The sequence below is a fragment of the Bufo bufo genome, chromosome 3 (assembly GCF_905171765.1).
Source record: "Bufo bufo chromosome 3, aBufBuf1.1, whole genome shotgun sequence".
Classification (NCBI taxonomy): domain Eukaryota; kingdom Metazoa; phylum Chordata; class Amphibia; order Anura; family Bufonidae; genus Bufo; species Bufo bufo.
Genome location: NC_053391.1, coordinates 353,735,034 through 353,879,212, shown reverse-complemented (window position 1 = coordinate 353,879,212; position 144,179 = coordinate 353,735,034). Strand labels below are relative to the sequence as shown.

The window sequence follows — 144,179 nt, the reverse complement described above, 5'->3', positions numbered from 1 at the left end:
AGGCACTTGAGAGGTGCCGGAAAACAATAAATGCACGCATTTCACGCTTTGTGCGTTCTCGAGGTGGTGTAACGGTCCGTCACCGTCAATTGGAGGGAGACAACAGGGCACTGATGAGACCGGATGGGGTGCACTTGACGGAAATCGGTTTGGATATATTTTTGTCTGGCATCCAAGATGGGATAGAGCAAGGTTTATTTTTACTGGGTGGTGGTCGGAGTCCTGTATAAATTCGGCCTCCTCCGTGGCGGCAATGTGGAGAACAGAAGCATGATGGGAGCTGATTTGGAGCACGTGCCCTCTGGTGTTCAGGGGTTGGCACACGCACAGAAGGAGTGGTTGGAGGAGGAGTTTAAAATTGCCTGTATAATGTGAGCTGTGGCCGACAATCACCCAGTAAAAGAGAGTTTTAAAGTTGAATGATGTCTGTGTCCTTTGTTATAGGATAAGTTAATGAAGGGGTGGGCCCGAAGGTATGTGTTGTCCTAACCCCCTTATTTCCTGAATACCAACAGTCTGGAGAGCACCCGACAGTTATAAGGAGGGTGATGAGGGACTGATGGTTCCCCCTTCCCTTTCCCAGGTGGTAAGTGGGCCCATATTGGGTATGTGTTTCTGGAGGGATATACGGGAGATGGGAAGGAATGGGTTAAGGGGAATGGTGGTGTGGCTATGGAGGAGGAAGGGGAGGTGGCAGTTGCAGGGGATAAATACGCCCCCCTCTGCGCCTGCCTCTTCCTCTGTTCGGTGAAGGCAAGCTGGTCCCGCCCGCCCTCCCTTGTTATGGTTTTTGATTATTTTATGCTTTGTTGGTCATGTTGTGTTTCCTTTTTCGAGGTTCCTAGTTGGTGCGGAATTCGGAAGTCACAGCTGGCAGGAATGTGGAGAACAGAAGCATGATGGGAGCTGATTTGGAGCACGTGCCCTCTGGTGTTCAGGGGTTGGCACACGCACAGAAGGAGTGGTTGGAGGAGGAGTTTAAAATTGCCTGTATAATGTGAGCTGTGGCCGACAATCACCCAGTAAAAGAGAGTTTTAAAGTTGAATGATGTCTGTGTCCTTTGTTATAGGATAAGTTAATGAAGGGGTGGGCCCGAAGGTATGTGTTGTCCTAACCCCCTTATTTCCTGAATACCAACAGTCCTCTAAAAATGTATGTGCGAGGGCCTGCAGCTGAGCTGACCCTGTAAAACATTGTAGTTGAGGGCCTGCTGGTTAGCTGACCCTCTAAAAAATTATATGCGAGGGCCTGCAGCTGAGCTGACCCTGTAAAACATTATATGCGAAGGGCATATATGCGAGGGCATTATATGCGACGAATAAGCATGTTGATATGATGGAAGAGGAGGAGGAGGATGAGAAAAGGAATATTCAACCATATACCCTTGTTTGTGGTGGAAGGGGTGCATGGGAATACAGTGTATTCAGTAAGTTATAAATGCAGCACGCCAGACCTGCAGGGTATAGCGAAGTGAGGTCACGGTTATGGGAAATCGAGGGTTGCTCACTGTTTTGGAGAACCCTGGGCAGGCATGCGGCAGTGAAGGAGAGGTAGACACAGTTCCTCTGGGGCACACTCGGTATGTAGGGACCAGGCCTGATGGTGGATGAGGTGCCCTGGATGTTACAGGTATTTTGAGTGCCTGGGGCAAGGTCCCTTTTGGATTCGTGACACCAGTGCCTGTAACGGTGGCACACCGATTTATAGTTGGAATAACTGAGGTACACAGGTGGTATAGTGAACCAAACGTTGCTTTACTTAACAGTCCAACTTTGTACATGCAGATGGTAATACAGTCCTTTAGATCAAGTACTTCACAAGCAGGCTTTATTCCACGAGCTGGCAGGTATTGATTATGCAAGATACTCAGAGGGTAAATCCACAACACACTCAGAATCAGGTTGTACCTTTCCTCAGAAATAGCGTACACTGTTCCTTTCTAGAACTCCTGTCTGGTTTCAATCCCAAGGCCCAGATGTCTAAATGGTGGCTTAAATCCTTGGTATATATATCTTCCTCTCGTATTAAATCCTTGCTTTGCTCCCTAAAGCATCTGCCCATCAGTGTTACTTATCTTTGCTTGTAATATCCTGACTTGTCTTGATAATGACTGTAGGTTTCTCCCAGGAGGTTCTGTCCTGCAACTGGGGTGTCTCTACTGAGCTAATCCTAGCCTCAGGAGCTTCAGGTGGACGAAGTAACTCCTCTAGTCCCCTGGAATGAACTAACTTCCCCTGTCTGGGCCTACCTATCTATATATCTAGGGCTCTCTAGCTCCCTCTAACGTCTGGGAGGCTAAACTGCACCCTGACAGGCCTGACACCAGTTAACACAGGGAAAATGCATACATATGACATTAAATGCAATTAAGACACATTAACCCCTTTTGTGCAGTGCCCACCTTTACCTAGTGGGACACTACATACCACCACGCTATAACGTTGCCCGTCCTCGGTGCAACATGGAGGGGCCCTGCCCGGCTGGATACTGCAGCCTGAAAGACAAAATGGAGAACCGGCATACATGGCAATTATCACAGCAACAATACAAAGATTAACAAACATTGTAACTGAAGGAACGGTGAAAAGGGGCGTCGTTCTCTTCTCTCAGGATAATGGAAGGGAACAGGGACGCTGACCTGGTGCAGCGTATCAATAAACCAGGATAGTGCATAAGTGCAAATTGTCCATAACATGACAGTAGAAAAATGTAGAACAATTTAAAAAGTTCTTGGAGGCTCAAGGAACAAATATGAGTCCGTACCCAGGTTTGCAAAGGTTAAACAGGGGTTTCCAGTGAGGGGCTACCTGGGCCCATGATGTAGTCCTCAAACCTCACAGGTGGGTGTCCCCTGGTAGAACGAGTGGACCTCATTAGTGGCAGGGATTCCTCCTGCCTGGACTCAGGAAGGTCAGAGGAGCTCACCGCCTCTGGAACTTCTTCAGGAGCTCTCTGGGGTAAAATGTCCTGAGATGGAGGACTAACAGGAACGGGAGCAGGAACCAGTAAATTTAACCAAGGCGTGAGGGCCCAGTGGAGCGGCTCTTTATCATGGATCAAGTTCTCCACAGCCTGCATAGGGTCCATAGGTGGAGCCGGCAATTCTTCCTCAGAAGGCTCAGGCTCCATCTCCTCCGCCGCTGGTTCTCCTTCTATACAGGGCTTGAGGCGGTTCCTGTGAACGACTTGGGGACCTTTTCCTTCTCTGGAGACCTGGCAAATGTGGGCTGCAGCATTGGGTATGGCAGTAATAAGGTAGGGAATCCTTTCCCATTTGCTGTCCAACTTGCTGGTCCGGTGGTTGTTTTTCAACCATACCTTGTCTCCCAGAGCCAGGGGTCCCGCATGGGCAGTCTGGTCATAGTCCTTCTGCTGCCTTTCTCGAACAATCTCCATCCGTTCCTGGACAATCTCCTTAGCATTGAGGAGACGCCTTTGATGTTCCACTACCCAATCTGTCCTGGGCAGTGGGTTGATTACATCCGGTACTTGCACACCCAGGGAGTGATCCGCAGGCAATTTCCCTTGTCGGCCAAACATCAAATAGAACGGGGTGTAACCGGTGGAACAATGGATGGTGTTGTTGTAAGTGTACATGAGCTGCGGCAACAGAGTAGGCCAATCACCCCTCGTCTCAGGGGGTACTGCTCTCATCATTTCAATGAGAGTCTTATTCATTTTTTCGCAGAGTCCGTTACCTTGCGGATGATAGGCGGTGGTCCGGACTTTCTGGCAGTTGTGCAGCAGGCACATCTCATGGAACAGCTGTGACTCAAACGCAGACCCTTGGTCGGTAAGAATCCTTTCTGGGCAGCCGTAGGGCAACAGGAAATGCTTCCAGAACGCCTCCGCTGTGGTCTTGGCTGTCAGGTCTTTCACAGGCACTGCTACGACAAACTTGGTGAAGTGATCAATTATAGTCATGGCATATGTATACCCAGAGCGACTTGGCTCCAACTTCACATGATCAATCGTGACAAGTTCTAAAGGAGCTGTACTTACAATAGGATGGAGAGGCGCCCTCTGGTCATGGCGTTCAGTCCGCCCTACAGCACAGGCAGTGCATTCTCGGCACCATTTTTCGATATCCTCTCTCATCCCAATCCAATAGAATCTTTTCCGTATGGTGGCCTCAGTCTTTTGCACACCGAAGTGTCCGGACTGGTTGTGGTACATGTCCAGTACCAGGCTGGCATCCCGACGTGGCAGGAGAATTTGGTAAACTCTATCACAGGACACTGGATCCAGACTCCTTCTGAGCAACAGGCCTCTTTGAAGGAATAGTTGGTGGCGATGTCTCCACAGTCTCACTAGTTCTGGGTCTGCACTCTTCCTGCGGATTCTCTCAGGGATTTTTCCACTGGAAAGGAAGTCGAGCAGTTCACCGAGGACTCTACTTTCGGACTGGAGCTTAATCCATCTTTCTTGATCGCCTCTGGACTCAGGATCATCTGAGGAGGGAGGATCAGCAGCAGGGAGATTTTCAGTACGGATATTATCCTGCTGGGCAAATTTATTGTAGAACGCGGGCATTTCCACTTCTTCCCAGGCATCTTTTAGCTCATCTGGGGCCTCTGTAGTGGGAAGCCGCGACAGGGCATCAGCATTATCATTGGAGCGGCCTGCCCGGTACTTCACAGTAAAGTCATAGTTGGCTAGGCGGGAGGCCCATCTTTGCTCCAGTGCCCCTAACTTGGCCGTGTTCAGATGCGCCAGGGGATTATTGTCCGTGAAGGCAACAAATGGTGTGGCAGCGAGATAGTCTTTGAACTTTTCAGTCACAGCCCACACTAAGGCAAGAAACTCCAGCTTGAAAGAACTGTAATTCTGGTCATTCTTTTCAGCTCCCTTCAGGGATCTGCCGGCGTAGGCAATTACCCTTTCTTTGTTGTCTTGCACCTGAGCCAACACGGCCCCCAGGCCTTTTTTACTGGCATCCGTGTAGAGGAGGAATGGCTTCTGATAATCTGGGTAACCCAGAACAGGGGGTTCAGTCAACTTCTTCTTTAGGAGTTGAAAGGCAATTTCTCGTTCCTGGTTCCATTCAACAGGAATAGGAGTTTTCGGGCTCTTCTTTGGATGCCCCTTCAAAAGTTCCTGGATGGGATCCGCAATTTGTGCGAAATGCGGGATGAAACGCCTGTAGTACCCTGCAAAACTGAGAAAGCTTCTCACCTCTTTCACGGTCGTCGGAGTAGGCCAGTTGCGGACAGCAGCAAGTTTATCAGGATCAGGCTGTATTCCTTCGGCACTGACAACGTGCCCAAGGTATTTGACCGCTGGATTCAGCAGGTGGCACTTGGATGGCTTGATTTTGAGGCCATATTTAGCAAGAACTTGAAACACCTCACCCAGGTGCTTTAAATGGTCCTCATAGATCTTGGAGTATACAATGACGTCATCCAGATATAAGAGTACAGTCTCAAAATTCCTATGGCCTAAACAACGTTCCATCAGCCTCTGGAACGTTCCTGGAGCGTTACACAGTCCAAACGGCATATAATTGAATTCAAACAGGCCCATAGGTGTAGTGAAAGCAGTCTTTTCTCGATCTTCTGGGGCCATGGGTACTTGCCAGTACCCACTGGTTAAGTCCAAGGTGGAGAAATAGGCTGATGACCCCAGGGCAGTCAAGGACTCTTCAATGCGTGGCAATGGATATGCATCTTTGTGGGTGATTTGATTAATTTTTCTGTAATCCACGCAGAACCTTATGCTGCCATCTTTTTTTCGGACAAGTACTAGGGGCGCAGCCCAGGGACTGTGACTGTCCCGGATTATATTAGAGTCTTTCATCTCTTTTATCATCTCTTTCACAGACTGATAGGTAGTAGGCGGTATGGGTCTGTGCCTCTCCTTAATAGGAGAATGAGAGCCAGTGGGTATGGTGTGTTTGATTACACTGACCTCTCCATAGTCCGTGGAGTGCTTGCTGAAAGCCTGGTGGTGCTCCTTCACCAGCTTCAGGACTCCCTCTATTTGCTCTTTTGGGGTGGATTCGTTCCCCACATGTAGTTCTTCCCACCAGGATGTCGTAGGGGTGCTGCTGCTCTGTGTGATCTGGAACGCCTCCGTGGCAGGCAGACGGATCACATCCTGGAAACATCCTGGAAAGACACTTGAAAAAGCTGAGCAATGGGGCAGTGTTTAAGGAGAGTAAGGGGATGATCACCAAAGTTAATTAAGCGGACAGGCACTTTACCTTGAGACACGGTCACCAGGCTCTTGGCTGTCCGTATGAAGGGATGATTTTCAAAGGGAATAGGTTCCACTAGGGCTTGATAGTCCTGGCCCTGGATCCCCAACACAGCACGGCACCACAGGATGATCTGGGAATTTGGAGGCAGAATTACCGGCCGGTTATCCCGGATCCGGACAGTGCAAATTTCTCCTTTCTTGTTGGCGAACCTTTGCTGAGCACACAGCACACTAGTAGTCTTTTGAATAACTCTTCTGGAAGCAGGTGAGGCTGAAGATATAGTTTGATTCAATGCTTCAAGCACTTCGGGGTAACAATTTTTTAGACCGTTAGTCCCTAAGATTACAGGGTGTCCTCCTTTATCTCCTGCTTGTACCACAATCACGCCTTGCTGTGGCAGGGTGGCATCTCCCACCTGCAGGGTAGGTTCCCAATACCCATGCACTTTCACGGGCTTACCGTTGCTGGCAATGATATCAAGCCAGGACTCTGGTGGCTGGGTGAGGAGACTTGGACCCAGAATTTGTCAAAGGCAGGCCGTTGAATGGTGGTGACCTGTGACCCAGTGTCCAACAGGGCTTCAAAGGGTATCCCGTTGATACATATATTAATTTTCGGACGGGATCCTACATACTTAGGCATCCAGCTTGGATCCTTTGGACCTACTGTTCTACCTCCCGAGGGGCGGTCCTCTGTCTCAGGGGTTGCCCGGTTTAACTGCCAGCACATTGATTCAGTATGTCCATATTTTTTACAATGATGGCAGACAGGCTGCTTTCTACTTCTGGACCGGTAACTCGGTCGCCCATCAGGTTCTTTTGGATATACATCCCTATAGGCAGGTGGGAGCCTTGGAGGAAAAGGGCCTTCATCCTCTAGCAACAGTGGTCTCTCCCACTCCGCTATCTTCTTACACACCTTCTCTAAGCTGAGAGTAAGATGGTTCACTTGCTCCATTAGCGCTGCCACTACATCTGTGACTGGAGCCTGGGTGGCCTGACTGACTTCTGCAGGCCCCACATTAACAGTCTTTGGCTGACAAGCCTGAGGTTCAGGGAAGGCTGCTGGCCCTGGAGCAGGGTTCTGGCCTAGTATACTGATGGCCAATTCCTTAAAATCCAAAAATGTACAATGGGGGTGTTGAGCTGACAACATCCGTAGCTGGCCCTTTAAATGCTCAGTACTTATGCCCGCAATGAATTGCTCTCTAAGAGTCCGGTCCTGATCCTCAGCTTCTTTGGGATCCACTTGGACTACAGCTCTCAGTGTCTCTTGTAAGGACAGGGCAAAATCGCGGAGCGACTCTCCAGGCTGCTGTTTTCTGCTGAAGAAACGCATTTTAACTTCTGACACCGTTCTGGCCTCAAATGTGGTGCCCAAGCGATCAAAAATCTGTTCCAGGCTACTCTTCTCAGAGCGGGGCCACGACATGACTTCCCTGCGGGCGGCCCCTTCTAACTGAGCTAAAAGGATCTCCATTTGCTGTTCGGCAGTTATGGGATAAAGCCGGAACAAGGCCAGTATCTGTTCCCTAAAGTCCTTTAACTTGTGGGCTTCCCCTGAATAACGTGGGAACCAGGGGGCCCCAAAATAGTACGGCATAGTTAGTGGCATCAGCATTGGCGGTGCCGCGGCGGCAGGGGCCCTAGGGTCGGCTGTGGATACTTCAGAAGGCAAGACTGGGGCCACCTGTCCGATTTCCTCAGGTGTGGACATGGCGTTGCTAGGTGGGTATGGCCCTTTAAATGTAGAAGAGCGGACCGGAGCGGCAATGATAATAACTTTTTTTTTCACAAAAAAGTCTTTTGTCACTAATGGGGCTCCCTCCGGTGCCCTGGCAGGGGTCGGGAATGTTCCGGTAAGGTAAACAGAAGAGCCGGCAACAGTTCAAAGTCTGTACTTACTCCGGTGATGCTCGCTCCAGGTCTCGCGAGATGCGTGGCTACGGGCGTTGAGCGTCCTGCGTACAGCGTCAGCAGGTGGGCGCGGCCTCTCGTAGCTCCGGGACTCAGGTAGGCGGCACCTTTTCCTCCAGACAGGGCGGCGTTCTTCCTCCTTGCTGGCCGGGCGATGACTCCGCCTCGTTCTTTTCGCGCCAAACGGTTCACCAGGCGCACTTGCAATCCACCTCAGGTTTAAGTGGCAAAATCGCTGTCTATTCACTGACAGCAAGCGGTGGCTCAAATAAGCAGCAAACAGTCCAGAAAATATTATCTTCACACCTCTAATTAGCACAGTTCTTTGGCCCAGCACTTTTTTAATAAAACAATAGGGCTTAGTCACTTTAAGGCAATTTTCAGCACACAGTTTTATATCCGCAATGTGTCGGTGGGTAATAATTCAATTAAGAATTATTAATTATGGTCATAAAAATAATTTATCATAAAAAAAATTAAATTTATAAAATTTGTCATAAATTCTTAAAATCATGACCTGGTGAATTGTAGACAACCTAATTGATACAATTCACATCTGAGTCCGACTATTTCCTCAGATAAATAAGTTCTTTTTGACGTGAGATGACGTTAATGATAAAATGTAGTTCTGCATTATACAATAATACACAGGTATTATAAAAATATGCAGATTTATTGGTTACAAGGTTATAAACATATATAAGTAAATAAACACAATGATACATGCAAATGAATATATATATAGCATTAATATAAAGCATTACAAGCTTAACAATACATGTGAGTGGAAATAACTTGTCACATTATAACCAAGCTGTTATTAGGTTAGGATATCAATATATGAACAGAAGTTATATACATTACTTCTGTTCAGAGAAAACCTCATGATATCAGGATGGGCATGTCTAATCCTAGACATCATTATAGAATGCTAAATACATTCCGCCCCCCTCTAACCAACTACACATCACATGGCTTCAGGCATGGGCAAATCCATCCAAGGATATAACTTAGAAGAGATAACTGTATCCTTCCGCCCCATCCTGGACTATTTTCACATATATAACTTTGGTAAGACTATTAAGACAAATAACAGGGATCTAGGATCTTAAATGGAAAGGATTTGAAATAAATCTTTCCTGTGGGAATCCATCGCTTAGCTTGGCGAAGAATATTCTATCAATATATATATATAAGCAATTATTTAATGCTTTGCTAGATTATGAGTCTAGATTCTTCTGCAGGTAGAATGAAGCCTCACAATATCCTAAGACTACATCTCAATATGGAGATGATCAATTAATTTAATTATTTATTTATTTGCCAATCTAGATGGTATAATTTCACCCACACTATCAAATTAGTCTTAATAAAATGAAATATCATTTTCTGTGTCTCTTACCAAGTCCTAGTAGGAATCTCACTTCTGCTCCTAGGAAAGCTGGGTGGTCCATCATAGCACATCTCATTATGGCTTTCATCTTGATAGACCTCAACTTCTCCTCTCCTTCCTTCTTTCTCTCTCTCTCTCCCCTCCTGTGTATGGCTTATGATCACAAACTTATCAGTTAGACACACCGTCCTAATTTGGAACTTTCCAATCATTGTCGGATGGGCGTGACCATTGATAAAATGTGACATCATAACCCTACCCAGAATGCATTTTTGCTACTGTTGTAATGTCACCTACTGATACATAGGTGGCACTGCTGTATAAGCTATCTGCATCATAGTATAAAGGGTTAACTTATATAAGTCTGAATATACATTTTGACCTTAGAAGCTTTAATTCAAAGCCATAGGGATTAATTCTGACACTTGTAGCAATTAGAGACAGACCTCTAGGCGTCTCTCTGAACATCTCTCACACTTAATTTATGGATCGTAAATGTCCTTGTTTTCTCACAGAGATATCAGTACCTCCTCTGTCATACCAAAGATGTGATTAATTGTTACAAAACACACATCTTCACAGACACTCGTTTTGAGACAGATATTCTGCTAATGAGAAATATATATATAATATACTGGATACATGTTGTCTTCGTAACATATAACAATATAATATAAACAAATATATATATGTCCTACTGATTGTCTTATGCTAAGGACTAACTAAGGCTCAATAAATGAATACACACATATTATATATTTTGCTTTATTAATAAATGCCTAATTGTATAGGTAATTATCACCAGCTGCATAGAGCTCATCTTTTCTCCCGTCATAAATTTAAAAGTAGACAAGGAGAGGCCTCTTCTCAGACTGGTACATTCATGAGAAGAATAACACTGAAGTAGAAACCTTTGTGTGACCTTAATTTGGCCTACTCAAGACATACAAAATTGCAACTATAGTCGAGCATGGCTCTTAAAGGCAATGAACATCCATTTTGACAATAATGAATTGGATATGAATGCATTTACCTATGAAAAGGCACAACAAATGGCGCAGGAATGTTCGCAATCCTGTTTGTGACGCCAATTTATGCAGCACGCCAGACCTGCAGGGTATAGCGAAGTGAGGTCACGGTTATGGGCAATCGAGGGTTGCTCACTGTTTTGGAGAACCCTGGGCAGGCATGCGGCAGTGAAGGAGAGGTAGACACAGTTCCTCTGGGGCACACTCGGTATGTAGGGACCAGGCCTGATGGTGGATGAGGTGCCCTGGATGTTACAGGTATTTTGAGTGCCTGGGGCAAGGTCCCTTTTGGATTCGTGACGCCTGTGCCTGTAACGGTGGCACACCGATTTATAGTTGGAATAACTGAGGTACACAGGTGGTATAGTGAACCAAACGTTGCTTTACTTAACTGTCCAACTTTGTACATGCAGATGGTAATACAGTCCTTTAGATCAAGTACTTCACAAGCAGGCTTTATTCCACGAGCTGGCAGGTATTGATTATGCAAGATACTCAGAGGGTAAATCCACAACACACTCAGAATCAGGTTGTACCTTTCCTCAGAAATAGCGTACACTGTTCCTTTCTAGAACTCCTGTCTGGTTTCAATCCCAAGGCCCAGATGCCTAAATGGTGGCTTAAATCCTTGGTATATATATCTTCCTCTCGTATTAAATCCTTGCTTTGCTCCCTAAAGCATCTGCCCATCAGTGTTACTTATCTTTGCTTGTAATATCCTGACTTGTCTTGATAATGACTGTAGGTTTCTCCCAGGAGGTTCTGTCCTGCAACTGGGGTGTCTCTACTGAGCTAATCCTAGCCTCAGGAGCTTCAGGTGGACGAAGTAACTCCTCTAGTCCCCTGGAATGAACTAACTTCCCCTGTCTGGGCCTACCTATCTATATATCTAGGGCTCTCTAGCTCCCTCTAACGTCTGGGAGGCTAAACTGCACCCTGACAGGCCTGACACCAGTTAACACAGGGAAAATGCATACATATGACATTAAATGCAATTAAGACACATTAACCCCTTTTGTGCAGTGCCCACCTTTACCTAGTGGGACACTACATAAACAACACATTTAAAGTGCCTTTATGTTCAGCCACTTTCCTCTGGTGGAGTAGAGAAGTCATGGTCAATCCAGGCCTTGTTCATTTTTATAAGAGTCAACCTGTCAGCATTTTGAGTTGATAGGCGGATACGCTTATCTGTTTTAATGCCACCAGCAGCACTAAATACCCGCTCAGACAAAACGCTGGTGGCAGGGCAAGCCAGCACCTCCAAGATGTAGAGAGCCAGTTCGTGCCACATGTCCAGTTTGGACACCCAGTAGTTGTAAGGCACTGAAGGATCATTGAGGACACTGACACGGTCTGCTATCAACTCCTTCACCATCTTCCAAAAATTTTCCCTCCTTGTGACACTAGGCCGTGCATCAGGGTGAGGGTGCTGGCGGGGTGTCATGAAACTGTCCCAGGCTTTGGAGAGTGTTGACCTGCCTCTGTTGGAACTGCTATGTGTTCCCCTGGTCTCCCCTTCTTGGCGAAGGAACTACGGACTCTGCCGCCAGCGTTGTCAGATGGAAATTTCTAGAGCAATTTTTGAACAAGGATCTTCTGGTATTGCACCGTTTTGCTCGTCCTCTCCACCAGAGGAATGAGAGATGAAAAGTTTTCTTTGTAGCGGGGGTCGAGAAGGGTGAACAACCAGTAATCCGTGTCGTCTAAAATGCGTATAACGAGCGGGTCGCTGGAAAGGCAGCCTAACATGAAGTCAGCCATGTGTCCCAGAGTACCAACAGCCAAGACTTTGCTGTCATCATTAGGAGGATCACTCTCAATCTCCTCATTCTATTCCTTCTCTTCTGCCCACCCACGCTGAACAGATGGAATTAAACTTCCATGGGTACTACCCTCTGTAGCGGAGGCAACCATCTCCTGCTCCTCCCCCTGCTCCAATTTACGCTGAGAAGACGAACTGAGGGTGGTCTGGCTATCACCCTGTGTAATGTCTTCCCCCATTTCCACCTCTTCCACATGCAAAGTGTCGTCCTTAATTGTTAGCAGCGAGCGTTTGAGTAGACACAGAAGTGGGATGGTTACACTAATAATAGCGTTATCGCCGCTCACCATCTGAATTGATTCCTCAAAGTTTCTTAAAACCTCACAGAGGTCAGACAACCATGCCCACTCCTCGCTTGTGAATAGCAGAAGCTGACTGGAAAGGTGACGACCATGTTGCAGCTGGTATTCCACTACTGCCCTTTGCTGCTCACAAAGCCTGGCGAACATATGGAACGTGGAGTTCGAGCGCGTGCTCATGTTGCACAACAGCCGGTGAGCTGGCAATTTCAAGCTCTGCTGCAGCATTGACAGACCGGCTGAAGCTGTCGATTACTTGCGGAAATGTGCACACACGCGGCACACTTTCACCAGTAGCTCAGGCAAATTGAGGTAGGTTTTGAGAAACCGCTGAACCACTAAGTTTAAGACGTGGGCTAGGCATGGGATGTGTCTGAGCTTGCTGTGCTCCAAAGCCGCCACCAAGTTACAGCCATTATCAGACACAACCATGCCTGGTTCTAGGTTGAGTGGCAAGAGCCACAGCTCAGTCTGGTCTCCTATCCCCTGCCACAGCTCTATGGCAGTGTGCTGTTTGACCCCTAAGCATATCAGCTTCAGCACGGCCTGTTGCCGCTTCCCCACTGCAGTGCTGCACTGCTTCCAGCTACCGACCGATGACTGACTGGTGCTTTACGCGGATAATAAGGAGGTGGAAGTGGAGGAGGAGGCGGAGGAGGAGAAGTGGGGGTTGGAGCCACTAATGTAGGTGCTGGCGGAATCCCTGATCGACGTAGGGCCCGCAATCCTTGACGTCGGTAGCACCTGTGCCATCCCAGGGTACGACTCACTCCCGGCCTCAACATCAGGGAAATGTAGCATCCCTGGCCAAATGCACTTGTCCATGTGTCCGTGGTTAAGTGGACCTTCCCAGTAACTGCATTGGTCAGGGCACGTGTGATGCTACGGGACACATGTTGGTGTAAGGTGGGCATGGCACACCTTGAAAAATAGTGGCGGCTGGGGACTGCGTAACGTGGGACGGCCACCGACATCAGGCGTGCTATGGCCTGTGGGTGGGTGACTGGGTATTTGCGCTTGCATTCAAATGCCTGGGGTAAGGACATTTGTACGGTGCGCTGGGATGCGGAAGTGGATGTGGTCGCTGATGGTGCTTGCGAAGGTCCAGGTGCAGGGCGGGAGGCATGTGTCTTGGACAGGTGATTGGCCAGCATGTAACACCGGGGAAGCGGAGGCAGTGGTGTGACCCGCAGACACAGATTGTGGACCCAGGCTTTCGGCCCACCTATTACGGTGCTTTGATGCCATGTGGCGGACCATGCTGGTGGTGGTGAGGTTGCTAGTGTTCACGCCCCTGCTCACTTTTGTATGGCACAGGTTGCAAATTACAATTCTTTTGTTGTCTGCACATTTTTCTCAAAAAAGCGCCAGACTGCGGAACACCTACCCCTTGGCAAGCTAGATTTCCGCAAGGGAGTGCTCCGTGGAACAGTTGCGGACCTGTTTGGTGTGGCCCGCCTTCTCCTTTTTGCCACCCCACTGCCTCTTCCAGCCTGTTGAGATACTGCAGATCCCTCCCCCTCTGTATTGCTGTCCTCACTTGGCTTTCCACCTTCCCAGGTTGGATTAGTGACTTCATCGTCCACCACCATCTCTTCCACTTCCTCACTCTGCTCATCCTCCTGACTTGTTGACCTAACCACAACCTCAGTGATTGACAACTGTGTCTCATCCTCTTCCTCAACCTCTTGAGACAGTAATTGCCGTTGAGATATTGGCAACTGTGTCTGATCATCATCCACCTCATTAACCACTTCAGCCCCCAGTGCTTAAACACCCTGAAAGACCAGGCCACTTTTTACACTTCTGACCTACACTACTTTCACCGTTTATTGCTCGGTCATGCAACTTACCACCCAAATGAATTTTACCTCCTTTTCTTCTCACTAATAGAGCTTTCATTTGGTGGTATTTCATTGCTGCTGACATTTTTACTTTTTTTGTTATTAATCGAAATTTAACGATTTTTTTGCAAAAAAATGAAATTTTTCACTTTCAGTTGTAAAATTTTGCAAAAAAAACGACATCCATATAGAAATTTTGCTCTAAATTTATTGTTCTACATGTCTTTGATAAAAAAAAATGTTTGGGTAAAAAAAAAATGGTTTGGGTAAAAGTTATAGCGTTTACAAACTATGGTACAAAAATGTGAATTTCTGCTTTTTGAAGCAGCTCTGACTTTCTGAGCACCTGTCATGTTTCCTGAGGTTCTACAATGCCCAGACAGTACAAACACCCCACAAATGACCCCATTTCTGAAAGTACACACCCTAAGGTATTCGCTGATGGGCATAGTGAGTTCATAGAACTTTTTATTTTTTGTCACAAGTTAGCGGAAAATTATGATTTATTTTATTTTTATTTTTTTTTCTTACAAAGTCTCATATTCCACTAACTTGTGACAAAAAATAAAAAGTTCTATGAACTCACTATGCCCATCAGCGAATACCTTGGGGTCTCTTCTTTCCAAAATGGGGTCACTTGTGGGGTAGTTATACTGCCCTGGCATTCTAGGGGCCCGAATGTGTGGTAAGGAGTTTGAAATCAAATTCTGTAAAAAATGACCTGTGAAATCCGAAAGGTGCTCTTTGGAATATGGGCCCCTTTGCCCACCTAGGCTGCAAAAAAGTGTCACACATCTGGTATCTCCGTACTCAGGAGAAGGTGGGGAATGTGTTTTGGGGTGTCATTTTATATATACCCATGCTGGGTGAGAGAAATATCTTGGCAAAAGACAACTTTTCCCATTTTTTTATACAAAGTTGTCATTTGACCAAGATATTTATCTCACCCAGCATGGGTATATGTAAAAAGACACCCCAAAACACATTCCTCAACTTCTCCTGAGTACGGGGATACCAGATGTGTGACACTTTTTTGCAGCCTAGGTGGGCAAAGGGGCCCATATTCCAAAGAGCACCTTTCGGATTTCACTCCTCATTTTTTCCTGAATTTGATTTCAAACTCCTTACCACACATTTGGGCCCCTAGAATACCAGGGCAGTATAACTACCCCACAAGTGACCCCATTTTGGAAAGAAGACACCCCAAGGTATTCCGTGAGGGGCATGGCGAGTTCCTAGAATTTTTTATTTTTTGTCACAAGTTAGTGGAAAATTATGATTTTTTTTTTTTTTTTTTTTTTCATACAAAGTCTCATATTCCACAAACTTGTGACAAAAAATAAAAAGTTCCATGAACTCACTATGCCCATCAGCGAATACCTTGGGGTCTCTTCTTTCCAAAATGGGGTCACTTGTGGGGTAGTTATACTGCCCTGGCATTCTAGGGGCCAAAATGTGTGGTAAGTAGGTAAATGACCTGTGAAATCCGAAAGGTGCTCTTTGGAATGTGGGCCCCTTTGCCCACCTAGGCTGCAAAAAAGTGTCACACATCTGGTATCTCTGTATTCAGGAGAAGTTGAGGAATGTGTTTTGGGGTGTCTTTTTACATATACCCATGCTGGGTGAGATAAATATCTTGGTCAAATGCCAACTTTGTATAAAAAAATGGGAAAAGTTGTCTTTTGCCAAGATATTTCTCTCACCCAGCATGGGTATATGTAAAATGACACCCCAAAACACATTCCCCAACTTCTCCCGATTACGGAGATACCAGATGTGTGACACTTTTTTGCAGCCTAGGTGGGCAAAGGGGCCCATATTCAAAAGAGCACCTTTCGGATTTCACAGGTCATTTTTTACAGAATTTGATTTCAAACTCCTTACCACACATTTGGGCCCCTAGAATGCCAGGGCAGTATAACTACCCCACAAGTGACCCCATTTTGGAAAGAAGAGACCCCAAGGTATTCGCTGATGGGCATAGTGAGTTCATGGAACTTTTTATTTTTTGTCACAAGTTAGTGGAATATGAGACTTTGTATGAAAAAAAAAAAAAAAAAAAAAAAAAGCATTTTCCACTAACTTGTGACAAAAAATAAAAAATTCTAGGAACTCGCCATGCCCCTCACGGAATACCTTGGGGTGTCTTCTTTCCAAAATGGGGTCACTTGTGGGGTAGTTAAACTGCCCTGGCATTTTCCAGGGGCCCTAATGTGTGGTAAGTAGGTAAATGACCTGTGAAATCCTAAAGGTGCTCTTTGGAATATGGGCCCCTTTGCCCACCTAGGCTGCAAAAAAGTGTCACACATGTGGTATCGCCGTATTCAGGAGAAGTTGGGGAATGTGTTTTGGGGTGTCATTTTACATATACCCATGCTGGGTGAGAGAAATATCTTGGCAAAAGACAACTTTTCCCATTTTTTTATACAAAGTTGGCATTTGACCAAGATATTTCTCTCACCCAGCATGGGTATATGTAAAATGACACCCCAAAACACATTCCCCAACTTCTCCTGAGTACGGCGATACCAGATGTGTGACACTTTTTTGCAGCCTAGATGCGCAAAGGTGCCCAAATTCCTTTTAGGAGGGCATTTTTAGACATTTGGATACCAGACTTCTTCTCACGCTTTGGGGCCCTTAGAATGCCAGGGCAGTATAAATACCCCACATGTGACCCCATTTTGGAAAGAAGACACCCCAAGGTATTCAATGAGGGGCATGGCGAGTTCATAGAAATTTTTTTTTTTTGGCACAAGTTAGCGGAAATTGATATTTTTAATTTTTTTCTCACAAAGTCTCCCGTTCCGCTAACTTGGGACAAAAATTTCAATCTTTCATGGACTCAATATGCCCCTCACGGAATACCTGGGGGTGTCTTCTTTCCGAAATGGGGTCACATGTGGGGTATTTATACTGCCCTGGCATTCTAGGGGCCCTAAAGCGTGAGAAGAAGTCTGGAATATAAATGTCTAAAAATTTTACGCATTTGGATTCCGTGAGGGGTATGGTGAGTTCATGTGAGATTTTATTTTTTGACACAAGTTAGTGGAATATGAGACTTTGTAAGAAAAAAAAAATAAATTCCGCTAACTTGGGCCAAAAAAATATCTGAATGGAGCCTTACAGAGGGGTGATCAATGACAGGGGGGTGATCAATGACAGGGGGGTGATCAATGACAGGGGGGTTGATCAATGACAGGGGGGTTGATCAATGACAGGGGGGTGATCAGGGAGTCTATATGGGGTGATCACCACAGTCATTGATCACGCCCCTGTAAAGCTTCATTCAGACGTCCGGATGCATTTTGCGGATCCGATCCATCTATCAGTGCATCCGTAAAAATCATGCGGACGTCTGAATGGAGCTTTACAGGGGGGTAATCAATGACAGGGGGGTAATCAATGACAGGGGGGTGATCAGGGAGTCTATATGGGGTGATCACCACAGTCATTGATCACGCCCCTGTAAGGCTTCATTCAGACGTCCGGATGCATTTTGCGGATCCGATCCATCTATCAGTGCATCCGTAAAAATCATGCGGACATCTGAATGGAGCTTTACAGGGGGGTAATCAATGACAGGGGGGTGATCAGGGAGTCTATATGGGGTGATCACCACAGTCATTGATCATGCCCCTGTAAGGCTTCATTCAGAAGTCCGGATGCGTTTTGCGGATCGGATCCATCTATCAGTGCATCCGTAAAAATCATGCGGACATCTGAATGGAGCTTTACAGGGGGGTGATCAGGGAGTCTATATGGGGTGATCACCACAGTCATTGATCATGCCCCTGTAAGGCTTCATTCAGACGTCCGGATGCGTTTTGCGGATCGGATCCATCTATCAGTGCATCCGTAAAAATCATGCGGACATCTGAATGGAGCTTTACAGGGGGGTGATCAGGGAGTCAATATGGGGTGATCACCACAGTCATTGATCATGCCCCTGTAAGGCTTCATTCAGACGTCCGGATGCGTTTTGCGGATCGGATCCATCTATCAGTGCATCCGTAAAAATCATGCGGACATCTGAATGGAGCTTTACAGGGGGGTGATCAGGGAGTCTATATGGGGTGATCACCACAGTCATTGATCATGCCCCTGTAAGGCTTCATTCAGACGTCCGGATGCGTTTTGCGGATCGGATCCATCTATCAGTGCATCCGTAAAAATCATGCGGACATCTGAATGGAGCTTTACAGGGGGGTGATCAGGGAGTCTATATGGGGTGATCACCACAGTCATTGATCACGCCCCTGTAAGGCTTCATTCAGACGTCCGGATGCGTTTTGCGGATCCGATCCATCTATCAGTGGATCCGTAAAAATCATGCGGACGTCTGAATGGAGCTTTACAGGGGGTTGATCAATGACAGGGGTGTAATCAATGACAGGGGGGGTGATCAGGGAGTCTATATGGGGTGATAACCACAGTCATTGATCACGCCCCTGTAAGGCTTCATTCAGACGTCCGGATGCGTTTTGCGGATCCGATCCATCTATCAGTGGATCCGTAAAAATCATGCGGACATCTGAATGGAGCTTTACAGGGGGGTAATCAATGACAGGGGGGTGATCAATGACAGGGGGGTGATCAGGGAGTCTATATGGGGTGATCAGGGGTGATCAGGGGCTAATAAGGGGTTAATAAGTGACGGGGGGGGGTGTAGAGTAGTGTAGTGGTGCTTGGTGGGACTTTACTGAGCTACCTGTGTCCTCTGGTGGTCGATCCAAACAAAGGGGACCACCAGAGGACCAGGTAGCAGGTACAGTGGAGGAAATAATTATTTGACCCCTCACTGATTTTGTAAGTTTGTCCAATGACAAAGAAATGAAAAGTCTCAGAACAGTATCATTTCAATGGTAGGTTTATTGTAACAGTGGCAGATAGCACATCAAAAGGAAAATCGAAAAAATAACTTTAAATAAAAGATAGCAACTGATTTGCATTTCATTGAGTGAAATAAGTATTTGAACCCTCTAACAAAAAAAGACTTAATACTTGGTGGAAAAACCCTTGTTTGCAAGCACAGAGGTCAAACGTTTCTTGTAATTGATGACCAAGTTTGCGCACATTTTAGGAGGAATGTTGGTCCACTCCTCTTTGCAGATCATCTCTAAATCCCTAAGGTTTCGAGGCTGTCTCTGTGCAACTCTGAGCTTGAGCTCCCTCCATAGGTTTTCGATTGGATTAAGGTCCGGAGACTGACTAGGCCACTCCATGACCTTAATGTGCTTCTTCTTGAGCCACTCCTTTGTTGCCTTTGCTGTATGTTTTGGGTCATTGTCGTGCTGGAACACCCATCCACGACCCATTTTCAGTTTCCTGGCAGAGGGAAGGAGGTTGTCGCTCAGGATTTCACGATACATGGCTCCGTCCATTTTCCCGTTTATGCGAATAAGTTGTCCTGTGCCCTTAGCAGAAAAACACCCCCAAAGCAAAATGTTTCCACCCCCATGCTTGACGGTGGGGACGGTGTTTTGGGGGTCATAGGCAGCATTTTTCTTCCTCCAAACACAGCGAGTTGAGTTAATGCCAAAGAGCTCTATTTTGGTCTCATCAGACCACAGCACCTTCTCCCAGTCACTCTCTGAATCATTCAGGTGTTCATTGGCAAACTTCAGACGGGCCTGCACATGTGCCTTCCTGAGCAGGGGGACCTTGCGAGCCCTGCAGGATTTTAATCCATTGCGGTGTAATGTGTTTCCAATGGTTTTCTTGGTGACTGTGGTCCCTGCTAATTTGAGGTCATTAACTAACTCCTCCCGTGTAGTTCTAGGATGCTTTTTCACCTTTCTCAGAACCATTGACACCCCACGAGGTGAGATCTTGCGTGGAGCCCCAGAGCGAGGTCGATTGATGGTCATTTTGTGCTCCTTCCATTTTCGAACAATCGCACCAACAGTTGTCACCTTCTCTCCCAGCTTCTTGCTAATGGTTTTGTAGCCCATTCCAGCCTTGTGCAGGTCTACAATTTTGTCTCTGACATCCTTGGACAGCTCTTTGGTCTTTCCCATGTTGGAGAGTTTGGAGTCTGCTTGATTGATTGATTCTGTGGACAGGTGTCTTTTATACAGGTGACTAGTTAAGACAGGTGTCCTTAATGAGGGTGACTAATTGAGTAGAAGTGTCTAACCACTCTGTGGGAGCCAGAACTCTTAATGGTTGGTAGGGGTTCAAATACTTATTTCACTCAATGAAATGCAAATCAGTTGCTATCTTTTATTTAAAGTTATTTTTTCGATTTTCCTTTTGATGTGCTATCTGCCACTGTTACAATAAACCTACCATTGAAATGATACTGTTCTGAGACTTTTCATTTCTTTGTCATTGGACAAACTTACAAAATCAGTGAGGGGTCAAATAATTATTTCCTCCACTGTATATTAGACGCTGTTATCAAAACATCGTTTAATATACCTGTTAGGGGTTAAAAAAAACACATCTCCAGCCTGCCAGCGAACGATCGCCGCTGGCAGGCTGGAGATCAACTCTCTTACCTTCCGTTCCTGTGAGCGCGCGCGCCTGTGTGCGCGCGTTCACAGGAAATCTCGGCCATCGCGAGATGACGCATATATGCGTGACTCTGCGCAGGGCTGCCACCTCCGGAACGCGATCCTGCGTTAGGCGGTCCGGAGGTGGTTAAACAGTAATTTCCGTTTCCCACCGTCATCTTCTTGTGACTGTGGATGCTCAAGAATTTGGGAATCAGGGCACAAGATCTGCCCCTCCTCAAGCGTGCTTGGCGAGAGGGCCAAATCAAGGAATGGCGAGGAAAAGAGGTCCTCGGAATATCCGAGTGTGGGATCACTTGTTTGGCAAGACTCTCCATGGTGGGAGGATAGAGTATCAAGACTGGACTTGGTGGAAGACAGGGTGGTGCTTAACTGACTAGAAGCATTATATGCACTGGTCTGACTTCAAGAGTGGTGTCCTGCGCCGCCCTGCAAACTGGGATATGAAGCTAGGTATCGTGGATGACTGTTTTTCTTGTGCTCTAGCAGCAGGCACAGTTTCAACGTACACAGGGCCACGACCCCTGCTTGCATCAGTAGCATCACGGCCAATTCCCTGTCCCTTACTGCTCGCCTTATTAATTTTAAATGTGATATATGCTTGAAAGCTCGTCACACAGACAGTAGTGTAGGATTTGGAAGTGTATGCGCAAAAAAATTAAAAAAGGTATTTGGGATGTGGAAACATCACACAGGAGATATTCCTCAGATAATGTAAATGCTGTCACCAGCGGCTAATAAAAAATTAAAGGGAATGTCACAGGTATTTGGGATGAGGAAATGTTATACATGAGAGGTATCACCGGTAATGTCACTGTCCAAAGCGTCTACGTAAAAAGTACACAGATAAAAATTTTAGGCGCACACTTTACACTAGAGATGTGGCACTGGTAATGTCACTGTCCGCAGCGGACACCGTCTATTGAAAAAGTACACTGGATGTCAGATTTTTTTGGATGCTCACACTTTACACAGGAGATGTGGCGCAGCTAATGTCACTGTCCGCTGCAGACCCAGTCTATTGAAATAGTACACTTGATGTCACAGATATTTTTTGGATGCACACACTTTACACTGGAGATGTAGCGCAGCTAATCTCACTGTCTGCAGCGGACACCATCTATTGAAAAAGTACACTGGATGTCACAGATATTTTTTGGATCCACTGCTTCATGCCCTGGAACAGATGCTGGTAAATCTGGCTGGTCAGGGGACTGGAGAAGTGGCACCTAGATCTCAAGGCCACATTAGCTCTGTGGGGGCTGAACTGGAGGAGGAGGAGGACATTGGAGCATATGCAATGTGTAGCGAAATGGGTGGTTTTTCTACACAGGTGACAGGAGAGGAGGAGCAGGAGCAGCCAGAGGAGCTACAGGGTGATGAGGAAGATGAGGCAGAGGACCCAGACACACCGTGGAAGTATGCAGTGGAGATGGAAGCAGGGAGTCCCTCCAAGTCACTTGCACAAATGGCCCGATGCATGCTCACTTGCTTGCGTAGTGAATGGTAGCGAATTGTCAGCATTTGGCAGAGGGATGACTTCTAGCTCTCCACCTTGTTTAATCCTCGCTACCATTCCAAAATGAAGGCCTTTTTTACACCCACTGAGAGGGAAGACAAACTGAACTACTATAGAGACATCCTATGTAGTCAGTTGGCCGCTACCTATCTGCGCCATCGTCCATCCTCTCGCACGTCTGACCGGGGGTGCCCTCTGCGCTCCCGTTTCTCTGCCATGGCTGCTGTGGCAGGGTGGGGGGGGGGGGGGTAGGAGAAGTTCCAGCTCCATCAGCAGCAACATGAGTCTAGAGTTGCTGATGAGCAGCTTTCTTCACCCGCCTAGTAAAGAAACTACTCACCAGCAGCAGCAGCTAGACCTGGAGCATGACCGGAACCAGCAGGTGGTGGCATGCTTGGACAGCACCCTGCCACCCCACATTGAAGATCCGCTGGACTACTGGGCAGCCAAGCTGGATTTGTGGCTGCAACTGGCAGAGTTTGCCCTGGAAAAGCTGTCCTGCCCATCAGAGAGGGTGTTTAGTGCGGTGGGGCCATAGTTACCCCAAGAAGAACTCCCCTGTCCACCCAAAATGTAGAGAGACTGAATTTTGTCAAGATGAATCAGGCGTGGATAAGCCAGGATTTCCACCAACCAATGCCTGATGCATCAGACTGGATCATCCATGGTGCCACACCAACACTTTGACAAAAGAGACCGGTTTCTTCTGACTACCTGCCTCAGCTACTATTCTGATGCTGCCACCCGTCTGATGCCACACATCTGATGCCAAGTGCTCATTCTTTCACCCACCATCTTCAGCTGGTACTGGTAATGCCACCCACCTCCCTACTCTGTCAACGGCTCACTCTGTGGTCTACTGAAGCTGCTGTCACCTCACCACTCATGTCTTCTGATGCTGCTGCTGCCACCTTCACACTCTGTCATGGTGCCATCCTGTGGCCTACTCCTGCTGCTGCCGCCACAGTCATTGTGCCACCCTGTGGCCTCCCCCAGACGCTACCGCCACCTCCACACTCTGTCATTGTGCCACTCTGTGGCCTCCTACTTATGCTGCTGCCACCTCCAGACTCTGTCATTGGGCCATTCTGTGGTCTCCTCATGCTGCTTCCACCGCACCACTATGTCATAGAGCCACTCTATGGCCTCCTCATTCTGTTCCCACCCTCCCCAGTACAAGACTGGGCCACTATTTTGCCTTTCGGCCTGGCTGACATCATCATTTATTTGACCCTTCTTCTGATCTGTCATCTCTAGTTATAGTCAACAGCAATGAAGAGCAATGTTTGGTAATGCTTTCTAAGCTAAGCCATGACAAATGATTTGTTTGTTTTTCTCACACTGCTTTGTTCATTATAATATGGAGTCTTTTAGAAAAGTAAAATATCTCACCTTCAAACCTTTTCCTTTCTGCACAATATCTGCACCAGTTCAACTTGTGACATTTTCTGTCTTTAGCTTTTTTATACTATAAAGTTCTTTAACCTCTTAGTAACCAGCTTGTTTGGGGCCTTAGACAGCAAGTAAATTTTTTTCTTTTTTTGTCACGTTCCAAGAGCTATAACTTTTTTTTCTTTTTCAGTCAATATAGTCATATAAGGGCTTGTTTTTTGCGGGACAAGGTATAGTTTTTAATGGCACCATTTGGGGGGACATGTAGCTTACTGATTACTGGTAACTTACTGTTAACTTTTATTAACTATTTTTTGAGGGAGTGGGAAAAAAAACAGTAATGGTGCCATTGAGACCCATAACTTTATAATTTATTGTTCTACAGAGCTACATGAGGGCTTGATTTTGTCGGGACAACTTGTAGTTTTCATTGGTATCATTTTGGGATACATAGCATACTTACATACTTTGATCTCTTTTTATACCATTTATTTTTGTGGCAATATGAAAAAATATAGCTATTTTGGAATTATTTGTTTATTCACTTTTTTGGTGTTCACCATATGGGATAAATTACATGAAAATTGTATAGCGCAGGTCATTAAGGACACGGCGATACCAAATATGTGGTGAAGATTTTATTTTTGTAATTTTTCCATCTAAATGCTTTTTTTTTTTAATGGAAAAAGGTGTATTTTTTAACTTGGAGATTTTCTTTTATTTGATAACACTTCATTTAACTTTAATCAGCGATCTTTTGATCACTTCTATAATACCCTGTACTGCTTATGCAGTAAATCGTATTATACTGTCAGTGCTATACTGACAGTCACCAGCAGGCTGTATATATTGTATATCCTGATATGGATATACTGCAGGCAGTCCTGGGGCCTTCATTAGGCCCCAGGCTGCCATGCAACTACATCGGTACTCCATGATCTATGCTACTTAGATGCTATGGTCAGTATTGACTTCAGCATCTAAGGGGTTAAATGGCCCGGATCAGTGCTTCTGTCAATCTCGACCATTAAAGCAAGAGCCCAGATCTCATGTGAGGGCTAAGCCCCCGATTTCCACTGTAGAAAGGCGGAGGCCTAGCCTAAGCCCCTTAAGCTAGGACTCTGCCCACTACTGGTGGTTACTAAAGGGTCAAATAATTTTGATACATTTCAACAAAATGACCATGGAAATGTGTAGTGAAGACCACTGGTAGACGGGTGAAGTTAACCACCTCAGCCCCTATAGCTTAAACACCCTGAAAGACCAGGCCACTTTTTACACTTCTGACCTACCCTACTTTCACCGTTTATTGCTCGGTCATGCAACTTACCACCCAAATGAATTTTACCTCCTTTTCTTCTTACTAATAGAGCTTTCATTTGGTGGTATTTCATTGCTGCTGACATTTTTACTTTTTTTGTTATTAATCGAAATTTAACGATTTTTTTTGCAAAAAAATGACATTTTTCACTTTCAGTTGTAAAAATTTGCAAAAAAAACGACATCCATATATAAATTTTTCTCTAAATTTATTGTTCTACATGTCTTTGATAAAAAAAAAATGTTTGGGTAAAAAAAAATGGTTTGGGTAAAAGTTATAGTGTTTACAAACTATGGTACAAAAATGTGAATTTCTGCTTTTTGAAGCAGCTCTGACTTTCTGAGCACCTGTCATGTTTCCTGAGGTTCTACAATGCCCAGACAGTACAAACACCCCACAAATGACCCCATTTCGGAAAGTAGACACCCTAAGGTATTCGCTGATGGGCATAGTGAGTTCATAGAACTTTTTATTTTTTGTCACAAGTTAGTGGAAAATGATGATTTTTTCTTTTTTTTTTTCTTACAAAGTCTCATATTCCACTAACTTGTGACAAAAAATAAAAACTTCTATGAACTCACTATGCCCATCAGCGAATACCTTGGGGTGTCTTCTTTCCAAAATGGGGTCACTTGTGGGGTAGTTATACTGCCCTGGCATTCTAGGGGCCCAAATGTGTGGTAAGTAGTTTGAAATCAAAATGTGTAAAAAATGACCGGTGAAATCCGAAAGGTGCTCTTTGGAATGTGGGCCCCTTTGCCCACCTAGGCTGCAAAAAAGTGTCACACATGTGGTATCTCCGTACTCAGGAGAAGTTGGGCAATGTGTTTTGGGGTGTCATTTTACATATTCCCATGCTGGGTGAGATAAATTTCTTGGTCAAACGCCAACTTTGTATAAAAAAATGGGAAAAGTTGTCTTTTGCCAAGATATTTCTCTCACCCAGCATGGGTATATGTAAAATGACACCCCAAAACACATTGCTCAACTTCTCCTGAGTACAGCGATACCAGATGTGTGACACTTTTTTGCAGCCTAGGTGGGCAAAGGGGCCCAGGAGGTTTTTTTCCAGGGGCCCTAATGTGTGGTAAGTAGGTAAATGACCTGTGAAATCCTAAAGGTGCTCTTTGGAATGTGGGCCCCTTTGCCCACCTAGGCTGCAAAATAGTGTCACACATGTGGTATCGCCGTATTCAGGAGAAGTTGGGCAATGTGTTTTGGGGTGTCTTTTTACATATACTCATGCTGGGTGAGAGAAATATCTCGGCAAAAGACAACTTTTCCATTTTTTATACAAAGTTGGCATTTGACCAAGATATTTATCTCACCCAGCATGGGTATATGTAAAATGACACCCCAAAACACATTGCCCAACTTCTCCTGAGTACGGCGATACCAGATGTGTGACACTTTTTTGCAGCCTAGATGCGCAAAGGGGCCCACATTCATTTTATGAGGGCATTTTTAGACATTTGGATCCCAGACTTCTTCTCACGCTTTAGGGCCCCTAGAATGCCAGGGCAGTATAAATACCCCACATGTGACCCCATTTTGGAAAGAAGACACCCCAAGGTATTCAATGAGGGGCATGGCGAGTTCATAGAAATATTTTTTTTTTGGCACAAGTTAGCGGAAATTGATATATTTTTTTTCTCACAAAGTCTCCCATTCCGCTAACTTGGGACAAAAATTTCAATCTTTCATGGACTCAATATGCCCCTCACGGAATACCTTGGGGTGTCTTCTTTCCGGAATGGGGTCACATGTGGGGTATTTATACTGCCCTGGTATTCTAGGGGCCCTAAAGCGTGAGAAGAAGTCTGGAATATAAATGTCTAAAAAATTTTACGCATTTGGATTCCTTGAGGGGTATGGTGAGTTCATGTGAGATTTTATTTTTTGACACAAGTTAGTGGAATATGAGACTTTGTAAGAAAAAAAAAAAAAAAATTCCGCAAACTTGGGCCAAAAAAATATCTGAATGGAGCCTTACAGGGGGGTGATCAATGACAGGGGGGTGATCAATGACAGGGGGGTGATTAATGACAGGGGGGTGATCAATGACAGGGGGGTGATCAGGGAGTCTATATGGGGTGATCACCCCCCTGTCATTGATCACCCCCCTATAAGGCTCCATTCAGATGTCTGTATGTGTTTTGCGGATCCGATCCATGCATCAGTGGATCCGTAAAAATCCTACCGACATCTAAATGCAGCCTGACAGGGGGGTGATCAATGACAGGGGGGTGATCAGGGAGTCTATATGGGGTGATCACCCCCCTGTCATTGATCACCCCCCTATAAGGCTCCATTCAGATGTCCGTATGTGTTTTGCGGATCCGATCCATGCATCAGTGGATCCGTAAAAATCATACGGACATCTGAATGCATCCTGACAGGGGGGTGATCAATGACAGGGGAGTGATCAATGACAGGGGGGTGATCAGGGAGTCTATATGGGGTGATCACCCCCCTGTAAGACTCCATTCAGATGTCCGTATGTGTTTTGCGGATCCGATCCATGCATCAGTGGATCCGTAAAAATCATACGGACATCTGAATGCAGCCTGACAGGGGGGTGATCAATGACAGGGGGGTGATCAATGACAGGGGGGTGATCAGGGAGTTTATATGGGGTGATCACCCCCCTGTCATTGATCACCCCCCTATAAGGCTCCATTCAGATGTCCGTATGTGTTTTGCTGGTCCGATCCATGCATCAGTGGATCCGTAAAAATCATACGGACATCTGAATGCAGCCTGACAGGGGGGTGATCAATGACAGGGGGGTGATCAATGACAGGGGGGTGATCAGGGAGTCTATATGGGGTGATCACCCCCCTGTAAGGCTCCATTCAGATGTCCGTATGTGTTTTGCGGATCCGATCCATGTATCAGTGGATCCGTAAAAATCATACAGACATCTGAATGCAGCCTTACAGGGGGGTGATCAATGACAGGGGGGTGATCAGGGAGTCTATATGGGGTGATCACCTCCGTCATTGATCACTCCCCTGTAAGGCTCCATTCAGATGTCCGTACGTGTTTTGCGGATCCGATCCATGTATCAGTGGATCCGTAAAAATCATACGGACATCTGAATGCAGCCTGACAGGGGGGTGATCAATGACAGGGGGGTGATCAATGACAGGGGGGTGATCAGAGAGTCTATATGGGGTGATCACCACCGTCATTGATCACGCCCCTGTAAGGCTCCATTCAGACGTCCGTATGCGTTTTGCGGATCCGATCCATCTATCAGTGGATCCGTAAAAATCATGCGGACGTCTGAATGGAGCTTTACAGGGGGGTGATCAATGACAGGGGGGTAATCAATGACAGGGGGGTGATCAGGGAGTCTATATGGGGTGATTAGGGGTGATCAAGGGTGATCAAGGGTGAATAAGGGGTTAATAAGTGACAGGGGGGGGTGTAGTGTAGTGGTGCTTGGTGCAACATATTACTGAGCTACCTGTGTCCTCTGGTGGTCGATCCAAACAAAGGGGACCACCAGAGGACCAGGTATATTAGACGCTGTTATGAAAACAGCGTCTATTATACCTGTTAGGGGTTAAAAAAATCACATCTCCAGCCTGCCAGCGAACGATCGCCGCTGGCAGGCTGGAGATCCACTCTCTTACCTTCCGTTGCGCGCGTTCACAGGAAATCTCGGCTCACGCGAGATGACGCATATATGCGTGACTCTGCGCAGGGCTGCCACCTCCGGAACGCGAATCTGCGTTAGGCGGTCCGGAGGTGGTTAAAGGCTATGTACACTTTTGGGGGCAAATCTTTTTATGATTGCATTTTACTCGTTTTGGGGTAAAAACATTTTTTTAAATTGGTCTTTATTGAAAATATTGAGCTGTTGTGTCACAAAAGGTTAACAGTTTTTTCTAGCTATGTGAATCCAACTTTCACTTTCACTTTGTGACGTTTATCTTATAACCCTTATCTCTAAATTACCAAAAGGTCATAAACACTTATTTAAGTCACATTCTTATGAGTAAGATAAGGATTGAGCTATATAATGAGTGTTTATAAGGTTAGAGATCAGAGATAAGGAGCCCGTCAGGTGAGCTGGCTGACAGAACAGAGAGAAAATTCAGATCCTGCTACTAGAGCATCTGAGCCCTGTACAGAGAAAAGTGCTCCAAATTTTAAATAAATTAATTAATAATTTTAGCTCAAAATGAGTACAATGCAATTATTAAAAGAAATTACCCCTAAAGGCGTACATAGATTTTAAATGCATTGGAATTTACTATCATCATTGCATAATAAAACAAGTGAAACAAAATTAATAGCAAATTTCATCTTTATTCCTATGCATTATACATAACAAATCATGCGTTTATTTTTTTTAGCATTTGCATTTGACAGAACTTTCTAGAACTACATGCATATGTGATTTAGACAAAGAAACTAAAGGCTCTTTAGTCTGAACCTTGTTTTGAGGATTTTAAGTTATCAGAACTAAATTTGAAACACCTTCCCACTAATATAAAATATAACTTTTAATATTTCCTTTAAAAATAAGCTCAGATCAAGCCCAGACCCCGTGGGTCATAAATACAGATCCTAGCTTAAGTCTCCCAGTGGGTCCTGATTGATGGGCACCACTGTGAGAGTCTTTATCTTGAGACTCCAGTTAAGTATATATATTCCAATATACAATCCCCTGACAAACCGGTCTCTACATTAGGGACTGAGGATATCTTTTTGTTATATACCTACCAATATCACCTGGTTTAGCCTTTTAGTGGTACACTTATTTATTATACTCAGCGGGCCGCATTAGCCTTTTCCACTCTACACCCTATGTTAGACATAGGGCAAAATCGGGATTTATAGGTTAGGTACGAGGACGGGGAACCCCTACCATCAAGGGGTGTCCCTGGGCTGAGGCTTAGGAAGGGACGTATAGGGAGAACCTAGGTAATGATATCCTTCTCTTCCTGGCCCCCTATCTGCATCCTGAAGTATCAACTTACAGAGACTCTCATCTACATCTTGAAGTATCTACCTACAGAGACTCTTAGGCTACTTTCACACCTGCGTTCGGGTGTCCGCTCGTGAGCTCCGTTTGAAGGGGCTCACAAGCGGCTCCGAACGCAACCGTCCAGCCCTAATGCATTCTCAGTGGACACGAATCCGCTGAGAATGCATCAGTCTGCCAGCGTTCAGCCTCCGCTCCGCTCAGCGAGCCGACACCTGAACGCTGCTTGCAGCGTTCGGGTGTCCGCCTGGCCGTGCGGAGGCAAGCGGATCCGTCCAGACTTACAATGGAAGTCAATGGGGACGGATCCGCTTGAAGATGACACCATATGGCTCAATCTTCAAACGGATCCGTCCCCCATTGACTTTCAATGTAAAGTCTGGACGAATCCGTTCAGGCTACTTTCAGACTTAGTTTTTTTTTCAAACTATAATGCAGACGGATCCATTCTGAACGGATACAAACGTCTGCATTATAGGAGCGGATCCGTCTGAGCAGACATCAGACGGACCCGCTCTGAACGCTAGTGTGAAAGTAGCCTAATCTGCATTCTTCAAAGGCTGTAAAGCTGCAGCAATTTTGGGTTATGTCAACAAACTGTGAGCAATCTCAGTAAAACCATTCAGTATATTGTTCTGAGATAACAAGTGTGCCATATGTATCTGTATTTATGACCCACGGGGTCTGGGCTTGATCTGAGCTTATTTTTAAAGGAAATTTTAAAAGTTATATTTTTTATTAGTGGGAAGGTGTTTCAAGTTTAGTTCTAGTATATACTCCCCCTGTATTGTAATACACCGCCGAGGCGGTTTGTTCTTCTTGATTTTAAGTTATCACTACAATATGCTGAAAGAGAAACAAACATCTTTCGTATGGTGAATTGGGCTGGTTCAGCAAGCTTGTCTACAGGTAATGGCAGAAACAGCTTATGCTTCATTTTCCACTTAATGGATAGGCTGTGGCCATTGAACAGAATACGCTTTTTTTGGAGGGATTTATCATAGTCTGGCGGCATACGTTGGCATACCCAGGCGCTCTGCCAGATGCTGGATCCGGCAGTCTGTGCACCTCATCTGAGTGTTCTTCTAACGCCACAAAATTGGCATAGGATGAAAAATGTGGCGGGGCTGCTGGACTTGCCCTCACGACGCCCCCTTTTTGGGAAAGTGGTAAGGCTGGAGGAGAAACAGCACTTGTGCAAAAAAAAAATTGTGAGTTGCGTTGAAAAATTAACACGCAGTTTGCAACTTTTTCACTTCACAAATGTGGTGTATCCTCATAATAAATGTTCTATTCATGTACATTTCTTTCCAATTAACATGATTAAAAAGTACTTAGCTTTTAACTGATTTATAATATTTATACTTCCCTTTTTGTGGGTGGTTTGATATATCTTTAGCTACACTATATATAACTGGCCTTTTTACATACAGCGATACAATTTTATGCTGCTTGTACGTCACTGTTTTTGTTAACTATGGATCACAATAATCTGTCTCTTTGTTCACCCAATTAGGATATACATTCGGCTTGGCTGTGCACTTATTATGTTTAAAGGGGTTTTGTGACTTCAGCAAATAGCATTTATTATGTGGAGAAAGTTAATACAAGGCACTTACTAATGTATTGTGATTCTCCATATTACCTCCTTTGCTGCCTGGATTCATTTTTCCATTGCATTATACACTGCTTGTTTCCATGGTTACGACCACCCTGCAATCCAGCATCAGTGGCCATGCTTGCACACTATAGAAGAAAGCATCAGCCTATGTGCGCTCCCACGTTCCCGGCCACTTTTTCATATAGTGTGCAAGCATGGCCACAGCTGATGGATTGCAGGGTGGTCGTAACCATGGAAACTAGCAGTGTGACGCTAGTGATGGAAAAATGAATCCAGCCAGCAAAGGAAGCAATATGGACAATCACAATACATTAGTAAGTGGCTTGTATTAACTTTCTCTATGATAAATGTCACTTGCTGAAGTGATACAATCCCTTTAAGGAGGTAGGATCAGGGATGACCATACACATTTTACTCCATATTGGCCATTGCAGTTGTTCAAACTCCATACATGTTCAGTGACACCTGGTGAAGGAAGAAAGATCTTTCTGGGAATGTTCTTCCAAAGAAAGATCTTTTGTCCATGAATGATCTTTCTTTGACCAAAAGTTCTTTCATCTGACTTTCTGATGAAAATGTTAAACCCGGCCGACTTCTTTTTAGATGATGATGGTCTGTCATCAGTGGGCTACAGTGATCTTTGGTTGTTAAATATCACCAGACAAATGATCATTTTGATTGAAATTGATCATTTAGCTCAACTTTACACTAATGTCTATAGGTAACTTTAGGAGAGCAATAAGGGACTGATGAAGTTTGGTGACATAGACACATATGAGGTGGTGAGTCGAGAGAAAACGAATGTGTATTAGGTGCTTTATGTGGAAATAGATGTTTACCTACTTGCTAAGAATGTGTTATATAGCATAGTACTGTAGTACTTGTCTGTTCTGATATTTGACGATCCTCTTAACAATACAGTACCTTTGGGGTGAGGCCTAATAGCATAATGGCAAAGGTGACATCACTTTTGACAGTACTAAATCTTCTGACATGCAAAGAATTGGAAAGGTCAGATAATATGACAGAAAACGCAAATATGTAACAGGGGCTGAACTTTCACAGATGGACTCGATATAAATGAACTAACAGTAGTACCATTGGAAATTTACTTATCAACTTTGTAGGCTCAGTCCATATGCAGTCTTTCAGTCTAATAGATACAAATAACTAGTGTTGGGCGCGAATATTCGAATCGCTAATTTTTATCGCGAATATCGCCACTTTGAGAATTTGCGAAGATTTAGAATATAGTGCTATATATTCTTATTCGCAAATATTCTAGATTTTTTTCATCTGAACCCATGATCCCTCCCTGCTTCTTGCTTGTGGGCCAATGAGAAGGCTGCAATGTCTTTGTCTGAGCTTAGCAACATCCCTAGCAACCAATAGGAAAGTTGCCTACCCCTTACTATATAAGAAACTCCCCAGCAGCCATTTTCTTTAGTTTTATGGAGTTCTAAGAGAGAAAGCAGTGTCATTGCTGTGCTCTGTGCTTTGCTGTGTCATTACATTCGATAGTTAGTTAGCTCATATATATAATACAGATTGTTAGTGGGAGATAGTCAGTGTAGGTTATATCCTGATAGAGTGGTTCTGCTGTCCATTGTCACGAGGGTATCAAGAGCCACGTCTGACTCCGTTATACCCGGGGTCAGGAGGTCGCAGCGGGTGGCTGCGCGCTCTATATCTAAAGATCACGTTGTTTCTTAGTGATTGTTTTCTGTGTTTGCCTTGCTATCCTTTTTGTCTCACTCAGGGATCCGTAGCTTCTCCTCCTCAGCTGTTTCTTGTCTGCCACTCCCAACCTCCTTATATTCTCCCCTCACACTTCTCTAGTTGCCAGTTATAGAGCTTCCTGCCTGGACATCTATACTGACCCACTGGAGTTGTGAATCCTGGTTGTCATTCCAGAGTGCTACCCTCCGGATCCCTGTTGGGCTTATTGTTGTCTCCTGTTGTCTCCCACCTGGGATTATATGTTGAGTCTGTGTTGTCTGTCCTCCCCTTGGTGTTTTCCCTTAGAGCTAGTGGTGCGGACTAGTGTTCCCACCGCCCTGTTCACTATCTAGGGCTCAGCTTAGGGAAAGCCAGGGCTTTAGGCACGTGATCGGCGTACGGGTGAGGAACCCGTCTAGGGACGTCAGGGCAGCCAGGTGCCAGCCGCAAGGTCAGGGGTCACCACCTTCCCTCTCCCTTGGGCAGGGCCTTCCTCGTTCCCTCCCTCTGTGTCACGTATGTGATAGTCACGCCGACCGTGATATTATAACTGGCCCTTACTTTTTGAGAAAAAAAAAATATATATATATATAATTTTTTTTGTTGTTTTTTTTTCTCTACTTAGAATCCAATATGGATCCTATTGCTGCCTTGGCAAAACAGCTTCAAGGCCTGTCTTTGGAGGTGGCAGGATTGAAGGCGTCTGTCCTCCAACAACAGCAGCAAATGCAGCAGACCGCACCCCCAGCGGTTGCTATGGGTAACCAGGTTGTTACAGAACCCAGGGTTGCTCTTCCTGACAGATTTTCTGGGGGAAGGGACAAATTTGCGACGCTCCGTGAGGCCTGCAAATTATATTTTAAGTTGCGCCCTTACTTCTCAGGTCATGAAGAACAGCGGGTAGGGATTGTCATTTCCCTGCTTCAGGGGGACCCGCAATCCTGGGCGTTCTCGTTACCCCCTGGTTCTCAGGCTCTTCGGTCAATGGAGGGATTTTTTGGGGCTTTGGGTCTCATATATGATGACCCTGACCGAGTCGCCCTGGCTGAGTCGAAGTTACGGAGACTCCTACAGGGAGATCGGTCAGCAGAGGAATATTGCTCAGAGTTCCGTAGGTGGGCTACGGATACTCAGTGGAACGACCCGGCTCTCAGGAGTCAGTTCTGCTCTGGGTTATCTGAAAGGGTTAAGGATGCACTGGCGCTGTATGAGACCCCCCTTTCCCTTGAGGCTGTTATGTCCCTCTCTATCAGAATAGATAGACGTCTTAGGGAGAGATCGAAAATTCCTGAGCAATTGGTTACCTCTCCCAAGCAACAGTTAGTCTGTACTGACTTAGATGAGCCTATGCAGCTAGGTGGAACTTCTCGTCAGGTCCGTCCTCCCGAGGTTCGCCGTAGGGGGGAGGCTTGTTTTTTCTGTGGGGGGAAGCGTCATTTCATTAATGTCTGTCCCTCCTTTCTCAAAAACAAAAGACCGTCGGAAAAATACTAACCCCAGGCTGTGCGGAGGATGTCAGCCGGGGGGTATACGTTTCCTCCATACGAACATCTCAATTTGTGTTACCAGCAGTCATTGTTTTTGGTGTTAAGACGGAGTCTATTTCTTTTTTTCTAGACAGTGGAGCAGGGGTAAACTTGATTGATGCCCATTTTGCCCGCACTATGGGTTTGTCTCTCTGTACGCTGCAGAGACCTATTCCCGTATTCGCTATAGATTCTGCTCCTCTGTCTCAGAGAAACCTCACCCATATTGTTCATAATTTACACCTTCGGGTAGGGGACCACCATAATGAGTGTCTTTCATGTTACGTTCTGGAGGGCCTTCCCTCTCCGGTGGTATTGGGTCTTCCCTGGTTGGTAGCGCACAATCCAGTGGTGGATTGGCAGGCCAGGGAGATATTGGAGTGGAGTGAGCATTGCAGAGAGAATTGCTTAAATAACAATTGCTTAATCGCCTCCATAGCTCCCCTACCTACATTTATTTCGGACTTTGAGGACGTTTTTTCTGAAAAGGGTTGTCAGAAGCTACCACCTCATCGTCCTTATGATTGCCCGGTTAACCTGATTCCCGGTGCAAAATTACCCAAGTCCAGGTTGTATAATCTTTCGGGTCCCGAGAGACAAGCCATGAAAGATTATATCTCCGAGAGTCTGGCTAAGGGACACATCAGACCCTCTTCTTCACCCGTGGCTGCAGGGTTTTTCTTTGTTAAAAAGAAAGATGGGGGCCTGCGTCCTTGCCTAGATTTCCGTGAGCTAAACCAGATAACCATCCGAGACCCATACCCTCTTCCTCTCATTCCTGACCTTTTTAATCAGATTGCGGGTGCTAGGTGGTTCTCCAAACTTGATCTTAGGGGGGCCTACAATCTGATTCGTATCAAAGAAGGGGATGAGTGGAAGACAGCTTTTAACACCCCTGAGGGGCATTATGAAAATCTAGTTATGCCTTTCGGTCTGACCAATGCCCCTGCTGTCTTCCAACATTTCGTTAATGATATTTTTAGTCATCTCATCGGCAGGTTTGTAGGCATATACCTAGATGATATCTTAATTTATTCGGCTGATCTGAAAACACATGAGGTGCATGTCAGGCAAGTACTGCAGGTCCTACGGACGAATAAATTATATGCGAAAATTGAAAAATGTGTCTTCGCCGTTCAGGAATTACAGTTCCTGGGATATCTATTATCTGCTTCAGGTTTCCGCATGGATCCTGGGAAGGTCCAGGCAATTTTAGATTGGGATCTTCCTGAGAACCTTAAAGCCCTACAATGGTTTTTGGGTTTCGCAAATTTCTATAGAAAGTTCATTAAAAATTATTCAGTGATCGTTAAACCCCTTACCGACATGACTAGGAAGGGGACTGATTTTTCTAAATGGTCTGACGCCGCTAAAAATGCATTTTCCTCTCTAAAGGAGAGATTTACCTCGGCACCTGTTCTAATTCAACCTGATGTCTCCCAGCCTTTTATTGTTGAGGTAGATGCGTCAGAGGTGGGAGTGGGGGCTGTATTGTCTCAGGGTCCGTCTCCTGGCAAATGGCGTCCTTGCGCTTTCTTTTCCAAAAAATTATCTTCTGCAGAGAAGAATTATGATATTGGAAATAGGGAACTGTTGGCGATTAAACTGGCGCTTGAAGAGTGGCGTCACTTCTTAGAGGGAGCAATCCACCCCGTCACGGTGATTACGGATCACAAAAACCTTCTGTACCTAGAATCGGCTAAGCGTCTCACCCCTAGACAAGCTAGGTGGTCGCTATTCTTTACCAGATTTAACTTTGTAATCACCTATCGTCCTGGGGCAAAAAATAACAAGGCAGACGCATTGTCTCGTAGTTTCCCTGGAGGGGGTAATGTTAGTGATCCGGTACCTATTTTACAAAGAGGAGTGGTTGTCTCTGCTGTACACTCTGTTCTAGAGGGAAAGGTGTTAGAGGCCCAGGGGGACGCCCCGGCCTCTTGCCCCTCAGAGAAATTGTTTGTACCGTTAAACCTGCGTCTTGAATTATTAAAAGAACATCATAATTCGGCACTTGCTGGGCACCCGGGTAGTAAAGCAACCTTGGAGCTATTATCTCGTCGTTTTTGGTGGCCAAGGTTGCGTCAGGATGTAATGGATTTCGTGTCTACTTGCTCTACTTGTGCACGCGCGAAAGTCTCTCATACACGTCCAGCAGGGTCTTTATTGCCACTTTTCATCCCCAATAGGCCATGGACACATCTGTCAATGGATTTCATCACTGACTTACCGTTGTCGGCGGGTAAAACAGTTATCTTGGTAGTAGTAGACAGGTTTAGCAAAATGGTACACTTTATTGCGCTACCCGCACTTCCTAATGCTAAAACTCTTGCTCAGGTGTTTATCAGTGAAATCGTGAAGCTTCACGGGGTCCCTTCTGATGTGGTTTCGGATCGGGGAACCCAGTTTATTTCTAAGTTTTGGAAAGCTTTTTGTTCCCGTTTGGGGGTACACTTGTCCTTTTCCTCAGCTTTCCATCCTCAGTCGAATGGACAGACTGAGCGTACCAACCAAAACCTAGAAACATATTTAAGGTGTTTTGTGTCTGAAAACCAAGAGTTGTGGTCATCATATTTACCGTTAGCTGAGTTTGCCATAAATAATCATTATCAGGAGTCCACTGGCAAGTCACCATTCCTTGGTGCATACGGTTTTCATCCCCAATTTTGTACTTTCAAAGAGGGGGGATCTTCTGGGGTTCCCGAAGAGGAAAGGTTTTCTTCATCTCTTTCATCGGTATGGCAGAAGGTGCAAGTTAACTTGAAAAAGATGAGTGGTAAATATAAATGCATGGCCGATAAGAAACGGTCGCCAGGTCCGGACCTAGGAGTGAATGACTATGTGTGGTTGTCTACTAGGAATATTAAGTTGAAGGTTCCCTCTTGGAAACTGGGCCCTAGGTTCATTGGTCCCTATAAAATAGTAGCCGTCATTAACCCTGTGGCTTTTCGCCTGGAGCTACCTCAGACTTTTAAGATCCATAACGTCTTCCATAAATCGTTACTCAAGAAGTATGTTCCACCTCTAGAACCATCACCGCTACCACCTCCTCCTGTTATTGTGGCTGGTAATCTGGAGTTTCAAATAGCCAGAATTGTTGATTCTCGTCGGGTCCGCCGCTCTCTTCAGTATCTGGTGCATTGGAGGGGTTACGGTTCCGAGGAAAGAATGTGGGTTCCAGCGTCAGAGGTAAACGCCAACAGGTTAATTCAGGCTTTCCATGCCTCTCATCCGGAGAGACCTGGTCCTGAGTGTCCGGAGGCCCCTCGTGAAAGGGGGGGTACTGTCACGAGGGTATCAAGAGCCACGTCTGACTCCGTTATACCCGGGGTCAGGAAGTCGCAGCGGGTGGCTGCGCGCTCTATATCTAAAGATCACGTTGTTTCTTAGTGATTGTTTTCTGTGTTTGCCTTGCTATCCTTTTTGTCTCACTCAGGGATCCGTAGCTTCTCCTCCTCAGCTGTTTCTTGTCTGCCACTCCCAACCTCCTTATATTCTCCCCTCACATTTCTCTAGTTGCCAGTTATAGAGCTTCCTGCCTGGACATCTATACTGACCCACTGGAGTTGTGAATCCTGGTTGTCGTTCCAGAGTGCTACTCTCCGGATCCCTGTTGGGCTTATTGTTGTCTCCTGTTGTCGCCCACCTGGGATTATATGTTGAGTCTGTGTTGTCTGTCCTCCCCTTGGTGTTTTCCCTTAGAGCTAGTGGTGCGGACTAGTGTTCCCACCGCCCTGTTCACTATCTAGGGCTCAGCTTAGGGAAAGCCAGGGCTTTAGGCACGTGATCGGCGTACGGGTGAGGAACCCGTCTAGGGACGTCAGGGCAGCCAGGTGCCAGCCGCAAGGTGAGTCAGGGGTCACCACCTTCCCTCTCCCTTAGGCAGGGCCTTCCTCGTTCCCTCCCTCTGTGTCACGTATGTGATAGTCACGCCGACCGTGATATCCATACATACATGCTACAGACATAGTGCTGTAATGTCACAAGTTCACCACAATACTTAGTGCACCAATCAGTAATATGTAGTCACACCTGCTAAAATGTTGCAAGTATTGCGCCAAAATATGCGCATCATGAATTGCCGATTTGCACAATCGCGAATATATTGGAGCACTCTATCTGCATATAAAGCTATCATAATGTTCTGCCGTGCCAACCATTTTCTCCAGTCTCAGGAAACTTCTAGCAGCTTGAAAAATGTAGGAAAATTGACCCACGCCTGTATTGTGAGCGCAACACGCGCATATTACATTGCCGATTTTCACAATCAAGAAAATAATTGCGAATTCTTGAATTCGCAAATTTATGATGAATATTTGCCTAAATATTTGTGAAATATCGCAAATTCGAATATTGCCCATGCTGCTCATCACTAAAAATAGCACCTTACAAAATAAAGAGGTTTTATGAGATTAGAGAAAAACTTATTTTTTCCACAGAAAGCATGTCCCTCTTGAGGCTGTGTATGGCACTGCAGCCCAGCCCCACTCACTTGAAGGCTGAGCAGCAATACCAACTACAGTGCATGGACAGGAAAGCAGAGCCTTGCTTTGTTGCTTTCTCTTCATATTAGTTATGTTCACAAACGATTTATGAGGGTGACAGATGATTCTAAGCGATACAGTTAAATGCTGATTACAGTGTTAAAGCTATTGTTACAGTATAAAAGTCTAATGTGCAGATTTCTTCTTCTCTAACTTTAAGATTTTAGAGCTTCCACTTGAAGCCACAGTCCACCCTCTGCTCTTAAGATCAACTCCGGCTTCCTGCGGGCTACTTTATTGGGATCCAAGGCCACCTTAAAGTTGAGAAGTGTAAGAGCAAGCACCACTTTCATTTCAGCCATGGCAAAGTTTTGTCCAATACAATTCCTACAAATTAAAAAGCGTGTGATATATTAAGAAATTTGGGGGAAAACATAGAGGACATTGTACTGTAGTCTTTTAATTATGTACATTTGTGCAAGTATAATGTTACTCTAAACCCTGCAACTTTATGGTATTCAATTTGATGACCAATCTGATGTAGGAAGTATTTAATGATTTGCCACTGCACAAAAAATTGAGCATCTGGCACCCATATTCTAATCCAATATCTATCTACAGGGTGGGCCATTTATATGGACACACCTTAATAAAATGGGAATGGTTGGTGATATTAACTTCCTGTTTGTGGCACATTAGTATATGTGAGGGGGGAAACTTTTCAAGATGGGTGGTGACCATGGCGGCCATTTTGAAGTCGGCCATTTTGAATCCAACTTTTGTTTTTTCAATAGGAAGAGGGTCATGTGACACATCAAACTTATTGGGAATTTCACAATAAAAACAATGGTGTGCTTGGTTTTAACGTAACTTTATTCTTTCATGAGTTATTTACAAGTTTCTGACCACTTATAAAATGTGTTCAATGTGCTGCCCATTGTGTTGGATTGTCAATGCAACCGTCTTCTCCCACTCTTCACACACTGATAGCAACACCGCAGGAGAAATGCTAGCACAGGGTTCCAGTATCCGTAGTTTCAGGTGCTGCACATCTCGTATCATCTGAAGGCAATCGTCTATGCTGTGAAAATACGAGATGTGCAGCACCTGAAACTATGGATCCTGGAAGCCTGTGCTAGCATTTCTCCTGCGGTGTTGCTATCAGTGTGTGAAGAGTGGGAGAAGAGGGTTGCACTGACAATCCAACACAATGGGAGCACATTTAACACATTTTATAAGTGGTCAGAAACTTGTAAATAACTCATGAAAGAATAAAGTTACATCAAAACCAAGCACACCATTGTTTTTCTTGTGAAATTCCCAATATGTTTGATGTGTCACATGACCCTCTTCCTATTGAAAAAACAAAAGTTGGATTCAAAATGGCCAACTTCAAAATGGCCGCCATGGTCACCACCCATCTTGAAAAGTTTCCCCCCTCACATATACTAATTTGCCACAAACAGGAAGTTAATATCACCAACCATTCCCATTTTATTAAGGTGTATCCATATAAATGGCCCACTCTGTAGTATTTTGTGAGAGCATATTCTAAACCATATCTATAGGTTATAACTGGAAATCTTATGGAGTAGCCCATAACAAGCTGTACAAGGTAGCTAAGTAAGCTAATTTTGAGCACAAATAGGTAATATCATTGTAGCTTAGAAATGGTGATGATTAAATGTGTTTTCCAGGACTCCTATACTGTTGACCTATCCTCAGGTTAGGTCATCGATATCTCCTGGCACTCCACCAATCAGTTCTTTGAAGAGGCAGTGGCGCTATGGTGAACGCTGCCGACTTCTCACACTATGCCAAGCTCAGCACTGTCCATTGTATAGCGGCTGTGCTTGGTATTGCAGCCCAGATCCATTCACTTGAATGGGACTGTGCTGCAACTAGAACATTTGACCAATGAACGCAATGTCACTGACCTAGGTAGAGGCCGCAGCGCTCACTGGAGCACCACAACCTCTTCAAACGGCTGATCGGTAGGGATGCCGAGAGTCGGACCCCCACCAATCAGATATTGACAACCTACCGTATCCTGAGGATTGGTTCACCAGTATATGAATTTCAGAAAACCCCTTTAATAAATTAACATGGATGCCTAGAGATTATCACCATGGAAATTAGTGATAAACAGAAGAGCCATTAAAGGATAAACGGCAAAGGTCTTCAATTGCTAAGAATAAAAAAAATATCATTCATTGTATAATCCTTACCTAGGTCCAGCAGAGAAAGGTACAAAAGCATGTGAGGACCGCTGATCTGTGGAGCTGGGATCAAATCGATAAGGATCATAGACCTAAAGGAACAGAGGTGGTAGTTCTGGTAAACGTTTTAATAAATGGTAGCAAAGTAATATGAATATTAATAAAAGCAAAAACATTTGTACCTCTGGATTCGGCCAAACTGCAGGGTTGTGGTGAGTTCCATAAATACTGATCAGGCTGATGTTCCCTGAATTTGACAAGCATTAGCAAGTAGTTGGTGAGATTAAAAACAAAAAATCTCCATCCATATGAATGCATATATAATATTTGCACAAGTGGTATAAAAAGACACAGATTTTTGTATTTTCTGCTATTTTTTTTATTAAATGGTTCAGAAGATCCAATTTAAGCTGCCTTCACATGGGTTTTTGTAGCTTTTTTTGATTATTCTATTAATTGAATTCATTTTGTACAAGAGTTTTCTTGGTCACATCTTTACATGTGTTTTTTCCAGTCCTATAGAGAAGCCTATAAAAGCCACGCTGTGTTTTGAAAAAAATGCCACTTACCCAAAAAGTGAAGAAAACCCCTACAAAAAACTTTGTAATGCATTTTATATTCCCCTATTGACTTACAGATAACATCTGGCGGCAGCATTTTTTAACCCCTTAAGAGCACCTGTTACCACTAAATGCAGTACAATCTGCAGGCAGCAGACTAGAGAGCAGGAAAAGGTGAGCAGATTGATATATAGTTTTGTGGGAAAAGGTTCAGTAAAACCTGTATACATTAAACACCTGATCTTTCTATACTTAAAGGGGTTGTCTCACTTCAGCAAGTGGCAGTTATCATGTAGAGAAAGTTAATAGGCACTTACTAATATATTGTGATTGTCCATATTGCTTCCTTTGTTGGCTGGATTCATTTTTCCATACATTATACACGGCTCGTTTCCATGGTTACTACCACCCTGCAATCCAGCAGCAGTGGCCATGCTTACACACTAAAGGAAAAAGTGTAGGGCCTCTCTGGTGGCCGGGACCATGGAAGTTCACAGCTAGTGCTTTTTTCTATAGTGTGCAATATTTTGGGGGAAATGGAGACCAGAAATGGAGAATTGTACATTTTTACTTTTTCAGCTACAGCATTCACCGCACAGGGAATGTATTTCTAAGTTTTATTAGTTCATACATTGTTTGAAGCAGCTATACCTATTATGTTTTTTTTAATTGTTTATTTATTTTAAATGTAAAATTGGGAAAGGGGAGTGATTTGAATATTTATCTATATTTTTAATGTCTCTTTTAGTTCCCTTAGGGGACTTGAACATGTGATTTTCTGATCATTTGTACCATAGACTGCAATAGAATACTATTGTGCTCTATGGTATTTTTACAGGCTGCCTTCCAGGCTGTGTCTCTGATACCAACCAAACGGAGCTCAGCAATTTCACCATTGGGGCTCCAGTCGCAGGACAGAGGAAGCCCCTATCTAACCGCTCATATGTCGCAGTTACTATTGACCGAGGCGTTAATTAACTTGGTTAAATGACTGGGAACAAAATTATATCCTATCCTGCTCATTACAGCTGTATTATACAGCTGGTACCTGCTCCATATGGAGTGAGCTCAGCTTGTGAGCCTTCTGCATATATTCCCTTAAAGAAAATGACATACATTTACAACATTTTATATTAAGGGGTTAATTGCAAGGAAAAGCACTGCAAAAAAAAACTGCATTTTTCCTAAAAATGGTATATGTGAAATGACCCCCAATTCAGGGTAATATTCTGCAGATGTTAATATTCTTGCACAATACTGCAGTGTTACAGTTGAATCCACTCATAGGTTGAACAACCTACTGTGCTTACAGGAGTATTGTGCTGGTACCTATAAGATACTATGTGTTGAGCTTTTATCCACCTAACATTGTTGTAGATATCATAGTTTGAAATGATTACTTCATGAACCTGTAGTGATACAAACTAGACTATACCTTTTGGAATGACTTTCCCATCGGGCATCGCAATATCCTCAGTACATCGTCTAGACACTGCTGTTACTGGGGGATGTAATCGGAGGCTCTCCTTGATGCACATGGTGGTAAATGGCAGCAGAGACAAGTCATCCCTAAAGAGAAAAATGAATGGCACAATTGATCAAGAGAACTACAAAACTCACAAATAAAATTGGGGTGTACTAGTAGTTCCTACATTTATATGAAGTTCTTTGTAGGGCACCAAAGAAACAGTTAACACACAGATTTAGTCATGTATGACCCAGTGACATAACGAATGGGGGACACGTCACCGCAGTGGCTAGTCATTGGCTGCAGCGGCCACATGACCCACGTCAAACCAGATGTTGAAGCAGGGAGACCGGAGAGCCGTGAGGGAGCAAAGATACCTGAATCCACTGGCAAAGATCAAGTGAGTATGATTTCCTCTGCAGGACCATGTTGTGGGGGTCCAAAGATGATGATAAAACGGGTGCTTACATAGAAGTATAGATCAGGGGAGTCTTTAGTTAAAAGTTCATTTTAGGTCCAATTACCTTCTTGGTATATCTTTATAGTGGTAAGAGCTCCTTTTTCTGACACAGAGCTCCAAATTTCCAGCATGGACAGAATTCAAGACGTTTTTCATTTTTTCCCCAATTAAAAAGTAACCACATTAATTCCAATATACGTTTTGTTTCATTTCCTCACTATTTTAAAGGTAATTGTTTGCTGTCAGTGAATGAGAACATTCTTGTTCACACTTCGAGGCAGCTCTAAAGACCTAGTCCTGCTCTTTGCTGAGATGTGTGTACAATTGCATCCATCCAAGGCAATGACCTGTGAGCTAAACACATCAGCTGCACAAATCTCTCTGTTAGGGTCCATTCACACAACCAGCAGAGTGCATTCGGCATTTTGAGAATCAGCACATCCCGCCCTTTGTTAGAAATTCCTATTCTTGTTCACAAAACGGACATTAATGGACCAATTAATGACTTATGGTCATGTGAATGGACCCTTGGTTTGTTACAATGTATCAGGTTGGAGTGCAGGCTGTTTAGTTTATACAGCATTGCTACATTTGCCAGGAGCCAGGAGCAATTCCTCAGCAGAAAGCTGGACACAATGAATAATTGAAATTGGTGAAGGACTGACACAAAAGTATCTTAGAAAGTTGTAGAATATTTCATGTGATTAACCCCTTTCCCAACCGGCCACTGTTGATTTATAGCAGAAGTTGAGTACTTACAGTGCCTTGCAAAAGTATTCACCCCCCCCCCTTGACTTTTTCTGTATTTTGGTGCCTCACAACCTGGAATTAGCATGGATTGTTTGAGGATTTGCATAATTTAATTAACTGAACATGCCCACAACTTTGAAGATTTATTTATTTTTTACTGTGAAGCAAACAACAAATAGGACAAAATAACAGAAAAAGTCAATGTGCATAACTATTCACCCCCCTAAAGTCAGTACTTTGTAGAGCCACCTTTTGCGGCAATCACAGCTCCAAGTCACTTTGGATAAGTCTCTATGAGCTTGCCACATCTTACCACTGGGATTTTTGCCCATTCCTCCTTGCAAAACTGCTCCAGCTCCTTCAAGTTGGATGGTTTGCGCTTGTGAACAGCAATCTTTAAGTCTGACCACAGATTTTATATTGGATTGAGATCTGGGCTTTGACTAGGCTATTCTAACACATTTACATGTTTCCCCTAAACCACTCAAGTGTTGCTTTAGCAGTGTGTCCTGATGGAAGGTGAACCTCCGTCCTAGCCTCAAATCACGCACAGAGTGGTACAGGTTTTGCTCAAGAATATCCCTGGATTTAGCACCATCCATCTTTCCCTCAACTCTGACCAGTTTCTCAGTCCTGACTGCTGAAAAATGGGATGGTGTTCCTTGGGTGATGTGATGTGTTGGGTTTGCGCCATACATAGCGTTTTCTTTGATGGCCGAAAAGTTACATTTTTAGTCTCATCAGACCAGAGCACCTTCCTCCATACATTTTGGGAGTCTCCCACATGCCTTTTCACAAACTCACAACGTGCCTTTTTGTTTTTAGCTGAAAGTAATGGTTTTCTTCTGGCCTCTCTGCCATAAAGCCCAACTCTATGGAGCGTATGGCTTATTGTCGTCCTATGTACAGATACTCCAGTCTCTGCTGTGGAACTCTGCAGCTCCTCCAGGGTTACCTTAGGTCTCTGACTTGTACTTCTCAACAACATTGTCCCTTACTTGTTTGGAGAGTTCCTTGGTCTTCATGGTAGTGTTTGGTTAGTGATGCCTTTTGCTTAGGTGTTGCAGCCTCTGGGGCCTTTGAAAAAAGGTGTGTATATGTAATGACAGATCATGTGACACTTAGATTACACACAGGTGGACATCATTTCACAAATTATATGACTTCTGAAGGTAATTGGTTGCACCAGAGCTTTTTATGGGCTTCCTAATAAAGGGGGTGAATACATACGCACATGCCAATTTTCTGTTTTCTATTTCTAAACAATAGTTTTATTTATATATTTTTCTCATTTCACTTCACCAACTTAGACTATTGTGTTCTGATCCATCACATAAAATTCAGATTAACAAAACATTGAACTTAAGGCTGTAATGTAACAAAATGCGAGAAATTCAAGGGGGTGAATACTTTTGCAAGCCACTGTAAATAATATGGTGCAGCAGGCGCCAAAGCCCACTTTTTCCTATGGTATGCAAGCATGACCACCACTGCTGGATTGCAGGGTGGTCATATCCCCTGAAAACAAGCAGTGTATAATGTGATGGAAAAAGGAATCCAGCCAGCAAAGGAGGCAACAGGCACAGTACATAATGACAGTCACACTTGCATTAGGAAGTGCCTTGTATTATCTTTGTCTACATGATAAATGCCATTTCCTGAAGTGAGAAACTCCTTGAATATGGCGATGCAAAGAAAAAAATGTATTTCCCAACTTTTTCAGTATTAAAACGCAAGAAAAATTATATACATGTGCTATCATTGTAACCATACTAACTCTAAGAATTAAGGTAACAGGTCAGTTTTACTGCATAGGAAATGTTGTAAAAACAAAACTCTTGGTGGAATTCTATATATATTTTTTTATAATTCTACCCCATTTGAATTTTTTTTCCAGCTTCCCACTACATTGTATGCAACAGTAAATGGTGCCAATAAAAAGTACAACTTGTTCTGCAAAAAAACAAGCTATGTAAATGGAAAAAATAAAATAAAAATGATGGTGCTTGGGCAAGCAATGAAGCCTCTTCATAGTATACTAGCACTATGCGTTGACTAGCAGACTCTCATTCCCATTTACCTGACAGGGACTGACCTGCAAAAAGGTCATGTGGACCTCATATCACAGGCCCAGGAAGAGGTCACAATGTTTGCCTGATCTACATGCCCCTTTCCAACAGCTAATTGACAGGGGTGCTGGGCTTTGGACCCTATTGATCAGATACTGGTGACCTACACTGATGATACAGCATCAATGTTTAACTCTTGGAAAACCCATTTAGGCATAATTTATATCAAACCACTAACAAAGCTGTATAAGTCTAAATATAATTATTTTACTGTTCATATATAAATTAGCTGGCAAGTGTACAAAGGAAGTTTCCTTGCCAGGGAAGTGCACTTGATTGACAGCTCGGCATTCCCTTTCTTTTCATAAAAATTCTGTGCCTAAGCTGTTCATTCTAAATCTGCCTCTCTCTGCTGCATTATTGTGGAATACACTACAATAAGAAAATGGCAGAAAGTGGCATATGTGCCAGAAATTGAATGGCATGAGGGATGGCAGACTGGCGAGACAATACCCATCAGACACTTCCTACTAAGCAGAATTAAACTTTGGTTTTTCAGGCATGCTACCATTATGACCAGGAAAATAGCTTTACACTTGAATTCACTTAGACAAGCAATGTTAGTGGTTTGTTTGGGTAAATTCTCACTCCCTTTAAATGACAAAATTCTAGCTGCTGGGCTGAAACATTTTCTGGCATGTTACCAATTAATTGGGTTTCTCAGACTCCGACTCCAATGCGTTGGAGTTTGTTAGGCACAAATACAGACAAACAATCCTTGTCATCATTACTGTATATAGTAAAGTACGAAAAATAGTGTCTAAAAAAAAGAGTCCTCTCCAAGACCTGGACAAAGGAATTCCCAATTTCAGAGCTCCCTCTCAAGATCGTGTGTGGATGGTCACGAGTTTGTCGTATTGTGACAGCCAATTATGGCGTGAATCTCACTTTAGATGATTCCAGGTCCCGCAGACCCAGGGCGTCCCAAATGCCATCAGAAGGGTAGTGATTTGGTTCATGGCATTTGGTCTTGCCTGGAGACCATGAAGTTCTGGAAGATGCTATGGAATCTAATCCATTTACTATAGAGATTTGTGTTGCACTGGAGATGATTCTGTTCCATGTCCACTTGGCTGATGAAAGCACTCACCATATAATGCACATTATTTTATACTGGCTGCTAAGAGATGTCTGGTTAATACATTGGCTTAAGCCGTTAATATTCCAGACTAGGATCTCCCAGGATATGACCGTCTGGAGGTAGAACGCCAGAGAGACTCTAGAGAGTTGCCCAGTATGAGGGACAATTTTAGGCTGTCCATGAAATGTGGTGGAGGGGTCAACTTTTTTATTGTTTGGTGCACTTGCAATACTTGCATTTAATGATAAATGGAAAGCTTTGTTTGATGTTCTTTTGATTTCTAATCTAATGTTGTATTGTTAAAAGTTAATAAAAATGATGTTTACAAAATATATTCAACAGTGTTCAAACCAGCATCTCTGAATACTTTTGTAGTTATTCAATGAAATCCATCTGTATGGCGCCACCTGCTGTTTCACTAAGGCCTCATGCACACGACAGTTGTTTTTCTCGGCCTCCGTTCCATTTTTTTTTGCGGATAGGATGGGGACCCATTCATTTTAATGGGTCAGCAAAAAAATGCTGATAGTTCATCCGTTTGTGTTCTGTGTCCGTTGTCCGTGTTTCCCTTCACCAAAAAAAATAGTGCATGTCCTACTTTTTTCACATTTGCGGACAAGGATAGGCATTTATTACAAGGGATCTGTGGGAAAAAAACGTATCCTCCCAAAAAAACGGAAGCTGCATTCGTTTTTTTTTGCGGACGCACAATTTGCGGACGCAAAAAACAACTGTCGTGTCTTGTGTGCATGAGGCCTAAGATGGACAGGCATGCTCAGTTCCATCCTTCAACTGCCAACAGCAATGAATGGGGAGATCTCTGGATCCATGTGAGGTACAGGGCTGGTTCTAGCTTTGTTAGAAAAAGATTGTCATGTACTATAGGATGTCTGATTTTAATTTTTTACATTAATCATGGCATAATACTTTTAAAATAATATGCATAACATGTAAGCCACACACGAATACATATATTCATGTCCTTGCCCCAAATTATATGTCGGGAAGACGACACAAGAATTAAGGTGACGTATCTCAGGCCATTTAAGTACAATAGAGACAGAGAAGGACACGCCCATTTCAAGACATATAAAATATGCCCATGGTAAAAATGCAAACGTATTGCGTTTTTGGGGAATACAAAAAATTAAAGTGGGACCTAGAGGTGGGAATTTGGACAGGAAATTTTTGCAATGTGAGGCTCGCTGGATTTACAGACTGAATACAATGAGTCCAATTGGACTTAAATGAAGGATTCTCTTTTACAGCATTTATTTAGAAACGAAAGGGGGATAGGGATATTAAACAACATATCCCTATGTTGATATCTCTATATTGATTATAAATTATAAGTGATACGATAGTCCAACAAAATAGGGGATAATAGGCCTAAACATATGGGTGCTATTTAAATAAATAGATATATTAATGTACCTCTCCAATGAGTATGATCTAAATTCGATAAAGGCATGAATTGTGATAATTTTGCAACTAATATATATGGGTGATTCAACTCTATATTAATAGAGAAGGTAAAATCATTTTGTAGAGATTACAGTAAAAAAAAAATCACAAACTGTGTTATGATGGAATAATGACTAATAATGATCTGTGGATGGCAGTTATGGGGGATCTGTGGATGGCACTGTTATGGGGGATCTGTGGATGGCACTGTTATGGGGGATCTGTGGATGACACTATTATGGGAGGGCGATCTGTGGATGGCACTGTTAGGCAGAGGCAGAGGGGGATCTGTGGATGGCACTGTTATGGGGCATCTGTGTATGACACCGTTATAGGGGGGGGGGGAATCTGTGGATGACACTGCTATATATGTGTCATCCACAGATCCCCCCATAACAGTGTCCCCCAATACACAGGGCCCGCTCACAGCAGTCTCCATATCAAAACTGTAATCATCTCTAACCTCTTGATAGCGTTACTAGTGTACTAGTACTTACTATCGAACTCCTGTAGCATGCAGGGTGGCCGTAGCATGCTTCATTAATAAAGTGGGAGGAGCAGGCACGTGACGTGAGTGGCGTTACGGTGCCGGCCGCCCTGCATGCTACGGGAGTTTGTTTGTAAGCACTAGTACACGGGATAGTGCTACTTTAACTAACATTACCAAGAGGTTAAGGATAATTACATTTTAGATATGAAGACTGCTGTGCGCGGCGGGGCCCGGTGTAAGAGTACAGTGACTGCACCGGGCCCTGCCGCGATTCCAACAGAAGTTGCCGGCCTCCAGCCCCTCCTCCCTCCCCGCTGATACATCGCCGCGCTGTGCAGCATCACAGCCAGGGATGTATCAGTGTTAGCATAGTAAAAATGACAGCATTCGCCCCATAAGACGCACTGTCATTTCCCCCGCTCTTTTGGGGGGGAAAAGTGCGTCTTATTGGGCGAAAAATACAGAAGTTCCATAATTAATAGAATAATTGAAATCTTAAATAAGGGGTATAGTATTACATTATAGAGCACTGATAACAAAGTATCATTTTTTTAATGTTTATTAACTTTTATATATTATTTATTATTATATTGTTGAATTCATACATATATTCATTTAGTAATTTATATGTTGGTTTATATATAGAAAACAAAAATAAAATGTGATTACTATGAATTATTCACATTATTGCTTGAGGAATCATATATTAACAATTGATTATGACATGAGAAGTGGAATTATGATAAGGTATATGATGGTGTCATGGTAATAACGATTGATTGATAATAATAATCTCCTCTAATATAAAGTCATGGAAATGTAACAGGGAATGAATGAAATAACATCAGGAATAGTAGCAATAGTGAAGAAGGAGAAATATAAACTATGTCCCAAGTCATGCGTAATGGAAGATCGGGGTATATGTAAAAGAGTCTAAGTTTGGATGCACACGCATCAGAGATACTGATAGCTGAATCAGTCTAAGTCTTATTGCAAGCGCGGAGTGGTGAACGGAGGCAGAGAAAGTATAAGTCCTGGAGTCTGTGCTATGAAGAAATAATAGGCAAAATAATTAAAGACGAGAAACATGCACACTAGATAGGTATCAATGGTGAGCACCTATCGGAGGTAAGAGAAATGGTATGAGTAAGTATTATTGGCCATTCCCCATGTAGGTTAGACAGGAGTACTCCCGTATTGGACAATGATGAACAGGAATCCACCTTTCAGGTTTAAAATACACCTGATGGTAGCGTCGTGTTAGCTGTAGCTCCATTTTCCCCTGAGGACGCCGCTGGTGCGGTTAAACATGTTGGTGGAGCTGCGAACATAGTTTTTAATATTAAGTGACCAAATTAATGAAAGTGTACAGTGGGGTGGACTGCAGGAAGTGGGGTGGTTCTGCCATAGGAAGAACTGAATGAAATAGGAAATATAGCGATGAGGGACAGATAGTTGCAGTTATAAGATTAGGTTAAGTAGGACAGAACAGAGTCCAAAACTACATCATACAACAAGTTACAGACTATGAATATGCTAGGGGCAATTATATAATAAAGGCTGATAAGTCAGCTGTAACATTAATAGCTAATACTGACATTAATTGTTACAAAGGAAGCACAAAGTGAATAAAGCCACAGCATAGTGACTAAAGGGGATAAGAGAGGCCGGACTAAGACGGAGTTAAAGGGAGGCCGACATGATAGGTTTTGGTAGGAAGGGCCGGGTTGGAGAGGGTTAATAGCAGTCAGGTGGGGAGTGGTTAGGTAAAGGGGGGGTTTAGGGTTAATAAGGTGGGGGGCGATGTAGGAGCGGGCGCTATTTTGGATTAGAAGAAGGAACTGTGCACTTACCAGAGATGTCCGGCTCCATGAAAGAGATGTTGCAGCAATTGCAAGTGGCAGCGGAGGCCAGGGGCCCCAACTGGCTGCAAGAACAGGTAGCCAGCCTGTTGCAGGGGGAGGCGGCGGGGACAGTGAGCCCGCTGCCAAGCTGTAGATGGCTGCGGCGGGTATGGCCGCCGGCACGCCTGAGCCCGAAGGACACCCCCAGGGTCCAGCGCCGAGTTAGGAGTCCCTCAGGGGACCCTCCGCGCCGGGAGGCCAGTGTTCTAGCTCCTTCCAGGTCCTCCCGGCGTGGGAGGAATCCGGTATGTCGGCGGGATCCATTGCAGGGCAGGGGGACAAGTACCCCGTCCTCAGCAGCAGGCGGCGTGGTGGCAGGACCTGGTACTGCAGGCTCCCTCCTCTCGTGGGGGGGGCCTGCTCAGCGCGGGAGAGGCAACAGCAGCGGGAGACTCGAGGCTGTGCACGGAGAGGAGAGGTGTGTGCACAGGCCTCCTCAGCTTGACGGACAGCCCCTGGCTGGTCCTGCCCACAGAGAAGAAGAGGAAGAATCTGGTGTGGAGCGTCAGGATTCCAGAATGTCAGCTGCGGGGTTCACAGCACCCCAGCAGCCAGGTAGATCAGGGTGATGGGCTAGGTGGCTTTGGCGCGGGTCAGAATGAAGTTCTTTGGGGGGTTGGGGAGGTTATTTAACCGGGGTGGGGTCTGGGGTAGGGGTGTCGGGGGCAGCACCCCTGGAAGCCTGGGGGGTGGGGCCTGGAGTCAGTAGGGCGAGTGGAGGTTCAGGTGTCAGGATCGGTGGTTTGGTGTCAGTTCAAACGCAGGCGGGGGGTGAGGACGATAGGCCCAGGGTGGATGATGCGGCGAGAGGGGAGCTGTATGTCTGCTTCGAGGGCTCCCTTGGGGTGCACTTGAAGCAGGAGGTGAGAGACAGGATATGGCAAGGGGAGTATGGCAAAAAAAAATTGTATCTTTCCTTGGATTTTAATCTGGATTTAGGTAAGAGGGATGGGGTTTGGAAAGAAGAGGAGGAGAAGCGGCGGTATCGTCTGATACCTCGCACTTTTGGCTTCAGGCGTTCACCATACTAGCGAGCGTGATAGGGGTGAGAGCGCCGGACAGTTGTTCTGCGCTTTTTTGTTATTTAGATACTATTGGGGAGGTGTATAGAGTTTATGGCGGTGCTGGGTGGCTAAGGTATGACTAACAGTTTCGTCAGAGGAAGGCGGTCCGCCCTAGCATGAGGTGGGAAAAAAAAGACATAGGATTATGGATGAGGGTGATGGCACCAGTGAAGTCAGGGCAGTCCTTTCGGGGGGAGCAGGGAGCGTCAGGTCAATCCGGGTTTACAGCAGCAGCAGCTAAGGGACTTTGCATTCTGTTTAATAAAGGAAGTTGTAAGTTCGGGGCGAAATGTAAATTCAAACATGAATGTTCATCCTGCGTGGGAGGTCACAGGGCTAGCAGTTGCTTCCGGGGTGCGAGACAGGGAGGGGGCGAGGCTGTTGCAAAAGGGTTGGACGCCGGAGCGCGTGGACGGGATGGCACAGTATCTAGATAGATACCCGGACCGGGGTGCGGCAGAATTTTTAAGGAAAGGTTTTAGGGAGGGTTTTAGTATTCCGTCTCACCCGGGGGAGTTGGGTATTGAGGTTACAAAAAATCTGCGTTCAGCGTTGTAACACCTGGAGGTGGTGTCAGGTGATGCGGTGGATTTATATTCGGATGCTGCGGGGGGGCGTGGGTTTTGGAGTGTACTGCAGTGGACAGTGGTGTGCGGGGAGAATGGCCTGAGTCATGGGTGTTGAGAGGCTGGGTTAAGAATTTTGCGCTGCTCGAGTTGTTTCCAATAGTGCTTGCTGTGGTGCTATGGGGGGACAGGTTTAAAATTTGGAAAGTTCGTTTTAATTGTGATAACCTGGGGGTGGTGCAGGCGATCAACGGTTTGACGGCTTCTTCTCCTCCAGTGGTTAGGTATTTGCAACATTTAGTTCCTCACAGTTAGTTTAGACCTCACAGTACCCTGCTGCCTTAACAGTGACCTCCACAGAAGTTGCCCCTTTAATAGTGGACCCTTCCCCCTTAACAGTGACCTGCACAGTATCCGCCCCTTTAACAGTGACCTCCACAGCGGCCTGCCCCCTTAACAGTAATATCCACAGTGAACGCCTCTTTAACAGTGACCTCCATAGTCCCCGCCCCTTTAACAGTGACCTCCACAGCACCCTGTCCCTTTAATGCCAGGGCTACAAGACGATGTGTCGCGCAACATTTTGTCTCAACAATTTTTATAAAGATAGGCTATGGTGTCGCACTGCGACATGTGACATGCTGCAACTGCGACACAACAGTAGCAAAAAATCCATGCAAGATGGAATTTTCTGCGACTGTTGCATCGCAGTTGCAGCATGTCATAAGTCGCAGTGCAACACCATAGACTATCGTTATAAAAATTGTCGCGCAACACATGTAGTCGTGTAGCCCTAGCCTAAAGCTGACTTACAGCAGTGAAGAAAAATGGCTGGGTTGTTATGGAAACCTGGAGTAAAACTTGGTGTATGCGGAGACTAAGGGCCTGCGAGCTTCTATTGGCTGATAACGGACATGTGACCGTGTGTATGGCAGTTGGGATATGAAGAGAAAGACTTGCAGGCTTGTATTGGCTAATGCAGGTCATTTTTGGGCAATATCTCAGGAATGGTACGTCCTAGAGAGCTGTGACCCCCACAAGATTTCTTTCCAGGTAGCAAGGGATGTGTATACCAAGTTTAGTTGAAATCGATGGTTGCGTTTTTGAGTGATCGCGGAACATACATACACACATGCATGTATACATACATATATACAGTACGTCCTTCTTTATATATATATAGATAATTGATGGTTAAGAAAGAAGTCCCTGTTTTATCTTTACTAAGAACATATTAGGGTATGTTTAAAGTTGCGTTTCTAAATCTGTCAGGCTCTTCCGATAGCCTGTTCATGCTGGCTGTCAACCAGACAAAAAAACCTGCACCAGCATTTATGCTGGAAAGCGGCCAGATCATCACCAGATCCCATTATAGTCAATGAGGATCCGCTGATGAATGGTAGAATTTGGCAATGCTGGATCTGGTAAACTCCTGCGAGAACAGACTGCCGGATCAGGATACCCATGATGTGAACAAGCACTAACATGATATAAAAATATCATGAAAGGTACTCACCATTCCAAGTGTGTTGATTCTCCTTTTAATAACTGTGTTACCTCCTCTCTGCATTTTTCTTGATATTCGGGGTGAGATGCCAAGTTATACAAGATCCAGGAGAGTCCACTGGCTGTGGTGTCATGTCCTAAGTGGAGAAAACACAACGCATTAATATACTGCAAGGTATATACTGCTCATTAAAATTAAAAATCTAATTAAAGACCACCTTTTAGCAGGGTCAACCATACTAAAACAGACATACTATCTGGTAGGGTTGACATCTGTCTTGTGAAAATCAGTTGCTACATTTCTGAGAAACAAAAGACTTTTAAGGGCTTCAGTACACTGACCAGCATGGCAACCATTGAAAAGCTGAGGAGCTGAGATGTACAGAGGGGCTGAAGTCCTAATGTGCATAAAGAATAGAAGTGTTTTCTTGGTATTGGCTAAACCAATTTTCACAAAAAAGGTATCATAGTCTGCATGGATTAAGCCTACCAGGTGGTATGTCTGGTGTAATTGAGTTGATCCTGCTGATGTATGTTCTTTAAATTATTGTCAAAGAAGGTTTATCTATTGCATCATAACATTGATGTCCATTGGTGCAATGTATTCATGTATATTAGAAAAATTATATACAACATTAAAGGGGTTGTCCGGGTTCAGAGCTGAACCCGGAAATACCCCCATTTTCACCCAGGCAGCCCCCCTGACTTGAGCATCGGAGCAGTTCATGCGCTAAATCGCAGGGCTCTCCATAGGGCTGCCAGGAAGCCCCGTGACGTCACCGGCACTGATCGGCTTTAGCGCTGCCCTAGCCAGTAAAACAGCTAGGTCAGCTCTAAAGCCTGGCCATCAGAGAGGGTGATGTCACCGAACACACTGCCGGGCAGAAGTTTCCGCCCAGCAGTGTGTTATGATAAACAAAAGAGCCCTTGCCCTGCGCAATCTAGCGCAGGGCAAGGGAGCGCATCGGAGCATGAGATGCTCCGATGCTAGCCTCAGGGATGCTGCTGGGGTGAAAATAAGGGTATGTCCGGGTTCAGCTCTGAACCCGGACAACCTCTTTAATTTATGCCAAATAACCATTGACACAATAAGCGAAAGAGCAGTGCATTACGGTGTTTCATACCTTCAAACATGAATGTGTCTACTTCATCTCTCAACTCTTGATCTGATAATGTATTGCCATCTTCATCCTGAGCCAAAAGAAAAATTATCGGGATTATTGACCGTTCGGCATGATAATGGTGTGGGAGGACCTAGTTATTCAGTTGGAGCACATTCAGCCCCTCTCCTCCCTCTATATCTTTAGAGAGGTGTACACATACACACTATCTTCACCCAGAAAAACTCCAGGTCACGTCCCCCATACATACCAGAAAACCGGAAGTGAATGGCGGTGCGTTCCACAGTGGAACGCATCGCGATTAGAGGTATTTAGTATCTTTTTAATGACATCTTTAGATTTAAAACAATAGAACTAGGGCCCCTTCCACTGCCACAGTTAGACAAAACAAAGACTACAGACGAAATATAAACCAAATAATCCCAAAAAAACGATTCAGTTTGATTCACACAAACAGGAAGTGGGAGGTTCTATAGACTCCAGCCAAAATACACGTGCAAACCAGTAGGCTACATATAAATTTTCCACCAGAACAACCTATCCCAAGGACTCCAGACTGGTCTTAAAATTTGTTCAAGCACTCCTGAAGGTACAGATCAATTTAATTATTTTTGGATACATGAAATTGAAATTCATTTAGGTTCTATATATATTTTATGTGCATTTTCTCTATATGTATTTTTACAATTTATTCACATTTATATTCTTGGTGTACAATATATGTTTTTACACTTCTGTACACATGCATATCTATTTTCACTTGGTTTTTATCGGATCTTCATTATATTTATTTCATTAATTTTATCTGCTTATATATTATTAGTAAGCCTGATATATTATATATTATGTACTATACATTATATTTTATACATATATTTTTATGATCCATTCCTTGCGCCTAATGAAAAATTTGGGGCAAAATATTCTTTCACACTGGTGTGGACGTATAGATATGTGTGTGTTTATATGTATGCATACACATACATGTATATATATATTTACGCTACATTTTTATCTATGCATTTAGCATTTGTTTTTCTCTGTTGCAACCAAATTCGTTTATTTCTCCTGAAGAAGAGGGCTTCAGACCCTCGAAACGCGTTGAGCCACGTATTATTAAAATGATTGACCAGAAGCCATTTGTGTAGGCGGCGTTCAATTATTTATATTTCTACATGCGATCCTGGCCGGGGGGGAATAAATAGTCCCAGGTGTCTTGAGTTTATCCTGGTGACTGCCCCCCCTGTGAAGTGAGTGCATTTGATTTTATTAATTTCATTTTATAATCTCCATTTGTCAACATCACCATTATAGGGTTGTGGTGCCCTTCTTAAACTCTTGGCTCTTTCCCTAGACCCAGGTGAAGGTCTTTTTATTTCCTATATACAATTAAGAACCAAACATAATCCTCATCACGATCTGTGACTAAGGGATTTGGCGCCTAGTACGTGTTTTCTCTTTCCTTTTAACGGGTGCGAAGGGCTCCTTTTTCTTCCTCTCCGCACCGCATCTATCTAATACAGCTGACACCAGTCCGCAATGACCAGGATTGGAGATAACTCAATAGCGACCACAGCGTCTGAGGAGTTAGACTGCAGTGTTCTAATCATTTACTATGGCAATCTGGGGCTTTGTGAAGGCTCCCAAGCCTGCCATAGTAAATGATCAGAAGATTGTATGCTCCCCAAAGGAAACCCAGATCTAAAAAATTCAAATCACTCCACCCTTTCCCAATTTTACATATAAAAAATAAACATAATTCACATCACCACACCAAAAATGTTCAAACTATTAAAAAATAAAAATATTCACTGTGATATCTATCATGCAAAGTGAGCGTCATAACAGAAAAAACTAAAAATTGATTTGCTGCTTTTTTTAGTCACTTCTCACCCCCCCAAAAAGAAAGAAAAAATTATCAAAAAGTCATATGTACTGTACGCTAAAACACTGCATATTAGAAACAATCCCTCACCCAGCAAAAAACAAGTCCTCAAATAGCTCTGCAGATGCAAATGTAAAAATATAATCTGACAGTTATGACTGTCAGAATATGGGAATGTAAAGAATTTTTTTTTCTAAGTTTAATATAAAAAGTAGCCAAACATAATAAAAGTATGGTATAGCTATAATTACACTAACTTGCAGAATAACGTGCCATGTAATTTTTAGTGCATAGTGAATGCCATGAAAACCCTAACAAATCCTATGTTTTCTTTTTTCAGTTTCACCCTTCAAAGAATTGTTTCCCTTTTTACAATACATATGGTTAATAAAGTTTTCATAAGAAATTACAATTTTCCCGCAAAACATAAGCCCTCATATGACTATGTGAGGAGCAAATAAAAGAAAAAAGTATGGCTTTTGGAAGATGGAGAGGAAAAATCTAAAATGGAAAATCAAAATTTTGCTTGTACCTAGGGAACCTGTTACCTGGTTTGAGATCACTAAACCACTAGAATGTCATTATGCATCTGGGGTTTAGGGTCCCAACCCTGTCTGTAGCAGATCCATCCCCCCACAAAATAAAATAAATGAAATTACCGGGAGAATAGTCTGGAACACTACTCCAGTGGTATCAGGCACATGCGCACTGCGCTAATGAGACTGAGGATGTTAGACTATACCATCAGCTTCAATTATGCAGTGTAAGTTTAAAGAGTAACTAAACAGTTTTTCTTTTAAACTCTTTTAAATAGCTCAAAAGTCATTTTTTTGTAATATACTTTATTAATTATGTTGTTTTCCATCTTAAAAAAGGACCCAAATTCCTGGATTTTGCTGCTTCCTAAAATCATCATTCTGGCACAGCGCTGGCTTGTCAGCGCTGTACTGGTGTATGGATTACTGGCTGCTGTGAAGAACACTGCACAGGACGGAGCACAGATCGCTGCTCCTGCCTGTGCTCCCCTCAAGCTAATTCTGGCACAATACATCGGTATCCTGTGTCGCTTCATGTAATGCTTCTTTCCCAACAATCGCCTTCTACATCTGCTGGTGTAATAGGGCCTTTAGCCCAAGTATAACGCTTCTGACATTATCTCTGGATTATGAGTGGCTTGACACAAGGAATGCAGCAGTTGTAGGCCATGTCCTACATATGTCTGTGTGTGGCAGCTCTTGAAGCACTGACTCCAGCCGCAGTCCACTCCTTGTGAATCTCCCCCAAATTCTTAAATGGCCTTTTCTTGACAATCCTTTCAAGGCTGCGGTTATCCCTGTTGCTTGTGCACCTTTTTCTACCACACTTTTTCCTTCCATTCAACTATCAATTAATATGCCAGATTCTTTAGCAATGACCTTTTGAGGTTTACACTCCTTTTGGAGGGTGTCTATGACTGTCTTCTGGACAACTATCAAGTCAGCAGTCTTCCACATGATTGTGTAGCCTACTGAACAAGACTGAAGGACCATTTAAAGGATTAGCTGATTAGAGTGATGCCATGAGTCTACAATATTAAACTTTTTCACAATATTATAATTTTCTGAGATAATGATTTTTTGGTTTTTATTAGCTGTAAGCCATAATCAACATTAAAAGAAATAAATGCTTGAAATAGATCACTATGTGTGTAATGAATCTATATAATGTATGAGTTTCACTTTTTAAATTGAATTACTGAAAATAATTAACTTTTCGATGAAATTATAATTTATTGAGAAGCACCTGTAGACCACAGCATTTAAAGGATTAGACAGTGGTCTGATTATTGCAGTTACAGTAAAAGCCCAGTGGTCAATCACCGATGGTCTACCACTGTTGATCAAAAGGACATGGCCACTATGTCCATGCAACCCCATGATGTACATGCATGGCATGCAGCCTTTAGCCAAAGCATTCTATTTCCGTTACAAATACACGTCATAATGCATTAGGGTTGATAAAATTCACATTGATAGATGACGCTTGACCTGACCTTTGACAGTAGTAAAATGTCAATGAAATCCTGTGTTTTTCCTTTCTTGGACTTGATCCAGTTCTCTGACCCCTTCTGCTGTAAAGCCTTCTTTCTCTGTTGCACTACATTTGCAGTAAACTCATGCACAATTCTACAGGCATGTTGGAATTTTCTCCCATTGGAGGAAAAGCGGTAGATGAAATCAAAGTGATGAGGTAGGCAGTGTTCACGTTCTACAATCAATTGGCTCAAATCGTAAATTGCAGCAATATAATCACTTGGCTTCCTGTAAAGATAACATTTAACAAATGAGTATGTGTAACGGTCACGTACACACACACAGGGGGAAGGATAGTGACCACTGCGCTCCACCCTCACCCCTGGCCCTGCCTACTTGCCTCACGAGTCCTGATGACAGGGGACAACTGGACGGCAGTCCCTAACTTAGGATACGTGCGGGAAGGACAGACAAGACAAATAACGGATAGTGAACGGACCAGGTCAAAACCAAGAGGACAATGCAGTACAGAGGGATAAGCAAAGAATGGTCAGGAGAAGCCGGGGTCATAAATACCAGGAGAGTCGAGAAGTACCAAACGAGTCCGCAAATAATAGTCAGGTGGAAGCCGAGGTGAAAATACTAGGAGGGATGCGCAGTACAGGAGGAACAGGCAAAGGATCGTCAGGGAACAGGATCAGGTAAGTATACAGGTATCCAATAAACGCCAGGAACCTAAATTAACAGGCAACCTGTGGCCAGCAGGCTGCCTGTATTTATAGTGGGGAGTGAGGGTCATGTGATGTGGCCAGCATCACATTACCGACAGACCAACCAGTCGAGCACCGAGTGATCAGCTCGGCACTCAAGGCAGACTTAGGAGCGGGGAGCCTCCCAGCTAGCAAAGCCGCCCTGGGAACGAGGTCAAACACAGATCCTCGCTCCTGAAGCTAAGCAGCAGGTTCTTCCACGCCTTCAGCACCCCGTTACAGTATGAGTACTGTGGGCATTGCTTGTGGGCCATAATGAATTTGACAACTGCTTGAATGTGTTCATTATCCATTTAAGGGTTTGTTTAAGATCAGAGAAAAAGGGTCAGCTTTATTTTCAGAAATAGCTCCATTCCTGTTCCTGCTCATCACCATTTACCAATATCATTGTGAGTCTCTTGAAAGACTAATCTCATCTTGTTAGAGAAAAAAATAATTTTAAAGCAAAGGATATATATAAATGTACATACTCTTGGCAGTCACTGTCATAGCTAAATGTACATTTCAGCAAGCTGTCTAAAGTCATAAGGCTGATGTGTTCAAACATATCCAGGAATACCGGGCCTTTAGTACATAATCTGTGCCATTTAGCCTGTGAAAACATACACAAATACATGAATTAAATAAAATGTATATCTAAAATAAAAACAAATTTCTAGAAAAAACCAAATTTTCCTTATTTTGTGAGTTTAAATATTTTAATAAACTTTTTATGAGCTACTTAACCCCTTAAGGACCGGGCTCATTTTCACCTTAAGGACCAGGCCATTTTTTGCAAATCTGACCAGTGTCACTTTAAGTGCTCATAACTTTAAAACGCTTTGACTTATCCAGGCCGTTCTGAGATTGTTTTTTCGTCACATATTGTACTTCATGACACTGGTAAAATGAAGTCAAAAAAATTATTTTTTTTGCACAAAAAAATACCTAATTTACCAAAAATTTGAAAAAATTTGAAAAATTTCAAAGTTTCAGTTTCTCTACTTCTGTAATACATAGTAATACCCCCAAAAATTGTGATGACTTTACATTCCCCATATGTCTACTTCATGTTTGAATTGTTTTGGGAATGATATTTTATTTTTTGGGGAAGTTATAAGGCTTAGAAGTTTAGAAGCAAATCTTGAAATTTTTCAGAAATTTACAAAAACTCAATTTTTAGGGACCACTACAGCTCTGAAGTCACTTTGCGAGGCTTACATAATAGAAACCACCCAAAAATTACCCCATCTAAGAAACTACACCCCTCAAGGTATTCAAAACTGATTTTGCATACATTGTTAACCCTTTAGGTGTTGCACAAGAGTTATTGGCAAATGGGGAGGAAATTTGAGAATTTCATTTTTTTTGTCTAATTTTTCATTTTAACCCATTTTTTCCACTAACAAAGCAAGGGTTAACAGCCAAACAAGATTGTATCTTTATTGCCCTGACTCTGCCGTCTACAGAAACACCCAATATGTGGCCGTAAACTACTGTATGGCCACACAGCGGGGCGTAGAGTGAAAGGTGCGCCGTATGGTTTTTGGAAGGCTGATTTTTATGGACTGGTTTTTTGACACCATGTCCCATTTGAAGCCCCCTGATGCACCCCTAGAGGAGAAACTCCCTAAAAGTGACCCCATCTAAGAAACTACACCCCTCAAGGTATTCAAAACTGATTTTACATACGTCGTTAACCCTTTAGGTGTTGCACAAGAGTTATTGGCAAATGGGGATGAAATTTGAGAATTTCATTCTTTTGCCTAATTTTCAATTTTAACCCATTTTTTACACTAACAAAGCAAGGGTTAACAGCCAAACAAGACTGTATCTTTATTGCCCTGACTCTGCTGTTTACAGAAACACCCCATATGTGGCCGTAAACTACTGTACGGGCACACAGTAGGGCGTAGAGTGAAAGGTGCGCCGTTTGGTTTTTGGAAGGCTGATTTTGCTGGACTGTTTTTTTGACACCATGTCCCATTTGAAGCCCCCCTGATGCACCCCTAGAGTAGAAACTCCATAAAAGTGACCCCATCTAAGAAACTACACCCCTCAAGGTATTCAAAACTGATTTTACAAACGTTGTTAACCCTTTAGGTGTTGCACAAGATTTTATGGAAAATAGAGACACAATTTCAAAATTTCAAATTTTTGGCAGATTTTCCATTTTAATATTTTTTTTCCAGTTACAAAGCAAGGGTTAACAGCCAAACAAAACTCATTATTTATGGCCCTGATTCTGTAGTTTACAGAAACACCTAATATGTGTTCGTAAACCGCTGTACGGGCACACGGCAGGGCGCAGAAGGAAAGGAATGCCATATGGTTTTTGGAAGGCAGATTTTGCTGGACTGGTTTTTTTGACACCATGTCCCATTTGAAGCCCCCCTGATGCACCCCTAGAGTAGAAACTCCAAAAAAGTGACTCCATTTTAGAAACTACGGGATAGGGTGGCAGTATTGTTGGTACTAGTTTAGGGTACATATGATTTTTGGTTGCTCTATATTACACTTTTTGTGCAGCAAGGTAACAAGAAATAGCTTTTTTGGCACGTTTTTTTTTTTTTGTTATTTACAACATTCATCTGACAGGTTAGATCATGTGGTAATTTTATAGAGCAGGTTGTCACGGACGCGGCGATACCTAATATGTATACATTTTTTTTTATTTATGTAAGTTTTATACAATAACTTCATTTTTAAAACCAAAAAAATGTTTTAGTGTCTCCATAGTCTAAGAGCCATAGTTTTTTCAGTTTTTGGGCGATTATCTTGAGTAGGGTCTCATTTTTTGCGGGATGAGATGACGGTTTGATTGGCACTATTTTGGGGTGCATATGACTTTTTGATCGCTTGCTATTACACTTTTTGTGACGTAAGATGGCAAAAATGGCTTTTTTTACACTGTTTTTATTTTTATTTTTTTTACGGTGGTCATCTGAGGGGTTAGGTCATGTGATATTTTTATAGAGCCGGTCGATACGGACGCGGTGATACCTAATATTTATATCTATACTTTTTTTATTTATGTAAGTTTTACACAATCATTTCATTTTTGAAACAAAAAAAAATCATGTTTTAGTGTTTCCATAGTCTAAGAGCCATAGTTTTTTCAGCTTTTGGGCGATTATCTTGAGTAGGGTCTCATTTTTTGCGGGATGAGATGACGGTTTGATTGGTACTATTTTGGCGTACATGCGACTTTTTTGATCACTTTTATTACCTTTTTTGGGAAGTAAGGTGGGCAAAATTTCAATTTTCTCATAGTTTTTATTTTTTTATTTTTATGGCGTTCACCGTGCGGGGAAAGTAACATGACCGTTTTATAGATCAGGTCGTTACGGACGCGGCGATACCTAATATGTGTAGTTTATTTTATTTTTTTAATTTTTATTCAGTGATAAATGGTTTTTTTTTTTTATCTTAACTTTTTTCACTTCTTTTTACATTTTTTTGACCCAGACCCACTTGGTTCTTGAAGATCCAGTGGGTCTGATGTTTGTATAATACAGTACAGAACAATATATATTGTTCTGTACTGTATTTTACTTACACTGAACAGATCTGTGCTTTTAGCACAGATCTGTTCAGCACCATGGACAGCAGGACGCCTGAGCAGGCGTCCTGTTGCCATGGGAACCCTCCCCGTCTGCTCAGAACTTCGCAGACGGGGAAGGGTAAGCACGGGGCTGAGGGGGGCTCTCTGGGAGCTCTCTCCCTCTCCATCGGGGGGCTGCAAAGGCACAGCAGCCCCCCGATGGAGAGGGAGGGAGCTCCCTGACGATGACAGTTAACTTTTTCCATACAGCGGTCCGTACGGACCGCGGTATGGAAAGGGTTAAACGGCTGACATCTGCACAGATGTCAGCCGTTTGTACCAGGGTGCCAGCAATGTGCTGGCACCCTGGTATAACCACTAGACACCAACGATCATTCATGGGGAGGCGGGCGGGGGATCGCGATCCCGCCTGCCGCACCGCCCGCCTCCCGCAACGCCCCCACCGCATGCGACACCCCCCCTGCACCACCCGCCGGCATCAAATCATGCAGGGGTGCAGGGGGGGGTGAATAATAATGATTTTAGCCACTCTAAAGTTTCTGATCCCCGCGGTCAGGGACCGCAGGCATCAGAAACTGCAAAAAGCGCAGCAAACCGCAGGTCTGAATTGACCTGCGGTTTGCTGCAATCGCCGACACGGGGGGGTCACATGACCCCCCCTGGCGTTGTCACAGGATGCCGGCTGAAGGATTTCAGCCGAAATCCCGTTCCGTTTAACCCCTCGGGCGCCGGAATACAGATTTTAAGTCAGGACGTACCGGTACGTCCTGTGTCCTTAAGGACTCGGGAAATAGGGCGTACCGGTACGTCCTATGTCCTTAAGGGGTTAAGGGTTGGCACTTGGCAACAATTACAGCACCCACACAGGTTGTCACCCAGACTTTCTCACATCCTGTGTTGCTTGCACATATAACTGTATTATAATTATAGTTATAGGGGCAGTTATACCCCTTACAAATTTACTTCTCAAATGTTCTGCCAATGTACCTTGTAAAAGAGTTCTGGTATTTCTTTAGTCAATACATTATATTCATGACCTAAAAAGTTTAGGGTGACTGTGTCCTGGGTGCCTCTCAGTTGCACTGCATGGCAATGGGAGGATGCAAAAAAATGGAAATTAAATTCTAAGACCAAGCTTAAACTCACATGCATGATATCGGTGCTCTGGTTAAAAATCTTCACATAATGTTTTAAAATATCAAAGTGAAACGCAGGTGTCAATAGACGTCGGTGCCTGACCCATTTCTCTCCATGGCTGAGCAAAAGGCCATCTCCTAAACAGTAAAGATTATTCATTGTTAAAAAAGTTTTCTGAGATCTAAACACCAATGACCTATTCTCTCGATTGTCTGACACCTGGGATCCCTGCCAATCAGCTGTTTGAGAAGGCACTGGCGCTCCTCTGAGTGCTGTAGCCTTCTCCATGCTCACCAAGCACAGCCCAATACATTGTATAGCGGCTGTGCTTGGTATCAAGCCGGTGCCTTCTCAAACAACTGATTGGCGGGGGTCCCGGGTGACAGACTCCCAATGATCTGATACAAATCCAGAGGATAGGTCATCAGTATTTAAGTCTTGTAAAACCCCTTTAATGTAAAACATCATTTACTACCCAAAAGTCATCTGTCAGCAAGATCCACCCTGTTTAACCAGCCATAATGCTTAGTAGGACTGACCCTGCTGATTAAAAACATAAGTCTCTATAGCTCAAAATATAAAAAATATCTTTATTAAATAATTATATATAATGTAACAAGTTTCGCAGATATAAAAAATCACTATAAAAAGAAGTGCGGTTCCCCTGAGGGATGGTATAATAATATAATAACAATGAATTATATAGGAGTGGCTATAAGTAGTAAAAATGTATTAGTCCAATGCAACATAAGCAAATAAAGACAAGTGCCAGGCGATTAAAAGCATACCCTCCCCAATCCGTTTCTGTGTTTCAGAGAAATATGTGCTTTTAAAAGTATGCAAATTAGGGATTGAGTGCACTGAGGGCAGGTTGTAGGCACTAGGTGCACCTCAGCTCTTCCGCTATGCTTCCCTGGACACTCCCTTTCCACTTGAGTGACAGGGCCAGAAATCAGAAAGTGGAAAAGGGAAGTGTCCAGGGAAACAGAGCAGAAAGGGACAGAAATCCAAGTGGAAAAGGGAAGTGTCCAGGGAAACAGAGCAAAAAAGCCAAGTGGCTACGGCTCACGCTCAGTGTACTTACGCTGTAATTTTCATTTTTTTTTTTTTAAACACCTATTTCTCCTAAACACAGAAACAAATCAAGGGAAGAAAGGTATGATTTTAATCAACTTGGTCACCCTTTCCTGGTATTGTACATGGGTTAATAGGCTGATCCTAGTAACAGATGCCCTATTTCATGACTTAAAGGGGTTTTCCAGTTTGTATCAACATCTTTTAAAATAATCATTTATGAAGCTGGCTATAGTTTTGTAATGCATTTCTTTTACCTTTTATTGCGTCTACATTCCATTCTGGGCTGTGGACACATGACCATGTATATGCAGCTCTTTCTTATTTCCTGCGATGTTATGTCCATGGGTGTGTCAAAGCAGCAACAGGGGCAGTGATAGGGGAGTGTTTATGTAAATAGCTGGATGGGAGGAGCTAAAAAAGTAGATGGGTATTGTTAGGGTGGTGCTGTAGGTATGGCAGAAAAAGGAGAACTGCATCATGGGTTCGGTTGGATACAGCAACAGGAAGTGAACAAAGCAGTGATTGGGTTACATGGTGAAAACTGGTCAGGAGAGACCAAATAATAAAAAACGAAAAAACATGTACATGAGGTGAACAACTACATGAGAATATATCTTTAGAAAATCATAGTGATCCCGGAGAACCCCTTTAAGGTTCTAACATCATTTGGTTGAACTTGATTTATTTGTGCCTTTTTTTCAATCATACTATCTAACTCTGTAAGACCTCCCAGTACTTGTATTTGATATTCATAAGATTTTTTTTTACATATGTTGTGTTATTTTTATAATTACATTTTTCTTAAATTTGTACTCTATAAATGTAGATGAATACATGTGGCCTTATGACCTAAACCTCCTTTCATTAAATATTATGTGTGGGTTACTATTTTAGGGACATTGCTAATGCAAGCGAAATCCATACAGTGAGTACTTATATTTGCCTTATTAAGTTTTACCTGTTTATGTTTAATTTTAAAAAGAAAAACTAACTGATTTAAAATCTCAAGAATAATCAAAACTATACAAGAAAGGTGACCTTGTTGCCCACATAAAGCATTCAGTGTTTTCATGTTTTGAATTAGTAAATAATGAAACAACTTTAATTCTTCGATTCCTGTGGATAATTTTGATAAATGAGGTGTATTGTCTCCCCATAGTGCCAATGTCTAGAAGCAAAAGACCAATGATAGCATATTTATATACTGTATATGTATACATTTCTATATGTTTCATTACAATTTAAAGTGTCACAAACATCTAGTGAAGTTGCTGAAAACTCAATTGTAAATTGTAGTTGTAATTTTCAGGATCTAAGTAGTGTGCAAGAGCAAAACATAAAGGAGCACACTTTTTAAGACCGGCGTTTTAATCATCGGTCTTAATAAAGCCCTAAGCTGGCGGTGGTTCCGCCAAAGTTATGAAGAGGTGCCGGCCTCTTCATAACTTCGGCAGACCCTCCGCCAGTTCTAAATGTAAAACAGCTTCCGAGCTGTCTTACATTTAGACCTTTTTCTATGCAGTAAAAAAGGCCTAGAAAATGGTAAATGAGAAGGGCCTGTCCCCTTCCCCGTCCACGCCACTCCCACAAAATTAAAATTTAGACCTGGCGTGAGCAGGGAGAAGTCGCAGATTGAGGCGCTACTAACCGTTGTGCCGCAATCTGCGCCTGAAATACGCCTAATTTAGGTGTATTTCAGATTAATAGATGACCCCCAAAGAATTGTAATTCTAGAACTCTGCCAAAGCAATTGATGCAAAACATACATTAATGTCAGGCAGTGTGGGGGACAAATTACATAATGTGGGGCAGTGTGGGGGGCAAATTACTTAATATGGGGCAGTGTGGGGGCAAATTACATAATGTGAGCCAGTGTGGGGGGCAAATTACTTAATGTGGGGCAGTGTGGGGGGCAAATTACTTAATATGGGGCAGTGTGGGGGGCAAATTACGTAATGCGGGGCAGTGTGGGGGGCAAATTACGTAATGCGAGGCAGTGTGGGGGGCAAATTACGTAATGCGAAGCAGTGTGGGGGGCATATTACCTAAAGTGGCGCAGTGTAGGGGGCAGTATTACTAATAAAGGCATTCTAGAAGGGAATAACTATTGGTGGGACTATGAGGAGCACTATTACTATGGGGGCACTATTATTTCTTCAGGATAGTATTTGTGGTATTGGGGGGCACAGCGAGCAGCAGGATAACACTGTGGGGACTCCAGGTTGGGGGATGATGATAGAAAAGTGAGACGAGGCGGCTGAGAGAAGTGTCCGGACCGAATTGAGAAGATGATGACAGAAAAGATCTACATTGGAGGAGACGTCACCTGGAGGCACTGGATGTTACAGGTACATGCTGCTGTATATGTGCAATGCTTCTATTTTATGTTTTGCATACGAGAAAATGTTTACAATTAAAATGTTTTAATTAAATGTTCTATTTTACTATTTTTATTATTTGGTTGAAAGGCTGATTGGGGAGGCGGGATTGTAACGGGACTGCTGTAGAATATCTAAAATTAGCTGGTCAAGTAAAATGTTGCATGCAACAATCATTAAATAGGTATCCGACAAAAAAGGGACGGGCAAAGGGCGTGGTCAATGGGCGGAGTCAAGGGGGCGGCAAAATTAGCTTTTGCCTAGGGTGGCAAAAATCCTTGCACCAGCCCTGGGTAAATATGATCCTTTTGGTAGGGGAGGCAGGCTGCCAGCACCTGCTAGAAATGAGTATTCCCAGACAACCCCTTTAACTTTATGAATCAAAATAAATCAACCTTATGAAAAACAAAAACTATAACTTACCCAACCATGGTTCAAGAAAGCCATAAAATAATTTATCTTTAGGTGCAATGGAAGCTGTGAACAAAAAAAATCTAATTACTAGAGCAAAATAAAACTGCAATCCACATATATTATAGTGAATATTTGTGCTGTACATGTGAGGGATGTTGAAGTTAAGAAAAGTGAATAAAGAAAATTGTGTAGTATGTGACATGATAAGGCTCCTTTCACATCACCGTTTCTCCTTACCGTTCTCCGGCTCCGTTGAGGAGCAGGAGAATGGAAAGGACGGATTCTGCAGATAACTGAGTGTAACAGAGCCTAAAGACCCCATAGACTATAATGGGGTCCGTTTGGTGTCCGCTCAGAACATGATTTTTGAGCGGAGACGAAAGTCCTGCATGATGTGAAAGGAGCCTAATTGTGAGGGAGATGTAACTGTGTCTATAATTGTACAATATGTTCTTCTTTTTCAAAAGATTTGCCTTTTTGTGTGTTCAGGTCCAGTTCATGCTCTTTGTAGGAAGGACCAGTCATGATGGGTACAATGTATATGGTAAGTTATTTTAAATGTGAGCCAAGAGTAATACAAATTATGAGGAAAGTAACATTTATAAACATGGTATAGGACACAACGCAGGAGAAACAAAAACACACAAATACAACTTTGAAGAACAAAAGGCAACATAAACAGTTGCAAATTATATTGTCATAGCACAGGGCAACATCACAAGCTATCATAGTCAAAGCACTGGCTCATCTCCATCTACCCACAGGTGCTGTCTGACAGCTTATAACCCCAAGAACAAGAGGATTGGACATGTTGAAGTCCAACTGTCTGATCCTTCTCTCCACCAGCTGCTGCCTCAGAGGAAAGCTCATTTGAGATGAAAGGTTGCATGGGTGAATGTACATTAATTGTACAGCTGCTTCAACTTCTAATTGTGGGACAATTGAGAGGTTTCCATACACATTAGATGGTCTACTAGTTCTACTAAAGTCAACCAGTCTGACCAACATTAATGCGTATGGCCTACTTAAGATATAATGTGGCCATACACACTAGATAGGATGATGGTTGAATAACCATTGAATGAACAATCGTCTGTTCAATGATCCTTAGGCCAACAGAGCCATGCACATTTAAGTCAATATTGGCTTTTTATTACATTGTACAAACTTCCCATACATGTTCACTGACACTGGGAGAAGGATGAATAATGTTCCTGGGAATGTCCTTTGAATGTTCTTTAACGTAAACATCATTTGTGGAGGGATGACTGTTTTGCAATCAGACGGCTAAAACTATTGTTTATTGTTAAATTACACCCTATGAACAATCGGTTTGGTGGAAGTCATCTGTTTTAGACAGATATGTAGGCTGACTTAATAGGACACTTTATTTAAAAAAAAAAAAAATTATACTCTATGTCATCATGTTTATTAAAATTGACTATATGGTTTTCTAGATATCATTTTTCTTTTAAATCACTTTTTTAAATCACTTTTTTTTTAAATCACTTTTTTTTTAAATCACTTTTTTAAATCACTTTTTTTTTAAATCACTTTTTTTAAATCACTTGATAGACAAAACAGGACATATGGCCTGTGATTCCCACACAATTTCCTTTTCCACTGTCTACAGATATATATATATATATATTTATATATATATATATATAAAGAAGAAAATCCGCAGCACTCCTTGAACAATAAAATGTGCTCTTTATTCACACATATCAAAAGTTGACAACGTTTCGGTTCTCTCACAGAACCTTTCTCAAGTCAGGTGACTTGAGAAAGGTTCTGTGAGAGAACCGAAACGTTGTCAACTTTTGATATGTGTGAATAAAGAGCACATTTTATTGTTCAAGGAGTGCTGCGGATTTTCTTCTTTATCTTCCGTCCTGAATCGAGGGATCACCGCTTGCACCCTGTGGTACTGCTGAAGGGAGTGCTGCCAGATTTTCCTCATGGATATATATATATCACTTAAGAAGTAGGGATGAATGAATGTAGGGCATCTGGACCGATTCACCTTTCTCTACAAGATCACTAGGAGAAGAGGAGACGGTGGAGTAGAAATATATATTGTATATATTTAATTTGAAATGTATTCATAATACTTTTTGTGGGATAATCCCTTTATCCCTTTAACATATGACCAATAGATTTTTTTGAAGATATACCCCACATCTCAAACACAAGCAAAACCCATTAGATATTATGGGAGTGATCACAACAGGTATTTCAATATTCAATAGCTAATGCTTTACATTAACATGAAGGTTTGTGGAAATACCGCTTTTATTCGCACATGTAAAGCAAAGCATACACATTCTTGAAGCTGAGAGCAGGAGCTTTAGAAAGAATGAACTACCTGGAAGCTGAAGTACAGGCTTAATGTAACTAGGATTGAAAAGCCTTACGATGGGATAATAAAGACTAAACCACCAGGAACAGCCATAGATGTACTGCTTCACCAACTCGTTTACCACCAGTAATCCTTCTTCTGTGTTCCTAATCTAGAGTGATGGGAAGTCACAGTCAGATAGTTGGACACATATGGTATTTGTTATCTGGAACCAATCAACCAGAAGGCCAACAAAGGTAAGAAAACTTGGAGGGATTGTGTTATGTCAGAGCTCCAGAGTTACGTAAAGTTGTGATGGATGGTGGCAATATTAATGTATCTAATTATATCTCATGCTTCAGATTACCAAGATAAAAACCTAAAATCAAGCAATGCAGGTAACAGATCCCATACCTGAACATGGGTTGAAGTTGTAACATACTGTATACCGTAGATACTAGATGTAATTGTAAGATATATATCTTATACAAAAGCATTTTTAACATATTTCCATGAGAGGAATTATAAAAGAAATACTGTACAATCTAATAATGAATGTACCAATTTTGCAAAGCAGGCTACAAATGCACCATGATCAATCCATAGTAAATGAAAATGACCAACTTTTTACAGACTGAAAATGGCTGCATTTCAGCTATATATATGTTCATCTGGTTCTGTTCTTTGCTTAGTGCACAAATTTATGCTGATACAAAACGTGCAAGCCTTAAACATTGTAAAGGGAAAGGTTTGGGTTACTTCCAATAGTTTCCATAATGTTGGAAGATCTGTGTGAGCAATAACTAGCCCTACCAGTATAAAACCAGTTGTCATTACCAACATTGTCCCCGAGTCTGACAATATTTCGGTTTGCAAAAAACAGATCCACAAAATACTGTTAGCTTCTGTGTGCACTCCGTATTTTTCTCACTCCTATCAATAAAAAGGACTATTCTAGTCTGCAAATACGGACAAGCATAAGTTCTTTCATTTATGTAATGGCCGTGTGGATCCGCAAAAAAAAAAAAAGTGCACATGGTCACGTACAAATGAATGGATCTATTCATAAAAAATGCGGATACCACACTGAAGAAAACTACAGTCGTGTGCATGTGGCCTAAGCCATAGAATAGAAAACCAGATCCTTGATGAAAATTGCATCCATTTGTGCACATTTTAAATGCATTCGTTTTCTTGTAGCTTTATTGTAAATGTATCACAACAGGGAATATTCATTTTCAATGGCTATTACAGATGCTTTGATGTGGTATCTGATTTACAGCTGTCCCACTGCTGGGATCCTTAGTAATCAGTTGTACTCTGTTGAGGAACGTTGCAGCAAGGGTTTATTTTTCCTGCAGCACAACCACAGGGGAAATGAAGAATTTACATGCTGTATATGTACATACGTGGACAATAATGTTGGTACCGTTACATTAAAGAAAAAAACACACAATGGTCACTGAAATAACTTGAAACTGATAAAAGTAATAATAGATAAAAATGTACTGACAATCAGCTAATGATAAGCAGACATTGCTTTTGAATTGTGATTCAACAGAATAATTTTAAAAAACAAACTAATAAAACAGGCCTGGACAAAAATGATGGTACGCCTAGAAAACATTGACCATAGGGACATGTTAAAACTAAGGTGTGTCCTGTACTTAGCATCACAAGTGTCCTCAAACTTGTAATCAGTCAGTCTGCCTATTTAAAGAGTGAAACATAGTCATTGTGCTGTTTGTTAACATAATGTGTTATCCACTGAACATGGACCAAAGAAAGCTAAGAAGAGAGTTGTCTCAGGAGATTAGAAAGAAAATTCTAGGCAAACATTATTAAAGGTAAAGGCTATAAGACCATCTCCAAACAGCTTGAAATTCCTGTTACTACAGTTTCACATGTTATTCAAATGTTTAAGGTCTATGGGACTGTAGCCAACCTCCCTGGACGTGGCCAAAAGAGGAAAATTGATAGCAAATTGAAGAGATAAATGATTTGAATGGTAACCAAAGAGCCTGGAATAACTTCCAAAGAAATTAGAGGTGAACTCCTAGGTCAAGGTACATTAGTGTGAGATTGCACCATCCGTTGCTGTCTTATCCAAAATGGACTAAATGAAAGACGACAGAGGAAGAAACTACTGTTGAAAGCAAATTGTAAAAAACAGAGACTGGAATTTTCCAAAATGCATATTGACAAGCCACAAAGCTTCTGGGAGAATGTAATTTGGACAAATAAAACAAAACTAGAGCATTTTGGCAAGTCACATGCATCTGGCATAGGATGTCTTGAATCTGTGCAGGGTAAGATGAAATCTCAAGACTATTAAGGCATTCTGGGGATCGAAATGTGCTGCCAAGTGTGAGAAAGATTGGTCGCAAGTCATGGGTTCTCCAACCGAATAATGACTAAAAACACACAGCTAAAAACATCCAAAAATGGCTAAGAACAAAGCGTTGGGCTATTCTGAAGTGGCCTTTTATGAGCCCTGATCTAAATTCTAATGAACATGTCTGGAAGGAGCTGAACCATGCAGTCTGGAGAAAGCATCCTTCAAACCTGAGACAGCTGGAGCAGTTTGCTCACGAGGAGTGGGCCATAATGCCAGTGGACAGGTGCAGAAGTCTCATTAAGAGTTAGAGAAATCGTTTGATTGCAGTAATTGCCTCAAAAGGTTGTGCAATAAAATATTAAGGGTACCATCATTTTTATCCAGGCCAGTTTCATTGGTTTTGTTTTATACATTTTTCTGTTGAACCATAATTCAACAGCAATGTCTGGTTTTCATTTGTTAATTTTCGGTAAATTTTTATTTATTACTAGCAGAAGGACCCGGCTTTGCACGGGTATATTTCATCTATTGCATTTAATGTTTGTGTATGTCATTAAAAGATATCGACAAAATCCACTATAACAGTAACAACTACATTACTCCGCCCCTTTAACAGTGACCACGACAGCATCCCGCCCCCTAAAGTGACCTCCACAGCACCTTGCCCCTTTACCAGTGACCTCCACAGTGGCCGCCCCTTCATTAGTGACATCCACAGTACCCCATCTCCTTAACAGTGATTTCCACAACACCCCATCCCCTTTAAAAGTGACCTCCACAGCAGCCTGCCCCTAGGGTGGCCAGAGGTCCGGTTTTAGGCCGGACAGTCCGGCTTTCAGACTTCCTGTCCTCCGTCCGGCGCAGGGACTGAATGGACACAGGGATGTTCTTTTGAACAGCTCACTCTCAGACAGCAGCACTGTGCTGTCTGCGCATGAGCTTCAGGGAGAAAGTCACCCTTCCTTGATCCCCTGCAGCTGACAGAAGTTGATTTTTACCTTCATTTTTTCAATCCCTGATGGCTGCGAAGTGGGAGGGGGCATGGCTTAGCGGGACCTGGGGGCAGGGGTTTTAAGTCCATCTTTTGAGGGTGGCCTGAATGGCCACCCTACCTGCTCCTGAACTGTGACCTCCACAGCACTCTGCTCCTTTAACAGTGTCATCCACAAAAAAATATTTTGAACCAAAAGGTGTTCTTTTGGTGGGTTTTGAACTAAAGGTGGTCTGTGGATGACACTATTATGGGGGATCTGTGATGAAACTGTTATGGGGGGGATCTGTGGTTGATGCATTGTTACAGGGAATCTGTGGATGATGCACTGTTACGGGGGATCTGTGGATGATGCATTGTTATGGGGGATCTGTGGATCACACACTGATATGGGGAGATCTGTGGATGACACTGTTATGGGGGGATCTGTGGATTTGACATTTATGACTCATTTCTGGCGTCATGCATTCTTAATGGTGAAAATTCTTGGGAAAAGAGTTGATATTTTTGGCGCAAATCAAAACACCATTCTTTTTGACGCATTTTACGCCATAATTCTGATGCAACATGCTTCGTATATGTCCCCTTGTGTGTTTCTTCGAAGGCCCCTAATACAGTACCTGAAGCTGCAACAACAGGTTTGATGGTGTCTGGATGAATGAGTGATATTAAAGGGATGACTGGTCCCATCCATGTCTTCATATAGTGGGTAAACTTGCTGACTTGCTTGCTGATTTCCTGCATTCCCTCTTCATTTGGTAAAAACTACAAGTAATGATAGGCATAATGCAAAGTTACACTGCAGCAAGAGGCGGAAGTTGGTTAGGACTGAAGCATACAGAAAGCATTAGGAAAGTAACAAACAGAAACCATGTGCAACTTTGTGGCTTCTGTGCAAGAGCCTTGGGCACTGAAAGCGTATTCCCAGTTATTTCTCTAGTATCTTGCAGAACTATACCACATCTAGGGTTGCCATATTAAAATGTCACAATTTGTATTTTAAACCAGCACCTGGATCTGAATACTTTTGTAACTGCATATAATTATAAATTTAGTATAGCCCCTGTGCTATTCAATAAAATATATATGTATATCGCCCCCTGCTGTTTGTTCTTTTGCTTATTTCTCTGTTTGCCTTGCTGAGGTGGTCACACATGCTCAGTCCCATCCTTCAACTTTCACCAACTATATCTACTGTTAGAATTTGTGACACTAAGGCTCCATTCACACGTCCGTATAATGGGTCCGCATCTGTTCCGCTAATTGCAGAACGGGTGCGGACCCGTTCATTCTCTATGGGGTTGGAATGGATGCGGAGAGCACACTATGTGCTCTCTGCATCCGCATTTCTGGAGCGCGCAGCCGATCTTCCGGTCCGCGGCTCTGGAAAAAAATAGAACATGTCCTATTCATGTCCGCAAGACAAGAATAGGCAGTTCTATGATGGTGCCGGCTGGGTGTATTGCGGATCCACAATGCACTACGGACATCTGAATGGACCCTAAGGCCCCTTTCACACGGGCGAGATTTCCGCGCGGGTGCAATGCGTGAGGTAAATGCATTGCACCCGCACTGAATCCGCACTCATTCAATTCTATGGGGTGTGCAAGTGAGCGTTGGTTTTCACGCATCACTTGTGCATTGCATGAAAATCGCAGCATGTTCTATATTCTGCGTTTTTCACGCAACGCAGGCCCCATAGAAGTGAATAGGGCTGCGTGAAAATTGCAAACATCTGCAAGCAAGTGCGGATGCGGTGCGATTTTCACGCACGGTTGCTAGGAGACGATCGGGATGGAGACCTGATCATTATTATTTTCCCTTATAACATGGTTATAAGGGAAAATAATAGCATTCTTAATACAGAATGCATAGTACAAGGGTTGGAGGGGTTAAAAAAAAATAAAAAGTTTTTTAACTCACCTTAATCCACTTGCTCGCGCAGCCCGGCTTCTCTTCTGTCTTCATCTTTGCTGTGCACAGGAAGAGGACCTTTGATGACGTCACTGCACTCATCACATGGTCCATCACATGATCAATCACCATGGTGATGGATCATGTGATGGACCATGTGATGAGCGCAGTGATGTCATCAAAAGGTCCTATTCCTCAAAGAAGAAGACAGAAGAGAAGCCGGGCTGCGGGAGCAAGTGGATTAAGGTGAGTTAAATTTTAATTTTTTTAACATCTCCAGCCCTATTGTACTATGCATTCTGTATTAAGAATGCTATTATTTTCCCTTATAACCATGTTATAAGGGAAAATAATACAGTCTATACAACACCGAACCCAAACCCAATGTTTTGCACTCGCGTGGAAAAATTGCGCATGTTCCCACAACGCACCCGCATGCTTTCTGCATCTGTGGGGCCAAGATGCAAATTATACATGGGTAAATGTGGACTGTCATGTGGATGTGCCTTTCTTATTGTAAGTCTGCCTATTAATGTACTAATCCAAGCAGGTATAAAAAGAACTAAATTGTGACTATACATGACAACAGTGCAGAGAGAATGGAACTGTCTATGACACCATGGACCTCATTTACCAAAACTGTTTCTTGTTGCTGAAAGCAACCAATCACAGTGCAGATTTTATTTTTCCAGCGCACTTAGGGAAAAGAAAGACTAGCTGTGATTGGCTGCTATGAGCAACTAGGACAGTTTTTCTGCTAAGGCTACTTTCACACTGGCGTTTTGGCTTTCCGTTTGTGAGATCCGTTCAGGGCTGTCACAAGCGGTCCAAAACGGATCAGTTTTGCCCTAATGCATTCTGAATGGAAAAGGATCCGCTCAGTTTGCCTCCGTTCAGTCTCCATTCCGCTTTGCAGGCAGCGTTTTGCTGTCCGTCTGACGAAACTGAGCCAAACAGATCTGTTCTGGCACACAATGTAAGTCAATGGGGACGGATCCGTTTTCTCTGACACAATCTGGCACAATAGAAAAAGGATCCGTCCCCTATTGACTTTCAATGGTGTTAAAGACGGATCCGTTTTGGCAATGTTAAAGATATTACAAACGGATCCGTTCTTAACGGATGCATGCGGTTGTATTATCGGTGCAGATCCGTCTGTGCTGATCCATGACAAAGTGTGAAAGTAGCCTAAGACAGTTTTGATAAGGCCTCATGCACACGACCGTATGGGTTTTTCAGTTCGTTTTTTACGGATCCGCTTTTTGTTTCCGTTGTGTTTCCGTTTCCGTTCCGTTTTTCCATATGGCAAATACAGTATACACTGCTTACATAGAAGAAATTGGGCTAGGCATAAAATTTTCAATAGATGGTTCCTCAAAAACGGGAACGGATACGGAAGACATACGGAGTACATTCCGTATGTGTTCCTTTTTTTTGCGGACCCATTGACTTGAATGGAGCCACGGAACGTGATTTGCAGGCAATAATAGGACATGTTCTATCCTTCAACGGAACGGAAATACGGAAACGGAATGCATACGGAGTAAATTCAGTTTTTTTTTGCGGAACCATTGAAATGAATGGTTCCGTATATGGAACGCAAAAAACGGCCCGTAGATGGAAAAAAAAAAACGCCCGTGTGAAAGAGGCCTAAGTGTTCCAAAGTAGCCTTCAAAATGACTCGGTTTGTTACTTCCTGTTCAACCTCACATTAAGAGCAGTTCTGAAGCACAAACTACTGCTTTAACAAGTAAAATATTGTGTAGACTAATAGAAAATATACATTCATTAGCACATGAGTTACATTATTATTTGGGGTGAGATGCAGTATTAGCACATTTACACAAGCACAAATATATAAGCACATTGCCTTCACTAGACTGGCTCTGGTGGTTTAGAAAGCAATATTAATATAAAGCAGAACTGCAGCTTCAGCAAGATCTGAATGTTATTCTTATGCAGAAGGAAGCTTGAAAGCAGAAATAGAAGGTATCTAATAATGGCTACCAGTATGGGACTGTTGGGAGAGCTGAAGGGGGTTGGCCAGGGTCATGAATGCTGATCTTAAGCAGCCTATATGCTTAAAGTGTGACTGGTGTTTTGGTTTAAAGAGTCTTCTATCGCAGCTGTAACTGAGCATAAGAAGAGTCTGTCATCAGTTTTCAGTGTTTTACTGAGCACTAAAGATGCCTGTGTGTAACCAGTCAGATAGGCAGGAGACTGCGGTGGTGACCAGAGGCGGCTGCATGTTACACCCAGGCATCTTCAGCACTCAGTAGAACTGAAGACTGAAGACAGATTCTCCTTAGTTACACTATTACAGCTTTGCTAAGAAGACTCTTTACACCCTGTTTTCTAGTAGAAAGTATAATACAAAAATGTTTAAAACCACTGTCCTTACACTATATTAAAATAAACCAAAACAACAGTTACGCTAAGATTTTTATTTGCCACGGCCGCGATATCGTTCATAGGCAACACAGCTGACATGGTAAAAATAAACTTACTTCCTGGGGCTTGAGCAAGGTGAAAAAAATGGTCTGCTAAATTTTCATCCAATCATGCCATACACTTACTTTCCGACAACTGAAATTACTACATTTTCCACCCTGGTTGATCACACTTCCAGCCGACCGAAATCTACCATTGGCCATCAGGAACGATGGTTGTCCAAAATAACCAAAACCGTACATTTTGGACAACTATTATCTTATGTGTATGAATTATTTGGTGGGTTCAGGAGCACTCACAAGCTTGTATTCGATATTGGACATCTTATTCTCCTTGGACTAGCATACCTAAAGTGTTTTTTTTTTTAATAATTAACTATTAACTGAAGGCCTGCATCGCCTATTGAAAAATTCATAGTTACCTGTTCCCCTCTGCTCTGGTCTTGAGTGCTGACTCCCGCTCCTCAATCTTTTGGTCGCAGCTTGTTTACTTCCAGCTCACAGATGGACATGGTTACCTGCATCACTGCAGCTGATGACTTGGTTCAGTGGTGACATGTTGCTTGGGGACACGTCACCACTGAAGCCAGTCATTGGCTGCAGTGGCACACATGACTACGTCCATGCCCCAGCTGGGAGAAATCAAGATGGAGGGATGAGAGTCACCACTCAGGACCAGAGCAGCGGAGAACAGATACAAATGAATCTTTTAATAGGCAAAGCAGGCTAGGGGCCTTCATTTAATAGTTAATTATTCCCTTATTATAATTATGTCTTAATTACACAAATTGTAGGATGACATTAGAATTATAGCTACAAAAAAGACAAATGAAAAGCGTAGGATTAGACTCATAATATATAACCTGCCAGCATGAAAAACCAAAATGAGCATTAGGCTCCTGATTCATACATAGTAAATTGAGGGTTAAAAAAGGTGTTCCTCTGATCCAGTAGATTTTCTTTTTTACCGGAAACATACATGAGACCTTGAGAAATAAGTCTGTGGTTTGATGAATAGATGATTTCCTCTCCCACATGTCCATGCCAGTTTAGAGTTTACATGGATACATCTCTGCCCCAAGTGGCCACAGATCCCACACCGCGCCAAGAAGGGACATGTCCCATGGTCATGTCTTTAAACTGCGGGTACAAACTAAAAAGACTAGCGTGGTATTAGCAGGAGGTGCTCAAACCCACATGCAGTCGTGCATATATATAGGGGAGCAAATCCTGCACTCGTGGCCCGTTGCTAATGGTGATCCCCAGCAAAAATGCATACGGTGGAGGATGCCCGCAGCGAACCACAAGTACCACAATAGACATCCTACACAAGGTAGCAATTGTGTGGATGTCATAATCAATATAACAATATAACAAAATAATAGCAAAGACAGGTGCACTCTGCAGTCTTACTAAACCCTCAAACTGATTTTAAAATTGAAAGATTAGTCAACATGTCCTACGGTGTAGGACATGTCTAAGCCCGGGCACCACGCCAAGGTTTCTCAAGTAGCCTGGGACCTAACACTCTCCTAACTGAGCCGTATGGGCAATACCAGGAGCCAGTGGGCAAATTACAGGAGCATGAGGCCGACTCACAAACAACTCACCAGTTACCTCCAGCATGTGGCCATGCTTGCAATGGGAGGAGGGAGGAGTCTGCGAGTCCCACTCAAGACTGGCTGATATGTCCCAGGCCTCACAGGTGCACCTAAATGTGACCTGTAGATGTAAAACAGGTACATTTAAATAGGAGTTTATACACCTCCAGGAATCTCTATATATACAAACTAAAAAGACTAGCGTGGTATTAGCAGGAGGTGCTCAAACCCACATGCAGTCGTGCATATATATAGCGGAGCAAATCCTGCACTCGTGGCCCGTTGCTAATGGCGATCCCCAGCAAAAATGCATACGGTGGAGGATGCCCGCGGCGAACCACAAGTTCCACAATAGACATCCTACACAAGGTAGCAATTGTGTGGATGTCATAATCAATATACTTGTGGTTCGCTGCGGGCATCCTCCACCGTATGCATTTTGCTGGGGATTGCCATTAGCAACGGGCCACACGTGCAGGATTTGCTCCCCTATATATATGCACAACTGCATGTGGGTTTGAGCACCTCCTGCTAATACCACGCTAGTCTTTTCAGTTTGTATATATAGAGATTCCTGGAGGTGTATAAACTCCTATTTAAATGTACCTGTTTTCCATCTACAGGTCACATTTAGGTGCACCTGTGAAGCCTGGGCTATATCAGCCAGTCTTGAGTGGGACTCGCAGACTCCTCCCTCCTCCCACTGCAAGCATGGTTACATGCTGGAGGTAACTAGTGAGTTGTTTGTGAGTCGGCCTCTTGCTTCTGTAATTTGCCCACTGGCTCCTGGTATTGCCCATACGGCTCAGTTAGGAGAGTGTTAGGTCCCGGGCTACTTGAATTACAGAATTTTGACGTGTTGTGGCACCAAAATTCTAAAAGCCATGTGAATGTCAATGTTGAAACATACAGCAATGATGCAAGCGTCAAGAAATGAGAAGAAACTCATTGCACCAGTTGGCGTTAAATAACTTATTGCCAGCTGAAAGATAATCTCCCATGCAGTAATTATCCAATAGGAGGCTCATACCTATTTGCTTAGTTAAATCCAGGTGTTTTTTTTTTTTTTTTGGAGAGGCAGTGTAGTTTTGCCAGCCATATATTAATTATGTAGCTCTCAGCCAGGAATTACAAAACCTAGATCAAAAACCTCAATTGCATGCCTAAAGTTTTGAAGAGGGAAAAGGAAAGGATACACTGTGTTTTATGCCTTGAAATTGGGCCTTCATACTGTTAGATGTACTATTCCTTCTATCCACTGGTCTGGTTGCAGAATCCTCCATCGTCCGCAGGCCACTGCACCTACACTGCCTGCCTTGCACTCAGACCAACATTCAACACCAAGGGCACCCTAACTACAATAAGGTAGGAGTCCCAACACCAGGGTGAGCCGCATGGGAAGAAAGGGTGCATCCTCCTATCACTGCACGACTCTAAGGTATTGGTGTGAGGATTGTCACAGTGATCTTTGTATACAACCATCCTTGCCAGAGTAACAACCACTCTCATCTGCTGCTCGGCCCTGCACCTGCTGCGCAACCGCAACACGACCATGCTGTGTGGTTGCACCCTTGTACAAAAATGTACGGCATGCAAAATTTACACACATACAGCTATGTAATACACACTTTATACATACACAGCTATGCAGCACACATTATACAGCACACAGGCAGGCCCGTCTCATTCATCATTTTCTACGCCTGGTTTAGGTGTAGAAAATGGTCTAAATGTAAGACAGTTAGGAAGCTGTCTTACATTTAGGAGCTGTGGTTGATATGCCAAAGTTATGTAGAGGCCTGCATAACTGTGGCAGATCCACCGCCAGTGCAGGGCCTTATTAAGTCAGGGCCTTTTCATAAAAGATATAGGGGCACATTTATTAAGACCTGCATTTTAGACACCGGTCTACATCTTTTATAAAAATAACATTTATGAACTCTGTTACCCACTGAATTGTCTTCCTGGTCTTACTCTTCCCAGTAGGACCTTTCATTTTCCCGCTGACTCCTACCATAGTGACATTATTAAAGGTCTTTTAGCTACACTAAGCCAGATGCCTCCTGGGGACCTTCAGCATGAGGAGGTCTGTATTTCTCACAACCCTTTCTTTGAGCTGAACGATCACTTACCGTCCTCTCCTGCCTGTACTGATCACACAGATTGGTGTCGGACAGGGACAGCGAGAAGTGTATAGACTCACAGATCTCCGATCATGCATTGGGCAAAGCACTGTAGGAGGCTTTGTCGGATCATTAAAGAAGCATTTAGAGGTGTCTGGCACTGATGGACCACCCTGACTCTGGACAAGGACAAGACTCAGACACTTTTTAGAAAGATTTTTTTCTGGCTAAAATATGCGACTTATAGTTGGAAGAATACAACATGTTTGCGTTCACAATCTTTTAGTTTGTTGAGATACCTTTATTTTTTTGAGCTTACCAGTCCTAGGTGTCCAAGAATCCAGCTGCGCCTTGGAGGCTCTGGAAAACAGCGTAGTCTTTTGGCATTTGCAGAATATTCCTGAATGAACAGCATAATCTTTAAAAGAGCACGAACAATGATGCCAACAAAGAGCAGAAGTAAAGCAGTGACTGCATAGGTCCTGAAGGGTGTGTGCTCTAAATTGAGCACGTCCAGCAGATGATCCACTATGGGCAGCATCCTGATCTAAAAAAAAAGGACACAACAGTAATTAGTAGATAAAAAAAGCATTTTATGCTTTAGAAATAACAACTAATACTGTACATATTGGGGGTCATTTACTAAAGACGGGTGTTTAAAATGCTAGGGAAAACCACGCTGGATGAAGATCTGACCAATTTATCAAGAGGAGCACGTCTCTTAATAAATTTGTCGTATCTTTTGCTGTCTATGCGTCAGAACTGAAACCTGCTCCAATCAGGAGCTGGAGCATTCGGAAATATACATGTTGTTAAATAAGTTGGGTCAAGGAGGTCCTGCTGCTGACCACCTCCTCTTGCTGGAAAACTGGCGTACAGTTGTAATAAACAGGGGCTCACCGCCAATGAGGAAATGTGAGACGACTGCCTCAGGAGGTACAACCTAGAGAAAAGTGGGGGCGGCGGCAGGGCCATGGGCAATGAGCGCTACCATTGAGGCAGTGTTCATCTCTTGATATTCAACTGTATCGCTGTGCTTAGGCAGCATACCATTGGGCCTTTATAAGGGAGTCATTATTATAACTAGGGGGAGCACTATGGGGACATTTGTTCTACTGGGGACACTAAAAAGGGGCATTTTTTGTACTGCTACACATTATAAGGGGCATTTTTGTACTGGCACACATAATGGGGCATTTTTGTACTGGCACACATAATGGGGCATTTTTGTACTGCACACATAATGGGGCATTTTTGTACTGACACATTATAAGGAGGTATATGAGAACATAATTACTAGAAAAGGCACTATGGGGGCATTATTACTTTTAGGGCACAATGGGGGCATTATTACTATCGGGGGGCACTGTTAACACTAAGGGCACTCTGGCAGAGAATTATTACCGTTTATGGCACTTGGCAGCAATATTACTGTGGGGACACCTTGGCACATTATCAGCTTAGCACAATTATTTTTGGGGGCACTATGTTTACAACACTACACTGCGTGCAGAATTATTAGGCAAATGAGTATTTTGACCACATCATCCTCTTTATGCATGTTGTCTTACTCCAAGCTGTATAGGCTCGAAAGCCTACTACGAATTAAGCATATTAGGTGATGTGCATCTCTGTAATGAGAAGGGGTGTGGTCTAATGACATCAACACCCTATATTAGGTGTGCATAATTATTAGGCAACTTCCTTTCCTTTGGCAAAATGGGACAACAGAAGGACTTGACAGGCTCAGAAAAGTCAAAAATAGTGAGATATCTTGCAGAGGAATGCAGCACTCTTAAAATTGCAAAGCTTCTGAAGCGTGATCATCGAACAATCAAGCGTTTCATTCAAAATAGTCAACAGGGTCGCAAGAAGTGTGTGGAAAAACCAAGGCGCAAAATAACTGCCCATGAACTGAGAAAAGTCAAGCGTGCAGCTGCCAAGATGCCACTTGCCACCAGTTTGGCCATATTTCAGAGCTGCAACATCACTGAAGTGCCCAAAAGCACAAGGTGTGCAATACTCAGAGACATGGCCAAGGTAAGAAAGGCTGAAAGACGACCACCACTGAACAAGACACACAAGCTGAAACGTCAAAACTGGGCCAAGAAATATCTCAAGACTGATTTTTCTAAGGTTTTATGGACTGATGAAATGAGAGTGAGTCTTGATGGGCCAGATGGATGGGCCCGTGGCTGGATTGGTAAAGGGCAGAGAGCTCCAGTCCGACTCAGACGCCAGCAAGGTGGAGGTGGAGTACTGGTTTGGGCTGGTATCATCAAAGATGAGCTTGTGGGGCCTTTTCGGGTTGAGGATGGAGTCAAGCTCAACTCCCAGTCCTACTGCCAGTTTCTGGAAGACACCTTCTTCAAGCAGTGGTACAGGAAGAAGTCTGCATCCTTCAAGAAAAACATGATTTTCATGCAGGACAATGCTCCATCACACGCGTCCAAGTACTCCACAGCGTGGCTGGCAAGAAAGGGTATAAAAGAAGAAAATCTAATGACATGGCCTCCTTGTTCACCTGATCTGAACCCCATTGAGAACCTGTGGTCCATCATCAAATGTGAGATTTACAAGGAGGGAAAACAGTACACCTCTCTGAACAGTGTCTGGGAGGCTGTGGTTGCTGCTGCACGCAATGTTGATGGTGAACAGATCAAAACACTGACAGAATCCATGGATGGCAGGCTTTTGAGTGTCCTTGCAAAGAAAGGTGGCTATATTGGTCACTGATTTGTTTTTGTTTTGTTTTTGAATGTCAGAAATGTATATTTGTGAATGTTGAGATGTTATATTGGTTTCACTGGTAAAAATAAATAATTGAAATGGGTATATATTTGTTTTTTGTTAAGTTGCCTAATAATTATGCACAGTAATAGTCACCTGCACATACAGATATCCCCCTAAAATAGCTAAAACTAAAAACAAACTAAAAACTACTTCCAAAAATATTCAGCTTTGATATTAATGAGTTTTTTGGGTTCATTGAGAACATGGTTGTTGTTCAATAATAAAATTAATCCTCAAAAATACAACTTGCCTAATAATTCTGCACTCCCTGTATTAGTGACAGGCTGGGTGCAGTTATCTTTAAAGGGCACTGTGTGTCAAAAATTATTGAAGGGGGCACTATCTGTGTAATACTAGTATTTTCAGGGGTATTTTCAGTTTCTGCAGTATGGTATTGGGGAGCACAGTATTAGGGGTGGCAGGATGGGGTGTTCAGAAGGTGGGGAGGATTATGGAAAAGTAGGAAACTAAGATTTAGGTCCCCTTTAAAGAGCTCCTCCCATCAAAAAGTCAGAACTCTGCAAAGATTCTCCTTTTGATCTGTGAAGACCTATAGAACATATATGTTATATAAAATGTGCTTTTGCCTAAACTGATGGATCAGGTTTTAAGCAAAAATATGGACAAAAATAAGGACAAGATCAAAGGAAGAAATGTGTTTGCTCGATCTCTCCAAATAATTTTACACTGACAGGTGTACAACTGGGGAGGGGACACAAATTTTTATTTTGAAGCCAATCAATATTTATGGTGTTACACTCATTGACAAAGAAATAATGCACCAAGTAGGAGTTTTTAGAATCAAATGAAACTTTCTATTTCTGAATGTAATGATGATATACTGTATGTAAGTGATTACAATATTAGTGAATACGTTTATTGGGGAAAACTGTACAATTGACAGCAGTCTCTAGTACATTATTGGATTGTTGCAAGCATAGATACAAAATGAGATATGGATGGGCATGGAGGTATTGAGGTTTCATATGGTATCTTGCAGTACATTTACCGACAGATATTGTAGCTGGGTCTGTAGATCGTACACATTCAAAGGTTGCCCAACCTGCATCACAGCTGATCCCATGAATGCTCAATTGGGGATAAATCTGGTGACCGTGTAGGCCAAGGAAGTGTTGCATTCTGGTGGAGACGTTTCTGAGAATCCCTTGCTGTCTGTGGGCGAGCATTATCCTGCTGAAAAATGCTAGTTATAAGCTTTGCCATGAGCAGCAACACACGTGGTCGCCAGATGTTCTGCACATATCGCTGAGCTGTTAGTGTCCCTCGTATCACTACTATTGGTGAGCGACTGTCCAATGTTTTGGCTCCTTAGATCATCCCACCAGCAGTTGGGGAACACTGTCACTGCACAGCAAAGGCAGTAGTATGTTTCCTGTCTGTGGCAAGTTTATCATTCACAAAACCACTTTAAACAAAGGCTATGGTGGCAGTGTCACGATCAGTGTGGGTGGGAAACTCCACACTGAACACAGGAGGGAAGGGGAACAGTAACTGGACCTGGAAACTAGGGAAGAAACAGGTCACCTCCTAGACAACCCTAATCCGGACCCTAACTATCTATCAATATGAATAGACCCTGAAGGTAGGAATATTCATATGCGGGATACCTAGGCCTTTATATCCCTATAAGGCCCTGGAAAAGGTTAGGACCAGAGACAACCCATTCCTCCCCAGATGGACGAATAGAAGTCTTTAAGTGCATCATAGAGGCATGTCTAGCAGTCAACAATCTCTTGCCAAGAGGTCCACTACCTCAATATAGCCTCTGAGAGCTTTTTTTTAGTGCAAAGGGGCGAGCACTTTTAGGGTGCCTTCACATGCGGCCGATTTTGTGGCAGAAAATTCTGCGACTGAAAATCAGTTCCATTCACCATAATGGAGCTTGCAGAAATCCATGTGCTTGCTGCCCCATTCAAATAAATGGAACAGATTTTCAGTCGCAGAATTATCTACCACAAAATTTGCCGCGTGTGAAGGCGCCCTTATCCCCTCTTGTGGCAAAACTCTTGTGTCTAATGAGATCACACCTGTAATCATTTACATATCTGCCTGAGACATAACTGCATGCCGAGCTTTGCAATAATCGGACATTTCTATCTGGGTGCATTATATAACACAACTGAAACAGTTTGGCCTCATGCACACGATCGTTGTGTGCATCAGTGGCCGCTGCGCTGTTTTCCGTTTTTTTTCGCGGACCCATTGACTTTCAATGGGTCCGTGGAAAAATCTGAAAATGCACCGTTTTGAAGCCACATCCGTGATCCGTGTTTCCTGTCCGTCAAAAATTTTTTGACGGGCAACGGTTCACGGACCCATTCAAGTCAATGGGTCTGTGAAAAAACACGGATGCACACAAGATTGGCATCCGCGTCCGTGGTCGTAGCCTACTTTCACACAGACGGATCCGCTGATCCGCCTGCATAAAAGCTTTTTCAGAGCTGAGTTTTCACTTTGTGAAAACTCAGATCCGACAGTACATTCTAACACAGAGGCGTTCCCATAGTGATGGGGACGCTTCTAGTTAGAATATACTTTGAACTGTGTACATGACTGCCCCCTGCTGCCTGGCAGCACCCGATCTCTTACAGGGGGCTGTGATCCGCACAATTAACCCCTCAGGTGCTGCACCTGAGGGGTTAATTGTGCGTATCATAGCCCCCTGTAAGAGATCATGTGCTGCCAGGCAGGAGGGGGCACACCCCCTCCCTCCCCAGTTTTAAATTCATTGGTGGCCAGTGGGCCCCCCCTCCCTCCCTTGTATTTAACACATTGGTGGCCAGTGCGGCCGGCCCCCCCTCCGTCCCCTGTAGTTAACACATTGGTGGCCAGTGCGGCCGGCCCCCCCTCCCTCCCCTGTAGTACTGTAGATTCATTGGTGGCCAGTGGGCCCCCCCTCCCTCCCCCTCCTAATTAAAATCTCCCCCCCTATCATTGGTGGCAGCGGAGAGTACCGATCGGAGTCCCAGTTTAATCGCTGGGGCTCCGATCGGTAACCATGGCAACCAGGACACTACTGCAGTCCTGGTTGCCATGGTTACTTAGCAATTTTTAGAAGCATTATACTTACCTGCGAGCTGTGATGTCTGTGACCGGCCGGGCGCTCCTCCTACTGGTAAGTGACAGGTCTGTGCTATAAGCAATGCGTCGCACAGACCTTTCACTTACCAGTAGGAGGAGCGCCCGGCCGGTTACAGACATCGCAGCTCGCAGGTAAGTATAATGCTTCTAAAAATTGCTAAGTAACCATGGCAACCAGGACTGCAGTAGCGTCCTGGTTGCCATGGTTACCGATCGGAGCCCCAGCGATTAAACTGGGACTCCGATCGGTACTCTCCGCTGCCACCAATGATAGGGGGGGGAGATTTCAATTAGGAGGGGGAGGGAGGAGGGGGCCCACTGGCCACCAATGAATCTACAGTACTACAGGGGAGGGAGGGGGGCCCACTGGCCACCAATGAATCTACAGTACTACAGAGGAGGGAGGGGGGGCCCACTGGCCACCAATGTGTTAACTACAGGGGAGGGAGGGGGGGCCGGCCGCACTGGCCACCAATGTGTTAAATACAAGGGAGGGAGGGGGGGCCGCACTGGCCACCAATGAGTTAAATACAGGGGAGGGAGGGGGGGGTCTGCCCCCTGCTGCCTGGCAGCACCTGCCAGGCAGCAGGGGGCAGTCATGTACACAGTTCTTTTAGTATATTCTAACCTGAAGCATCCCCATCACCATGGGAACGCCTCTGTGTTAGAATATACTGTCGGATCTGAGTTTCACGATCTAACTCAAATCCGATGGTATATTCTAACATAGAGGCGTTCCCATGGTGATGGGGACGCTTCAAGTTAAAATATTGGAGAAAACTCTGATCCGATGGTATAAAAGGGACTCCTGACTTTACATTGAAAGTCAATGGGGGACGGATCCGTTTGCAATTGCACCATATTGTGTCAACGTCAAACGGATCCGTCCCCATTGACTTGCATTGTAATTCAGGACGGATCCGTTTGGCTCCGCACGGCCAGGCGGACACCAAAACGACTTTTTTTTTCATGTCCGTGGATCCTCTAAAAATCAAGGAAGACCCACGGACGAAAAAACGGTCACGGATCACGAACCTATGGACCCCGTTTTTGCGGACCTTAAAAAAAAACGGTCGTGTGCATGAGGCCTTTTAAGGACAGCCTTTCCAACTTGCAAAAACTGCTCCAGGCTTCAATACTGTTTCTAAAAGTATTTACTCCTACAGATGATGGTTACGCAAAATGCTAATGAAATTCCAGTTATTCTTCCTCTTTCTGGTAAAAAATTACAAAACAAACTGTCTAACATGAAACACCTACCCAGCCACAAAAAAATCATTGCTAAATGTAAAAGTGGTGTGTGCAGAGGTTTGTTGTACCTATGCATGATACTGGCTATGAAAAGTACAACAAAAAATCATAGAGCAATTATATTATTTAAGAAAGGCATGAGAAGGGGTTTTTGATGGGAAACTCCATAAAGATGTCCTCCCACTAAAGCATAATACCATTGTAATATACTCTCCTTACAATTCTCCACACTGGCCTATATGGATCCCATCTGCTACATGTTATGACCATTTAACACAATGGAGTAACATCACATGACAACGGCGTCTAGTAGATGCCAGACATGTCATCTTTTTGTGTTGACGTCAATTATTTGGTGACATCATTGTTCTCACCATACCATGGAGCAAAAACTAAAAACAATACCAGCCATGGGGGAAATGGGGGAAAATATGGAGAATTTGAAAAGTAAATAGCATACAATTATGATTTATGTATATATATGGTTACATGCAAAAACAAAAAAACAAATTCAGCATATCCTATAAAATAAATGCACGGGTGTGAGTGAAAATACAAAATCATAAACACAATGCAACAACACTGCAGATATAAAATATATGAACTAATGCTATGTTCACCATATATATGAATATGAGGTACTTAGCAAATGTATTTTGATCAAAATCAATTGTTTCCATCCACCACGGCAAGGTGACCTCTTTAGATGGGACCTTACACTATAATGATACCTTTCCTTGTGCTAACAATCCTCAAATAAACAGCCTTTTGGAAAGACGGGTGGTTAAGAGTGCAAGACCAAAATGGAGGCAGCCACATGTTCACATGAACAATGTAAAAGCAACAAAATGCAGTTAGTAAGCAAATCCTATAAAACAAAACTAATGTGCAGCCGGGCACCGCTGTGGCTGATAATACAAAAGCACAGTATTGGCCATTGGCCATAAGACCATGTTAATATTAAACTTCAGCAGTCAGCTTAGCAGGTGTTCAATGGTTTGGAGATCTGGACTAAAGTCCATCTTCCACACAGTAAACTTGTAACGGCGGACAGGAAACAAGATACACAGAAAATCAACAAACAAGTGTCTAGGCAAGAAGCTGGGAATAAAGGTCAGCTCCTGACAAATCCCTACCAGCTCTCCCTAGACTTGTATGCCCACGTTCAGACCCTGAAGGTGGTAATGAACTGTCCCCATGCCTAGGCTGAAGATTCCCTAAAATCCCTAAGATGGTGAAAGGGGGAAAGAGGCAGCCTGCTCCCTCAGGACCTGGAGGGGGCAGGCGTCTCTCTAACAGCCTAGACAGACAACCACAAGAAAACAAAACCAACTTATCTTTTCCTGAGCAGGAACAGCAAATCCTTCTTTCCTCTGAATCAGACAGAAGCTATAACCCGCACAGGACACTGGGAGTGGACGTAATTTAAACTCAAACCAAAAACCCCACCCAGTGCACCTAAAGGGAGGCGGATATAGCTCAACTCCAAAACAAAAACAAAAGGCTACACACGTGCTGCTAACCTGGCAGACCTCCGCACATAGCCTGAGCAGGGCATGACAGTACCCCCCCTTCTACGGGTGACCTCCGGACACCCCGGCCCAACTTTATCCGGGTGGGATCTGTGAAAAGCCCTCACCAGTCGGCTGGCACTAACATCCACAGCCGGAACCCACATCCTCTCCTCAGTGCCGTATCCCCTCCAGTGTACCAGGTACTGAAGGGAACCCCGAAGAACTCTTGAGTCGAGAACCCTGGAGATCTCGAACTCTAAATTTCCATCAACCAGAACAGGGGGAGGAGGCAATGGCGATGGCGATGGTTCCACCGGTTTCACATATTTCTTCAGTAAAGACTTGTGGAACACATCATGGATTCTCCAAGTCTGCGGAAGATCCAGACGAAACGCTACTGGATTGACCACCGCAGATATTTTGTAAGGTCCAATAAATCTTGGACCCAGTTTCCAAGATGGTACTCTCAGTTTAATATTTTTAGTAGATAACCACTCCAGATCACCCACACACAGGTCCGGACCAGTCATACGTCTCTTGTCAGCCTCTCACCCATCTTCTCCAAATTCACTTGGATCCTCTGCCAGATAGAAGACAAGGCAGAAGAAAATCTCTCCTCCTCTGGCATCCCAGAGGAACTAGTCCCAGAAAAGGTACCAAACTGAGGATGAAAACCGTATGCACCAAAAAATTGCAACTTACCCATGGACTCCTGCCTACAGTTATTCAAAGCAAACTCTGCTAAGGACAAGAATGAGGACCAGTCCTCCTGATTCTCAGCCACAAAGCACCTCAAGTAGGTCTCCAGGTTTTGATTAGTACGCTCTGTCTGCCCATTTGACTGCGGATGAAAAGCCGAAGAGAACGAAAGTTGAATGCCAAGCCGAGAACGCCCTCCAAAACCTGGAGACAAACTGCGTGCCCCTATCAGAAACCACATCCGAGGGAATGCCATGCAATTTTACGATATTATCAACAAAAATCTGAGCAAGAGTCTTGCCATTGGGCAGACTGGCTAACGGTACAAAGTGAGCCATTTTACTAAAACGGTCAACAACCACCAAAATTACTGTTTTCCCGGAGGAACTCGGCAGATCCGTAATAAAGTCCATAGACAAGTGCGTCCAAGGACGAGACGGAATAGACAAAGGAAGAAGTGAACCAGCAGGTCAACTATGAGCAACCTTTGACGTGCACAGGTTTTACAAGCTGCTATGTAATCCTCAACACTCTTACGTAAACCGGGCCACCAGAACCTCCGGGACACAAGATCAAAGGTGGACTTACCACCAGGATGTCCAGCAAGGACAGTATCGTGATGTTCCTTGAATACCTTGTATCGCAGTCCATCAGGAACAAACAACCTCCCTGGGGGACAAGAACCAGGAGCCCCCGCCTGGGCTCCCAACACCTCCATCTCCAATTCGGGGTACAGAGCGGAGAAAACCACCCCATCAGCCAAAATCGGAGCAGGATCCTCTGACCCCCGGGCGAAAAGTAACCACAAAATTGAACCTGGTAAAGAACAGTGACCATCTGGCCTGTCTAGGATTCAGACGCTTGGCAGATTGCAGGTAAGCCAAATTCTTATGATCCGTATATACTGTAACGGGATGAGACGCCCCCTCCAACCAGTGACGCCATTCCTCAAAGGCTAATTTGATGGCCAGCAATTCCCTATCTCCTACATCATAATTCCTCTCGGCGACCGAGCGCTTCTTGGAAAAAAAAGCACACGGAACCTATTTGCCAGGAGATGAACCCTGCCACAGCACTGCTCGAACCCCCACTTCTGATGCATCAACCTCCACCACGAATGGCTGAGACACATCGGGCTGCACCAGAATGGGAGCAGACGCAAAACATTCCTTAATAGCCGAAAAGGCCTGCAATGCCTCATCCGACCAGACAGAGACATCGGCGCCCTTCTTAGTCATATCGGTCAGAGGTTTTACAATGGTAGAATAGTTCAAGATAAATTTTCTATAATAATTAGTAAACCCCAAAGACCGCATCAAAGCTTTCTGATTCTCCGGTCGGTCCCATTCCAGAACCACCCGGACCTTTTCGGGGTCCATACGAAAACCAGAGTCAGAAAGCAGATATCCCAGAAACGGAAGCTCCTGCACAGAAAACACACATTTCTCCAATTTGGCATATAATTTATTCTCCCAAAGGATCGTCAAAACCTGTCTCACGTGATCCTGATGGGCCTTCAGATCAGGAGAGTAAATTAGAATGTCATCCAAGTAAACTACCACGAACCTCCCCACAAAATGATGGAAAATGTCATTGACGAATCGCTGAAATACCGCTGGCGCGTTAGTTAACCCAAAAGGCATAACCAGATTCTCGAAATGACCCTTGTGCGTATTGAAGGCCGTTTTCCACTCATCCCCTTCCTTGATTCTGATCAGATTGTAGGCCCCTCTTAAATCCAACTTGGAGAACACCTTGGCTCCAACAATCTGATCAAAAAGATCGGAGATCAAAGGAAGGGGATACGGATCACGGACCGTAATACGGTTCAATTCCCGGAAATCCAAACAAGGTCTCAGCGATCCATCCTTTTTCTTTACAAAAAATAAACCCACTGCCACCGGAGACTTAGATGGCCTAATATGACCTTTTGCCAAACTCTCGGCAATATACTTCCGCATGACCTCTCTTTCAGGTTGAGAAAGATTGTAAAGCCAAGACTTTGGTAACTTAGCCCCTGGGATGAGATTAACTGGACAATCATAGTCACGATGAGGGGGCAATTCCTGAGCCCCACCCTCCGAAAAGACATCCGCAAAATCTGAGATATACTGAGGTAAAACTGTAGTAGACACACCAGAGATAGATGTGCCAAGACAATTGTCCGAACAAAATTCACTCCAACCAATGATCTGTCTTGCTTGCCAATCTATAATTGGGTTATGTTTTGTCAACCACGGTAACCCTAAGACTATTGGAGCGGGCAAGTCCTTCATGACAAAACAAGATATGATCTCAACATGTGAATCTCCCACCCTTAACATAATACCATGAGCAATATGAGTGAGGCTCCTTTGAGAAAGAGGGGAAGAATCAATTGCGAAAACTGGAATCTCTCTTTCTAAAGTGCAAGTACTTAGACCCAGATTTTGAAGAAAAAGAAAAACAATAGGGATTATCCCAGCACCACAGTCAATGAATACTTCAACAAAAAAAATTCTTGAGTCTAGCGCCACCATAGCTGGAAGGAGAAAATGAGTATTACAGGGAGCTTGCATACCTGCTTGCTCCACCACCCCTTTCACACTACCAAGAGTCAGGAATGTTTTTTTTTTTCTTTAAGTAAACCCCTTTGTGATTCTTTCTCATCAACATGCGGTTTAACAAAAGGACAAGCAAAAATAAAATGACCACTTTTCCCACAGTAATAAAATAGTTTATGCAACCTCCTAAAGTTCCTACTACCAGAACGAATAGATACCTGACCCAGCTGCATGGGTTCCTCCCCTACCCCAGAGTTACATGTCCTATCACCCTGGGGAGCAGGTGAGACAAAACCACTCACAGAAGGGATCCCTTGCGCGGAGGGAACCTTACACCTTTCTCTAATACGTCTATCTAACTGTACTGCCAGAGACATAGCATTCTTCAATGTATCCGGGTACTCATGAAAACCAAGGGCATTTTTCAATCTCTCAGATAACCCCTGACAAAACTGACTACGTAACGCGGGGTCATTCCACTCTGACTCGGTAGCCCATCTCCTAAACTCAACGCAGTAAGCCTCTGCAGTATGTTCACCTTGTAATAAATTATGCAATTTAGATTCCGCTATCGAGACCCGATCTGGATCATCATAAATTAATCCCAAGGCTTTAAAAAATTCTTCCACCGACCGGAGGGCCAGAGAACCGGATGGCAGAGAAAAGGCCCAGGATTGCGCGCCCCATTTAAGCAGGGAAATGATTATCCCTACCCTCTGACTCTCATCACCAGACGAAGATGGACGCAGCCGAAAATACAACTTGCATGACTCTTTAAAGCGGATAAAGTCATCCACACCCCCTGCAAATCTATCAGGGAGAGCGACTTTAGGCTCCCCATAGATTTGACTTCCTCCTATTGCACCTGATGCCAGAGCATTCTGACACCGTGTGACTGAATTACACAGATCCACAACCTCTAGGGATAATCCCTGCATGCGATCAACTAGCGCATCAATTGACTCCATCTCAAAACAGCAGAGAAATGGCAGTCAAAGTATGGGCGGGTTATAATGTCACGGCGGACAGGAAACAAGATACACAGAAAATCAACAAACAAGTGTCTAGGCAAGAAGCTGGGGATAAAGGTCACCTCATGACAAATCCCTACCAGCTCTCCCTAGACTTCTATGCCCACGTTCAGACCCTGAAGGTGGGAATGAACGTGTCCCCGTGCCTAGGCTGAAGATTCCCTAAAATCCCTAAGATGGTGAAAGGGGGAAAGAGGCAGCCTGCTCTCTCAGGACCTGGAGGGGGCAGGCGTCTCTCTAACAGCCTAGACAAACAACCACAAGAAAACAAAACCAACTTATCTTTTACTGAGCAGGAACAGCAAATCCTTCCTTCCTTCCTCTGAACCAGACAGAAGCTATAACCCGCACAGGACACTGGGAGTGGGCGTAATTTAAACTCAAACCAACGACCCCACCCAGTGCACCTGAAGGGAGGCGGATATAGCTCAACTCCAAAACAAAATCAAAAGGCTACACACGTACTGCTAACCTGGCAGACCTCCGCACATAGCCTGAGCAGGGCATGACAAAACTATTTTAAGAGAAAACAGAACAAATCTTTCCTGAATTGCTGCCATTGAACCACTACATCAGGTAAAAGCACCCATACAGAATAGCTGTTGGATGAATACTTATTCGGCTGACAGCCATCTCACCAGAAGACCCCACCATCATGCACGCTTGGGTCATGAGCATGTATGAGTTTTCAATGAGGAGAGAAACAAAACACCTCTGGGGGAGGCTTATATCCTAGGAGGATATAGGGATTGAACATTGAAATTTAATGCACCCAATCCTTCTCTTCCTGACATTAAGTTGTTGGCTTGCCCTGACAAAAAGTGGCAGTTGCCTAACAATAGCCTAATGTGTATGGGGACATTAATGGGGTATTCCAGCACAATACAAAAGCTCTGCAAAGGAGCTTAAACTCACCTCACCAATCTTCTGCCACTGATGTTCCAATGGTGCAAGGGTCCCCACTGGACCCACTTCTTGCCGCATCTCAACATGGCAGGAAATGGCTAGGAATGCCACACAATAGCTGGCTTAGCTAGATCATGGCACAGTTGGAATGGCAGCAGTAGGGGATTGACGTGCTGACAATAAGCTTCTTTTTATTTGACCACTTGGAGGCCTTGAGAGAGGTTTTGTCCTGTGCTCGAGTTCCCCTTTAAGACTTTTTAAGACTGTTCTTAAGAATGGCAACAGCCATTAAAGGGATATTCTACTTGTAACAATTTATAACTTATCCACAGGATATGTTTTAACTGTTAGATTGGTAGGGATCTGACTGCTGGAACCCCCACAACCAGGAGAACTACAGTAGGACCCCATACCCTACTTGGCCGTCTTCGCCCCCCCCTCCCCCCACCAAAAAAAATGGAGCGGCAGGCCGAGCATATCTCAAAGGTATCTCAATTTATTGGTCTTGGGAAATTTTTTGATTCATCGGAGGACAAGGTGTGCTAAATGTCAGAACTTCATATTACTCAGCTTACAGTATGTGTGTGTATGTCCATGTATGAGTTCTACTGTATGTTATAAGAACAGTCCCAGAGTTTAAATAAAACATTTGACATTTACTAAGCTATGGCCGTGAGAAAATTTTCAGGCAGTGAGTTATTTTTGAGGAACAGCAAGTATGGATGACAGTAAAAGAGAAAAGATGATGAATGACAACTGAGTGCCTGTTTTCCTCACCTTCCTTAGCTTGGAGTTAAGACTGAGTTCACACCAGTTATTTTGTCAGTTACTGTATTTCCATCAGTTATTGTGAGCCAAAACCACTAGTAAAGCCTATTTAGAGATAAGGTGTAATGATTTGATTTGCATCTCTTCTGTGTTTTTGACTTACAATAACTGACCGAAATAACTGTGTGAATTCAGCCTATATATCTAAGCAACTCCACAAGCCGTTGTACCCTTCCGTAATCATAAATATCAGATAGGTTTTTCTGAGAAAGGATGTTGCACAACATATCATTACATGAATCAGCAAGCTGAAATATGACCTTGTTTGAGCATTTTGGGATGCAGCAGTGCATATTATCTTTATTTTTATTAATGTTTATTTATTTTTATCTTTATTATGAAGAAATGCGGGGGGGGGGGGGGTTTGGATCTTTTTTATTTTTATTTAATGTTAATAATGTTCCTTGAAAAGGAATATGGTATCATTGACAATGAATGGGAACAAAACGGATGTGCTGGATCTCAAAACCGGAAAGCCACAATGCAAGTGTGAAACAGGCCCTAGTCGTAAGTCAATGGCTGAACAGAGAGCATGGGTAGGATGGTAGACACAATGAGGGCCGAGATGTAGGAGGTCCGGCACTGTGGATAGCTTTGTGGATGAGAATGAGCAGTTTAAATTGAAGCTTATACTGTATGGGAGAGTGGGAGAGGAGAATTAAGGTCCCTTTAGGCTACTTTCACACTTGCGTTTTTTGCTGGATCCGGCAGAGTTCAGCAAAAACGCTTCCGTAACTGATAATACAACCATCTGCATCCGTTATGAACGGATCCGGTTAAATTATTTTTAACATTGCCAAGACGGATCCGTCATGAACTCTATTGAAAGTCAATGGAGGACGAATCCGTTTTCTATTGTGGCAGAGAAAACGGATACATCCCCATTGACTTGCATTTGGGGGTCATGCCGGATCCGTCTTGCTCTGCATCCCAGGAAGGAAAGCAAACTGCAACATGTTGCGGTTTGCTCTCCGGTATGGGAACGCAACTCAACAGAACGTAATGCATTTTGGAGCATTCTGTTCTGTTCAGTTCAGTTTTGTCCCCATTGACAATGAATGGGGACAAAACTGAAGTTTTTTTCCCCGGTATCGAGCCCCTATGATGGATCTCAATACCGGAAAACTAAAATGCTAGTGTGAAAGTAGTCTTACTCAGAAAGACTATCTATCAGATTTTAGGCAAGAAAGCGTTCTTTCCCAACAATCTGCTGATCGTTAGCGGAGGAGACTGGTGCATTTAAATGCAGTGATCTCCTCCAGAGTATGGGAGGAGCAATCACTAATGTCACCGATCTTCCCCATACTGTCTCGTTGTTTCCCGGAAGCAGATCACGTTTACACAGCATGATCTGCCACTGGGAAACAATGATCTTTTTTGCTCCACAAAAGATCCAATTACCCATTGAGTGAGCGTTTCGCTCATTCATCCGGTAATCAACGGTGCATTTACACCGACAGATCACCGCTAACGAGCAATACTAGTAACGCTTGTTAGCAATAATCTGTTCAATTGCCGGCCTGTGTAAAGGGCCCTTTAGTGAAGTTAGAAACAGAATGGAGCCTGAGGAAGACAAGGTCAAATATGCTACCATCTTTATGCGTCTGAGAATTAGAAGGTTGTGAAAGGCCAAAAGAGGAGATTAGAGATGAAATAAAGCAAAGAGCACAGAAAATCAACAAAGACTATATTTGAAAGTGTGACATAGTTATCTTATATACACTTTGCATAACAGTAGCCAAAAAGTACCCATCCCCTTTAAATAACTAAACATCATTATATTCTGGTAATAAAAAAAAAAAAGCTACCTCCCTCTCCACTCATGTTTGTACAGGTGACAGTATAAGTATAATTACACTATTAGAAAAACTAGGCGAGTATGCGCTACTGTGGATGTAGGATAACTTGTACTTTAGGTATTTGGCAGCTTTCAGAATCAGATAACAGACATAAAACTCCTCAACCTTTATACTACAGACTATAAAAGTGCTATCGATGACAGTAATCTAGATCTTGCTTACCTTGTATTTTCATTGCACTCCAACGTTTAAAGCAGTTACAGTAGATTGGCTGCCTTTACCTTAAAGGGTTTCTATCACTTCGTTTCACCTATTTAGCTTTCAGACACTAGCGATCCGCTAGTGTCTGCTTTATCTAACCATCCTAATATAAGAGCTTATTGTCCTGCCGTTTAGCTAAAAAAATAACTTATATAGATATGCAAATGAGCCTCTAGGTGCTATGGGGGCGTGATTAGCACCTAGAGGCTCCGTCTACCTTAACAAACTGCCGCCGCCCAGCGCGTCCCTCCAGCCCGCCCATCTCCTCCGGAATGCGATGCTCCTCGTATTCGGCGCATGCGCAGTGAATGTCTGATCGCTTCCCTGCTCAGACATCTCCACTGCGCCTGCGCCGATGACGTCATAGTGCTCCGAGGAACAGGCGCAGTGGAGATGTCTGAGCAGGGAAGCGATCAGACATTCACTGCGCATGCGCAGAACAGAGACGCGCACGGAGAGGATCGCTTCAGCTGGAGATGGGCGGGCTGGAGGGACGCGCTGGGCGGCGGCAGTTTGTTAAGGTAGACTGAGCCTCTAGGTGCTAATCACGCCCCCATAGCACCTAGAGGCTCATTTGCATATCTATATAAGTTATTTTTTTAGCTAAACGGCAGGACAATAAGCTCTTATATTAGGATGGTTAGATAAAGCAGACACTAGCGGATCGCTAGTGTCTGAAAGCTAAATAGGTGAAACAAAGTGATAGAAACCCTTTAAAGGGTTCACATATTTCATATCACTTTTGGATAATATTTATTATTATTTACTCCAGGAAATGATATATTTGGGAGCAATACAGCCCCGTGTATTGCCATACAGGTCTCCTGCCTGTGTGCAGGGTAGCTTTATACTCATCAGATTACTGGGCTATTACCATATTGCAAAAACTCATGGCAACAGCTACAGGTATGAACATGTTTTTAATTTTTCCCCCACATATTTCCCTTCAATGTCGTATTTGTCACTTGAGGCAAAAAAAGGGTCCAAAAAAAAGCCCACATGTACAGCACATACAGGTTGCCATTGCAGTTTAGTAATGTTAAAGCAAATTGCTGCATCATAAGTACGAGGTGTGAATATGCCCTAACAGTGCAGCATATCTTCACATCTCATTATATCCTACGAGTCTTGGCACTTGGTCTGAGCTGAGTGAGGAAGTGTAGGGAAGCGGACAGGACTCGGGACAGAATGCATTGTCACCCACAGTGACAGTCTGACAGTGCAACCAAGTGAAGTGAATGCACAGGGAAAACTGTATGTGCTAAGTTGATAACAGTAACACTGGCTGATAATAAAATAGTCCACAGTCCGCACAGACATCACACAGGAAAATAACTAGTGTGAACCCACCCTTAGGGCTCTTTCACACCTGCGTTATTGTCTTCCGGCATAGAGTTCCGTCGTCGGGGCTCTATGCCGGAAGAATCCTGATCAGGATTATCCTAATGCATTCTGAAAGGAGTGAAATCCGTTCAGGATGCATCAGGATGTCTTCAGTTCCGGTACGGAACGTTTGTTGGCCGGAGAAAATACCGCAGCATGCTGCGCTTTTTGCTCCGGCCAAAAATCCGGAACACTTGCCGCAAGGCCGGATCCGGAATTAATGCCCATTCAAAGGCATTGATCCGGATCCGGCCTTAAGCTAAACGTCGTTTCGGCGCATTGCCGGAGCCGACATTTAGCTTTTTCAGAGTGGTTACCATGGCTGCCGGGACGCTAAAGTCCTGGCAGCCATGGTAAAGTGTAGTGGGGAGCGGGGGAGCAGTGTACTTACCGTCCGTGCGGCTCCCCGGGCGCTCCAGAGTGACGTCAGGGCGCCCCAAGCGCATGGATCATGTGATCGCATTGGACACGTCATCCATGCGCATGGGGCGCTCTGACGTCATTCTGGAGCGCCCCGGGAGACGCACGGACTGTAAGTATACCGCTCCCCCGCTCCCCGCTCCTACTATGGCAACCAGGACATTAATAGCGTCCTGGGTGCCATAGTAACACTGAAAGCATTTGGAAGACGGTTCCGTCTTCAAATGCTTTCAGTACACTTGCGTTTTTCCGGATCCGGCAGGCACCTCCGGCAACGGAAGTGCATGCCGGATCCCAACAACGCAAGTGTGAAAGAGGCCTTAGTTATATAGCTACTGAATGAGACAGAAGTTTCAGAAGAAGGGATGCCTTTAACATATAGATCTCCTTGAGAAGCCAATTTGATCCTAAAGGGTAAATTCAACCTGTAATCTAAACTCTGTGTCATCTGTCACTTCTCTTATCTCTGCTGACTGCCCCTTAATCTTATCACTGCTGCAGCCTGGTCATCAGCCTCAGTGTAAACTGTTCGAGTGACTCACGGTTCTTTTAACTCAAAGAATCGAATGAGTCTCTAACTAAGTCGGATCTTTAGATTCTTTTAACCTGTAGACTCATTTGATTCTTAGACTCCCTGTACTGTGTGACTCAGTGCTGCTAGTGCTTGCCTTAGCTCTGATTGGTTGCAGGCTTGGGTGGGCGGAGATGGGAGGGGCTGGCTTCCACTCTAGGATCAGATTACACTCCTCCCTGCTGCCAGCGTCTCTCTGCTCTGCTATCTGACTGAGCTGTTTCACACGGATCAGCTCAGTCAGAGGAATCCACTCCTCCGGTTCAGTGAACTGAATCGACTCAAAAGAACGATTCGTTCATGAACCGGACATCACTAGTGCGGGCGGCCAGGCGCAGCAGCGAATAAGCGGGGGGGGGGGGGGGGGGCAAGGAATGACCTGGTGGGGGGGCACCCGGGGGGGCAAGGAATGACCTGAGGGGGGCAATTGCCCCCCCTTGCCCCCTGTAGTGACGCCACTGACTATAACCAAATCCCCTAAGTCTCCTCCTACTATAACCAAGTCCCAGAACATACCGGGGGACATAACGGGAGAACGGAGCGGCGCCCAGGGATAATAGTAAGTGCAGTGAGATCCCCGGGCGCCGCTGTATATGTCATGATACTTAGTTCACAATGTTTGGACCGATGAAAGGTCCTCTTTAAGTCATTCCAAGTCCTTCTATTTGATTGAATACCGAATGTGGCTGAAATCTCAGATCCATAGATATATTGCATTGGTGTTGCTTAGCTGAACTACATTAGAAGCAGCACATACAATACATGCAATTAATCTGAACCGATGCCTGTAGACATTAGTCTGGATTAAAAAACAGCATACATAATATAAATATTTCATTTTCAGATTTCTTTATTTCGGAGTATAAAATATGTCAAAGTTAGCAGAACGCTCCTTCTTGTGTGTGTTATCATCTTTGCTTTATTCTGTATAGGGATCAGATATTTTTAATTACTCTTGCTAGGAAAGAAGATATGTATTATTTTTTCCAAAACTCCACATTGTCTTCTATCAATTTAGTCACTTGGTTGGTGGAGTTAAGCCTGATAAAAAGAGATGCTAGGGATAGATTTAAAAACTACCTATAATCTGGTTTTCAAATCATCTGAGGACTGGGAAGCTTAACTTAAGGTGGATTCGGGGGTGGACAGATCGCGCAAAAAAATCTATGTTCCCCTCACAGGAGTCATTCCACTTAGAGGGCTCTATGGAAAGAAAGGCCAACACCTCTCTGAAGCATGTGTACTCTGCAGCTTACTCTGTGAGAGCTCCTAATCTAGGGTTCCTGTGGCCAGAGCCAGGGCTGGGACAAGGTCCACCACCAACAGAGGCTGAGCTGCCCAAGTGCGCCCCCCCCCCCCCCTCCCTTGCCTGCGCCCAGGGCCGGTGCAAGGTTTTTTACCAACACAAGCGAACCTACATTTTGGCGCCCCCGACCCCCCCGACCCCTTCAGCTCACCTGGGGGAAGGGGGGGGGGTGCGCCAAAATGTAGGTTCGTCCCATAAGACGCACCTAGGTTTTAAAGGAGGATAATAGGAAACAATATTTTTCATTCCACCTCAGGTCAGACCAGCCATCAGACCCCAGCTCACAGGCACAGCCCCAATGCCTCAGATCAGACCCCTATGTCAGCCATCAGCCCTCCATGTCATATTTCTCCCCGTCCATGGCACAGACAGACTACAGTCATTGTCTCCGGCCCATCATGTAACCCCATCCTCACCCATGTCACATTTCTCCCCCTCCATTTGATTGCTCTAACACCTAAAGAAATTTTTTTTTTTTTTTAAAACCTGATGTTTCTCTAGACGATCTTATGCTAAAAGTCATGGTAATAGAGTCTCAAAGGTCTATAGAAGCAGGTACACTATTTTTACAAACCTTTGAGACTCTATTAACACTACTATCAACATCAGGTCATTTAGAGAAACAGCATGTTTTTTTAATTATGTTTTTTCTTTAGGTGTTAAAACATAACTTTCATTTGATTGCTGTAACACCTAAAGGAAAAATCTTTTTAAAAACCTGCTGTGTCCCTAGATGACCTTATGTTGATAGTAGTGTTAATAGAGCCTCAAAGGTCTGTAAATATAGGGTAACTGCTTCTATAGACCTTTCAGACTCTATTACCACTGCTATCAACATAAGGTCATCTTGAGAAACAGCAGGTTTTTAATTTGATTTCCTTTAGGTGTTCAAGCAATCAAATAAGTTATGTTTTAACACCTAAAGGAAAAAGATAATTTAAAAAACTTGCTCTTTCTCTAGGTGACCTTATGTTTATAGTAGTGGTAATAGAGTCTCAAGGGTCTATATAAGCAGTTACCCTATTTTTACAGACCTTTGAGACTCTATTAACACTACTATCAGCATAAGGTCATCTTCTAGAGAAACAGCAGGCTTTAAAAAAATCCCTTTAGGTGTTAGAGTAGATTGGAATCAAATGAACGTTATGTGTTAAGATTAGGGTCAGAAGCAGACAAGCAGGGTTTTCTTTAGCCTCTTGGCTATTAGTTTTTACATTCATAAAGCTCCACATTGAGCCTCCAGCAGCAGACAGATGCCAGGGCACTTCTGTGGTCACCTCACCTGGGCACATGGTCTTTGCTCAGCAGAGTCCTGCCATACATGCTGGGTAGATGCTAGAATGGATTTGTTAGAAGGAGGTCTGTGACGTCACTGGTCACAAGCTCCTTCATGGTCACATGATCCACTGTGAGAACGCCTGCCTCCTGCTGTGTTCAGCTCCAGAGAGAAGGGGGTGTGAAAGGATGGACCAATGGCAGGGCAGCTAGCTAATACTGGCCAATCAGCAGCCTCCTGCTCAGGGGCGTAACTAGAAGTGACTGGGCCCCACAGCAAATTTTTGTATGGCCCCCCCCCTCCCCCAGAAAACTTCTGATCGTTAAACAAAAACAAGCCCTCACATAGACCGAAATATAGAAAAGTAATTTTTTAAAGTAATTAAACAAAAATAAAAACCATACAAGTTTAGTATCGTATTGAGCCGCAGAATAAAGACGGCATTTTTAGTGAACGCTGTGATGTGAAAACCTCAAAAATCTTGGTGGAATTGTGTGTTTTTTTTTTTTTGTTTTTTTTTTTAACCCACAAATATATTTTTTTCCTGCTTTCTGATACAAGACATGGTAAACTAATTGGCGGCATTTAAAAAATGCATCTTGTCCCACACAAAATAAGCCCTCATATAACTGTGAATGGAAAAATAAAAAGGTTATGGCTAATGTACAAATGAAAATGGGGGAGGGGCGGGGCTTGCTCATGGCGGAGTAGGACGCACGTTAGTGAAGCTCTCCCGCCATCTCCGCTTATTAAGCTATTTCTACCTACATTCCTGCTCGTTCACGATCCCTGATGGGCCGCAAGACTGCCAAGGGGGTACAGGAGCCTGCTCAGCAGCCGGAGGGGTCTGGGATCGAGAAGTTTTTTGGATCCCAGCCGAGTGGCACAGGGCCGGCAGAGACGCCCAAGATGGCGACCGGGAAAAAGGCGCCTGCGACCGCTGTTAATCTGAGCCCGCCACATGAAGAAAAAGAACCAGAAAGCCCGGCGGACGGCACTGCAGAGGGTGAATGGGATATCCGCACGTTTCTGCAGGCTCTCCCTACCAAGGACGACCTAGCCCAATCGGTGCAGAGGCTGGAGCAGACATACCGCTCAGAGATGGAAACCCTGAAGGGGGAAATCAAGCACCTGGGCACCAGGGTCGAGGCTGCTGAAAAGACACAGGAGACCTTTCAAGACCAATTAGATGATCAGCACAAGGTACTGTCAGCGCACTCACAACAGATCAGCCACCTGTTATCACATGTGGATGACTTGGAGAACCGCCATCGCAGGAATAACCTGCGGATCCGAGGGGTGGCGGAATCAATAACCACGTCTGAACTTGAGGCAACGATCCAGACCTTTTTCAGCACACTGCTGGGCGAAACAGCACAATTGCCGGTGGAGTTAGACCGTCTGCATAGGGCCTTAGGGCCTAAACCTACGGACGTCTCCAGACCAAGGGACATTGTGTGCCGAGTGCACTTTTTTAGAGTGAAAGAAGAAATACTAAGGGCGGCGAGGCAAGCGGACACTCTGGAATTAGGAGGTTCTGTGGTACAGATTCTGCCGGACCTCTCTAGACGTACCCTCCAACTTAGAAGGGCGGTAAAGCCTCTACTCACCTTGCTTAAAGAGAGAGAGATACCATATAGATGGGGCTTCCCCTTTCAGCTGCATGTAAGGAAAGATGGCAGATCGGCGGTCTTCAGAGATCCGGAGGACCTCCCCAAGTTTCTGGAGACTTTGTCGCTTCCACGCGTATCACTACCGGAGTGGCCGTTGGTTATGGAGCCTGCACCTGGACCACAAAGAGAAAGGTGGTCTGAGGTCTCCCCAAGGGCTTCTAGGCAAAGGAAGTCGCCATGAAGCTGGTCTTTCTAAGCGTGGGACAAATTGCCTTTTTGCAGTGGTCGTATAATAGACCACTAATATAAATCATAGCCTGCCTCATGCTAATGTGGTAATGGTCGACAGGCCTTTCTGTTATGTTCACACATATAATGTGTGCTATGCTCAGGGCAGCATGAGAGTTGAAGGTTATTATATCATGGGTCATGTTGTTGTTGTTGTTGGTTTCAATAAGTTTCAGTCAGTAAATGGGTGGGCCATAAGGGCCTATACAGTTTGCTTAATGCAGGATTTATGTTAACACTATTTCTGTGTAGCTTTTTTTTCTAAATATCAGATGATAATATCATATGGAGATGGGGGGGGGGGGGGGCCTGCTTTGTCATCTAGGGCTTCCTCTTCTCCCTTAAATGGGTGGGTGGTGGAGGGTTGTCTTATTCCACTGCCTATTGATAATTGGAAGTATTGTTATTTTCGATGCCCCATACCATGGGGATTTATCTGTTATATATGTTGTTTGTATGTCCTCCCTTTTGTGTCTTGTCTTCCCTAGGGCAGTGGTTCTGTCCTTATATGTTTGGTATCTAATAACTTACAGAAACACATCTTCTATCCGATATGGGGCCCATTAAAGTATGCTCATATAATGTTAATGGTTTGAATGAGCCGGCCAAGAGGAATCAAATACTATATAGCCTTCACAAACAGAAAGTCGATATAGCCCTCCTGCAAGAGACCCATTTTAAGGAAGGTCACGCCCCTTCATGCAAAAATAGGTACTTCACCACATGGGCTCATAGTAATTATGCTGAATCTAAATCAAGGGGGGTTGCCATAGCTATTCATAAAAATGTACCCTGTAGTGTGCTGGATACCCGCCGAGATGACCAAGGTCGTTACTTATTTCTGAAAGTTAATATTGCCTCCAGATTATTGATTCTTGCTAATATATATTGTCCCAACACAGGTCAGAGTGGCTTTGCGAATTTAGCCTTCGCCGCATTGGAGGACTTTGCGGACGGCGCAAAGATTATCCTAGGTGGTGATATCAACCTCCCCCTAGAAGCTAAACTAGACACGTCCTCAGGTGAGTCCTCCACTTCTCCTGGGGTGGCCCGTGGTTTTCAGAGACACCTACAGGCGCTGCGGTTGGTGGATGTGTGGAGAATACTGCACCCAACAGGAAAGGATTTTACATTCTTTTCTATGACACATAAATCATACCACCGCCTGGACTATGTGTTTGTCTCACATGACTTATTAGACCTACACCCGACTGCAGCAATAGAACCTATCCTATTTTCTGATCACTCAATGACTTGGGTAGCTTTAGACCTGGGAGATCCCACTCATTCAAGGAGCTCCTGGAAATTGAATGATAATGTACTGAAGGACAGTGTGTGTGTGGCTGACATTAAGAAGGTAATTGAGGAATTTGTGGAGGTTCATACAGGGGACTCCTCCAGATCCACTATTAAATGGGAGGCGCTTAAGTGTGTGATCAGAGGTCGTCTGATTTCTCACGCGTCCCGACTCAAGAGAATGAGGGCCGCTAAGATTGTCGAACTTTTGAGGAAGGTAGCGGATCTGGAGAAGTCTCATAAGAACAATTTGGATCCTGCGGTGTTTCAGGAGCTCTGCGACACTAGAAGTGAGTTGCGGAAGCTCATTGACCAGAAATATTTGGGAGCCAGAGACAAATTGAAAAGTTTGTTCTATGGACTAGGCGATAAGAGCGGCAGACTCCTGGCGAGGGCATTAAGACCACGCACGGCATCCGGTTATATCTCCTCACTAAACTGTAGAGTGGGGGGGAAGTTCCATGCTACAGAAGACATTTTGAGGGAGTTTCGGGCCTACTATGAGGAGCTATACAGCTTGAAAGGTAAATATGCAGATTTGGCTCCTGATATTAAAGCCCATAAAATAAAACAGTATCTAGCTGAGTTGAAGGGACCTAAACTTTCGTCTACAGACAGCTTGGATTTGGAAAGAGAGGTGACCGATCAAGAGATCAGAGGGGTGGTAAAGGCGTTGGAGGTTGGTAAATGCCCTGGCCCCGACGGATTTACACCCCGTTTTTATAAAAAGTTTTTGGCAGAGATACTGGGTCCTCTGAAGGCTATGTGTAATTCCCTAGATCATGGAGATGTGTTCCCGGCGCAGGCAGTTACGGCACATATCTGTGTCATTCCTAAGCCGGGAAAGGATCCTATGGCCTGTTGTAATTACCGACCAATTTCTTTAATTAACGTGGACGTGAAAATTTACGCGAAAATATTGGCAAATAGGCTAAGGGGACATATTCCTTCCCTGGTGTCAGCAGACCAAGTGGGTTTTGTCCCCGGTAGGGAAGCTAGGGATAACACCATCAGATCTTTGGCTCATATTGCAAAGGGTAGAACTAGTGGGTCGCCTCTGTGTCTCCTCTCAGTCGACGCGGAAAAAGCGTTTGACCGCGTCGACTGGGATTTTCTTAGGGAGACCTTGCTGGCGTTTGGGTTGGGACCTAACATGCTACTCAGAATAATGGCGCTCTACAATAAGCCGCGAGCTCAGGTGAGAGTAAATGGCGCTTTGTCTTCCTCTTTTGAGATCCACAATGGGACTCGCCAGGGGTGTCCGCTGTCGCCATTGCTATATATTCTGGTCATGGAGTTTCTGGCAAGGGCACTGAGAGCCAATGCATCAATTAAAGGTCTTTATTTTGGTACATTGGAATCCAAAATTGCAATATATGCAGACGATTTACTGGTTTACTGTACGGATCCAGTTGTTAGCTTACCAAATATTACGAAAGAGTTCTCTGTATTTGGGGACCTGAGCAATTTTAAGGTGAACTTTCACAAATCTGAGATACTGAATGTCACGGTACCACACACCACAGTGCAAGCCTTGAAGATAGCTTTTCCGTTCCAGTGGAAGACGGATTACATCTCATACTTGGGGGTGGCCATCCCTGCCCAGTTAGAGGATCTTTATCGGCTGAACTTCTCTATGATAATAGAAGAAATTAAGAGGGATTTGGCGGTTTGGAAGCACTTACCCCTGTCGTGGTTTGGTAGAATACACGCGTTAAAAATGAATGTGCTTCCTAGGATTCTTTATGTTCTAAGGACCATTCCCATTCCATTGCCAGGCGTGTTCTTTAAAACCATAAGATCCTTGTTTATAAAATTCATATGGGCTGGATCTACCCCTAGGCTGGGGATCAAGTTCCTCTTTAGAACTAAGGATAGGGGAGGAGTAGGAGTCCCTGATATTAAACTGTATCATAGAGCGGCAATTCTTGCATACATATTAGACTGGTTTCACAATAGCTCTAGTAAAAGATGGGTTCGGTTTGAGAGAAGTGAGATAGAGGTTCCCCCCCAAAATCTTCTATGGATCCCAAAAAATTTGCGTGGTAATACACTCCCGAGTATTACAGCTGGAGTACTACAGGTGTGGGACAGGTGTGCAGCTGCGCTTGGCTGTTCATCCTTCCCAAGCCCTATGACACCAATTTTTGATAATCCAGCTTTCCCGCTGGGAAAGGGTAAGAGAGAAATATTGGGTTTTCAGAAGAAGGAGGGACTAAGGGTGAGTCAACTGATCTCGGGAACCTCTGTCCGTACTTTAGATGACCTGCCGGGATGTAACAATAGTGGGGCGTGGATCCTATATAGAGGTTTGAGGAATTATGTGTTATCCCTAGGCCCGTTAGAGGCCCTGGCTAGGGATTTGACCCCCTTTGAAGCAGTTTGTTCACAGTCATCTCCCCCTACGCATCTGGTGTCTCTGGTGTATGGGCTGCTACAGGAGAGTGCTGGACCTGCCTCTGCCTTGCCTTATGTGAGGGCTTGGGAGAGTGAACTGGGTAAAGTGTTCTCTAAGGATCAATGGGAAAAATCATTTGTGCTGTCTCACAGGTCCTCCATATGCTGTGGGATACAGGAGAAGAATTTTAAAATACTTTCTAGGTGGTACAGGACCCCTGCTGTTCTACATTCCTTTTTCCCGGAGTGCTCTGATCTGTGTTGGAGATGTTTGGAGGAGGTGGGTACAATGTCCCATATCTGGTGGCGGTGTAGGAAAATTGCTCCCTTTTGGTCGGCCTTGAATGAGCTGTACAATAGTATGTTGGGTGTGACATCTGATTGGTCGCTGGAGGAAGCTCTGTTATCAATGTTCGATGGATCCGTTCTGGTAGCCAAGAGGGGCCTCCTGAGATTTTTTATGCAGGCGGCTCGTCTGGTGTTGCCTAGGCATTGGAAATCACAGGACACTCCAAAAATGACAGAATGGTTGGAGACGTTTGAGAACTTACGTAGAATGGAGGAATTGATTGCTGAGGATGCGGGACTGGATCAGAAATATCTGAAAGTGTGGAGGCCATGGATTCTGTTTAAAGGGTCCCAGAGGTTTATGGATTGGCTAGATCGGTACAGGTAGATTGTAGATGCTTGCTTGCATTGAAGATACTTACAGTATGTCTTTACCCCTTTGTGTTTGTTTGTGTTGTCTAAGTTCGTCTCCCCCCGTTTGTCCTGTTTCATGTTCGTCCATAGGCTTTAAGAAACACTCTTTGCCATGGGTTCTATGTAAGTAAGAGCTTCTTGCTTAAATTAATGTAACCCTATTGATATCACTTTTAATTATGTTGTGTTTCGCACTTTATAATGGTACATGTTGTTACATTTTTTATGCCTGAATAAAATAATTGAACAACAAATGAAAATGGGGCCGGTCTTTAAGGGGTAAAAGGTATCAAACTACAATGTTTTATATTGCTTGCTCTTTTTGAGAGCATCAGGGTTTTTGCACATTTTACATACACAGCTCTGCTACATGCGCACACACACACAGCTCTGGGTGGCACATTATATATCACTGTGTTGCACATTTTACATACACAGCTCCGCTGTGCACATTATACATTCCTCTGTCTCATACAGCTCTGCTACATACACCACACACACTACTGTGCTGGATTCACACTATACACCTATCTTTGCTGCATTATACACATGAAGCACCCTCAGCTCTGCTACATGCACCCCACACACAGCTGCTCTGGGTAGGCAGACACACACAGCTCTGCTACATGCACCCCACACACAGCTGCTCTGGGTAGGCAGAGACACACAGCTCTGCTACATACACCACACACACTACTGTTCTGGATTCACACTATACACCTATCTTTGCTGCATTATACACATGAAGCACCCTCAGCTCTGCTACATGCACCCCACACACAGCTGCTCTGGGTAGGCAGACAAACACAGCTCTGCTACAAGCTCGCTGTACATCTTGTTTGCAGATTTGACTAAATCTGCAATGTGTGAATGAGGCCATACACATCATCCCTGCATTAACCCCTAAGTACCCGGAATTGTAAGTGCTAGGGTGCTAACCTCATATGTTCAACAGTTCAAGCCAAAGTCAGGAGCAGATGAGGATCATAAAGGCGCTACCAGTCCACAGCCTGGCTCCTCCCACCCACATGACCGGTCACATGGTCATGACATCATCAAAGGTCCTGTAGCTTAGAAGGATCTCGCATCTACACTGAGCTGCAGGGCGCAGAGCCCCTATGTCTGGTATACTGGGAGGGGGGGCGCAGAGCTGAGGGATCCCCATATGTTTAGCTCTGCAGGGATAGACAGGGCACGCTGCCGGGGGAGGGGAGGGGAGGGGAGGGGAGGGCAGGGCGCCCGGCAGCAAGTAAGTGATAAAAAAAAATAAAAAAAAGTTTGTTTTTCCGCCCACCCCAGGCTGCGCCCTGAGTCTGGAGCCTCCCCAGCCTCTGTGTCGGCCCGGCCCTGGCCAGAGCCCTCAGCACACTAAGGACCTGCAGGATGGAGTCCCTAGAGAGAAAAGACAAGATTCTTTGTAGCAGTTCAAATATGACATTGGCAGTTGACTTTCTGCTTGGAGGCTCCTTTAGATTACCTGAGGTTGAGTTAAATAATTTTGGGGTTGTCAACTACAGCAAGAAAGGCACTGTGGCTAAAGAAATTGATGGGAAATATACTCTCTACTAATCACTTTTTTTTATTTTTGCTGTTCCAGCCTGGAAGTTTGTTTGGTCTACCGTTAGATAGGAACACAAAGCTGTAGCATTCCCTCAAACTCGCAAGAAGCCTAGGTTTAGGCCATTACAGAAGGTCATCTAAGACCAGTCGTGGCAATAGGCAACCTGAGGGACGTCACCACTTAGAGCCCAGAGATGAATCCTTTACTTCTTTCAAGAAAAAGCCCTTTTCTAAGGGGCCCATGGACTCTAGTCTCTGATACCAGGCCCCTTCTGCCCAGAGAGGGGGCCAGTCAGATTCTCTGATTTTATCACTTATTCAATATATGCTCAAATGTCTTCTTTACCATGCCAGGAAGGCTTAGGATTCAGTCTTTGATTCAAGAATTTGTCCTCAAAGTAGCATTGGAACCAGTCCTTTAACATCAATGAGATCGGGGGGTCTACTCCAAGGTGTTTGCTGTACCCAAAAAGCAGAGTCTCTGGCATCTTCTGATAGATCTCACAGGTCTGAAAGGGTTTATGAGTAAGAGATCACATCTGTTGTCGCTATTATTCAAGAAGGGGATTATCTAGCTACCATAGACTTGAAGGAAATTTATATCCATATCCCAGTTTTGAGATCTCATAGGTCCTTCCTCAGGAAGGCAATTTATTTTAGAAGAGTGGTTCAACATTTCTAGTTCGCATGCCTACCATTCATCCTCTCATCAGCTCACTGGGTGTTCATGAAGGTTTCCATCACATTTGCGGAAGCCCTCAGACTTCAAGTGGTTTTACTAATGCCATATTTAGATGACTGGCTGATCAAGTCTGCTTCAGAAGAGCCTGCATTTCACCATGTGGAGCTAACCATTTGGATGTTTCAGCAACATACAGTATCTCCCTAATCAACCATATGAAGTCACACCTAGAGCCTAACAGGGCTCGCCAGTTCCTGGGGTTTGTAAGTTATGACACTTTGAAAAGTCAGTCCGGATTATATCCGAAGACAGAGAACTTCTGTGCAACTGCTGTATCCCAATTTTGGTCTAATGATATGATCACTGGATGCAGTTATTTAGGCACAGCTTATATAAGGCTTCTTCTTCAGTAGATGATCTCCACCAATGTAACACATGTCCAGGGGACCTGGTCTGCCTCATGACTACTTCTCGACAGACAGCAAAACACCTCAGCTGGTGTATACTGTGTCAAAATCTGTGAGGGGAAAATTCCTTAATTTGGCACCTTAGTGTCTCCTAATGATGAATGTTTCAAGCTCAGGTTGGGGAGCCCACTTTGAAGACTTTTGTATCCAATGCAAGTGGTTCAGGAAGTAGTCTGTCATGAAATCTCAGAGAACTATGTGCCATTCACCTAGCCCTAGCATATTTTTAGGACAAACTGACAACTTGATCTAAGTATTCTACCACGATAAATGAGGGAACCAGGTCATTTCAGTTGGTTGCAGAATGCCAGCAGATCATGGTATGGGCAGAAAATACCCTCTAAGACCTCAGAGCAGTGCAGATAAACGGATCATCCAATCTGCAAGTGGACTGATTTACCAGGAACTTGCTTTTGCCATCAGATTGAAGCATCCAGTTGGAGCAAATGGTTTTCCAGATTGGCAAAATACTCAGTCTTCCTTGAAAAGTTTTGTTCACTTTTCAAGGAAGACTATCCAGATCAACTAGACAGTCTGTCTCTGCTATGAAGAAGGATCAAGGTGTATATGTTCCCTCCACTTCCTTTAATTATGAGGACTCTGAATAAAGTCATAGAGGACCAAGCCACAGTCTAATTTTCTTTATTTTGTGGCGCCATCGGGTCTTTCCTCCTGCTCCGAAGCTCTTGACAGGAGTCTTCTGGAGAATTCCTGTCCGTTCGGGCGTGATGATCCAGAAGGGTCCGAATCCAGGGTGTTTCATTTGGCAGTTTGGAGACTGGTCAGAGCTTCCTAGAAGACCTAGGTTAAGGAATGATGTGATACAGATTCTGCTTTCCTCAAGAAGACGTTTCACTCTTCACATATATAGTCAGATTCTGAAATGTTTTTCATTTTGGTGTGTGCAGCATCAGGTCTATTCTATGGTTCTAGATGTGCTGAAATTAGAGGAAGGTTTTTCTATGGTTTGAAGTTTAATACCCTGAAAGATCATCTGCTATAGACTTCTCCTCTGATGGTAGATTCTCTAACTATTATAGGGCTATTCAGATTCTAACTATTATAGGGCTATTCAGTTCCTTCCTGGGGTCGTCATACAGCTTTAGAAGGTCTCACACAGGCCCCTTTCGCACCCCTGGCTGAGGTGGATTTCAAGTGCTTGTCCTTTTTTTCTGATGGCCATAGCTTCTGCCAAAAGGATTGGGGAAATTTTATCCTGTACCTGCATACACGACTTTTGTCTCCACGTAAAAAATCTTCCTCTGAGCAGAAACCATTATAGCCTATGAGGTCCATAGGCTCCGTTTGGCTTAGTTATGAGCTGAAACAGTCTTTTCCGTTTTTATGTTCCTATAACGGAGCAGAAGAACGGAAAGGCTGAACGCTGATGTGAACTCAGCCTTACCTGGAAACAATACAAAACACTACTGTCATCCTAAAATTCTACATCTATTATACTATAGTATACAGCTCTCATAGCTGTGTGGGTAAATGCCTTGCCTCTGATGTGAAAGGTCACGAGTTCGAATCCCAGGAGAAACTGATACAGCTCTCATAGCAGTGTGGTTAAATGCCTTGCCTCTGATGTGAAAGGTTGCGAGTTCAAATCTATTATACTAGTAGATAACATATTTCCCTCACAGCAGACAAAATTTACAATGGGACCCCTATCTATATAGAAGAATTATTATTTTGTGCAGACTGCTATAGGATAATATTTTCTATTTAATTTTCATGAACATAGTGCTAAAATAAAAAAGAAAATCTGTCAAAAATTCTTAAAATAATTTGCTACGAATATTGAATTAAAAAATATACCACTATCTGACTAAAGTGTTCCTTTAAACTTGTTGCTTTAAACTTGTGTACAGGGGGCCTAAAGGGTACAGCTACATGATCAGCTTTCCTAATGTTGCTTTGGAAGCCAAAATCAGGAGTGGGTTATAAAAGGAGAGAAATTATAAAGAAGAGTTGTGATGTCTCCTCTTTTTCCTTCACTCCTGGTTTTGGCTTCCAAAACTTCATTAGTAAACCTAATTTTGAGGCTATCAACTTAGGGAACCTTTACACTGTGATTTTGTGTCACATGCCCACATATCACTGTGAGACTTGCACATTTGCCACGAGCGCATCATGCAAATCGCAAAAAATCTGTAGTGTTGGATTTTTTGCAAGTAGCGTGTTGCAGGAAATCTGCGAGTGGTGCTGCAACCCCATTTATTCCTATGGCAAGCCCTGCTACGTGGGAGCTTGACATGTTTTGCGCCCAAAATGTCATGTAGCCATACCCTTAGGGTAATTACTAATTTGATTAATTTATTAACTTAATTTCTTCTGTTCTAGTAAGAAAGGGGGTGGATTAAACCTTATATTGTGCTGCTTCGGGACTTATGAAAAGAAGACATTTCATTGAGTAAATCTGAACTTTAACTGCAAAAGTAAGGTTTCCACACTTTCTAAGCCTGCCTCAGAGGTTTTTAAAAGCACAGTATTTTTCAGACTATAAGACGCACTTTTTTTCCCTAAACATGGGGGGAAAGTGGCAGTGTGTCTTATAGTCCAAATGCTAATGACCGTTTCCATTATGGAGGGTCTGATAGGGGTCTGAGGCTGATGGAGGCTAGGGGGGTCTGATCTGAGGTTGATGGATGCTAGGGGTCTAGTGGGGCTAATCTGAGGCTTATGGAGGCTGGGGGGGTCAAATGGGAGGCTTATGGAAGTTAGGGGGGGGTCTGAACTAAGGGCTGATGGAGGTTTTGGGGTCTTATCCGAGGCTGATGGAGTTTGGGGGTCTGATCCAAGGCTGATGGATCTTGGGGGCCTAATTTTGAGTCTGATTTGAGGTCTGTTGAAGAATGGGGGTCTGAACAATATGGCTGCTTTGCTTCAGAACAGGAGCAGACCTGTTAATGAGTAATGCCACATGGCGTGGCTGAGTACCGCGCTGCCATGAAAGCTGCAGCGGGCTCCAATTAACTAGAATCTCACTATTTAACCCCTTCAGGACCCTGCTATTTTTCACCTTAAGGACCAGGCCATTTTTTGCTAATCTGACGTTATGTGGTGATAACTTTATATAACTTTAATACGCTTTTACTTATCCAAGCCATTCTGAGATTGTTTTCTCGTCACATATTGAACTGTATAGTTCGGGTTCGTACCGAATTTTTGGGTGTTCGTGACACGGACCCGAACATTTTCGTAAAAGTCCGGGTTCGGGTTCGGTGTTCGGCGATTTCTTGGCGCTTTTTGAAAGGCTGCAAAGCAGCCAATCAACAAACGTCATACTACTTGCCCCAAGAGGACATCACAGCCATGCCTACTATTGGCATGACTGTGATTGGCCAGTGCAGCATGTGACCCAGCCTCTATTTAAGCTGGAGTCACGTAGCGCCGCACGTCACTCTGCTCTGATCAGTGTAGGGATAGGATGCAGCTGCTGCTGTTGGGGCGAGATTAGGCAGTGATTTAGTCTTCAAAAACAATTACTGAAGTGATCGATGTACAGCTGTGTATCATTCAACCTCTGCTATTTAATTGCTCACTGTTTTAAGGCTGCCCAGAGTGTTTTTCTGTCACTTTTTTCTGGGGTGATCGGCGGTCTTGTGGTGCGCCAGCACAAGCTGCCACCAAGTACATTTAACCATCAATAGTGTGTTGTTGTTTTTTTTGCTATATCCTACATCAGGGGCTTGGCTGTGCTTGCTATTTTATTGAGCGGTGAAATACAATTGCCAAAATAGCAGTACCCTAAATCTGGTGTTTCAGCTGTGGCTAGCCAATTGTAATACTGTCTGCTGTCTGGCAAAGGATATATTTTTTTCTGGGTTGAAATACAATTCCCAACTTAGCAATTCCCTAAATCAGTGGTTTCTGCTGTATCAGGCCAAGTTTAAATCTATCCATAAAAGGGTATATTAGATTGAAGGTGCGGATAGGGTCATTCTCAATAACTTCAAACACTACCGTGCATCTCCAAGTCTAATTCTGTCCGTAAACGTATACCTGTCATCCAGCGCCTAAATAATAGGCCTACAATTTATATTCAGCTAAATCTGTGGTTACTGCTGTGGCTGGTAAAGTTATTTAGTGTCCGCCAAAGCACAGTTTTTGTTCTGGGTTGAAATACAATTCCCAACTTAGCAATTCCCTAAATCAGTGGTTTCTGCTGTATCAGGCCAAGTTTAAATCTATCCATAAAAGGGTATATTAGATTAAAGGTGCGGATAGGGTCATTCTCAATAACTTCAAACGCTACCGTGCATCTCCAAGTCTAATTCTGTCCGTAAACGTATACCTGTCATCCACCGCCTAAATACTAGGCCTACAATTTATATTCAGCTAAATCTGTGGTTACTGCTGTGCCTGTATTAGTGTAATACGGTACCTAAGTAGATAGCCAGATAGTGTTAGGTGCCTGTAAAAAAAGGCCTAAATTTGAATTCAATACATTGGGCCAAATAATTTTTTTCTTATTGTGGTAAACGGTAACAATGAGGAAAACATCTAGTAAGGGACGCGGACGTGGTCGTGGTGGTGTTAGTGGACCCTCTGGTGCTGGGAGAGGACGTGGCCGTTCTGCCACAGCCACACGTCCTAGTGTACCAACTACCTCAGGTCCCAGTAGACGCCAGAATTTACAACGATATTTGGTGGGGCCCAATGCCGTTCTATAGATGGTAAGGCCTGAGCAGGTACAGGCATTAGTCAATTGGGTGGCCGACAGTGGATCCAGCACGTTCACATTATCTCCCACCCAGTCTTCTGCAGAAAGCGCACAGATGGCGCCTGAACACCAAGCCCATCAGTCTGTCACATCACCCCCATGCATATCAGGGAAACTGTCTGAGCCTCAACTTATGCAGCAGTCTCTTATGCTGTTTGAAGACTCTGCTGGCAGGGTTTCCCAAGGGCATCCACCTAGCCCTTCCCCAGCGGTGGAAGACATAGAATGCACTGACGCACAACCACTTATGTTTCCTGATGATGAGGACATGAGAATACCACCTCAGCACGTCTCTGATGATAAAACACAGGTGCCAACTGCTGCGTCTTTCTGCAGTGTGCAGACTTAACAGGAGGTCAGGGAGGAAGACTGGGTGGAAGACGATGCAGGGGACGATGAGGTCCTAGACCCCACATGGAATGAAGGTCGTGCCACTGACTTTCAGAGTTCGGAGGAAGAGGCAGTGGTGAGACCGAGCCAACAGCATAGCAAAAGAGGGAGCAGTGGGCAAAAGCAGAACACCCGCCGCCAAGAGAGTCCGCCTTCTACTGGCCACCGCCATCTGGGACCGAGCACCCCAAAGGCAGCTTCAAGGAGTTCCCTGGCGTGGCAGTTCTTCAAACAATGTGCTGATGACAAGACCCGAGTGGTTTGCACGCTGTGCCATCAGAGCCTGAAGCGAGGCATTAACGTTCTGAACCTTAGCACAACCTGCATGACCAGGCATCTGCATGCAAAGCATGAACTGCAGTGGAGTAAACACCTTAAAAACAAGGAACTCACTCAGGCTCCCCCTGCTACCTCTTCTGCTGCTGCCTCGGCCTCTTCCTCCGCCTCTGGAGGAACGTTGGCACCTGCCGCCCAGCAAACAGACGATGTACCACAAACACCACCACCTCCGTCACCAAGCATCTCAATCATGTCACACGGCAGCGTTCAGCTCTCCATCTCACAAACATTTGAGAGAAAGCGTAAATTCCCACCTATCCACCCTCGATTCCTGGTCCTGAATGCCAGCATTTCTAAACTACTGGCCTATGAAATGCTGTCATTCAGGCTGGTGGACACAGACAGCTTCAAACAGCTCATGTCGCTTGCTGTCCCACAGTATGTTGTTCCCAGCCGCCACTACTTCTCCAAGAGAGCCGTGCCTTCCCTGCACAACCAAGTATCCGATAAAATCAAGTGTGCACTGCGCAACGCCATCTGTGGCAAGGTCCACCTAACCACAGATACGTAGACCAGTAAGCACGGCCAGGGACGCTATATCTCCCTAACTGCACACTGGGTAAATGTAGTGGCGGCTGGGCCCCAGGCGGAGAGCTCTTTGGCGCACGTCCTTCCGCCGCCAAGGATCGCAGGGCAACATTCTTTGCCTCCTGTAGCCTCCTCCTCCTACTCGGCTTCCTCCTCCTCTTCTTCCACCTGCTCATCCAGTCAGCCACACACCTTCACCACCAACTTCAGCACAGCCCGGGGTAAACGTCAGCAGGCCAATCTAAAACTCATATGTTTGGGGGACAGGCCCCACACCACGCAGGAGTTGTGGCGGGGTATTGAACAACAGACCGACGAGTGGTTGCTGCCGGTGAGCCTCAAGCCCGGCCTGGTGGTGTGCGATAATAGGAAAAATCTCGTCGCAGCTCTGGGACTAGCCGGTTTGACGCACATTCCTTGCCTGGCGCATGTGCTGAATTTGGTGGTGTAGAAGTTCATTCACAACTTCCCCGACATGTCAGAACTGCTGCATAAAGTGCGGTCCGTCTGTGCGCGCTTCCGGCGTTCACATCCTGCCGCTGCTCGCCTGTCTGCGCTACAGCGTAAATTCGGCCTTCCCGCTCACCGCCTCATATGCGACGTGCCCACCAGGTGGAACTCCACCTTGCACATGCTGGACAGACTGTGCGAGCAGCAGCAGGCCATAGTGGAGTTTCAGCTGCAGCACGCACGGATCAGTCGCACTGCGGAACAGCACCACTTCACCACCAATGACTGGGCCTCCATGCGAGACCTGTGTGCCCGGTTGCGCTGTTTCGAGTACTCCACCAACATGGCCAGTGGCGATGATGCCGTTATCAGCGTTACAATACCACTTCTATGTCTCCTTGAGAAAACACTTAGGGCGATGATGGAAGAGGAGGTGGCCCAGGAGGAGGAGGAGGAGGAAGAGGGGTCATTTTTAGCACTTTCAGGCCAGTCTCTTAGAAGTGACTCAGAAGGAGGTTTTTTGCAACAGCAGAGGCCAGGTGCAAATGTGGCCAGACAGGGCCCACTACTGGAGGACGAGGATGAGGAGGAGGTGGAGGAGGATGAGGATGAAGCATGTTCACAGCAGGGTGGCACCCAACGCAGCTCGGGCCCATCACTGGTGCGTGGCTGGGGGGAAACGCAGGACGATGACGATACGCCTCCCACAGAGGACAGCTTGTCCTTACCTCTGGGAAGCCTGGCACACATGAGCGACTTCATGCTGCAGTGCCTGCGCAATGACAGCAGAGTTGCCCACATTTTAACGTGTGCGGACTACTGGGTTGCCACCCTGCTGGATCCCCGGCACAAAGACAATGTGCGCACCTTACTTCCTGCACTAAAGCGTGATAGGAAGATGCGCGAGTACAAGAGCACGTTGGTAGACGCGCTACTGAGAGCATTCCCAAATGTCACAGGGGAACAAGTGGAAGCCCAAGGCGAAGGCAGAGGAGGAGCAAGAGGTCGCCAACGCAGCTGTGTCACGGCCAGCTCCTCTGAGGGCAGGGTTAGCATGGCAGAGATGTGGAAAAGTTTTGTCACCACGCCACAGCTAACTGCACCACCACCTGATACTGAACATGTTAGCAGGAGGCAGTATTTCACTAACATGGTGGAACAGTACGTGTGCACACCCCTCCACGTACTGACTGATGGTTCGGCCCCATTCAACTTCTGGGTCTCCAAATTGTCCACGTGGCCAGAGCTAGCCTTTTATGCCTTGGAGGTGCTGGCCTGCCCGGCGGCCAGCGTTTTTTCTGAACGTGTATTCAGCACGGCAGGGGGCGTCATTACAGACAAACGCAGCCGCCTGTCCACAGCCAATGTGGACAAGCTGACGTTCATAAAAATGAACCAGGCATGGATCCCACAGTACCTGTCCATCCCTTGTGCAGATTAGACATTTAGAACTACATCCCCTTAACAATATATTCTTGTACTCCAGAGCACTTCATTCAATCCTCTTTTTTTAATTTTACCATTATATTGCGGGGCAACCCAAAGTTGAATGAACCTCTCCTCCGTCTGGGTGCCGGGGCCTAAATATCTGACAGTGGCCTGTTCCAGTGGTGGGGGACATGAAGCCTGATTCTCTGCAATGGGACCTCTCTCCTCTGTCTGGGTGCCGAGGCCTAAAAATATCTGACAGTGGCCTGTTCCAGTGTTGGTTGACATGAAGCATGATTCTCTGCTATGGGACCTCTCTCCTCTGTCTGGGTGTCGGGGCCTAAACATATCTGACAGTGGCCTGTTCCAGTGTTGGGTGACATGAAGCATGATTCTCTGCTATGACATGAAGCCTGATTCTCTGCTATGGGACCTCTCTCCTCTGTCTGGGTGCCGGGGCCTAAATATATCTGACAGTGGCCTGTTCTAGTGTTGGGTGACATGAAGCATGATTCTCTGCTATGACATGAAGCCTGAATCTCTGCTATGGGACCTCTCTCCTCTGTCTGGGTGCCAGGGACTAAATATCTGACAATGGACTGTTCCAGTTTTGGGTGACGTGAAGCATGATTCTCTGCTATGACATGAAGCCTGATTCTCTGCTATAGGACCTCTCTCCTCTGTCTGGGTGCCGGGGCCTAAAAATATCTGACAATGGCCTGTTCCAGTGGTGGGTGACATGAAGCATTATTCTCTGCTATGACATGAAGCCTGATTCTCTGCTATGGGACCTCTCTCCTCTGTCTGGGTGCCGGGGCCTAAACATATCTGACAGTGGCCTGTTCCAGTGTTGGGTGACATGAAGCATGATTCTCTGCTATGACATGAAGCCTGATTCTCTGCTATGGGACCTCTCTCCTCTGTCTGGGTGCCGAGGACTAAACATATCTGACAGTGGCCTGTTCCAGTGTTGGGTGACGTGAAGCCTGATTCTCTGCTATGACATGAAGCCTGAATCTCTGCTATGGGACCTCTCTCCTCTGTCTGGGTGCCGGGGCCTAAAAATATCTGACAATGGCCTGTTCCAGTGGTGGGTGACACGAAGTTTGATTCTCTGCTATGACATGAAGCCTGATTCTCTGCTATGGGACCTCTCTCCAATTGATATTGGTTAATTTTTATTTATTTTAGTTTTATTTTAATTCATTTCCCTATCCACATTTGTTTGCAGGGGATAAACCTACATTTTGCTGCCTTTTGCAGCCCCCTAGCCCTTTCCTGGGCTGTTTTACAGCCTTTTTAGTGCCGAAAAGTTCGGGTCCCCATTGACTTCAATGTGGTTCGGGGCGAAGTTCGGGTCGAGTTCGGATCCCGAACCCGAACATTTCCGGGAAGTTCGGCCCGGCGGCCAGCGTTTTGTCTGAACGTGTATTCAGCACGGCAGGGGGGCGTCATTACAGAAAAACGCAGCCGCCTGTCCACAGCCAATGTGGACAAGCTGACGTTCATAAAAATGAACCAGGCATGGATCCCACAGGACCTGTCCATCCCTTGTGCAGATTAGACATTTATAACTAAATCCCCTTAACAATATATTCTTGTACTCCAGGGCACTTTATTCAATCCTCTTTTTTTAATTTTACCATTATATTGCGGGGCAACCCAAAGTTGAATGAACCTCTCCTCCGTCTGGGTGCCGGGGCCTAAATATCTGACAGTGGCCTGTTCCAGTGGTGGGGGACATGAAGCCTGATTCTCTGCAATGGACCTCTCTCCTCTGTCTGGGTGCCGGGGCCTAATTATCTGACAGTGGCCTGTTACAGTGGTGGGTGACATGAAGCCTGATTCTCTGCAATGGGACCTCTCTCCTCTGTCTGGGTGCCGAGGCCTAAAAATATCTGACAGTGGCCTGTTCCAGTGTTGAGTGACATGAAGCATGATTCTCTGCTATGGGACCTCTCTCCTCTGTCTGGGTGCCGGGGCCTAAACATATCTGACAGTGGCCTGTTCCAGTGTTGGGTGACATGAAGCATGATTCTCTGCTATGACATGAAGCCTGATTCTCTGCTATGGGACCTCTCTCCTCTGTCTGGGTGCCGGGGCCTAAATATATCTGACAGTGGCCTGTTCCAGTGTTGGGTGACATGAAGCATTATTCTCTGCTATGACATGAAGCCTGATTCTCTGCTATGGGACCTCTCTCCTCTGTCTGGGTGCCGGGGCCTAAAAATATCTGACAATGGCCTGTTCCAGTGGTGGGTGACATGAAGCATTATTCTCTGCTATGACATGAAGCCTGATTCTCTGCTATGGGACCTCTCTCCTCTGTCTGGGTGCCGGGGCCTAAAAATATCTGACAGTGGTCTGTTCCAGTGTTGGGTGACATGAAGCATGATTCTCTGCTATGACATGAAGCCTGATTCTCTGCTATGGGACCTCTCTCCTCTGTCTGGGTGCCGGGGACTAAACATATCTGACAGTGGCCTGTTCCAGTGTTGGGTGACGTGAAGCCTGATTCTCTGCTATGACATGAAGCCTGAATCTCTGCTATGGGACCTCTCTCCTCTGTCTGGGTGCCGGGGCCTAAAAATATTTGACAATGGCCTGTTCCAGTGGTGGGTGACATGAAGCCTGATTCTCTGCTATGACATGAAGCCTGATTCTCTGCTATGGAACCTCTCTCCAATTGATATTGGTTAATTTTTATTTATTTTAGTTTTATTTTAATTCATTTCCCTATCCACAGTGCCGAAAAGTTCGGGTCCCCATTGACTTCAATGTGGTTCGGGGCGAAGTTCGGGTCGAGTTCGGATCCCGAATCCGAACATTTCCGGGAAGTTCGGCCGGACTTCTCTAACCCGAACATCCAGGTGTTCGCTCAACTCTACTTGTAAACTAAATAGTAATACCTCCTAAAATAGTTATTACTTTACATTTCCCATATGTCTACTTTATGTTTGGAGCATTTTGTAAATGACATTTTCTTTTTTTGGGAAGTTAGAAGGCTTAGAAGTTTAGAAGCAAATCTTAAAATTTTTAAGAAAATTTCCAAAACCCAATTTTTTAAGGATCAGTTCAGTTATGAAGTCACTTGTGGGGCTTACATATTAGAAACCACCCATAAATCACCCCATTTTAGAAACTACACCCCTCAAGCTATTCAAAACTGATTTTACAAACTTAGTTAACCCTTTAGATGTCCCACAAGAATTACAGGAAAATGGGAATGACATTTCAAAATTTCACTTTTTTTTTTTTAGCAGATTTTCCATTTTAAAAGCCAAACAAAACTCAAAATATATTACACTGATTCTGGAGTATACAGAAACACCCCATATGTTCTCAAAAACTGATGTATGGGCGCACAGCAGGCTTCAGAGTGGAAGGAGCACCATATGGCTTTTGGAGAGCGGATTTAGCTGGAATGGTAATTGGGAGCTATGTTGCATATAAAGACACCCTTGAGGTGGCCCTACAGTGGAAACCCCCCAAAATTTTTTGGAAACTACACCCCCCTCAAGGAATCTTTCCAGGTGTGTAGTGAGCACTTTGACCTAAAAGGATTAGTGGTAGATTTTTTTTGGTGCGTCCGAGCAGACACCTCAGTATAAAAATTTAATGCAGTTACTGCAGTTACAAAAAAAAGAACACTAGCTAAAAATTAGCTATAATTTGACTTTCACAGTGACTGCCCCTTTAACAGTGACTTTTACAGTGACCGCCCCTTTAACAGTGACTTTCACAGTGACCGCCCCTTTTAACAATGACTTTCACAGTGATCGCCCCTTTAACAGTGATTTTCACAGTGCCCGCCCCTTTAACAGTGACCACCCCTTTAACAGTGACTTTCACAGTGACCGCCCCTTTAACAGTGACTTTCACAGTGACTGCCCTTTTAACAGTAACCGCCCCTTTAACAGTGACTTTCACAGTGACCGCCCCTTTAACAGGGACCTTCATAGCGCCTGCCCCTTTAATAATAGTGACCTCCACAGTGCCCGCCCCTTTAATAACAGTGACCTCCACAGTGCCCGCCCCTTTATGCAGTAAAGAAAAATGGCTAGGTTGTTATGGAAACCTGAAGTAAAACTGTGTTTATAGCAGTTGGGATTTGAAGAGAAAGACTTGCAGGCTTGTATTGGCTAATGTGGGTCATTATTTGTGAATATCTGAGGAACGGTACGTCCTAGAGAGCTGAGACCCAGTCTAAAACCTTCCCGGACACCTGATGTACCTGTGTGCCAAATTTGGTGAAGATCGGTCCAGTCGTTTGGTCGCGCATAAAGAACGTCCAGACAGACAGACAGAGACAGACAGACAGAAATTCATTTTTATATATATAAGAGATATAAGCTTCTATTACTTAAAAAAAAAGGGACAGATGAAAAAAAAAAAAAAATTAGGGAAGGATAGATGGGGGGGGGGGGGGGTATTAGCGATCTGGAACTTCTGCTGCAAAAAATAAATTAAAAAAATCACTGCAGCAGATGTTCCAGATGTTCTTCTTTTCTTCTTTCCACAGGTACCAGTAAGCAGAGGGATTATTCCGGTTCCCTTTGCTGCTGTAGCGCTGCCATTGGCTGGAGCGTTGTTCCAGCCAATCGCAGCGCTGGCAGGGCAAGCCAAGCACTGGAGTCCCCTGCCTGACCTCGAAGAAGACAGGTGCTGACTAGTTCAGCACTGGTCACCTCCACATGAACAACCCCCCCCCCCCCCCCCGCAGCTCCATACTGCTCCCGGCGCTGCGATGTGCCTGTCTTCATTGAGGGAGTTAATCAGTTCTTATTGCTAATGACGGCAAAACCCACAAAACTGCGCGACCATTAACAATAAAGACCGACTAAGGCTACTTTCACATTGACGTTTTGGCTTTCCGTTTGTGAGATCCGTTCAGGGCTCTCACAAGCGGTCCAAAACGGATCAGTTTTGCCCCAATGCATACTGAATGGAAAAGGATCTGCTCAGTTTGCCTCCGTTCAGTCTCCATTTCGCTTTGGTGTCCATTTGACGAAACTGAGCCAAACGGATCCCTCCTGGCACACAATGTAAGTCAATGGGAACGGATCCGTTTTCTATGACACAATCTGGCACAATAGAAAACTGATCTGTCCTCCATTGACTTTCAATGGTGTTCAAGATGGATCCTTCTTGGCTATGTTAAAGATAATAAAAACGGATCCGTTCTGAATGGATGCATGCGGTTGTATTATCTGAACGGATCTGTCTGTGCAGATCCATGACGGATCCGCACCAAACGCGAGTGCCTACTGCTGCTCGTATGGCTGCATGATTCTTATAACTTAAGGTGGTTGTACCCTAACGGTGAACCATATTAATAATCCTGGCCCAATTTTTAACCATTTTTACATAAATTCAGCCATTGTCAAACTGGGATGCCTAGGGCCCACCAGTAAAATACATTCAGGGGGCCCATTGTACAGCTACATGCAAAAATTACCTTACCCCCATTTGCAAATCCCAAAAATACATATTTATCAAACAGTTGTAAAGTAGAACTAGATTCCACCTTTTATTTTTGACAGCTCCTTTGGAAAATGAAAGGTGGAATGTGATTGGTTGCTATAGGCACCTAAGCCAGTTCTACTTTACACTAGTTTGATAAATGACCCCGATATTTTTTCAGTAGTAGCCGCTACCTACCGTGTGCCTCAGACTGTTCTGTCCTGGAGACCCTTTCAGTATTCTGCTAGCTGGCTTTTTCCTTGGACATGGGCCCTCTTGGCTATGTAAACCTGGAAAACGTGCCAACACAGAAGCAACCAGCAGCAGCACCCTGCACGATAATTAATGATGAGGGGCCCTGCAGGGTTGCTGAGAAGGTGGGTTCCTAGGAAAGAGGATACTGGCTGGTCTGCCTCTGTACTTAGAATTCAGCCTCCTGATGATTCTCTGATAATATAATGGGTGGTTTTGACTTTATATGAATGACTTGTCTGGTTCAGATGCTGTCTGCTGCCTATCTGTATGTATTACAGTCAGTCTACAGTGTCAAGTGCCACTTGTGTAGGTGGTGGGGGATTGAGGGCCCACCAGTGGACACATCTGCTCCCCTGTGGGCCAGTCTGAGCCCAAATTCAAGCATCCCACTTTACTAACAGCAAGTCTCCTCCTTATTCTATAAATGACCAGAACATCCTATAACAAATGAAAAGTGCAGACTGTTAAGACTTGCTGAAAATTGTAATTTCACAACAGCCAGAGAGTCAGGGATAGCAGACAAAGATAACACATAGTTCATCCAGTACTACAGCAAATTAGACAAATGCAGTGCAGTTGTAAGCTTCTGTCATTAAAGGGAACCTGTCATCTGGATTTTGGGTATAGAGCTGAGGACATGGGCTGCTAGATGGCCACTAGCACATCCGCAATACCCAGTCCCCATAGCTCTGTGTGCTTTTATTGTGTAAAAAAAACTATTTGATACATATGCAAATTAACATTAAAGAGTCATATCTTACTTGTGTGACCAGAGAAGAGTCATATCTTCAAGCTTTGACTCATCTCAGGTTAATTTGCATATGTATCAAATAGTTTTTTATACACAATAAAAGCACACAGAGCTATGGGAACTGGGTATTGCGGATGTGCTAGCGGCGATCTAGCAACCCATGTCCTCAGCTCTATAACCAAAATCCCGGTGACAGGTTCCCTTTAAGGTTACAGCCACACCATCAGGTTTCTGCATGTAGTTTTGGAGACCAAAATCAGGAGTGGATCATAAAAGGAGAAAAAGTATAAAGTACAGATACAACTTCTCCTCCTTTTTGAATTCACTCCTGGTTTTGGCTTCCAAAACTGCATGCAGAAACCTGACCATGAAGCTGTTTTCTAATAGAGAAAAGGGGGACCTTACCTGAGCAGAACACCAGATAATTCTGCAGTACAAACTTCAGCAGTAACACTTCCTGCAATCACAGGCTTGTCATCTGGGCTCGCCCATATCTCTGACCAATAAATAGGTAGTAGAATGGCAAGTGTCCAAAAACTATGCATTGTAGTGTGTCCCCACCAAGTGGTCAAATGCTGGAACTCCTTGCTTTTATTTAACCCCTTAGTGACCAGCCTGTTTTGGGCCTTACTGACAAAGTTTTTGTTCCTTTTTTCATCGTCGCCTTCTAAGAGATTTAACTTTTTTATTTTTCCATCTATGTAGCTGTATGAGAGCTTGTTTTTCGCAGGACAAGTTGTACTTTTTATTGGTGCCATTTTGGGGTGCACATAACTTTCTGATTAACTCTTTCTGGGAGGGAGATGGGAGTTTTTACAGTATAAATTTTACGGCGTTCATTTTTCGGTATAAATACAAAATACGATACCAAATACGTATAGTTTTTTGTGCAAGAAAATCTTTTTGCATTGCCGCTTCCCAAGACCCATAACTTTTTTTTATTTTTATTTCTATGGAGTTGTGTGAGGGCTTGATTTTTGCAGAACGACTTGTAGTTTTTATTGGTATAATTTTGGAGTAAAGTACTCTCTTTGATCGCTTGTAATTACATTTTTTCGGTGGCAACTAAGCATAAATTAGAAATTCTGTCATAAAAAAAATAAAAATTGGGGTGTTTACCGTAGAGAATAATTTACATGATATTTGTGTAGTGCTGGTCATTATGTACGTGGCGATACCAAACATATGGGGGATAATTTTTTTTGCAATTTTTTTCATTGAAAAATGTTTCAATGGAAAAAAAAACATTTTTTACTGGAATTCGTTTTTTTTAAATAAATGTGTTTTTTTCCCTTTTTTTACCACTTAAAGTGGTTGTCCAGGTATAGAGCTAAACCCGGACATATCCTCATTTTCAACCAGGCAGCCCCCCTGACTGAAATAGGTGCAACCACATTTCACTTGCACCAAATGTATAGGCTGGCCCACAAAAAAGTAGCCCGCATTCAGCGATGTATGACAAGATGAACAAGCAAGTGGATTGTTGTTTTTTTTTAATTACCCACAAGTCACAAAAGATGCTGAAAGTGGTCGCCGTTCAGGTTTATGCATCTTTGGGCACATGAGATTATGTTGGCTGATACTGCTTGTGATGCTTTCCTTGAGTTCATCCAGGGAATGTGGATTGTTAGTGTACACTTTCTGTTTTAGATTTCTCTACAGATAAAAATGTGGACAAGTCTGTGGAATGTGGTGGCCCTAACCCCTTGCTCACAATTCTCTTCTCCATAAACAGTTCACGAACCAGTGCCAGTGAGTTCTGTGAGGTGTAGCATGTTGCACCATCTTTTTGAAAAAAGCTGGACGTTTTATTTTCTGGTGTTAGTTGGTTGTAAAACTGTTCAAAGATGTCCAGGTAAATTGCTGTATTCACAGTCAATTTGAAGAAAATTGGGCCTACTATTTGGGTTCCTGACACTCCGCACCAAACACCAATTTTTTATGAAGTGGTATTTCGTAAGTCAAATGGGGATTTTGACCTCATATTCTGGGAATTTATGTGACCTGATAAATGAAACCAAGCTTCATCTGTTATGAAGTACAGTAATGGGTCCAAATGTCTGTCAGCAATTGCAGCGATCGGGTCTGCAGGAGCAACATGTGAGGCATGGTGGGCCGATGGGGGAAGTAGTTAATTTACTCATGGTTAGCGGAGCCTCCCTGGGCCAGCATGCAGTGATGGGAAGGACAGCACCAGTTCCTTCAGGGTACTCTCTGTTTGTCCAGGGAATCCCGCCAGATGGTGTTCGAGGTGTCCTGAGTGGGATCGTTTTTTGATAAGGTGCCTTGGCGGCAGGATCCCTGGTGTTCGTGACGCCAGCACTGTTAGGTGCAAAAGAAAAGTAATAAAATGAGTCCAGTGAGCTGAACTAACTCTAACTAAACTAGTCTCCTCCTCTCTTTAGAGAGGGCGTGTTAGATGGAAAGAAGGGTTCCATCCTCTGCAAAATTAGCAGTGAAATGTTTGCTGCCACCTCTGGTGAACCAGGTACATTACATCTGAACATAGTTACAAGAAATAGATCGGCACTATCACGGTCGGCGTGACTATCACATACGTGACGCAGAGGGAGGGACTAAGGAAGGCCCTGCCCAAGTGAGAGGGAAGGTGGTGACCCCTGACTCACCTAGCGGCTGGCACCTGGCTGCCCTGACGTCCCTAGACGGGTTCCTCACCCGTACGCCGATCACGTGCCTAAAGCCCTGGCTTTCCCTAAGCTGAGCCCTAGATAGTGAACAGGGCGGTGGGAACACTAGTCCGCACCACTAGCTCTAAAGGAAAACACCAAGGGAAGGACAGACAATACAAACTCAACATATAATCCCAGGTGTGCGGCAACAGGAGACAACAAGAAGCCCAACAGGGATCCGGAGGGTAGCACTCTGGAATGACAACCAGGATTCACAACTCCAGTGGGTCAGTATAGATGTCCAGGCAGGAAGCTCTATAACTGGCAACTAGAGAAGTGTGAGGGGAGAATATAAGGAGGTTGGGAGTGGCAGACAAGAAACAGCTGAGGAGGAGAAGCTACGGATCCCTGATTGAGACAAAAAGGATAGCAAGGCAAACACAGAAAACAATCACTAAGAAACAACGTGATCTTTAGATATAGAGCGCGCAGCCACCCGCTGCGACCTCCTGACCCCGGGTATAACGGAGTCAGACGTGGCTCTTGATACCCTCGTGACAGGCACATTGTGACAGACCTGAAATAAATACACAAATGACATGGAATTAGTCTATAGTAGACAGTAGCTGGGTGCGGAAGTGGTAATGGCACTCTGGGTCATTACATACCCCCTTACTTAAGAACCAAGCTGCACTTGGCTCTAAGGGTACTAGGGAAACATTTTAATTGCTGCATGAGAATATACATACATAGACTGACATGGAGACGGCTACCTATGGAGTCCTGCCTGTATGAGTAGGGTGTCTAACCATGGTTTTCCCTCTCGCAGTGAACCAATAAACCAAAAATACTGCACCAAGCGCTCAAATACTCCACGACATGGCCACAGTCGTATGTGCAGTGTGGGGGTGCCATGTACTGTAATCCCTCCACGATACTATGAGATGCCCGCAAATAGAAGGGTGGCTTCATCCTGTATTCCCTTCCAGCACCAAGGTCTAATCATGCTTTACGCTTCGTCACCAAGATGTCTGAACAGATAGCTACAGAATTTCCTTAAGGCGGTGCACAAGGCCTTAGGACACACTAAATTAGGAGGCCGAGGCAATGCACTCTCATACCTCTAAGAGGACTAATCCCTCCAGACACATATTAGCAGTGGGTTACCCTTGACATTGTTAGGTCTGCTTGTGACTTACCACTTGGTTCCCCCTGTGTAGCAATTATACAAAACAGTATAATACCTAGGCTTTCTAGCTAACACAAGGCAAAGTAAGAACCATTAGTATTTAAAATCCTCAGAGGCAGTCCATATGAGCAATAAAGATGTTAGACCTGCTTGTGATGTATCATACGTCCTCAGAGGCAGTCCATATTGACCTGTAAAAGTAAGGTGATGACTATCTAGCTAACAAAATAAAAGTGCAGAGTCCATACAAAAGTGCATAGAAACACACACAATGTGCACAATACTTTAACGTTGCTGAAATGGTAAAAGCGTTAGTGCAAATATATAAGGCACATAAAATAATGCAAGTATATAATGCAATTAATAGTGCAATAAAATAATGCAATTAAATCACTTTTAAGTCCTTTTCTTCAGTGCTTGAGGATAAAGTGCACCAAACAGGAACATGAAATGCAACAATATCCTTTGTAATCCAAGGGAAATAGCAATGTCATTATTTGTAATCCAATAGATCGGTTAAAGTACAAGTAGAAGAAAATAGATAGTGGCTCCACCAGTTGGGTAGACAAGGAAGTTGCTGAGGAATGGAAAGAGAATGGTATGCTAATTGGAAGGCACACAAAATATTTGGTGTCACATGGACAATATAACATTTCCCATAAAATGTATTTAAAGCATAAAACAAAGCAGATCAACAAACAGGACAAAAATACATAAACAATAAAAAAAAGTATAAAATGCTGAGGCAATTACCGTATATTGCTCTAATGGAGTCCGGCATATACCGTATATCCAAATGCCTCAGCAATTATAGAAACTTAATCCACTGTATTTATCAGCTTTCAAGTTATGGATCTCTTTGCCAGATGTATAGATCTCTATATGCAGACCATAGATTAAAGTGTAAATGAAACTTGAGTATATATACACTCCAACCCAATATATGTTTCTCAAAGATCTCTTTTGATTAGTAGAGTATTAAAGTTCACTTGTTATACTCCATGGAGAATTTGTTAGCAACATATACAGTATCTTATATACTGTGGCTTTAGTGCCGTACATTACCAGTCCTGCGCCTATCTTTGCATCTGTTTCTGCACCCCGTCTCAGTCCGCGTTGTATGTTCAGGTCCACTCACTGTCTGTATGTGTCGGTTTTCACACGTGGTGTCCCACGTGTTCCCGGCGTCCCATGTGGCGTCCCACGTGGTTTCTTTACTCCAGCACTATTGGTCCTATATTCAGACTGTTGCGATATTACTCGTTGCGAACTCAGGGTTAGTCAGGGCAATTGTGTTCATATACAGGATGGAGACGGCACATATAGATATATTTCCTGTTGATCTTCTTATATCATCGCTGCACGCAAACGCGTTTCAGAACTTAAATGTTCCTTCTTCAGTGGCTTAACAGCAATTAAATCAAATCTCCCCCTTTTTTATAGGGTGTATATTCAATTTAGACGAGGTTTCTTGTCTATCCACACATCCATGTCATGTCACAAAAAAATGTCTATTATCATAATTCACAGGGCATTCTATGGTTATATAACTTGCCCAATATCTGACTCACTTTACAAGGTAAACCAAATGTTTTGTAAGAAAAACATGTGCGTTTTCCAATAATGTAATGATGTAATAAATCACATCCCCATTATCTCAAGAGACCCGTATCTTTCATATAGAACCCTCCAAATGTAGACTTATATAGTCATACTCAATATGTAGTCCAAAGGTATTACAGATCTGAGGGACATTAACAATATACTTAATGGAAAACGCATGTATATCTTTACATCACACAGAAGATCGAAATGATATTAAATCATGATCTCAAAAATAATCCCAAACAAAATTCCTCTATACTGAAATCATTTCATTTTGGTATGGCACATGACAGACATATCTCAAAGATCTGATGTATGAAGACGGTTAAAGTGCAAATTCTCTGATGGGCAAAACACGAGCTTTCCATAGGACAAAATGCAGAAAAATGTCTTTCTGGGCACCTAAATAAATAAATAAAATAGTCTCTGGTACTTTGCCTTTTTCTGCGTCGCAGGTCCCAATCGTGAAGTGGGTACAGTTTACATAAATCTCAATCCTTTTTCCAGTTGGACCGCGCTGCTCCAGAAGGCAGGAAAAACACTACTTTAGACTCCTTCCAATAATCCGTGGATATAAGGAAGCAAAAGGCCACAGAAAACAGCAGAGTCTCCACTCATTCGCCTAAAAGTGAATAGAATACAAGCAGTATAAAATTGCATACACCCGCCCCGCATCCTCATAATCTCCTCCTTGCTCCCCGACGTCAGACAGCCAGAGCACCGTAATCTCCCGATGCGCGAGCTAGCGCATGCGCTGTTCCTTCCCTGAGGCTGATGCCAGCACAGGGAAGGAACACTATGAGGACACTGCGCATGCGCTAGCTCGCGCATCGCGAGATTACGGCGCTCTGGCTGTCTGACATCGGGGAGCAAGAAGGAGATTCTGAGGATGCGGGGTGGTGCTGCGTTCCTTCACGCTGGACTCATCTCACGTACAGGACACATCTCAGGGTAATTTGCATATGGATCAAATAGTTTTTTTTCCACAATAAAAGCACACAGAGTTATAGGGACTGGGTATTTCAGATGTGCTAGCGGCCATCTAGCAACCCATGTCCTCAGCTCTATACATCAAATCCCGGTGACAGGTTATCTTTAATTTACTGACGGTTAGCAGGGCCTCCCTGGGCCGGCATGCAGTGATGGGAAGGACAGCACCAATTCCTTCGGGGCACTCTCTGTTTGTCCAGGGATTCCCGCTAGATGGTGTTTGAGGTGCCCTGAGTGTAATGGGATTTTGTTAAGGTGCCTTGGCGGGAGGATCCCTGGTGTTCGCGACGCCAGCATTGTTAGGTGCAAAAAAAAAAGTAATAAACTGAGTCCAGACCTTGTGTGAAGTTCAATAACAGCTTTACTTTGGATAGACGTTTCTCCCAACTGTTTACAGACTTTATCTTGGCTCCAGCAAATGTTAGCATTAACTCTGGCAGGCAAACAAACTCAACTCTGCTACATCTGTTGCTCTCTGGCACTGTTGTGCTGACAGACTCAAATGGAATCTTTGCTTTAGCTGTATGCTGCAACTTCTCTCTCTGTAGTCTGACTCTAGCTTAATCCAGGGAACTTTTCCTCCTGGCTTCAGAGGCTCCAAGCTGTGGCCTCCACATCCAGCAGAGCTGAAGGTGCTCTAACTGGCTTACGCAGGACACGTCCAGGAGGGACGAGGACCTGCTTCCTCCCTTGGAAGGGACTCTAACTAACTAAACTAGTCTCCTCTTCTCTCTAGAGAGGGCGTGTAGAATGTAAATAAGGGTTCCATCCTCTGCAAAATTAGCACTGTGATGTTTGCTGCCACCTCTGGTGAACCAGGTACATTACATCTGAACATAACTTACAAGAAATAGATCGGCACATTGTGACGGACCCGACATAAATTCACAGATGACATGGAATTAGCTTATAGGAAACAGTAGCGGGGTGCGTAAGTGGTAATGGCACTCTGGGTCATTACACAATCATAATCAGCAGTCCAGTAATTTCCGCTGTTAGCTTTGTCAGATTCTTTCAGTTCCTGCACACAAGTTATTTGGTACAGTTTCAGAGATTTCAGCACTCGCTGACACGTCGTTCGTGATACATCAACTTGCTGATATGGTCTTCGAGTTGATTTTTGGGGGCTACTTGCAATCCGCTGCTGAATTTTATGAACAACTTTAGCCGCCCTGATCGATGGAGGCATCGGTTTCTTCATGTTTGCAACAGAGCCAGTTTGATGCCATTTCCGAACCAGACTCTGAATGCAACATTTAGCTAGTGGTCAGGGCCGTCTTTAATATTGATTGGACCCTGGGCAAAAATTTACTTGGGCCCCCTGGATCCCGCTTTCCCACACCTTAGCAGTCAATCACGCCCTCCACCACAACACACACACAAAAAATCCACACATCTGGTAGAGTACAGTGAATGACTGTAAATACTTCCAATTCTGAAGACTCCAGCGGCTCAGGATCAGTGCTCTGGGCAGCTGGGCTCAGGCTGGAAGTGGGCACCGCTCTGCAGGAAGGAGACCAGGGCTCGGCTCACCCTAGTGTTACAGTGCACCCCAGCACCCCACAGTATGCAATATAGCACCCTATAGTATACAGCAACCCACAGTATGCAGTATAGTACCCTATAGTATACAGCACCACACAGTATGCAGTATAGCACCCCACACTATACAGTACCCCACAGTATATAGTAGAGCAGTATAGCAGCCCACAGTATATAACACCTCACAGTATACAGTAGAGCAGTATAGCACCTCACCGTATACAGCACCCCAAACTATACACGATACAGCCCCCCACACTATACAGTACAGCAGTATAGCACTTCACAATATACAGCACCCACAGTATACAGCCCCCCACAGTATACAGTACAGCAGTATAGCACTCCACAATATACAGCACTCACAGTATACAGTATACAGCCCCCCACAGTATATGGTACAGCAGTATAGCACTCTACAATATACAGCACCCACAGTATACAGTATACAGCCCCCCACAGTATACAGCCCCCCACAGTATACAGTACAGCAGTATAGCACTCCAGAATATACAGCACCCACAGTATACAGTATACAGCCCCCCACAGTATACAGTACAGCAGTATAGCACTTCACAATATACAGCACCCACAGTATACAGCCCCCCACAGTATACAGTACAGCAGTATAGCACTCCACAATATACAGCACCCACAGTATACAGTATACAGCCCCCCACAGTATATGGTACAGCAGTATAGCACTCTACAATATACAGCACCCACAGTATACAGTATACAGCCCCCCACAGTATACAGCCCCCCACAGTATACAGTACAGCAGTATAGCACTCCACAATATACAGCACCCACAGTATACAGTATACAGCCCCCCACAGTATACAGCCTCCTACAGTATACAGTACAGCAGTATAGCACTCCACAATATACAGCACCCACAGTATACATTATACAGCCCCCCACAGTATACAGTACAGCAGTATAGCACTCCACAATATACAGCACCCACAGTATACAGTATACAGCCCCCACAGTATACAGCCCCCCACAGTATAGCACTCCACAATATACAGCACCCACAGTATACAGTATACAGCCCCCACAGTATACAGCCCCCCCCCCACAGTATACAGTACAGCAGTATAGCACTCCGCAATATACAGCACCCACAGTATACAGTATACAGCCCCCCACAGTATACAGGCCCCCACAGTATACAGCCCCCCCACAGTATACAGGCCCCCACACAATACACCAACCCACTATACAGTAGTTTACAGTATATTAGCATAACAGCCCCTGTCACCTTTTTCTGATGTAATCTTCACAAAAAAATCTCCACAGTTAAGGCAAACTTCTACAGCAACACTCCTGGTAGAAAGGACCTTGATGACCTCATAGCCATGTGACCAGTAATATTGCTAGGTTACTGGTCACATGGTAATGATGTCATCTAAGGTCCTAGAGAATCACAGCTCTCACAGTACGCTGCCTGGAGTGCCGGCAGGCGTGACATGGCAGTACCCCCTGTGTAGCTGACAGCCTGACACCCGGGGCAGTGGCTAGCAGGGCTCAAGAGGCAGCTGCCTTGGGCCCCCCAGGAGCAACTGGGCCTGGGGCAGCTGCCCCTTTTGCCCCTTGTTCCTGGGCATTTTTCGGCAAAGTTTTCTTGGATTTCCCTAATCGATCTGCTTTACACATAGCTTCCCACAATCACTATTCGCTGTTCCAGGGAGAACACCATCTTTCTGACACAATAGGCCACTTTTATAAAACTGAATAATAAATCTGTCTGAGTTCAAAATCCAAAAGCTTCAGCATGCTGCGTTAAAAAATAAGTCAGAGAGACAAAATTTCACCAATTATAGAAAAAAGCTATTAGGCAAAAAAAGTTGCGTGCTGCATTTCATATTTCCGATAGACTTTCAGCTAACATCAGTAAAACTTCACCAAATCCTGCCTGTAAAAAAATTCCACTAATACTGCAAAAGTACCAAAAAATGCCACCAAAACTGCAAAAGTGCCAAAAAAAGCACAAAAATTCCTGTGTGTTTTCAGTCTAAGGCCACTTACACAAAATCAGTATTTGGTTATTGTACATGTGTGCAGACAGATGCAGACCATTTCAACTTGAATGGGTCCATGAGTCTATTTTTTTCAAGTTTTTTTTTTTGCAGTGCGGAGGCACAGACTGAAATCTCGGCTTCCGTGGGGTTCCGTGCATCCGTTCCGCACCAAACCTTCTAGATTGCGGACCCATTAAAATGTCCGGTGCCCGTATATTTTGGACCCGCTGTTTGCGGGCCACAATACCTGCACCGACTAACAACGGTCATGTGCATAAGCCCAAATACTGATGAAAAATCCTGACCATGTAAATAAAAATCTATAACCAGGGCACACACCCTTAACCTTAACCACCTCAGCTCCCCTAGCTTAAACCCCCTTAATGACCAGACCACTTTTTACAATTCTGCACTACACTACGGTTCACGGTTTATTGCTCGGTCATACAACTTACCACCCAAATGAATTTTACCTCCTTTTCTTCTAACTAATAGAGCTTTCATTTGGTGGTATTTCATTGCTGCTGACATTTTAACTTTTTTGGATATTAATCAAAATTGACCGAAATTTTTGCAAAAAAATGTCATTTTTCAATTTCTGTTGTAAAATTTTTCTAATAAAACTACATTTCTATATAAATTTTTCTCTAAATTTATTGTTCTACATGTCTTTGATAAAAAAAAATGCAATAAGTGTATATTTATTGGTTTGGGTAAAAGTTATAGCGTTTACAAACTATGGTGCAAAAAAATGAATTTACGCACTTTGACTTTCTGAGCACCTGTCATGTTTCCTGAGGTTCTACAATGCCCAGACAGTAGAAACACCCCACAAATGACCCCATTTCGGAAAGTAGACACCCTAAGGTATTCGCTGATGGGCATAGTGAGTTCATGGAAGTTTTTATTTTTTGTCATAAGTTAGCGGAATATGATTTTTTTATTTTATTTTTTCTTACAAAGTCTCATATTCGACTAACTTGTGACAAAAAATACAATTTTACATGAACTCGCCATGCCCCTCACGGAATACCTTGAGGTGTCTTCTTTCCAAAATGGGGTCACTTGTGGGGTATTTATACTGCCCTGGCATTTTAGGGGACCTAAAGCGTGAGAAGAAGTCTGGAATCCAAATGCCTAAAAAATGCCCTGTGAAATCGTAAAGGTACTCATTGGAATTTGGGCCCCTTTGCGCACCTAGGCTGCAAAAAAGTGTCACACATGTGGTATCGCCGTACTCAGGAGAAGTTGGGCAATGTGTTTTGGGGTGTCATTTTACATATACCCATGCTGGGTGAGATAAATATCTCTGTAAAAGACAACTTTTCCCATTTTTTTTATACAAAGTTGTCATTTTACAGAGATATTTCTCTCACCCAGCATGGGTATATGTAAAAAGACACCCCAAAACACATTGCCCTACTTCTCCTGAGTACGGCGATACCACATGTGTGACCCTTTTTTGCAGCCAAGATGCGCAAAGGGGCCGAAGTCCAACGAGTACCTTTTAGGAGGGCATTTTTAGGCATTTGGATTCCAGACTTCTTCTCACGCTTTAGGGCCCCTAAAATGCCAGGGCAGTATAAATACCCCACAAGTGACCCCATTTTGGAAAGAAGACACCCCAAAGTATTCCGTGAGGGGCATGGCGAGTTCATAGAAGATTTTTTATTTGGCACAAGTTAGCGGAAATTGATTTTTTATTTTTTTTTCTCACAAAGTCTCCCTTTCCGCTAACTTGTGACAAAAAGTTCAATCTTTCATGAACTCAATATGCCCCTCAGCTAATACCTTGGGATGTCTTCTTTCCAAAATGGGGTCATTTGTGGGGTGTTTGTACTGCCCTGGCATTTGAGGGTCTCCGCAATCATTACATGTCTGGCCAGCATTAGGAGTTTCTGCTATTCTCCTTAGGCTTCATGCACACAACCGTTGTTTGGGTCCGCATCCGAGCCGCCGTTTTGGTGGCTCGGATGCGGACCCATTCATTTCAATGGGGCCGCAAAAGATACGGACAGCATTCAATGCGCCGCACAGACCTGTCACTTACCAGTAGGAGGAGCTCCCGGCCGGACACACATCGCAGAAGCCAGCAGGTAAGTATGAAGTGATGCTTCTAATATTGTAATATTGCTAAGTAACCATGGCAACCAGGCCTGCAGTAGCGTCCTGGTTGCCATGGTTACCGATCGGAGCCCCAGAGCGATTAAACTGGGACTCCGATCGGAATCTCCGCTGCCACCAATGATCGGGCGGGGGGGGGGGGGGACTCATCTCTGAAAAAGCTTTTATGCAGACGGATCTTCGGATCTGTCTGTATAAAAAGTAACCTACGGCCACGGATCACGGACGCGGATGCCAATCTTGTGTGCATCCGTGTTCTTTCACGGACCCATTGACTTGAATGGGTCCGTGAACCGTTGTCCGTCAAAAAAATAGGACAGGCCATTTTTTTTTGACGGACAGGAAACACGGATCACGGATGCGGCTGCAAAACGGTGCATTTTCCAATTTTTCCACGGACCCATTGAAAGTCAATGGGTCCGCGAAAAAAACGGAAAACGGCACAACGGCCACGGATGCACACAACAGTCGTTTGTTTTTGCAGTGATCAGAAAAAAAAACATTTCTGTCACTGCGGTGGGGCGGACTGAACGCAAGTGTCCGCACAAGATCAGGCCTGATCGGGCGAACACTGCGTTTTTTGTAGAGCCTAAGGTGACCCTAATGTACTGATATAGATCTGATTGCGATCAGTCTTGATCACTTACAGATACTATATAGTACTATTGCGGATTAGCGACAGCGATGACACTAATCAGCGACTAATCAGTGACTGCGGTGCGGTGGGCGCTAACTACCTAACAAGTGGCTAACTAACTGGTGGTGATAAAGGACCCTTAGGCCCCATTCACACGTCCGCAATTCTGTTGCGGACCCATTCATTTCTATGGGGAGAGACTTTGTCCCGCTCGGATCCGGAATTGCGGATCTGCACTTCCGGGTCCGCACTTCCATTCCGCAAAAATATAGAACATGTCCTATTCTTGTCCGCAATTGCGGACAAGAAAAGGCATTTTCTATATAGTTCTGGCAATGTGCGGATCCGCAAAATGCGGAAAGCACATTGCCGTGTCCGTGTTTTGCGGATCCCCGGTGTTCGTGTTTTGCGGATCCGCGGATCCACAAAACACATACGGACGTCTGAATGGAGCCTTACAGGGGGGTGATCAATGACAGGGGGGTGATCAGGGAGTCTATATGGGGTGATCAGGGGTTAATAAGGGGTTAATAAGTGACAGGGGGGGGTGTAGTGTAGTGTGGTGCTTGGTGCTACTTACAGAGCTGCCTGTGTCCTCTGGTGGTCGATCCAAGCAAAAGGGACCACCAGAGGACCAGGTAGCAGGTATATCAGACGCTGTTAACAAAACAGCGTCTGATATACCTTTCCGATGTTAAAAAAATCGCATCTACAGCCTGCCAGCGAATGATCGCTGCTGGCAGGCTGTAGATCCACTTGCTTACCTCGCGATCCTGTGAGCGCGCGTTCACAGGAAATCTCGCGTCTCGCGAGATGACGCGCCGATGCGTCGACGAGGAGTAAACCGGCCGCCCGCAGGACGCATCCCTGCGTTAGGCAGTCGGGAGGCGGTTAAAAGGGTTCTCCGGACTACAGATGTTGATGACTAGTGATGAGCCAGGGTTTTAAAAAGTCTATTTGGCAGCTTTGCCGAACTTCGTCAAGAATTTTTTTTTGTTACGAGAGGCCGTCCACTTCCGTCTTGATTAAAGAAAGCCCGGCAAAGGACCTTCGGCGAGCATGATGATGTCACCACATGAACACACTGGCCGCGTGGTGAGTCTGATAATGTAGATGCATCTTTACACTCGCCGCAGGTCCTTTGGCAGCTTTCTTCAAGTAAGATGGAGTGGATGGCCTCTCTGCGATCAAGTGGATGAGATGAACTGATTCATTACCCCAAAGCGCAATGAAATTCGGCTTCGCAGTGAATCAAATTTTTCCTAAACTTCAGATCGAGTTCTGCTTTGGATGCTTTGATTCGATCACCTCTATTAAAGACCTATTCTCCGGATAGGTCATCAGTATCATATTGGTGGTGGTCCGATACCCAGCATCCCCACCCATCAGCTGTTTTTGAATGCAGTGGCGCTCGAAAATATAGAGTGTATGAAGCAGAAGCAGAAGACTCCTTGGACTGTGTAGTGGCCATGCTGGGGTACTGGAGCTGTGAGTGTAATTTGGCTGCGAGTTGCATGCGGTTTAGGATTAGCAACACCTTTTGTTGAGTGGTACTATCTGTCCTAAATCGACGTGAGGAGACTTATAGGCCATACATGCTCCTCTGGAATTCTGGGGAGAAAGTGATGCAAATAAGCTCTTAACAAGCTCTGCCTCTAATGCCACTAGATGTAAGGCAGCTATCCTATATGTCAATGTTCGACCCTTTAAATAGGCCTTGAGACATGACTTGGATATTAAATTACCCATCACCTCATCTGCAGACAGCTGTTTTAGGGTGATTGCCCCTCATCAGTGCAGAGCAGAGAGTACTGGCTTAACTGGATTTGGGGGACTTCTTGCAATGGTGTGTATGATGACAAAGCCACACACAAGGCACCGTTGCAGAAAGATGGAGGTGTATCATCTACTCTTTGCCCATCAGACTGAGAGAGTACATTTGAGCTGCCTGAATGTTCACCAGTTCATCGAATAGCAGTTTTCATTAAAGGATCAGAATTTTCATGATATTTATGATCTATACCTCCAGACAGGCTATAAATATCAGATTAGTGGAGGTCGTGACGATCAGCTGTTTAAAGGTGTTTGAGTCAAACCCCTATCAATCTGATATTGATGACCTATGCTGAGGGTAAGTAATTAGTATCATGAAATTGGAATAACCCCTTTAAGACAATGGAATAACCACTTTAAAGCATTACATAGATGCTTTATTCATGGAGGGTCTTAGTTATGAAGAAAGATTTAAAAAATTGAATTTATTTAGTCTTGAGAAGAGACGTCTAAGGGGGGGGCGGACATGATTAACCTATACAAATATATAAATGGACCATACAAAAAAATATGGTGAAAAGCTGTTTCATGTAAAATGCCCTCAAAAGACAAGGGGGCACTGCCTCCAACTGGAGAAGAAAAAGTTCAGTCTCCGGAAGCGTCAAAACTTCTTTACTGTAAGAAATGTGAATCTGTGGAATAGACTTCCTCAGGACGTGGTCACAGCAGGAACAGTGGACAGTTTTAAAAAGGGTTTAGATGAATTCTTGAAAGTAAAAAACATTAATGCTTATGAAAACGTGTAACGTTCTGTGTTTCACACGGCCAATACTTGTATCTTGCCTTCCTGGCTTACTCACAATTTCCATTAATACATCCACACTGTCCATAGAGGAATGTGGCTCTAAATACAGTATGCACTTCACTGTAGACTGTGAACAGGCACCTTAGGCTAAGTTCTGTCTCACATTGGGTGCCAATGGAGTCTACGGTATAGGCTAAAGTAGCACTCTTGTCTCCACTAGTCTCTCCTTATACTCTTAACCACTTGCCTACTGCTGCACGACTTTCTAAGTCATGGCAGTAGGCTCTTATCTGTAACCCTTCATATAAAAGCGTTGGGTTAAATTGCGATCTGCCAAAGCAGATTGCTGTGACCGCGCTGTCATTAGAAAACTGCGGTCACAGGGAGGTGTGCTGTGGCTGAATGCATTGTAAAATCTAAAAGCCGGCAGGGAGCACTTTTTGTTAGGTAAGAGCGCCACCTGCTGGATTTAAAATGAAAT

The 144,179-nt window shown here is 44.2% G+C and overlaps 1 protein-coding gene across 3 annotated transcripts; it reads right to left on the bottom strand.

Annotated features, from left to right (window-relative positions):
* Positions 1-28,519: 28,519 nt before the first annotated feature.
* On the bottom strand, positions 28,520-128,846 carry LOC120995350 (cytochrome P450 4F22). 3 transcript variants are annotated; one of them, XR_005777575.1, is made up of 13 exons: positions 83,678-83,905; positions 75,891-76,035; positions 69,610-69,663; positions 65,741-65,868; positions 61,521-61,642; positions 60,301-60,568; positions 56,387-56,453; positions 55,273-55,399; positions 43,816-43,949; positions 42,003-42,067; positions 41,830-41,912; positions 39,745-39,988; positions 28,520-28,556 (listed from the first exon to the last, which is right to left on the bottom strand). XR_005777575.1 is itself a non-coding variant. In XM_040424497.1 (13 exons), exons 2-13 carry the CDS (start codon positions 83,897-83,899, stop codon positions 39,817-39,819), a joined length of 1,587 nt encoding a protein of 528 aa, XP_040280431.1. In that variant the 5' UTR covers positions 83,900-83,905; positions 128,782-128,846; the 3' UTR covers positions 39,416-39,816. The 3 variants fall into 3 exon arrangements, 2 of the variants coding, with proteins under 2 accessions (XP_040280430.1, XP_040280431.1); XM_040424497.1 differs by lacking the exon at positions 28,520-28,556 and adding an exon at positions 128,782-128,846 and having other exon boundaries at positions 39,416-39,988; XM_040424496.1 differs by lacking the exons at positions 28,520-28,556; positions 75,891-76,035 and adding an exon at positions 71,969-72,113 and having other exon boundaries at positions 39,412-39,988.
* Positions 128,847-144,179: the final 15,333 nt, after the last annotated feature.

Bases quoted from the DNA above. Each gene is read 5' to 3' on its own strand.
- LOC120995350 (XM_040424497.1), bottom strand. From the start codon at position 83,899: ATGCTGCCCATAGTGGATCATCTGCTGGACGTGCTCAATTTAGAGCAC. The intron at 56,454-60,300 runs GTCAGGTCAAGC...CTTTTGGCTCAG, and splicing joins ACATTTTACTACTGTCAAAG to GATGAAGATGGCAATACATT. The intron at 41,913-42,002 runs GTACAAATGTTT...CTGTTCCTTTAG, and splicing joins CAGTTTGGCCGAATCCAGAG to GTCTATGATCCTTATCGATT.